Source organism: Ixodes scapularis, unplaced genomic scaffold (assembly GCF_016920785.2).
Source record: "Ixodes scapularis isolate PalLabHiFi unplaced genomic scaffold, ASM1692078v2 PGA_scaffold2__306_contigs__length_199485367, whole genome shotgun sequence".
NCBI classification, from domain to species: domain Eukaryota; kingdom Metazoa; phylum Arthropoda; class Arachnida; order Ixodida; family Ixodidae; genus Ixodes; species Ixodes scapularis.
This window is the reverse complement of record NW_024609857.1, coordinates 141,477,627-141,621,805: the sequence shown is the minus strand read 5'-3', so window position 1 is coordinate 141,621,805 and position 144,179 is coordinate 141,477,627. Positions and strand designations below refer to the sequence as shown.

At 44.4% G+C, this 144,179-nt stretch overlaps 1 protein-coding gene across 1 annotated transcript; it reads left to right on the top strand.

Moving 5' to 3' along the window:
- The first annotated feature begins 31,257 nt into the window (after nucleotides 1-31,257).
- Nucleotides 31,258-138,341, top strand: LOC8040965 (sodium-coupled monocarboxylate transporter 2). The gene is made up of 15 exons (XM_040208187.3): nucleotides 31,258-31,599; nucleotides 34,290-34,358; nucleotides 38,869-38,920; nucleotides 40,414-40,481; nucleotides 40,593-40,673; nucleotides 41,358-41,431; nucleotides 49,222-49,362; nucleotides 52,433-52,562; nucleotides 76,178-76,266; nucleotides 95,440-95,549; nucleotides 104,469-104,536; nucleotides 107,312-107,398; nucleotides 109,063-109,229; nucleotides 123,953-124,050; nucleotides 138,175-138,341. The coding sequence occupies exons 1-15, from the start codon at nucleotides 31,261-31,263 to the stop codon at nucleotides 138,339-138,341; spliced, it is 1,740 nt and encodes a 579-aa protein (XP_040064121.2). The 5' UTR covers nucleotides 31,258-31,260.
- Nucleotides 138,342-144,179: the final 5,838 nt, after the last annotated feature.

Here is a 144,179-nt window from a genome sequence, read left to right as displayed (position 1 = left end):
ATGTAATTCAAGGTGCGGAGGGGGTTAAACGGCTATGCATAAACCGATCTCACCAGAAGTTGCCCGACGCCACCGCTTCCGCGGTGCAATCTGGTACCTGTAGTTCTCCCCCGTTTTCCGCCGAGACAGTGCTGGTTGTATGCCCGGCGTTGGGACATTTCCTGGTAAGCACGAGAATTTTAATCAGGTGTTTACTCACGGTTTTCAATAAGGGGCCTCACATATTGCTGTGCCAGAGGGATACATTAACAGCAGGCAAAAAAAAAGCATTGGATGTTACGTTTTCCCGAAAAAAAAGCAGCCTCCGAAAAAAGTTGCTAAAAAATGTAAACAAAATCGGACAAAGCGAAAAAAAAAAGCGTTTTCCGATTTGTTTTGCGATTTTTTTTTATAATTTATATTCTCCCCGTTTCACATTAGCTAAAGAATGCAAGATTACAGGGCACGAGACATAATAGGGCGTGCCAAAGAAAGCGGAACGACGACGACGACGACGAGACTGCACCTGTTTATTCTATCCCCATCTCCTGAGGGTTTTCGTAAATAAACCGGTAAACTGATTTTTTCCACATTATATTCTGCGAGCGCATACACGCAGAGAGGCACCATACCTCTTCTCGCAAACGGCCTCCTTCTTGGAGGCCAAGACATCCACGAAGATGAGCACCGAGTCACCGAACCACCTTAAGGACTTAGACAAAGACCAGGCGAGTTCAGCAACAATCATCAAGGACGGCTTTACAATTCCGTCTATAATCGTCACCGATGAAGCCGCCACCTGCTCCTCCTCGACGATCATATCTGCCTGCGATGATGAAGACATGCAATCGAACGACGGTGAATACGAGGTCGGTCACGGAAAGAAATGACGCAAGAGGTGCCTGGATTCAGCGTCACCTTTCAAGGATGAAGCCAACCTGCAAGGCAGTCATACCATCCTGTTCATCCCCACTGAAAACCACCAAGCTCAGTCACTGAGCGAAATCAAGCTCACCGACTTTCTGAACAACTCTGCACCAGGCATGGTGAGTTAGACCCGAATTAGCAAAGCTCGCAACATTATCGCAGTTGACACAAAAAGACCCCTCTTTAAAGTCGAATTGCTCAAGTTAACAAAACTCTGTGCACTGCCAGTGACAGCCTCTCTGCCCAGAGACCGCTCGAACTCTTTCGGCGTCCTCCGAGATATTGACCCTGATTGTACAGAGGACGACGTAAAGACAAATCTACAGTACTGTGTCGGCATAACAGAAGTGAAGCGACTCGGGAAGAAATCGCCCGTCATACGCGTTGCCTTCACAGGACGGGTGCCACCCCAACATGTCAAAGTGGGTCTTGTCAGAACTGAGGTACTTCCGTACCGAGCACGACCCTTGCAATGTTACAAATGTCTCAAGTTTGGCCACGTTGCAGCTGCATGCACAGCGGCCTCTCAGCTGTGTGCAATCGATGTGGGCAGTGCCACGAAGGTAAATGTACAGCCAACCCGCGATGCGTGAATTGTCAAGGAGAGCATGCTTCCAACGCAGCCGAATGCCCAGTGAATGTAAGAGAGAAAGAGGTCACAAGATACCAGCTGAAACACAACACCACTTTTCGTGAGGCCAGAGGTGCTGTACACACTAATCACCAAATAAGCAAGAAAACTGCCGAAAATTACACACCACAACCTGATGCCACCATCAAGAGTGTTCCACAACGGACTGTTCAAGAGTTCCCTCCCCTTGAAAAACAAGAGAGCAGAACCGAAAACCCCGATGCCGTAGCATTCACCTCAAGAGTCGCCACCGGAGGAACTGAAAAAGCACCCTTCTGGGATAAACACAAAAAAGCAAAAAAAAAAACATCAAAGATATAATTTCAAACAAGCCTTCTGAATTCCATACGTCGGCACCTAACCGAAAAACAGAAGGAGAGACTACCTCTATCTTCGAACTCATAATCCCACTCGTGTTCACTACTCTTCGTAGATTATTGTCAATAATAACACCGGAGTCAACGCCTCATCGGGTGATCAAGGCTGTTCTTTCATTAGAGTCCATTATTTTAATGATTCTCTGAAGCTCTTTCAGGCTTACCTCATTCGATGCACCAAACACAGCCAATGTTGTGCCTTCATTGCTAAACGACGACCGGGAACAATGCCGGAACTATACTGCAGTGTATATAGCTTTGGTTTTCATCTGTACGAATTTTATATTCATCTGACCCAGGTACTTCACCGATTCTCGCTTTTTGACGCCTACCACTCCTGCACTTCATTTCCTAAACTGCAAAGATCTCAGTTTTCTCTGGCCATGGAAGACGCAGCTTCTCAAGATGGGATTCAAGATGGGAAGACGACTCCTCCAGCTGGCGAGACTAGCAACCACAACATCAGGGAGGTGGTTTTTAGAACGGATTCAGAATAAAAAAAAGACCTCGTGGAACAGCACTACAGAAGAATTTACAAAGTTAACGTTGCCACTACCCCAGGTGACAAGACATGCAATCGTAGCACCGTGGGACATCGTCAGAGTGGACTGCGACACGAATACCAAGTACCTGAGGTAAAAAAAAAGACGGGACGATACACCAGGTTAGGGCCGTGGTTGAGAATCACTTGGAAGAAAACCACTCAGATAAGTTGCAGGTGTACACAGACGGCAGCGTCAACAGGGCAAGAACATCAAGTACAGTAGCCGTGTACATTTGAAATATCAAGCTAGAATGGAACGGAAGGCTCTCGGCACCAGCGTCGTCCACTACAACGGAGATGGTTGCAATTGACAGAGCATTACGTATCGCCGTGAAGTTGCAGCCACAGCGAATAAAAGTCATTACAGCCTCTAAAGGGGCACTGCAGAGGATAATGAACATAGCACAAGGAGATCCAGCCACCACAGCAGCAAGGACAGCACTTGGAGACCTGCAAAAAACACGGAACTGAGACATGGTTGCAATGGATTCCAGGTCACGTGGGAATAACAGGAAATGAAAAGGCTGACAAACTAGCAACGGCGGCTCATGGGGAGGCTCCAACCATTTCAACGCCACCGGATCCGGGACAGGCAGCACAGTGCATACGATTGCAGTTTCTGGAAGAGGAAGAGGAACTGGCGCTACCAAACGGGGCGCTTACAGGACTGACTCGGACAGAAACTACCCTGCTGCGTCGCCTGCGTACGAGAACGGCCTTCACAAACAACTACCTGCAGAAGATGGGAGGACGGCGCAGCTCAAAGTGCCACAACTGCCAGTCGTGGAAACAGTGCAGCACGTCATAACAGGGTGTCCCGCATATGACAGAAGCCGCGAAATAATGTATGACAGACTGGCCATCGGAAGCAAACAAACGACGGAAAAGCTGCTGTTTCCACACGAAGCAAAAAGAGGATGTCGGAAGGTTTTTAAGGTGCTTCTACAGTTTCTCCGCAGTACGGGAATCGCGGCGCGACTCTAGACAAGAGCAAGATGAATAGACCTGGAGACAAACAGCTCCAGAGAGATGATCTTCAAATAGCCCTTTTTAAGGCTCGTCCCCTGCCAACGCCAGCACAAATTGCTAGGCTAACCTAGGGGACGTAAAACCAAAAAAGATACCACCACCACCATCCAGCGGCACACAGCAGCAGCGGCACAGGTACGACCGTGTGCTAAACCATATCTACGACGGTTACAAGTGATGGGGATTGCAAGAAAACTTCTCAAACAACAACTCAGCTATCAGGCCGCACGTAACGTTTGCTTGATGGCACTAAACATCACAGAATGCGGCACCGTTGCTACTCACTATTTATTTCACGTGTTTTATATAAACGAAAAAGCTGAATTGCCTGTCATAAAATCTGCAGTCGATTACACCACATTTGCTTTCGAAAAATGCGTGTATTTTGTGCCACCGCAGCGCAAACAGCAGTATGTTAATTTTTGCTCGGTGCGATAGGAAACTTTGTTCTTCGTTTGCACCGGTCAAGAAATATCAAGGAGGAAAGTTTGCATTCACAACATTTTATTTACCATACCCATACGGATCGTTTTGTAGCCAACCCAGACTTGTAATACACAAATTAATGAGAAAGTCTAAACTAAACAACGAACCCATGAATCCCACTGAAAAGCAGGAGCCAGCTGCAAAGCGAAATTTCGCAACCATTCGAAAGTACGCTCACACAGTAGCGGGGGCGCAAACATCGTTCCAAACTTTCACCGTTACGTAGTGTACGCATATACATTCTTGTACCGTGCAGTCAAGGAGAAGCTTGTTATTGTCGTGCATTCAAAATTGAAAGTGTGACGCGTGCCGAAATGACATGGGAGAGCTCAGAACATCGTCGCCGGGTCCAGTTGTTGAGCAAGTCGACAATTGGCACTGACTAAGAAGTTTTCAGTGTCAGGTAGGACTGATACTTCTTAGGCGTGCTACACAGAAACACGCGACTCCGTCAACGCAACAACCGAAAAACACAGTGAGAAATTAAACAGAACGAAACGGCTACCATTGCGAAGGCTGCATTCACGTGCCACGTCAAAATATGAAAGCAACTATTTAGACGCTTTACATTAGTGACGTCAAAGACGTCAAAACAATGTTTGATATATTTTAACGGTGGACGTCGTGATAGTCACTGTCTTTCAACGTCATGAAATTCGAAACCTTCGCGTGTATCGTCTGCCCCCCCCCCCCCCGCACACACACACACACTTTTTTTCCCCCTTTCTTTCTTGTTTGTCGGTTATGGGTATTTACGATGTCTTAATCGCGTGTTTGTGAAATGTGTGTTGAAACAATTTCAGGAATCTATATTGCCATATTTACTGAAAATACAAAATTTCGGATTTTACAGAAATAAACTTTCATAACTTATAGGTAATACACCTGTAAAATCAGACAGTTGACAGAAATACTACTCGTATCAGTGTAGTCGATATTTAAACTATGCCATTCCAAACCCCAATCGTATTTGCTGTTTCATCATTGACTCCATTTATGTCTGTGTTTAAGAAAGTATTCCTATCTAATAAGCGGCCATCGTATCTAAAATGGCGACGTAGGCCAGTATGTATGTATCTGCATCACGCTGAAGGTTAAAAATAAAACAAAAATTGCAAACGGCCACATGAAGTGTGCTGCGACTGACAGCGGTAGCTGCTCCGTTGTGGAATGGCATGTTGAAGAAGATTGGCCTTCAGCCAGTGCGATATTCAGCGTGTGCTTTGGTGGAACGATCCTGCGAGATATTGCACGTGTTAAAACTTAAAAGAAAGACGTGTTTTTTTGTTGTTTTTTTTTTGGCTCAAACGTTTTTTTTTTTTTTTTTTTTTTTAGAATAGGGGCCGTGACCGCGCCTGGGGTGGAAGAAGCGGAAGCACGTAAGCAAGCTGTTCTGTAGGGGTTCGGAGAGCACACGAGAACGGAACCTGGGTGGCGGCAGTGTGGAGGTGAGGGAGCATGTCCGCACAGCGCGGCCACGTGGGTCTTTCAGAACGGCGGCTGTTTGAGGGCGTGCAGGAGGAAGGGAGTGCGTAGCCGGAGGGTTCGTGGAGGAGGCAGGAACGATGGGCTCTCCCTTTGATCACATGGGTTTTTCCTTGAACAGTAGCGGCCTAAAATGGGAAACGAGGTGAAGCCTTGAAGGGCAGCGAGAGAGCCGTTCCTCTGCTGTAGTGTGGGGTTTTGCGTTCGGGCATAAATATTTCTTTGCCAGGAGGTAACTAAGAGGTAACGCTGTGAAAACCTTCAATTCTATCTACATATTCGCATGGCCTTAACATTTTTAAGGAATTTGTTCAGTTGCGGATTAGAACAAAGTGGATTGATGACTCGGTAGAAGTTGGGCCAGATGTCAGCATTGACTCTGCGACACACAATCTGTGTATCTGACTGACATGTTGTGTTTCTGCTTTATTTGTTTCGTTCAAGGCCCTTGAGGGGGTGGGACAACAGTGAAGCTATCGCTGTTTGCAAGTGCATTTGAAGTGGCCCGGATTGGCGATAATGGAGGGTCTAGAGGCTGTCACGTCGACCGCACTGCGCTGCGCTGCGTCGTGTAGCACAGCGCCTCCCATTGGCTCGTCGTAAGGGTAGCCACAGCAACAGCTCGATGCAAGCAGTCTTAACGCAGTCAAACACCGGTGTCTGAACCTACCTTAAGTGTGCTTGGTTTGTCAAACGAATCGTCTATTGAAGAGGTTTGACGGGGGAATAAGGTAAGCCGGCTTATCAATGAATCGGACGAGTATTGGAATTTTGATGTTCTAAGTTAAGATATGATCACTTTGATATGGTGAGACAACAAAGAACGGCGCGCCGATTGAAAAACGTTTTTTTCTTGCTTCTTCAGCGCATGCAGGTGCGTTTATGCTGCCATTTAAAAAATTACAAATGAGCTAAGCAACGCTCCTACGCGCTTTTCCAACGAGATGAATCATTCTTGCGGGTGAAGCAATGAGGTAGCTCCACGTGTAGCTTTATCTAAGTAGGGCAAATGTCTGTCTAAAGGTCAACGGCTTTTGCAGAGTTACTTTCAAAGTGAAGTGTTGACAGTCCCTGTTGTATATCGTCATAGCGCCGCACGCCGATCCTGGTCGCTATCGATACACGCCATCATCGGCTGGATTGGAAGTTTGGCCGCTTGACGTCTACGGGCGGCGACTGAGGCGACACCGTTACATCACTATAAAGGAAACAACGACCTCTACCTCGGCGAGATTGGCGACCGTTTATCTGAGGTGCTGGAAATCCCTGTTGCATTTCGAGGTAAGCTGTCGAACTCTCTTTTTATTTTGTTGTTTGTACGGTTGAAAATCCCTGTAGCATTGCTCTTGTGGTATGGCTCGAGATGGGGTGTTGGCCTATCAACATACGGGATTCGAATCGGCCGGTTTTTTTCTCGTAAAAATACTAAGACCCCGGATACTCCTCGTTTTTGCCGTTTAAAGCTCTAGGTTCAAACATAGTGGCCAAACACAAAATTTCTGCTGATGTGCATGTATGCAGCCCAGCTGTTGATATGTACTGGTGATGTTGAAACAAAACCCGACACTGATAACCTTGATGAAATACCAGCAGCTGTGAGAAAATCTGAATGAAACAAACAGTACCCCAAAAGAAACAACGGACAGACTAAACGAAATAAATGCAAGCATCAGGGATAACAACAGCCTTGTGGCAAAACTTGAAAAATCTATCGATGAGGTTGCAAAAATAAAAATAAAAAACCTTTGGGTGAATGCAGCGATTCACGAAGTGAAAACTGAAGTCAACATATCTCGAAGACAGTGTGAGAGTGAGGTCTTGTCAGGTAAACTGAATAAGCGAATGCGACGAAATAACATTATAATTAAAGGAATCCCAGAAAATGAGCGTACTGGTCAGACTCTGAAGGCATCGTAAAAATGTTTCTCTCGTCTAACCTACAGGTGAATGTTGGAGAAATTGAGCGTGCGCATGGACTTGCCATAGGGAAGCCGAGTTTTAACAGACCAATTATTGTTGAATTTTTGAACATTGAAAGCAAGGATAAAGTAATTAAACATTCACGTAAACTAAAAGACACTGCATATCTCGGCATGTGGGCTGGGAATGAATTTTCACCCAAAACGCAACTAATCGGGTGGAAAATTACGCGCCTTCGCAAAACTAACATTTGGGTCGGTAAAAAGTTCAGGATTTACTACGACAAGTTGCTCATTAATAATACAATTTATTAGTATGATCCAGAAAATAATAGAGTGGTACAAAGGCGCAATACGAAACCTCAAGGCTTACGCCCACAAAAAAAAACCAAAACAAAAAAAACCGTTTGATTTGGTGTTAGTGAGAGCAAAATACGTAAGAAGGGCCACGGGAACAGCTCTCTTTTATTTAGCTAATTGTGGTAGTATTCTTTCCAAACAAGATTATTTTCCTTGGAGTATAGATACTTGCTCAGCCGATGTTATGGTGGGTAGTGTAACATAGCTTTCCCAAGGTGTTCCAGACTGCGAATTTAGTATATCAAATTTATTCACTGTTTACAAGAATGACAGGAGCGAGTCACGAGGCGCGGGTGTTATCACTGCAGTTAAAAGGGAACCGATATCTTCCTTTATTTATATATATACGTATATATATATATATATATATATATATATATATATATATATATATATATATAATTCACTTGAAATCTTGAAGGTAGCTGTGCCGTTAATCTTCCGGCCTTGTCTGATTGGCTTGTGTTATCGCCCGCCCTATCTCATAATCTGATTTTTCAGAAAATTTAAATGCTAAGCTTGAACAAGAAGAGGCCAACTTTCCAAACTACCCTTCATTTTAGCCGGTGATTTTAATTTTTTTGGGATTAACTGGTCTCTACACACGAGGTCGATAAGCTTTCTGGAAATAAACACGAACGCACGAAGCTCCTCGACACTATTGAATCGTTGAACCTTAACCAGATTGTGAAGGATCCAACGCGTATTACTTCTGTTCTTGATTTGGTTCTAAGAACCCACCTAGAAGCTATTGCATGTCTTAGAATATATTAGCGACGACAAGGTGGTGCATTGTGTTCCTGCTACTCCTGTCCAAATGTCTGATGTTCTGAGAAAACTGAAGTTACTACTAAAGGGCCGGTCGTTCCAGAGTGTTTGCTTTGTTATTTGATTTTTGTTGCTATTCTCTGAAAACTAGAACAAGCGGTTTGTGAACGGAAACTGGGTGGCTTTTTGAAACAAAGTAAAGGACCGAGACTGAACTTTGTATTCCAAAAGTCACTATATATCTTGTCATGTTCCATCCTTGGTTCACGACAAATGTGAGACGTTGCATTAATGAAAAGAAAACTTTTCTCAAAGGTCAAATGCACGGATACTCAGTGTAACTGGGAGGCTGGTCGAGAACACTAAAGATCGAGTAAAAAAGAAATCAAGAGAGTAAAAATAAATTTCTTTAATCAAGACCTGTATAACATTTTGCAATCTAATCCTAAACCATTTTAGAATGTCTTAAAAAAAAGAGATAAATGCAGGATCTTCTATTTTCTTCGAGGATGGGACTGTCTTTGGAAACGGCAAGGCGTTCAATTCATTTTTTGGCAGCGTATTCACATATCAGACGCCTTTAACTAATATTAGCATGCCTATGAGTACATTGACCACTCATGTAAACTCTTTAACCGTTACCAGTAAGGGTATTGCCAGTGTACTCCATCGTCTGCAAACAAACACAAGCCCCGGTCCAAACGGAATAAACACAAAACTGCTCAAACTAACCAAAGATGTATCTATAGCGTTCTCTTATAAGCGCTGTTCCAACAATTACTTTCTATTGGTACGTTACCAGACGACCGGAAACTGGCCCATGTCGTTCTTACTTTTAAAGTTTACAATTGCCACTTTCTCACAAATTACAGGCCCAGTTCGCTAACTTGAATATCTTTTAACTATAGACCATGAATCACCTGGTTACTAAGAGTATACTTTTTTTTCTAATCAGCATGGTTTCCTACGACAACTTTCTTGTGACAGGGTAGCTTTTCTTCTGAACTTTCTTGTGAGCTTGAACTTTTTGAATTAGTTACTTACCTTCATCACAGTATTCACTCATCTACCAGAACTGACTCAGTGAATGCAACGCCTTGCCAAGCAACATAGTAGTCATACAGGATCAACAATTTTTTTTAAATATTTTTTTGTTATTACACAGAAAACCTAAGTCATCGTCTCGATGTGTATTTGTTGTTTTGCTATGACAACTTTGGATTGAGGAAATGCCTTGTTGTATCGTATTTTCATTTTGCATTAGTGTGTTGTCGCCATCTGCTTTTTTAACCGGTTATTGTGTTGATATATAAAAAAAGATTCCACCTTTTGTAATGCCCGAAAGGGTCCTTAGAGTAAATAAACAAATGAATAAAATACACTCAAAGCAAATGCGTTTTTTTGGAAATCCATTCCTACAATACAGACGTTCAAAGGTTTGGTGCAACGTTACTAAAACACTCAGTTGGGAAACTCGCCGTCGAAACCTGGGCCGCTGGCGTCCACCGAGACCAAGCTAAATGCGACAACAGCGCCACTCTTTATCTTTTGTCTGTACTGTGGTCACCTTGAGCTTTTTAAAAGCCTGTTTTTTGCTTAAAAACAAACGGAAAAGACTCTTTTTGTATGAAATTTATTGGAGTTTAGTACAAAAAGAGGGGCGCGTTAAGTTTTTAAAATATTTAGTTTGCAGGGGTTTGCGGCACAATTAATATTGTTTTTATAAAACCATGCCTCAGCGGTCCTTTCAGGTAGCGCGTCCCGACCTAGGTGCATTTTAGCTTCGGTAGTTCGAGGCGGCGCGTCCGCCGGGGAGACAGGGGTGGCACTCCTGTAACCTCTGCCTCTGTATCTGTTCTTAAAGCCAAAGTAGAAGTCACGTGCAGTTCCTCGAGTGGCCGCTGCGGGAGAAATGGTGGCGTTGTGTTCGTCATTAGCTCGGTGCTCGGAGACAGATTGGGGCCACTTTTTCAAAGCTGTCTCTATAAGAGTTTCCGAACTGAGTGTTTTAGTAACGTTGGTTTGGTGTGTATCAACAGATTCAACAAAAAATCACGAATTATTCCACTCTGTGATGGTGGATGACTCAGCGAAGCTGTTTAGCACACGACACAGACGTGACACAGAATGTTGAACAAAGCTACGAACACATTAATGCACGACCTTCATCGGTTGTGTTTGCCGCCCGCCGCCGCCGCTGACACTCTCTTTGCCGATCCCGCCGTTGCTCTTCGTAGGCGCATTGCTCTTCGGAAGTCCGGACTATACGCGGCCTCCTCATTACGAGGAGAGAAGTGAAATTGAAAATGGAGAACGGCAACTTGTCTTTCTGGTTCTTTATATACATTCGCGTGGACGATACCGCCGCCCCGAGGAGCCGGAGTTAAACTAGACGGGCGCGACGGGACCGCCACTCGGCGGAAAGTAGACATGCGTGACGGGACCGCCACCGCGGGAGAGCGGAAGGAAACTATAGGCACGCAAGCGCTTGGAACGACGCCAGAGAGAGGGCGCTGCGAGTTTTTGTTGACGAACATAAAAAATCCACGGAACCCTAGGCGTGTACAGCATCGCTATAAAAGTTTCCTAAAGCGCAGGGGCTTGTTGTGACCTGAAATAATCACTGACGTCACCGAGTCATGACCCTTTATTAGTCTTGACTGCAATGAGCTGTCATAACTGTCTGGTTGTTGCTTCACCGATATCCGGCGCGCTTCGTTTTGCTGAAACAAAATAACTGTCGGCGTTCTGCAGACGAATGAATGGCTCTCAATGTAGCTTGTCGCATGGATGGAATCATATTGAGATGAACAATTATGTAGCCAAGGCTGATCATATTTTTGTCACCATTACTTGTTTTATAAACATTTCGCCCTTTCGACTTTGTTCGTTAGGATCATCTGCATCGACCCGTTCTTCGACTAAATGGACCTTTTTCCAGTAAGCTTCTGCGCATGCGTGCACTCCCGGGATTGCCATTTTCACAGGACACCTGGATGCGGTGCCCCGTGAAAATGGCGACAGAAACATTGTCAGCATCTATCTTCGCGCTTATTTAGTGTATTCTGACGCCTTGTTTTTAAGCATCCGTAAGAGCAAAACTACGCTAACAGGGGCACCAGAAAATGTAAAGAAATATGCAGCCGATGTGGGAAAAGGCACTCACCGAGCGACTGCTGGTTCAAGAATTACAAGTGCTGAAATTGTTCTGGCGTGGGACATTTACAGAAAATGTGTGGCAAAACTATGAAAACAGTAAGACACACGAACTTCGTTGAGTCATCCGATGATGACAGCGAACTTCATATGCACTATTGCAGTAAAGTGTTAGATTCCTTAGATCGGGGTTACGATGTAACAATGAAGATAGAAGGAAGCGATGTAACCATGCAGGTAGATACTAGAGCAGCGGTGACAGTCATTCCTGAAAGAGAGTGCGCGGCAAAGTTTGGTCAGGTGCCTTGCCAGACCTGCCAAGCAGTTTTAAAAACACACGGGAGACCGGTTGCCTGTAAACGGGAAGTGTCATCTTTCTGTAGTCTACCGGGATGAAGCCTTGATTCTGCCAGGAATCGTGGCTAAAGATCAAGGAAAGAAACTACCAGTTTTACTGGGGCCGAACTGGTTGGAAAGGCTTCAGCTAGATTGGAAACTGCTGATTTGTGTCACGGCGGAAGATCGGGTGGAAGGAGTGCGTAAGAAGTTTCCAGGCGTGTTTTCAGCAGATCATGGTGTTATCAATCACTGCGAAGCAAAAATCTTGTTAAAAGATAGCAGCACGCACGTTTTTTTAAAGCGCGTTCCGTACCGTTCGCTCTGCGAAGTGCTGTCGAAACGCAATTAAACCAGCTAGAAAAAAACACAAAAAACAGCGTTATTAAGAGGATGTCACAAAGCGAATGGGCTACGCCTTTGGTGGTTGGTCACAAAAAAGCCGTTTACAACACCCTGTAACGCCGAATTAGAGCGCAGCTTTTGAGGAGGAGGAGGGGAAGGTACGGAGAGGAGGGTATGCCCCTCCTCCTCTAATGCTCGCCTTCCATTTAAGAAAAAAGTTTCCGCTAGATTTAGTGGGGAAATTTTTCCGCTAGTTTTAGCGGGGAGAATGTTCCGTTAAATTTAACCGGGAAATTTTTCCGCTAGATTTAGCGGGGAAAATTTTCCGCTAGATTTAGCGGGAAAAATTTTTCCGGTAAATTTAGCGGGCAAAATTTTCGCTAAATTTAGCAGGGAAATTTTTCGGCCAGATTTAGCGCTGGAATTTTCCGCTAGAGTTAGCAGGAAAATTTTTCGCTACATTTAGCGGGGAAAATATTCCGCTCAATTTAACGGGGAAATGTTTCCGCTAAATTTAGTGGGAAACTTTTTTCGTTAGATTTAGCCGGGAAATTTTTTAGATTTAGCGGGGAAAATATTCCGCTAAATTTAAGGGGGAAATTTTTGCGCTAGATTTAGCGCGGAAATTTTTCCACTAGATTTAGCAGGAAAAATTTTCCGCTATATTTAGCCGGAAAAATGTTCCGCTAAATTTAGCAGGGAAATTTTTCCGCTAGAAATTTTCGCTAGATTTAGCGGGGGAATTTTTCCGCTAAATTTAGCGGGGAAATTTTTCAGCTAGATTTAGCGGGGAAAATTTTCCGCTAAATTTAGCGGGGAAATTTACCCATAATGCAACGCGCGGTTACGGCGACGCCGCTCAAGCCGGAAACGGGCGCCTAAGAGCTGCGCTCTGAAAGGACAGTGATGGTTTGAGATGGTGTGGCGACCAGTGTTGCGGGATGGGCACCCCCATTCCATTCCAATTCCATTCCGGGGAATTAGAGTTTGCGATAATTCAATTCCTTTCAACTCCCAGGAATGGGGACACTGGGCCCATTCCCAATCCTGGAATGGCTGAATCGTTCCCATTTCATTCCTCTAATTCCTAAACGTAAACATTGGACCTTGACAGCTTCATTGTGTTGCCGGCATAAGCACCATAAAGCTGACATTATCAAACGCATACACAATTGCAACAAAATGCAAAATGCCTAAAAAAAAGCACTGAAAAAAGCACTAAGCGGAGCGCTGGTAGCGCAAAGTGTTTGTTTACATTGCACTGCACACATCGAGAAAGCCCCTTGATATGTCGATGCTTGTTTAAAACATCGGTCTTTCGACCACGTGCCTCGCAACAAACAGCAAAATGTAAATCCACTAATTCTTTTTGGCAAACGTTTTGCCTTTGTCTTCTAGGACATACGCGGCTAGCGTGTTTGTTTGATAAGACCATAAAAATATCCAGTTCGTACGTGGCGCAAAAATAAGCTATATTAAGTACTGTATTCTTCGAATACCTGCACATCAATACGGTTAGTACGCTGCTGGAAGCGACTCCACGCATGCACAGTGGCAGAAACAGATCCTCTGACAAAGTGCAACCTGTACGGCGCAGCACGAGACACCATGTCGCGAAACAGTCTTTCTGCAGGTCTAGTCAGTTCGGTCACTTGACAAGAGCGGTGACGACAATCTACTTCACCTTACGATAGACGGCAACAGACAGCACGAGAGCCATCGAAACCAATGCAGTGCTTTCTGAGTGTCGCGTGACCCTGGGGCGCAGCAACGCGCCGTGCGTGTAGTCCCGCTCACGGTGCCGGATTGCCTGGGGTGACTCGTTGCGTCCGCAGCGGTCCATCACAAGGTGAAACAAAAGTAGGCAGGGTCTAAAGTCGAAGTAAATGAGCGGGAATCCGCTAGCTTGCCTGTAACCCTAACCCCCTTGAATGTAAAACATATAACACAGAAAGCAAGCATCGGAACGAAGACCAAGTAAAAGGCGGGCTTACACGTAAAAATGCAGAATAATAAAACAAGTGTCGGAGCAAAGCGCAAGAGGAGCAGAGAGATGTGAATCTTGCTTTGTTTTATTGCCGAAGCAAACCCACAGTTCGCACTTCAAAGGAGTGCGCGCGAATGAACGTGGAAGGCAGCACGTTTGGTCGCCTGCAACGCTCCTCGAACTATACGAAAGCAATGGAGAGTTTTAGTAGATCGTTCGCATGACTCCAATAACGATACCCGATACTCCGCCACCGCCTCCCTTGCGCATGCAGAGTATCGTTATCGGGGCTATCAGAGGTATCGGAACGATCTACTAAAACTCTCTATTAACTGATCATCTTTCGGCGGCGCGCGAGCCAACGAGTTATCAGAGCTCTGCGAGTTATGAGTCGTCCCCCGCTCTCAGATCTCAGTCTGTGCGCGCGTGTATTCTCCATGCCTTCGTTTCTTTTGCTTGGTGTTTGGTTTCTTGTTTCGCTCGCTCTCGTGTAACGCAAGGAAAGCCCGTCGCCTGCGCGAAAGGCGCCACCGTCACCCCCCCCCCCCCCTCCCCTCCCTCCCCCTTCTGCTCTTTGTTTTGACGCTTTTTGTTTGTATTGCATTTTTTGTGTATAAGTCTGCTAGAGCTCCACGCGGGTTAGCTGTTTCCCGCCCGCTTATTTTCTTTCTGAGCAACTGGCTCGCTGACTGGCTCAAATTCGCTAACCGTAAACACTAAAAAAAGAAAAGAAAAAAAAAATAGAAGATTCGGGCCCCATTCCATTTCCATTCCATTCCGGGCAAAAAGCATCTCATTCCACTCCCATTCCATTCCCCTCAACGCTGCCGCCATTTCATTCCCATTCCATTCCGGGGTCGCGAAAATTCGGAATGATTCCGGAATCATTCCAACTCCGGAGTGACAACTCCGCAACACTGGTGGCGACTATAAGGTCACAATCAATACGGTCTTAAGGACAGTTCACTATCCTTTGCAGCGCCCCGACGACTTGTTTATAGCCATTGATGGCGGTAATGTATCTTTTTGTGTACTAGACATGTCATCAGCGTACCAAGAGGTGTCACTCAGCCCAGAGCCCAGGCCAGTCTTGACGGTAAACACTCACATGGGGCTTTACGAGTTCCAGAGGCTTCCGTTTGGTGTGGATAGTACCCCAGCCATTTTTCAATCTTTGATGGATGAATTACTCAAGGGCATACCAAACATCGCGTGTTACATAGACGACGTCATTATTGATGGGGTGGACATCGACGATTGCCACCGGAAGCTGGAGTTAGTTTTAAAGCGATTGAGTGAGGCTAACGTAACGTTAAAAGAAGAAAAATGCAAATTCTTCAAAGACACCGTGACGTGTCTAGGTCACAAAGTTTGTGGTCACGGGATTTACCCCACAGAGTCTAAGGTGAAGGCAGTAAAGGAATCCCCCGCACCCACTTGTGTCACTGAACTGAAGGCCTACTTAGGAATGTTAAATTTCTATTCTAAATTCCCAAAAAACGCATCCACTGTGGCAGAGCCACTGTATAATCTGTTAAAGAAGGGTCAAAAGTAGTCCTGGACACCAGAGTGCAGTAAAGCGTTTCTGGCTACAAAAAATCTGCTCATGAGCAGCAGTGTATTGACATACTACGATGTGCGTAAGCCAATCAGTCATGTGCGACACATCAGCCTACGGGTTGGGGGCAGTCATTTTTCACGTGACACCTGAGGGTGACGAACGATCTGTCGCATTCGCATCGCGAACGCTTACGAGCGCTGAAAAGAACTACGCTCAGTGCGAGCGGGAAGCGTGAGCTCTCATTTTTGGGCTGAAAAAGTTTTACCGATTTTTGTTGACGCAATTTTGTCCTCTACACAAATCACCAGCCACTTCTGGGAATCTTGGGTCATGACAAACCCCTCCTACCACTGGCGGCGGCCAGAATGCAGAGGTGGGCGTTAATTCTGGCAGCGTATCGTTATAAGCTGAAATACCGTATAGGCGCGAAACGTGGAAGTGGCTGATGCGCTGTCAAGGCTTCCGAGAGCTGTCTCTGGGGCCGAAGAGTCGGCCGAGGGTCTTTCCGTGTTTTCCTATACACCCCTTACGGCCGCAGACGTAGCAAAAGCAACAAAATCAGATCTAACATTGACTAAAGTGGTGGAGTTCACGCTAAATGGGTGGCCAGGCCAGGTTTCTGATCCTAAGCTACAGTCTTATTGGGTCCGTCGAAATGAACTTGCTTGAGAGCAGGGCTGTTTAACCTGGGGAACGAGAGTCGTTGTGCCAAAAAGGCTACAGAAATCTGTCTTGGCACAGCTCCACAAGGATCACACAGGCACCAGCCGGATGAAAATGCTGGCAAGGAGCTACGTCTGGTGGCCGGGCGTGGATAAAAAAGTAGAAGAGTATGTACACTGCAGTGTGCTATCTGCCAGGCAGTACGACCCGCGTTACAACCTGTAGCGCTGCATCCTTGGACGTACCCAGCGGGGTGTTGGCAAAGAGTTCATGTCGATTTCACATCAAAGGGATCGAACTCTTTCATGGTACTCGTGGACTCGTTTTCGAAATAGGTTGAGGTGTTTGCAATGAGTAGTACCACAGCGGCCAAGACAATCGAAAAGCTAAGGAGCGCATTTGCTGCGTACGGGTTGCCAGAGGAACTCGTAAGCGATAACGGGCCGCAATTTGTTTCACGAGAGTTTGCCCAGTTCCTGGCTGTTAACAAGGTTAAACACAGCAGGACGCCACCATACCACCAGGTCCTCGAATGGAGCTGCCGAACGGCTGCTACAGGCAACCAAGAAGGCGCTTCTAAAACAAGTGTTAGAACAGAAACTAACAGGAGTGACGATTTCGCTCTAAGCAGGCCTCGATAGCTACTTGCTAAGTTACCGAGACACACCTAACAGCGTCACGGGAAAAACACCGGCTGAGTTTTTTTTGAAGCGGCAGCCGCGTGTAAAACTAACCCTCTAAAACCTAACTTTGTTGCTGACATGCGAGAGAAACAGGTCGCGGTAAAAGAACAACGAGCGGCAGACCGCTGTTTTGCGGTTGATGACTTGGTTTTTGTCAAAACGGTGAGGGGAGAAGAAGTGTCTTAGAATGACGAAGTTGTTGTGCAAATTGTTATCCCAGTGACGTACTTAGTAAGGGTTGGTGATAAGGTCAGGTTTACGCATGCCGACCACATTCGCGCTCGTCCTGATGGTTTCTCGAACCCTGAAAGTGCAGTGCCTGACTGTGCAAGACCGGCCGAGAACCATGTAATGGAGACTTCTCATGTGCCACTGATGGTGGCAGTTCCACCCCAAGACAAGCCAAGTGACAATGACGGCAACACCCCAACTGGAACCCCGCTGACTGCAGAAGTTGCGTCGCACTCGCCAACGCCGACCATCCAGCCAGACGCACGAACGGACAGTGTTGTGCGAAGGAGCGAACGTGCACGTCGGCCACACGAGCGTTTTGTGTCCGAAAGTTTCTGGAAGTGATGGGTTGGGAATTGTAGGGTAGGAATGTGATAGCGTGGCCTCGAATCTGCGATGTCATGTCACGTGGTCTGCAGAGACCTGATAACAGCTACTATATAAATGCGTGTTTCCCTTGAATAAAAATTATTCATCGTTTGGCTTCCAATCTACGAGTCAGTACACGCTGGAATCTAAGCAACGTTTTTTTCGCCATTGCAGTTTACCGCAGTGCTGTTTTTCAAACCCTCACCGTTGCGACATTATCAGTCTGAGTCATTTCCGGTGCTGGATTTCCGTTGCCCGGCGTCGTTTGTGGCGAAGCATTATCACGGCGAGGGAATCAGCTGCCTGAATCGGTGTACGCCCACCTGTTTGAGCGGTCCGATGCCACTGACCCCGGCTGCATCTGCAGTGTAAAGACAGCGTTTCTCGGCCCTGAGGGACACAGTGGCAGTGGCAGTAGGTTACGCTGGAACCTAAGCAACTATTTTTCGCTATTGCAGGTTGGTACTATTTTACCTTCTACAAACTGATATTTATCTTTACCATCTGCTGCTGCTGCTGCTGCTTCTGCTGCTTCTGCTGTTCCTTCTGAAATTCTTGCTGTTATTTTGTTGCTGTGTTGCGATACTGGACAGATGCTCCAACATGCAGATGACTCGAAAGATTTCTGTCTACATTGCAGTCAAGCTTTCCCGGAAAAAGGCTCGCAAACCACATGCGTAGAGTGCCAGTGCTCTTGCCATATAGGCACTTGTTCTGGCGTCCCGGAAGAGTCACGTGTTGCTTCAAGTAAGACCTGGCGCTGCCGGACATGTACAGAGCGCGACACTGTTAGCGCGAACAAGCGATCGCCGGTTTTTCCAGTTTTTCTTTTTGAAACCAAGGGATGTCATCGGAGTTATTATTGCTGCGGAAAGAGCTCATTTAGTTCTATAATGTAAGCGATAAAATTTCGTGCTCACTAATACTATTTAGAAGTAAAATGCGAAAATGCGCCGAAGTCGTGTTCGCGCTAACAGTGTCGCGATGTGTACTGTTAACACACGAGACCCAAGTTGGTCGGAGACCAGTTTATTCAAGCGGCCTGGCCGCTACACAAGACCGACAACAAGTCACGCCCACCAGGGTTGTTATATCATATCAGCACAGTGTTATCACACTAACATCGGCCCCCTACTGGGCTAAGAATACAACACTTCTCTTCCCTTATTTCGCGACCACGAAACATGTTACACAGGACCACAGATAATCAGATGTAGCCATATCTGTCAGGTTTTCGTTTGGTTCTATCGGATCGCCGAGGTACCTCTGGTCCTGCTTGCTGCGTAGGCGAAGTCGGTTCCTCTACTGACCCTTCTCTCGGTTGATCCTGACTTATTCCTTCTTGATTTGTCTCCTCCTCATGCAGCGACATTTCAGACCAGGGGCCCCTTGGTGCATTCACTTTACATCGGAGGTGATCCGCATGACAAAACCGAACGACACCACCTACAAGCACCAAGAATGTAACGGTTGACACCACTTTCACAACTTTTCCCGGCCACCAATTCACCTTTTCGTTTCTCACGGTTTTCACATACACCTCTTGGCACCTGGAAAACTCGCGACTTCTTCCCCTTTTTTCATTCACCATGAGCTTATTTCTTTACACTTAATCTTTCCACGCTGTCACCGAGCATGGTTTAAGCATGGACAGTCTTGTCCGAATCTTCCGACCGAGGAATAATTCGCTCGGCGCTTTTTCCGTGAATGAGTGGGGTGTAGTTCGATAGGCAAACATAAGTTGTCAATCCGGTGCTGCAACGTGCGCTTGCGCCCCAACTTTTCATCTACAAGTTGGGCTTTCAAGAGTCCCCTTTTGGTAGTCTGTACCGATCTTTCCACGGCACCATTAGATTGTGGATGATATGGTGGCGTAAACGTATGCCTCACCCCATTCTCACTCAAAAATCGCTCAAACTCGTGCGATCGAAACTGCGACCCATTATGTGTTACGACAACCCTTGGTAGGCCATATGCGGCAAACACGCTTCTTACGGCTTCCACCGTGGCTGTGGCCGTAGTGGTGTTCATGAGTTTCACCTCTAGCCACTTGGAAAAGGTATCTACTATCAACGACAAAGCCTTTCCTTCACATTCCGGAAAGTCCTAGTGGACTATATCCCAGGGATTGCCCGTTATTGCCCACGGCTGAAGTGGTACCGGCTGAGCTGCACTTCGCACGCTTTGGCACACCTCACAACTTCTGACTATTTTCTCTAAATCTGTGTCAAGTTGCGGCCACCAAATCCAACTACGAGCCAGCATCTTAATTTTACTAATACCTGGATGTCCTTCGTGGAGTAGGGAAAGCACGCTTGGCCTTAGTGACAGTGGAATGACGACTCGAGTGTTCCACAACACACAGCCTTGCTCGATAGAAAGCTCGTGACGACGACTGAAATATGGCCGGAAATTCTCCTCCGTTTCGTTTTGCCAGCCGTGCCACGTCATGTCCAGAACTGCTCTTAGTACTTCATCCTTTTCTGTTTACTGAGCCACCTCCCGTGCTGTGAAGGGAATTTCGGTTAACGGTGAAAAGAAATCCATTTCCTGCTCCTCCTCGGCAGTCTCTTCCAGCGGCAGTCGCGATAAGCCATCTGCATACCCCACACTCTGGCCTCTCTTATACCATTGATAGGCAGCCAACAAATTTTTCTATCGCTGTACCCTGGCTACTGCCACTTGACTATAGTCCGTTGCAACCTAAGAACGAAGGGCAAGGGTAAGACGGGGCGGGGAGGAGGAAGCAGACGGAACGCTGGAGAAGAGAGGGGGAAACCTCCTTCTCTCTTTAGCGTTCCGCCTGCTTCCTCCTCCCCAACCCGTCTTACCCTCGCCCTTCGTTCTTAGGTTGCAACGGACTATAGAATGCCTTTTGGGGTCAAACAACTGCGTCAAAGGCTGGTGATCACTCGCTATCTCAAACTGCTGCCCGAATAAATACTTGTGATACTTTTTAACGCCGAAAACCATGGCCAGTGCTTCGCGCTCTACTTGCGCGTAGTTTCGCTCTGCGGCGGTAAGTGTGCGTGACGCGAACGTTATTGGCCGCTCGTCTTTGTTTTCGTTGCGTGCGACCACCGCACCAAGACCGTATGCGGACGCATCGCGCGTGAGGCGCAGTGGCCTACTACTATCATACAGCGCTTGCACTGACTCATCACTGATAAGCCGTTTGCATTGAAGAAAGCTGTTTTCGCATCCTTCCGTCCATTCCCACTTTGCTTCTTTGCGTAGTAGCCTGTACAGTGGTTCGAGGATTGTCGGTGTACCCGACAAGAATTTGGCGTAAAAATTTACCAATCCCAAAAAAAGCTTTCAGCTCTGTGACGGACTTGGGTTTGGGCGCTTTCAGAATAGCATCGACTTTCTCTTTAGCTGGATGAATGCCTGCTTCATCTATTTCGTGACCCAGATACCTCACGCGGCTTTGGAGGAACTGGCACTTTGCGACATTTACTCGAATGCCATGCTGACGGAGCCGTTTTAGCACCTGTTCCGTGCGTCTAAGACACTCCCCCTCCGTCCTTCCGGCAATCAGCACGTCATCAAGATAGCACACTGTGCCTTCGAGCTCTGTCAATACGCGGTCCATTACAAACTGAAAAATTGCTGGCGCACTGGCAACCCCAAACGGCAGACGTGTGAAACGAAAGAGACCCAGGTGGGTGTTGATTGTCATTAGTTCTTGTGATTTTGCTTCCATTTCAAGCTGCAAATACACATTTGATAAATCGAGCACAGTGAAGTTTTTGCCTCCCGCCAGAGACGCGAACACATCTTCCGGCAATGGCAGCGGATATTGAGCCACCGTAATGCAGGAATTCAAGGTGACATGATGGTCTCCACATAACCTCACTGTGGTGCCGTCGCTCTTTGGCACCACCACAAGAGGGGTTGCCCATTCGCTCTCTTGTACAGGATACAGTACCCCCTTCGCTCCAAGATCTCGCAACTCCTTCTCTACTTTGTCTTCCAGAGCGTACGGTACCACTCGGGCCTTGCAGAACACCGGTCGCGCTTCCGCTTTCAGGCCAATGAACCCACGGAAGCCTTTGATTGTGCCAAAGGGTTCATAAAACACGTCATGGAACTTGTCTAGAAGCAACTCCTGCTTAGAACTTACTGAGTTCACTCTCAGCACCTGCGACCAGTTTAAGCGAAGGTGTTTCAGCCAGTCCCGCCCCAGCAAAGTGGGTACCGTGCGCTCCTTGTCCATAGCAGCTACCACTATTGGCAAACTAAAGCAAGCCCCTTCGTGTTTCACGGTGACCGTTACCCTGCTCTTCACTGGTACGGTTGTGCCATCATACGTTCGCAAACAAAAATTCACTGGTTCATACTTCATTTCACTGAAATAACCTAGCAGCTCCTTTTCCGGAATAACAGACACGGCAGAACCTGTGTCTATTTCCATCGGAATCAATTTTCCATTCACTTCGATCTGAACAACGTAGGGTGGACAATTTGTTTTTTCAAGTGCGTACAAGTCAACACTAGACACTTCTTGTTCCTCTGTGAAATGGCTTCGTTTAGTCCTACACATCGACGCTAAGTGTCCCAAGTTCGAACAGTTAAAGCACCTTGCCTTAATGTGCCGGCAGTCCTTAGGTTGATGCTGTCGACCACACTTGAAGCACGACGGCTGTCGGTCCTTGGCCGATGTTGGTTGCCCTGGCTTCGCTGTCCCCCGTCGAAGCTGGTCGCTGCGTTGCCAGTTGGCGTCCACGTCCGGCTGCCGTGAATGGGTTGGCGCCGGAACCATCTCCCTGGCGTGTCCCTCTGCCGCCTCCATCGATGTGGCGATGACACAAGCTTTTGCCCATGTCAGGGCGTTGCCGTCTTTTACGGCTAGCAGCTTGCACCGGATCCCCTCGCTGCGCACACCCACGACGAGCTGGTCAAGCACTGCTTCGCTCAAAAATGCACCAAACAAGCAGTTCATTGCCAACAGCTTCAATTGCACTATGAACTCGTCGATAGGCTCTTGGCTTCCTTGGGTACGTTTGTGAAAGCTGCACCGCTCCGTCACAATAGAACGCTTTGGCTTGTAATGCTTAAGAAGCACCTCTTTTATCTGCTGATAAGTTCTCTTCTCTGGCGTCTCCTGGAAGACCAGGTTCCGTAGGGTCATGTAGGCTTCGTCACCCAGTACTGTGATGACAACATCTGTATTGCGCTGTTCGTCGAAATTATTGACTCTTGCAAAAGCTTCAAACCGCTCGAGGTAGACTTCCAGGTTACCTGTGGCAGTGCAGAATTCAGTCAACCGACTGATGAGTGGGTGGGTGACGCTGGCCGATGCTCCCGTGTTGCTGTCCATGGTGTTTCTCACTCCGGCCCGTCTCGTTTACGCCCGGTAGTTCCGTAACATCCTCGTCGCCATTGTTAGCACACGAGACCCAAGTTGGTCGGAGACCAGTTTATCCAAGCGGCCTGACCGCTACACAAGACTGAACAAGTCACGCCCACCGGGTTGTTATATCATATTAACACAGTGTTTTCACACTAGCATCGGCCCCCTACTGGGCTAAGAATACAACATGTACAATAGCGAAATCTCGAGACAGTTAGAGCAGCAAACAAAACAAAGATGTGGCTGCTATGCTGGTCAGCATGAACGTTAAACTAGACCTATTAAACTTAAAAGAAACAATGGTCGCCATGGAACAATCACTTCAGCACACGTCAGCGAAATATGATGCAGTGCTGAAGCAAATCGACGAACACGACGGGGAAATAAAAAAACTTAAAGAAAAGGGTGACGCTCTTGGAAAAAACGGAACCAACAGCGGAGATCGACAGGTTAAAACAAAGTTCACGACCTTGAATGGAGGAGCCGCAGACAAAACCTGAAATACACGGGATCCCCATGAGCGAACAGCAAAACCTTTTGGTTAATATAGATGACCTAGCAAAGCAACTGGAAGTGCCTCACTTGACAGCAGATCAAATCATGGCGATGCGTCGGCTTCCCTTGCGCCCTGATAAGATATCAGGAACTTTGGTTCGCTTTTCAAATCAAGCAACTCGGGATCTGTGGCTTGAGAACCGAGTAAACTTAAAGCGAGTTCGCAGCAAAACATACATCTTGGAAAACTTAACAAACCAGAATAAAACACTTTTTTGGGAAACGAGAGAATGGGCAAAGGCAAGGCCGTACCAATACGTCTTATACAAACGCGGAAAAGAACTGGTAAGGGAAAAGAATGGGGCACAACTGCAGACTTGTACACGTTACTGAAAAATAGTAAGGAATTACATTTACAATTACTCGAGGCTAAATTGTAATTTATTACAATTACAATTACCCTCCCATGAAAGTAACTGACCGTTACTCCAAAAAGTAATCCGTTACTTTCGTGGCGTTACTTTTAGCATTATTGTCCTCAAGTAAGAAACAAATGGAAGAAGGTTATTCAAGTTCTTATTGTTGCCACCTGTTCCGTATAATGACCTTGAGTATTTTGAGTAACAGCTGGCTCTCGAAAGTCTCGTCAGACATTTTGCGTTATTTCTTACTCAATATGTCGACTGCTACTGTGAACACCATTTGAGCTGAGGCACTGGATGGGAGTGCCATATTGTTCGTCACGAATGCTTCATGCTCTGCATTGAGCTTTTTCAGCGAAGCAAGGGAAGTACTATTTACCTCGAATGTAGAGCAAAGCTTCGTCGTTGCAGCCGTTGCCTGCGATTTGAGAGATTTAGTAGATCCTTCCGATACCTCCGATACGATACCCGCGATAACGGTACCCGATAACAATATGCTGCACACGCAAAGACGGCGGCGAAGTATCGGATATCGTATCGGAGTCGTCGGACCGATCTACTAAAATTCTCCATTGTCTAAATCGCGAAGCTGTAGAAGTCATCAATAGCAAAACATAGTTGTAACAGAAGGTGATAATTAAATAATAAATAATCGATATTCTTCTTCCTTTGGTTCTGAACAGTTGGAGCCTCACTTGAGACGTTGTTGAATAAAAAAAAAAAAGCTTCCAGTATATAAATATAAGTAATAAAAGAAAAGGAAAGACACTCATAACAAAAATTAATTAGAACGTCGGTTAAAACAAGGAAATGTAAACGCACGTTTGCCGTGTGTACCTTTCTTGGTGCCGTTCAAAAACGCACGGAGCACGGACCGACTGCAGTTTACTCCGGTGTTCTCCAGATAGACGTCCGCTGATGCCACGGGCAGCAAAGGTTAGAGTACAAAGTAAGCCGCACTATGGCCCCACTCAGGAATTTCACTCTCTCCTAAAGCCCAGAATATCAAGTCTACGTCAGCCGCCATTATGTTTTATTTGTAAAAATATCTGCTTGAGATAAGATGCGTCCTGCTGGGGCAAAACAGGAAGAAGAAGAAAGGAAGACTACCATTTTCTAAGTGCTCGCAAAAAGCTGACTCACAAAAAGGGTAGGGTAGACGGAGCGTTGTCTCGTGTTGTGACATTATGAAAATGGTCGTAGTCACTAGAACGAGAAGGACATTGTTAATTCTTTTCAGTGCACTTACCGCCTCGAGCTTCTCGAAGAGGCGCACAATCACTTGGTGTCCTCCTCTACCCGTCTTCGATCGCAAAGAAAAAACAAAGCGACTAAAAACAGCGGATATAACTTGCCCCCGCCTTTTTTTTTTTCTTTTTTTGTAGAAATGTTTATATGGATTTTTTGACATTGATATTAGAGTCTAAAAAAAAAAAAAAAAGATAGATTCAGGGGCTTGGTGTTGCAAAAAAAAGCTTTGCGGAACTGAAGAGTGCCAAGCATCCCTTTGCGCTGGTCGATTCGCGTGACAGTGTCACTGCACTCGACTTTACAAAAATTTGAAAAAAAAAAAAAAAAAAAACTTTATTTAGAATGGGGGGGGGGGGGGTTAATTCCGACAAAAAAATGTAACGGATTACAAGGAATCCGTTACGTCAAAAATGTAAGGGAATTACTTTAAAATTACTCTAGAAAATATGTAATTATTCCGTTACTAAATTACCGATAAATGTAAAGGATTACAAGTAATTTCGTTACTTGTAACGGATTACGTACAAGTCTGGGCACAAGCACATGTAGTGACAATGTGAATGACTTTCAAACACTTGCGTAGTTTTTCGCTGCTGGTAGTTGTTTTTTTTTTTCTTTTGCTATGAATTGCAAGACTCTTTCGGTAAGAAATAAAATCGAAATTGTTTTCAAGAACCAACCAAAGGTGCCACTTTCTTTCTTTCACCTAAATGTGCAATAAGTACGGAATAAATTTTATGACTTTAGCAAATTTTTGGACGGTTTTAATTTTCTTTTTGATGTTATTATGCTCAATGCAACATAGTATAAAAATACCGAAGAAGTAGACAGAATTACGAAATATTTTGTGCAAACAGAACCAATAAAGTAGAAGGTGGAGCATGTATAATGTAGAAGGCGGAGTATGCATACATGTAAAAAGAAGACTAGAGTGCACACTTATAAGTGACTGTACAGCTATTACATGCGATTATGAAATACTAATTTTACAACATGCAAAAACTGTTTTATCAGTTGTCTATCGCCCGCCGAGTGGTAATGTCTCCCCCTTTCTTGAGTTTCTCGACCTGCATTTTAAGTTTCTTGGTGAAAACAAATTGATTGTCTGTTTTAGAGGTGGTTCTAACATAGACATGCTTGCGTCCTCCTCGCATAAAATTGAATCGTTGACTTTATATTTGTCATACGGACTCTTCAATGTTAATTCCCAGCCTACTCGCATTACACCCCGAAATGCGGCATTGTTGGATTTATTTTTAACAAATATTTCAGAAACCGACATAATTGCTGGAGTGGTTGGGGAACCTATTAGGGACCACCTTCCAGTATATATGCTTGCAAATGTAGACTACAACTCCAAAAAAATATGTGATGATCAGATTTATTTTTGAAATATAAGCGCTAGAAACCTTGATATTTTTGAACAAAAAATGAGTTCTGAAGTCTGGAGTGCGGTACTGTCTATCGTGTCATCTGACGAAGCATTTAATTGTTTTCTTCAAAGGTTTAAAATGATATATGACCGCTGCTTTCCTTATGAATCGCATAGGGTTCATCGAAAGTCTCGTAAACCCTGGGTTACACCCGAAATGAAAAAAAAAATATTCTCTACTCCAGATTCGTGCACACTAAAGATGGTAACATCTTGGTTGCATTTAAGAAGCTTAGAAATCAAATAACAAAAACTTTAAGGCAGGCTAAACGCGTGTATTTCAATAACTTATTTAAGAGAGATCCGAGGTAGTATGGAACAAAGTAAATGAGTTAATAAAACAGGCGTGTTATGCGGATAAAGTAGCAGAAATAAAAATCGAAGGTATCGTCGTAAAAGGAGTTGCTTTGGCCAAAAAGTTTAGTGATCATTTTGCTACACTTGTCCAGAGTACACACTGTGCGGATGCCGTTAAGTATGTCCAGAAGGTTTCACATAGTATGTTCCTGTTTTCAACCGACGAACACGAATTATTTTTTGTTTTCCAAAGCTTAAAAAATAGTAATGATTTTCAAATAATGATCTATGATTTTCAAATAAACCTATCAAATATGTTTTGCAGTCAACTGTGTCCTTGCTTAACATATATTTTTAATCTAGCAATTGAGAACGGAACTTTCCCCCCGAAAATGCAGGCAGCAAAGGTGTCTGTGTTATATAAAGCTGGAGATAAAAACAACCTCGTAATTATAGACCGATTTCTGTTTTACCGATAGTTTCAAAAAGTCTAGAAACAAATAATACATCATAGGCTGTATAGTTTCTGCGAAAAGTTTTCTATCTTAACGCTCTGTCAATACGGATTTAGGAGGGGTTTATTTACCGAACTTGCCTTGTTAAAACAAAAGGAGTTAATTTTAAACAACATTGAAAAAGTTATTAACACTCGGAGTATTCATAAATTTTTTCAAAGACGTTTGACCGGATCAAGCATAACTCTCATTCGTGACGTTGCTCTCGATATGATTAGAAGTTATCTTAGTTATCGATACCAGTGTGTTGAAATAAATAAAAAAATCGATTGGTTTTTAGGAAACAGATTGCCGGCGTACCGCAAGGGAGCATTCTGGGACCACTTCTTTTTAAATTATACATCAATGACATCGTAAATATTAATAACAATGTAAGTCTGGAAGTTATAAGTGCCGCAAATAATTTTTTTTTGTAAAAGTTAAATGCCTGGACAAATTCAAATTCATTAAGAATAAATGGCAGTACAAAAAAAGCCGTATTATTTAAATCACGAAGTACAAGCTGTTCTTACAAGTCCATTCTTTCTCTTGGAACACACTGTATAGATATAGAATTGAAAGCGTAAAAGTTCTCGGAATTATATTTAATCAATACATGTCATGGGACGAGACTGTACAACAGACATGTCAAAAATTATCAAGAGTTGTTGGTATTATGTACAAACATCGCCACATTATCCCAATTTCGGTTTTGCTTCTTACATATAATTCCATCTTCAACTCAAAATATAATTATTGCTTCTTGGTATGGGGGAATACGACCGCTACAAACATAAAACTGATTCATACTCTACAAATATTCAGACTGATTCATACTCTACGGATTCCTAATCAGTATTATTACAAACTTTTTCTGGCATTGAAAAGATATTTTTACCAAAAAGAAAATATATTCATGTCTATTTCCAACCCTGGAATGAGAGAATTTGCCTATGAAACTAGGTCTGTAGACGCATGGTTAGTGCCGCACTCCAGAACGAACTACGGAAATCAGACGTTGAAATATATAGTACCCAGTTTTTTTAAATCGCCTGAGTGAGTTGAATTTAGAAGTTTTGAATGAAACCATAAAAAAATATACGTTCCATGCTTGTGAGAGAGTGCCCTGGAATAGACCGATCTCACAAGGAGTTGCACGACACCACCGCTGCCGCGGTGCATTCTGGTACCTGTAGTTCTCCCCAGTTTTCTGGCCGCGTCAAGGCGCGTTGTACGTCCGGCGTTTGGGAATTTTCAGGTTAGCACGAAACTTTTAGTCGGCCGTTTACTCACGGTTTTTAATGGGTGTCTTCATCCGTTCTGTGTCAAGGTGCTACAATAACAGCACCAGGCAAAAAGGTATCGGATTTTATGTCTTCCCGGAAGAAAGCAGCCCACGAAAACAGTGTCTAAAACAGGTAAAGAGAGCGGTAGAAGAGCGGCAGGAAAAAGCGTTTTTAGATTTGTTTCGTTATTTGATTCATAATTTATATTCACCCCATTGTAAGATAACTAAAGAGTGTAAGCTTACTCAGGGCATGAGACGTAGTAGGGCGTACCAAAGTGTTCCGTACGTTGGAATCTTTCAGAGCACTCGCTTTGTAGCGGTATATCGGAACTTCCACACTGCCTTGCGGCGACCGTTTTTAATACAATGTTTGGTTGATGCATTTTGGTGGTTACAACTGTTATTGATACGACATGTTTTGAGCACAACTGTGCTTCAAAAGATCAGTACAATCACCGAAGAAAGAGCAGCGATTCTCGGTATGTATATATATACATAACTTGAAATAAAACGACTTTTTCAATATCAGACTTCATTTTTTTAGTGGGATATTATGCCACAATCTGATTTTGCTGGCGTTACTGATCCATTCTGTATTAACACCAATCTACACAGCGGAAAAAAGCATTCCCCGTCGGTCAGCTCTTACCGTTCGGAGCTTGAGCAAACCAAATAAAATAGAAACGAAACTGTACACAAGAGCTCATCTCTACCCAAAGTTCTCAGGCATCTCTCATGGTTACGTTTCATTTTGACAAATGCGAGTTGTTACGGCTCGTCAGGCAGATTCTTTTTGTAGACCGTTTCTTTGTGTGCACGCTTTCCCCCGCAGTTCATATGTACCCTGTCGCAAAGGCTCTCAACCAGAATAGAACGAGTTTTAGAAAACTATCGCTCTCCGAGAATGTCTCTTGAGCTCGTCTTACTTCATTTTCGAATAAAAGCTATGCCCAAGCCTGCGCACAACATAGCTCAGTGTTTCACCGACACGTTTGACGCTGTTCCGCGGTGCTACACCGAGCCGATGGTCCCTCGAATTGTGTGCTCTTTCACGTGTAGGTAGATATTCACTTGCTTCCAAGTTTATTGAGACGTAGGAGCACCCGGAGTGCTCGAGGGAGAAGGGGCCTCGTTGTTTTTGCCGCTGTTGCAGTAAGACCACAGCGTGAACGCAGTGGGTTCTCGCGCGTTCACGAAGGCGAAGAAGCGGACGACGACGAAGCAGACGACAAAGCGATTCTAAAGCGATAAGACGACTGAAACTTTTTTTGCGCCTGATGACAAACTAAGACATCACACACAACACAATCTTATAAAGTACTGATATGCAGGAGAGTCCAAGATAACACCAGGGCTTCCCAAACTATGATGTACGCCCACATGAGCCCTTTTCAGCCGGGAAGCCGGAGAGCGATGAGTCGATGACTACAAGAAGCATGGCGGCGGCAATACTCCCGGAATGCGCGCGCCTCCGCAGTTCGCTTGGTGGTATCGGTCTATTCGTAAACTTCGATAAATCTATTACTTTTCCCCCTTTCCCTCCCCCATCTTAAGTTGTTTATTTTTGTGCTATAAGTGTGATGGTAAAAAAAAAAACAAAAAAAAACATTATGTGTATGTACAGTGCCCCTCAAATTTAACGCCGCCACTCGGTTACGCGAATATTGACTTATTGCATGCTACCCAAAAATAAATTAGTCGCTGCAGACGCAAACTTTCACCGACTAGTTCGACCGCTCAGTTTAGGAATAGCTCAGAAAGTGAAGAAACCGGACCATCTTATGGCGGCGTTAAGTTTGGGACGCACCGTTCATGCTGTCCTCTTTCGCTGCTGTAGGGAGGCAGAGGCTCGTCAAGCAACAACTGAGTTGCTTTCTCCTCTGTCTCTCCTCTCCAAACGGAGAGAAATAAAGAGTTTGAGTTTGAACTCAAGTGGTCCTTTTAAGGTGAACTCGCCAGCAACACCGAAGTTGCTGGGAAAGTTGCCCCTTCTGAAGCGGGCCTAAGTGCATCGCCCTAGACAAATAAGCTTAGTATACACCAAAATCTTAACCTTGAGACACGGACTGCGTTCACAGGGGTGCGACAGTAGCACACCGAATTGAGAGGGAACCGAACACACGTGTTCAGTCCCTCTGCTTTTAACTATTCTACCTGATCACAATCGTCACATCTCGATTCAATGCGGTGAGGTCGCACCCATGGATTCGCGGTTAGAGGGGAATAAAGTAACGGAGAACGCGACATGACCCTTCCTAACAAGCTCACCTTGGTTCACTTTGAAGCATACTTCCATTTCGTTCATTTCCTTCTTTCGCTTCTGCTGCAGCTCTATAGCGATGATTGACTGCTTTCCCTGACCAGGGTAACCCAGGGACTCTCCTCTACCATGGCGGCACCGACCTTCGCGTTCGCGGACTACGTGGTGCTAGTCGGGTTCCTCCTGCTGTCAGCATCCATCGGCGTGTACTTCGCCTGGGCCGACCGGCGTCGACAGTCCAACAGGACCTTCCTAACGGCCAATAAGCAGCTCGGATGGTTTCCCGTCTCGCTGTCCATGATGGCCAGTTTTCTGTCTTCAATCGCCATCCTGGGCCTGCCGGCCGAAGTGTTCCTGCACGGTTCCACGCTCTGGATTAACGTGCTGTCCGCAATCGTTGCCATATCGCTGGCGGCCTTCGTCTTTATGCCCATATACTACAAGATGGACATAACTAGTATTAACCAGGTGAGCTCTGCGTTCATTGTTTTGTATTTTAAAAAGATGCGTTTTATCCCGAGAGAGGAATTAGAACGGAAGCTGGACATAACCGTTTTCTTTTTGTAATTAAGCACAGTTTGGTAGCTTGGAATTATCAGGACTGCGGCGTGTTTATAATAGAGTATAAAATGGGTAAAATTGTGTTCTCTGGAAAAGTTATTTTCCGGACAACTTTCATTTATTAAGTGAAAGCTTGTGGAAGCTCTTTTTCTAATCTATTTATTGAAACTTAAAATCATAAAAGCCAAATTTGACCAAGCTTATATCTGAATTCTGGTTTTATGTTTTAGGATCCTGTTGGTCAAACATTTTGATGGTCCGGCTGTGTGGTAACCGCAACAAGTAACCAATTTTATATATCCAATTCGCTTAGTAGAGTTAAAACAAATTGGCCTATTAAATAAATTAGACACTTCAAATAAAATATATTGTTTTTTTTATTACTTCGCTTTTAGCAAAGGTGCGAACAGTCATCTATCGCCATTCACACAATTGTCAGCAATTATCAGAAATTAATTTGATTAGAGTATAAAATTGGTAGCGATATGTATATCCAAAGTCGCGTATTGAATTGAATGCATATTATTTGAGGAGCGCTTGTCTAAATATGTTTAGATGTCAATAAAAAGTCGTTGCAAGCATAAGATACTGTAAAACCCTTTATTTTCGTGGCCCCTATTTTTCGCGAATCGGTCACAGATGACATAATCACGCCACTAAATTTCGCGAATTCCAGACGCCTGCATTGAAAATCTTAAGGACCGAAATTTTCGCGCGCCCTTAAAGGGGCACTGACACATCAAAATCATATTTTATTTTACTATCCGAAACGATTGAAACCGATGCCTGGACATTACCCTCAAAATTTGAAACTTGGGAATTCCGTATTTCTGAATTAAAAAAACAATTTCCAAATGCCGAATTTGAAGTTCCCGCGCGATCCGCGCCAGTGCAGTGAGTCAAATTTTGAGGTCTCCTGCGACTCGACTTTCTTTCAGACCTCCGCTCCACGCTGTGAAGCTAAGCGCCGTTGCTACCGCGACCCGAAGCGAGGAGGAGGCGGGCAGGCGGGATAGAAGGGTGCCGGCGCGGGAAAAAAACCGGTTTCTTCCCCGACTCGCCGATAACCCTCTGCTCGCGCGCCGCCAAGTTTTCCGAGGTTTCCGAGGGAGCATGCAAATCCAGGAAGCGACATCACACCGAAATCTTATTTTCAGTATTTCAAAAAGAAAGGCCGTAGTGCGTTCGTAATTGCGTTAAAAAACATGTTTTACGATTGCCGTTATTAAATGTTATAGAAAGGTCGCCTACAAAGCTTCTAAATTTCCTGATTTTTGACGTCACCGATCAAAAGAAGCAAGGAGGTGAGCGCGGGAAATATAAACGCCAAAAATAAAAAGGCGCGCGTGCGCGCGGGGAAATTTTTTTTCGCGATGCGGTTTTTTTTGCGTGTCTATGACTACAACTTGCATCGTTTTAGACAATAAAAAAGAATACGACCTTTAGGGTGTCAGTGCCCCTTTAAGTTTCGCGAATTCTTCAATTCGTGAAATTCGCGAAAATTGAGGGCTCGCGAACATTAAAGGTTTTACAGTAACATATATATTTTTATTTCCATCATCTTACTCTTTGCAACAGAGCAACACCTTGTGGAGTAGAGAGTACCGGCATGGGGATACTTTAGAAGAAGGACGTATAAGATATACCTTAGCCGGCATAGAAATGAAATATCGGGTTGTGGACCAAGGGGTTGTTCTGGGTTCATTTAATGGTGAGAGATCAGTACATATTGGTTTAATTTCAAGTAAACACGCGTGTACATCTTTTTTCTTATGTTGCCATGGCAACCAAACCTGCTTTGCAGACATCCTCTGTTACTGGGTATGCGCTTGCGTTCGAATTTTTGGTAGAAGAGGGTTACTATACTCGGGGACAACTTTTCTTGGCATTTCCGAAGGAGAAAGAGAGAGCGCGTGCACAGCTTTAATCAGCGCTAAGAAGGGGAGTGGGCAAGTGTGCCCGTATCTTTGACCGCCTTTGCCAAAAAAGTGGTCCCCGAGTGTTGAGGTCTCTATTGTAAAGCAATCAATGTTTTACAAGTTGTTCATTTAAGCATCTGCAAAAGTTTTGAAGATCTTTTTTTTTTTTTTCTCGTGTATTTGAGACCGTTTTAATACTGACCCATTTTAATCTTTCAATTGAAAACGATCGTGTTGGTTAATAGATAAAAAATTTGGAAGTATAAAAACAGCGAGGACGAGGACGGAAACAGGACATCTTTCAAAGATGACCTGGTTCTATCCTCGTCCTCGCTGTTTTTATACTTTCAAGTTTTGTAATCTTTCAAATTTCTCAATCATTATTGTTCTTTATTGAATGGGGGGGCTCGAATTGTACATGTCATAGCGTCTCCAAAGAAGTATTATTTATGAGAACCGAACTAAGAAAACTTAAGATGTGGACTTAGTTTCGTGAAACCGGAATTATTCCGATTGAGAAAACAACTAAAACTTTTAGTTACCTGCAGGTGACTACTAGCGTACGTAATTTCTTTCGAGCGTATCGAATACAAAAGAAAATGTAACTACCGGGCATTTGTCATCGATTGTACAAACTTGCTAATGCCATAGTATTGCGTTTTATTATATTTCTTACAGTATCTCGAGCTGAGATTCAAGTCAGCCGTTGTCAAGGACATTGCATCAGGCATCTTCATATTGGCAACGGTAAAATGCATTTTTATATCTAGTTCTCAAAGCACGGTGCTCAACGAAGCATTATAGACAGGCTGAGCCTGTGGCCTCACTGAGTGAGAGCATAAGGTTCGCTCAAGGAGCATTTACGGTTCCCCTACACTACACTAACCGTATGGCTCCGCTGCTCAGTTCTTCCAGGCATCGCTAGACTAACTCTATATGCGCAAGGCCAGCCACTCCGCAAGTCCATTTTGTTTCGTTGGCACTGGACGTTCATCTATCGCTCGCAGAACTTCAAGTGCAATTAACAGACAGTCTTAATGAATCGTACGTAAAAGCTTTGCGTACGCAAACGAATTGCGGGTCAGGGTTGCGCATGCTCAGAAGGCAATAGAAGGGATAGGGTGTGGCGTATGCACGCAACGCTGGGGATTTCGCGTTGCGGGCTAGCGGGTTTTGCATGAAGCTCTCGAGAGATCTCGGACTCAGCGAGACCACCTGTTTCACAAGATGATGGTTACCTCGACTAGCGCGGCATGGGCGACGTGGTGTTCGCGAAGTTTAGTGTTACGTTAAGTTACGTGGTGTTCAGGTCGGTAATTCTTTCCGGAACCTACCGCAATCGAGTCAGGTCACCGTACAATGGAACGAGTGCATAGTGAAAATGTTGGCCGCTCTCAATGTGCGTGAGCGTCGCGATCTGCTCGACGCTAAGCCTCTTGGCGCAGTTCATCGCCGACGAACGAACGACTCTTAAAAAAATCGCCGAAGTTGACGTATGAGTAGGTCATGGATTTCAGTAGGACATGGGTTTCTTCCCGCGATAGCACTGATAAAAGGTGTCCTTTCCAGGGGACGAGGACGGAGGCTCCGTGATCGAATTTAGCTACACACTCGTACTCGTAACCTCCGTACCCCGCAGAAAAGCGCGCTTGACCAGGCACCTGCGGCTTGGCTTAATATGAAATAAAAGTACTGGAAACCTTTTCATTTTAATGTTTATTTTGAGGAGCATGGTGCGCTGCTGTACGCACGCGGAGTTGTACGGCTCGATCAAATTAAATCAAGATGGTCATGCGAGATGTTCACTCGGCAACGTTTGCGGAACGCACTATACTAAATTTGGTGCGAGCAGTGTCCTGATTGAGGGTTCCGGCGAAGGCTCCCAGTCCGGCGACACTACCTTGTGCCGGGTAGGAGACAGATCGAGGAGCCGGGAGGCGACGAGCTCAGCAAAACAGAACACACTTTATTTACATTAATTACAACATCCTTTCAGTGTTCGTACCACAACAACTTCACGGGTGTCCTTTCTTTATATATCCGCCCCCCATCTCGCCGTCCACTGGCTTGTCCAATCGCAGGGGCCTACGTGGTCCTCGGCAGCCAATGTGGAAGAAGTTCGTGTGCCAGCGGCCAGCCAATGCCGAAGAAGTTCGTGGCGGGTCTCTCGGCGTGGTGGCTCGCTCGCTGAAGAGTCATCCACACGCACACACACAGACACGGACACCCAGCTTGTACAAAGGTTGTCTCGAGAGCCGAGTTCTCCGAAGCTCCCGCACGAGCCGCCGGTCGGTGCGAGAGCGTGCTTTGGTCGACGTAAGCCAGGGGCACGCGCCGCTCTCGTAAACGTGGAACGGGTGTGTCGTAGCCTTTCACAATAGCAGGTAGTTATCAGCGTACGCTATACTATTGCGTATTGCGTACGTAAGAGCCAGAAACGCTATACTAAAACTGTCTGATATTATCGCCAATAACCTCACACTGTGGAACGAAAAAAAAAAAAAAGCTTTGTAGACGAAGAAAGAGAGACGGGAGGGAAGGACTTAAAACCGACGTTTCCCTCCTTTGCTTCTTGCTTCGATTAACAATTTTCTTCTTTTTTCTTTTTTTGTCCGACAATTTTTTTTTGCACAGTATACAAATATTTTTAACCAGCTCGTCTGCGCACTCACCGTTTCTTTAAGCGCGGGCCGATCACTTAAAACGCAATATTGAAGTGTCTGACCTTAATATATTTGTAGAAATAATGATACTGGGAAAAATTGCGTTATCGACGACGGTGCAAAGTGCAGCGTCGTGCATTACATCGTGCTTATTAAACCTAAGCAGTTCTTAAAGTATATTTGTTTTTAATTGTTCGAGAATACGGACAATGTAAAACGAAAATAATCCACTACAATATAAGTGTTTCCAATTACTCTCATTCAATCCAGAATTTAAAAACCATTAGTATTCTTTACCATGAGTGAGACTTTAAACCCATATAGTAAATAAGGTGAAAAAAGATGAACGTAGAGGCGAACCAATAGCTAGTCTGCCTCGCAGCTTGTGCGCACAAACCTCTGGTATAGTTAGCGTCTCGTTCTGCCAGTGCATCGGAGCGTCCCGAGTAGAGACTTGCACAGGACCCCTTATAAATAATGAAGTGACTCGTGATGTAGTGGAATTCATTTTGTAGTCATTTGATTGCTCTGCTTAGGTAGGAATCGCAAAACAAATCTGATTACATTTGAAAGTGATCAAATTACTTGAAAACTTATTTTCTCAACTCCTCCTGACCCCTGGGTCTCCGTGTCTACGACTACTCAATCACCATGTTTCCTTAGAATGCTGCCATATGCTCACTAGATCAGATTATAGATATTCTGAACAACGAGGGGTAAATCGATTGTTACCGAACTGTACAAACGAAGGTCAGTTTGTTTTAAGTTTACGTGCTAGTTTGCTTTGTTTTCTGAAATTATGAAGGCCGGGTTTTCTGCAAACCCCTTTCAGTGCAAAGAGGGAGTGTTAATATTGTATAGCATTTTTTTATTCGTTCCAATAGTCCATCTTTCCCCACTTGCAAAAGAAAAAAAAATCTTAATCAACCTCAAAGGACCTCTAACCTGAGGTGCCCACAAGATAACTAAAACTAAATAATGTCAAAGCTGTGACAAAAAAGTGAGCTGTTTGTGAAATGGAAGATAGGCTACTGGCGTTGTTCCGCAAGAAGTGAGCAGATAAGCAGTTCGTAATCCGGTGGTTGCAATTCCCAATGAACATTACAAACGGACTGTTTTCAAGCTGACAAAACAAATTGTGAATAAGCTTTGTTCTCAAATGTTGCGAGCCTTATCTAAGCTCTTCTTTTTGATGCTGCAAGTGATAACGACGTGACGCAATCGAAAGGATCGGAAAAGTAACGTTGTTTTTTAACTAACGGCAAATTGTAGTGTGCGCGGTAAATCCTACCCTGCAAAAATAAAAGAAAGGAACAATTGGTATTTGTTCATAGAAAGCTCAAACTTTCACCATTTTTGCATTAAAATGATGCAATTTCAAGGCGTCGATTTTTTGCTTGTTTTTTTTTTTTCGTAAAGAATAAGACCAAACTTGCTAAAGTCAACTGCGGCCCAATGGCGTGTTCCCAGACGACCGAGTTAGGTTATAGTAGAGCCCGATGAACTTAGGAAAATAGAATCTAGAGAAAAAAGGGACAGACATACCGCTGGACTACGAAAATGGTTTTAACCCCTCCTCTTTTTGAACCTCGACTATGTGCTTTTTTTCTTCTTTTTTTGTTTTAAAAGCCACATAAGAACACAACTTATACCGTAAAATCTTGCTTAACTTAAATTTGAATCACCCGCACTTCATCGCGACATAAAACACCGCAAATATTGTTTATCTTTGGTATTGAGCTTGATCGAGGGCTCGCGGGCACACGTTGCTTCGCTTTCTTTTGTGACCAAGTTCTCCAGCATCTCTCGTGCACACTGGTTTTTGTGTTTTGCGATGATGGTGATGCTGCTGAACTCTGCACTGCATTCACAAACACACAGGACAAGCAGCGCTTGTCCTGTGTGTTTTCTCCTCTGTCTGTCCTTGTCCCAGTCGCGCTGTAAGTAATTATGAACTCTTACCAACTCGCCCAATTGTCCATTTTGCTAGGCTGGTAGATGACCTGCCGTTGTGCCTTTTAGAGATGCTGCGTGTTCTCTAGTCCTGTCGGTAATGCATCTGCCAGTTTGGCCAATGTGACAATTGCTACACAATAAGTGGATGGGATATACAACCCCCTTTTCACATGGGGAATATCGCGTCCTGTGAGAGATGTTGCAGGTTTTCGTGTGGTTGGTGTCCTGGTTTGCCTTAAGGCACATGGAATACGCTTTGTTTCGTGCAAAGCACACAACTTTGACGTCCTGCCTCGCGACTATCTTTTTTAAATTATGTTTTGTATTTGTACTTAATTTGTGTTTAAGTTAGGGCTGAATGTAACTTCGTCTGCTCGCTGCGCACACCGGGAAATGGCGCCAGAAGTTGGAGGAAAATAAAAATGCAACCTTGCAAAGTGTTTTTTTTTTTTTTTGTGAAGGGCATTTCACACAAATTTTGGCTGACCTGCGGCTTCGTTGCATCATATATATACTATAATTAGAGCGCAAGGGCGCTAGTACATTTTTTACATTTTTTTACTCAAGAATGCCGTACTGCAGAGCACTGTGCTATGCTGTGGGCTCATTATGGCTTATTCTACTGTCTGAATTTACAGCTTCTTTACACAGGAGTGGTGCTCTATGGCCCGTCACTCGCTCTTGGAGCAGGTCAGTTGGTTCCCCAAGGTTCTGTACATCTGATTTCCCCAAGCAACGTATCGCTTCGCAAATCTTCTCCTTTATCACCTCTGCATTGAAGTGTTGTATAAAATCAAACAAACGAAATACACTTCATAAGGGATCCATCTTCAGTACGTCATGCTTCTTTAGTTCTGCCATTCTTACTTTCAGATTTGTAGTAATGAACAAGCATATTCAAATACCATGAAAGATTTTACAAAGGAAGTTTCTGCTTCGGTACGGAGTGGGTGTACAGTTGCCAATCTGAACACCCAGCCTGCCCTTAAGCCTAAACTCGTTGGAGTGCAGGTCCTAGAAGCTCGGCCCTCGGTTCAACGGTGCGTAACTCGCACGTGGTGGTATAGATTCTGAAGTACTGCAAGGCGGCACGTTTTGCAATCTGAAGTGCGGTTATGAAAAGAATAGATGTCTTCTTAACTTCGTTTGTTTTCGCCTATGTAAGCAGCGCATCGCTGGTGAGAATTTAATTTAATTTATTTTACTCTCAGGGCCCGAAGGCATTACCGAGAGGTGTGGGTTTATGGTAAGGTAAAGATAAATCTAGAACAATAAAAAAAGGACTACATGACGTCATATAAGAAATCAGTCCTTGCACTTTTAAAATCAGCAGTGTCAGTATCTACCACAATAACTGCGGAAAGGCATTTTCAGTCAATAGCGTGTTGGAGCAAAACATTTACATTTAAGAGACGTGCAGCATTGGGGGTGGTTTTGAAAATCTGTGGTTTTAGCGGTTTTGAAAGAGGGGGTTTTGAAAATTGCTTTTGGCAAAATATTGGGTTAGTATGATACACATGATCAATGTATCGGTATCGGAGCATTCGCTTCTGTGAAAAAAACGTGACCGTCCTAAAGATCTGTTGAGTAATAACTGCCAAAACGAGAAAGGAGATCGAGGGCTCGACTTTTTTTGCGTGCTCCGCGTTCTGTTGGGATCTAAATACACTTGGCAGCTCACGCGACAGACACACTTTCCTATTTTAAGATTCAGCCGTCATGACTTAGTCGCTGTTCAAAAGAAATACAATCGTATTCGCCTCAAGAACCGCAGTGAAAAAAGTCCAGCTTTTGACAGAACGTTACTAATTTTCCACTTCATCTGTTTAATTACGATATATGTTGATACGTCTAAGATTATTTTTACATCATTTTATCAAAACGTACACGTTCTGAACGTCAGAAGCATCGTTTTTTCCTCCGAAAATCAAATGTCGTTACTTGTAAGGACTACTTCGGGTATCGCATGTATAGGGCGCAAAACTTCTCTTTTTTATGTGACAGCTAGTATAGTTAAGTATTCGCTTCTTTTATACAAAGAACATCACGAATATATATATATATTTTTTTTTTCATTATAAGAGGGTTGGGGCGCACACTTTGCGGAGGAGGCAAGCGCAGCCACAGGAAAGTTTCCTCTCGAGGTCCCATTCATATGTCTCTTTTCTCGAATGAATTCACAGTGACCGGAATTCCCGTCTCGACCTCGATCCTCCTGAACGGTCTGGTGTGCACCTTCTACACCACAATTGTAAGTACGCCCATATACGAAAACACGTACACACGGTTGCACGCACGCAACAGCTCGTGGTTTTGCTTCTCGATCGTCTAATGCGTATGCCGTTTCTGGATTTATTTCCAGGGAGGCATCAAGGCCGTCGTTTGGACAGACGTAGTCCAGATGGTCCTCATCTTCGTCGGCTACATCATGGTCATCATTTCTGTACGTACGAAAATCCAGTGTTAAGCTAAAGCAATGATCATTCGAAACGAACCTAAAAGAAATAATTTTATAAATATGGATAAAATATTTAGTAGAAGCATTTCCCAAATATACATCAGAATATTAGGCAATATTCGAATCCTCTCAAAATGTTACCTCACTGAGTACTTGAACATGAAAGAGCAATGCTTATTGCGCCTTAAAACCGTACCGCCGTGAATCCTTAATCATGTTCTAAAAGGAAAAGCGAGTTTCACAGCATTAAAATATAGACTGCAATATATCACCGTTTCTCCACTTAACAGACTTTCACACAAACACGCACGCACGCACGCACACACACACACACGTGCGTACGTACGTGCATGCATACATACATACATATATACGTATGTACGCACATACGTACATACATACATATGTACGTACATATATACATACATACATACATATATACAGATATACATACATACATACATATATACAGATATACATACATACATATCCGTTGTAGAATTTGCAAACTTTTAAACTTTCCGGAAGTTTAATTTTATAGGCTCTTTCTCGAAGCCGTCATCGGCGTACAGCTCCAACCCGATTTACTTTCCAAAGAAAATCGTTTATAATAAATATGTATGCAGTCCGTAATATTTGTGAAAGGAGATGTGTCTTAAATTATTCCAGGGAGTCTACCACATTGGTGGCATCAGCAAGGTGTGGGAAGTTGCCGAAAAAGGTGGAAGGATAACTTTTCTAAAGTAAGTTAATTTTTCTATATTTTTTTTCTGCATTTCATTACCAACATTGTGCGATATATTCTTGCCGCGTTCCGCCTCACGTCCTCGCCATCTTTTCTGTCGAGTAGATGACATATTTGAATTACAGCATGTTGCGTGGCAATGACGAAAGACGTGGTGAAGTGTATAGAGCGACACTATAATTTTAATCTTTTCTGACCCGCGCTACCCAAGCGGCCGTCAGTTTTAAGCTGTCCGTCGTTGACTCCACGATTCATATATTTCTGCCCGTGACGTACGAAATCGTTCGTGGGACACTTGACTGACGAGGCCCCGTCAGAGAGAAAAATATGAACTTAAATGCCGAAAGGTATTGTAAGCAGTGATAGAGTGGAGGCGAGCTGATAATGAATTTACATCTTGTAGACCCTGAAATGGGAATAAAAAAAAAACAAAAAAAAAAAACTGACGAAGACAACAAAATTTTTTCGTCTGTTTTTTTATTGTTCTCCATCTCAGGATCTACAAGATCCCGAAGGTATTGATCGATTGTCGCCGAATCATCACATATTTATTCCAGTTGTTTAGCGAATCACAATTCCAATACCTTAAAGATAGCTGGTGAGTGTATGTTCAAGCAGTAGGACCTACAAATTGCAAACCGAAGCACAGAGTAAAACAGCTTTTGATGCACACCGCACGGCACAACGGCATAATGAAGGTTACGAGAAGTCCTGTTTCTTCCTTAAAAGATCACTTTCTTGTATCCAGCTCCCCTTCATCGAGATGCTTGCTGCGGTACTTGAGCACCTCACGGGGCCAGCTGAATTTCAATATTTCTGCCTTCGTTTTATACACCACCCTATTTTGTCGTATTTTTTTTTCGTCGCTATACTTGGCTTTTTACCGTCAGCGTGGAACGGCGGCGTGTGGTCATCGTTCTCCTTCTCGCATCCAAAATTCCAGACTTTTCGATGAGTGAGGGTGCTCGGGGCATGATATAACATTTGAAAGCGTGCGTTCATTTTTAACAAATAATTTGCCTAGCAGCCATACCCCCTACTTTATTATTCAACTAAGAAAATGAATATACACCCTCAATTCGACGCCATTAATCTTAAGAGGGAACCTAGTACTTCTGTGCGGTTTATTATTTCGCTGGAATTGACTCTGTGCTTCTATATTTTATATCTTTATAAACTAATTTATTTCAAAATTTCTTAAAAGCGAGAGCGGTGAGCGAGCTTGCAACCTTTAAAAAGCACCGCAATAAGCTAAACAGTCATCTAAGGACTGATAACCGTGACTACTACAACAGACTTTTTCATCCATTAAAAACTAAGAAAGCTTATGTTATGTGGAGAAGAATACGATCATCGCTAAACTACAAGCTATCCCAAAGCATGTCCCATGAAATAAGCGCAAACGACGTTAAAGTAACGGCGGTCACCTTGGGAAATGTGTGTAAGATTTGTTTATTTTTATTTATCTTTTATGTAATCGTTGGGGCTTCTACCTGTGTGTCATCTTCCTGTATAGACCTTTTCACCCTCCGCCCCATGGGCGCTTCCATCTTGGAATCACGTGATGCGGCCGCCTTTAGGTTACTTCAACTTGTTGCTCCGCTCTCCCCTCCGCGCTACTCCGCGCCTTGGCGGATGCGTTAAATGCGTGTTTTTCGTCGCGTTTCCCCGCGTTTTTTACCTTACTCTGGAAAGTGTTGTCTGATACTTATACTTACCAGTTACCACGTAATTGCATTACATCATTATATGCCCAACTTCTGCAGTTAGTTTTGTAACAAGTTTTGACAATTTTTACCGTCGGCGTGCCGGATATGTGTTAAGAGTGTAGCGTTAGCGCTCAGACACATTGAGTACATGTACGACTCTAAAACAGCACGACGGTTCAAAAGTCAGAAACTTACGAGAACTCAGGTTTGCTAACTAATAGTGGCGGAACATTCGCAATAGGAAGAACAAGGTAAGGATATATATGATCGCGCATTTAGGATCTCAAGGAAGGTGGCAAAATTAGTCAGCATAAATAGCCACGTGTGTTTCTGAAAGCATCGTGTTTTGTATTTAACACATCGAGAACAGTTCATTTTGATTACGGTATAGGGGGTAACTCGTGGACAAGATAGAGTACAAACGTTTAATTTGATTTTTTATGCTAGGAATAATGGTACGTCAACGTCAGACAATTTGTTTACAATAACACCTACATCTGTTTGACGTTCTTAATCTTTTTTGCGTTATAAACATTCGCTTGATCGGTGTATATATGAATTCCAAGTAACTGTATACCGACCCATGCCTTTTAATTGCCTAAATAATTTCCTTAAGATAACCACGAAGTTAATTTCAATTATTTAATTTCAACAAAATATTGCGACTCCTCGCGTAAGAAACTGTCGCAGACAGCTTGAGAGTGCCTGGGGTACATAGTATGTGACACCGAAAAGAACCTGTCCGCATGAAAATCGCCCGAGGGAAGCGTTGTTGACGGCAAATAGGGATTTGCTTTCAGTAGCTGGCGATGGCGAAATCTACAAAGCGCATATCGGTTTAAACCAGTAAAATGCTTCCTACATAGGTCCATGTCGTACGTAGCTCCCTGCGCTCGACTTCAGCCAAACTTTCCTTATATCAGTTCTTTTGCGCCCTTTAATTTTATTTGGCAAATTTTACGGAAGATAAACTTCAGACTACATTTGAGGGTCTTTTACCTATCTTATAGCTTGAAAATGTCGTAAGCAAATGCCCATACAACGAAGAGTTTATTTCATAAGGCCAATATTATGAAATGTTGTTAATGACTACTTCAGTTAACGACATTTTCTAGTCCGCCTAGTGTGGTCCACAAAACTACTTCTCTAACTTAAATTTTTAAATAAAACAGGTCGAGACAATATCAGTTCTTTTTTATATTCTCTACGTCATTATTGGAGACTTTTCCCGTGCGACGTTCATAAAAACTTGGCATACAAAAACACAACATCGAGCAATAAACTTGTCCCTCCATCTGTTCTTCATGATTCAGGGGATAGTTAATCATGGTTGTCGACCTACTTCTTCTCTAAGCGCTCATGCATTGTAGTTTGTTGCAATACAGGATGAGCAGTCGAATCTCTGACTTGAGCGCGAGCTATCTACCTGCCGTACCACACGGTGCAGGCCCAGTCAAAGGCACGGCGGCAAACAACGAGCTCGTGCTGGAGCGGCTGGAGGCGGAGCTTGTCCTGCTCCTTCTTTATTTTCCTAAAAAACTAGTGTCCGCGGGTACGCCCGCGGGTACGGCCGTGCATCAGCGCGGTTGTTTCACCGCCGAACATGGGTGAAATGAACGATGGACGTAATCAGACGCATTTGGTGTTCGTGAAAGTGCTCGTAATTTAGGCTTGAAACCACTTCCTGGTCCTCAAAGCGGCTGAGTACCATTGTTTCATTCGCTGTGTGCTAGAATAAATAAATTTGTATCACAAAAGAAGCGAAAACGGCATGAAATAGCAACGCAATTGCGTGCACGTTAAAACCGAAACCAACCAAATTGAAGCAACCTCATGGATGGATGGATGGATGAATGAATACGGCTGAGCCTTTTGGATCGGGCGGTAGCTTACGCCACCTAGCCATTTTGTTTTAAAATTTAAGCTTAGAATATTTAAATGTGAAAACTATATTCACTCCGCAGTGCAAAGAAAGTGAGGCTATGAAACCCCCTTGCCATCAGTGAATAAGAAAATACCTAGTTTTCTCTCGATTTCTGCCACCATTCACTTAATCTTTGCTTGGTAATCTCTACAGTCTTGAAATCTACTCTCCCTTCGCTGTCTTTAAAACCCAATGATTTTATTAAATCTATGTTGTCATCGGTAGGCATAGGGTGAAGCCCTTTACAGTAAAGTATCAAGTGCTCAGCCGTCTCGTCCTCCTCTCCACAAGCAGTGCACACTGTATAAATTTCCTGGTACTTCACTCTGTTTGTTCTGGTTCGCAGAACACCCGTCCTCGCCTCAAACAACAACGAGCTTCCCCTAGAATTGTCATAAATGCTTTCTTTGGCAATAACTGTTTTGTTTAATCTATAGCTTTCCAGAGCCGTCTTTTTCTGCATTCCCTCTAGCCACCGATCTCTTTCTGTGGCCTTAACTTTCTTCTTAACTGAGACTTGCTCTTCCGTATCTTCGCTATAGGCCAAAAACTTTCCTCTTAATTTCCTAGTGCGCTGTCTCCACTTTGTGTCTACACTCCTCATGTATAAATAGCTGAAAACCTTTCGTGCCCATTGCTCCCCATCCATTTGCCTCAACCTATCCTCAAATTCTATCTTGCTCACCGCTTCCCTGCTCTCAAATGACGCCCATCCCATGTCTCCTTGTACTCCCTGGTTTGGCGTTTTGCAATGTGCCCCCAAAGCCAGTCTACCTACTCCGCGCTGTTTTATTTCTAGCCTCGCATGCACTTCGGATTTCATGAAACCAAATTGAAGCAACCTCATGGTGGCGAGTGTGCCAGCGCCCCCTACCCGACGGTCGGGCAACTACTGAAATAAAAAGGTCTATAGATAAAGCTCTAGAGTTCGTGCCATTGTTGCAGACGAATACAATTTTTTTTTTTTTGTTTCCCACTGATCAGTCGGAAGTGTACTCAACTATTATGAATAGGGTGACCACCTTCCTGCAGTCGAAATGCGGGACAGCGGTGGCGGGAGGCGGGGAGGGGGGGGGGGGGGAAGGTAGAGGAAATTTATTAACACGCTCACACCACGAACCGAGGCTCTGTTAACACATTTAATATCCTGTGCTGTTTATACACCTGCAAATTGTATTGCAGGCTCAGCAATTCAGCTCAAATATTTTTTACTCCCAGCGATATAGTTTTTTTATGCCAAATGTGTTACTAAATGTGTCGAAATTGAAAACATAAAAATCAGCTGAAGCAAAACTCAATGCATCAAATGGAAATAAGAAACCGTAAATCTTTTTCATTATTGTTTCCTGTCAACGCTTACTTTCATCAACATGGTGCTATCACTCTAAAAAAAGCCCGTGCGTCTACTTTCCCGCACAACACTCGGAGAGCCAATCACCGCGAGTTACAGAGGCAGCTCAGCGAATGACGACGCCGAAACATATGTTCAGACCGAAAAACGCAGTATGAGTTTTGACATTAAGCAATGCAAAACGTCACGCTTGCATTGCGTAATGTCACAACTCAGACTGCGTTTTTTTTTTTTTTTTGTCTAAACATATGTTTCGACATCGTCATTCGCTGAGCTGCCTCCGTAACTCGCGGTGCTCGGCCCGCCGAGCGTTCTGTAGCTGTCTTCACGAAAAAATAAAAAAATAAATCCACAGCAAACCTTTTGCTGTGACACAGCGATATGAAAATAATTACAGTATCTTATATTTTAAATTTTGGCGAGCAATTTGTCTTAGAATATTTTTCCACCAAGGGGAGCAAGCGCGTCGGTTCTCCTGCAAGAACGACGGTCGCTTCCCAAAATGCTTGGATAGAAAATGGTGTACCATTGCGATTCACACGATTACCAGCGACCTCGGCGCTTCCCCGTGCCCCGTTGTTCGGCAGCACCATGAGGTGCAGAGTGGATTTTACGACAGTATGAAATGCGGGACATTTTGAGGATATGGAAATTTCTCGCGGGACGCGGGACACGAGCCCTCAATGCGGGACAGTCCCGCGAGTCGCGGAACGGGTGGTCACCCTCATTATGAATCTTAAAAATATTAAAATCATTGACTCGGGTAACATGTGGATAAGACCTATAAAATATGTTATTGACATACTTGCACAATATTGAACATATATATATATATACATATATATATAATGTAACATGGCATTTCAAACTGGCGCTTTTCTACTCGAAATGAATGTATCAAATGTTACTATCCTACACAAAGGCGGGGATATCTTCGACAGAAGCAATTATGTCGAACATAATTTAAATTTTAATTGTCCTTGTTTTTCTTTTCTTTCAAACCACTCGAACAACTTTTGCATCGAAGTCTCCTAACACATCTTGACAAACATTCTTTAATTTCTGATTCACAATTTGGACTTCGTAAGCAGATCTACCGAAATAGCCTTATTAAAAAAAAATTAAATGTAAAGGCACTTCACCAAAAAGATATAACTTTAGGCTGCTTTTTATTACTCAAAGGCATTCGATTTCACCAATCGTAATATTTTACTTTGAAAATTGCCCTTGCTTAAGAGTAAGAGGTATAACCCTTGATATTTTAAAATCCTGCTTAATAAAAATCAGTAGGTGTCCTTTCCAAACTTTCATTCATCTAGGCTAGCCATAACATCGGGAGTTGCCCAGGGTAGCATGTTTCGGCCATTGTTATTCATTTTTTACATTACCGGCGTCATAACCGTGGCTGAAAACATTGCTGTAAAACTGACCATTTACGCGGATGATACAAGTTTTTTTTTTCCTATTGCACTTCTATTGCCACAATGCAAGAAGTGTTAAAGCAAATTACCACCTGTACACTCGACAACAAACTAAAATTAAACTGTAAAAATACCAAAGCAATTCTTTTCAACCCTATAAATAAAAATATAAATGGTTCAGTTCACTTTACAATAAACAATGAACAGATTGAACTTGTGAACTGTTAAAATACTGGGTGTTTTTGCTTTCGTACGATAGGAGCTGCAATGCTCATTTAGATCATGTCCAAGCGAAGTTATCTTAAAGCGTTCGGCTAATAATGAAATTTAAAACTCTACTTCCTACTGATATTAAATTAACTGTTTATAATTCGTTAGTCATTTCCAGTTTAAGTTACTTTAACCTTATTTGAGGCGCTACAACCAAAACAAACTTGAAAAAGTTGCACCTCTTACAAAAAAGCAGAGCGTGCGATTTCTTGTGTCCCGTTTCCCCATCCCACTGCATCATTGTTAAAGCACTAAACGTAAAACACAATTCTACATATACATGCGTTCAAACTTTTAACAACGTATCGCAAGGGCTCCTCAGCAAAGAATCTTCAATTCATTCAATGAGCTAACCTAAAACTTGGCATCGTCCTGCGCGACCTAAGACATATTCAGCCAGGCCTTGGATTATTCGTCCATCGCGTACTAACTGCATTGATTAGACGCTTCATTCAATTTGTCCACCATGCTAAATAGTTTGTGTAAAAAGTGTATAATTTTAGAAACGCTGTCACATAAAGGATTATTAAGTTTAATTTTGTATTTGTGACTCCGAATACTTCTGTTGTTTTTGTTGTGTGATTTTGGTGCGTTATATTATGTGCTATATTTTCGTGTTTTCAAATGTCTGGTGCTTTCGGGTATTTTTGTGATTAAATTATTCATCTCATCTAATACTATTTGCATATTAGTATATTATTATTTTTTTCTGCGGTCAAGAACTGCGCGGGGGCTGGGACCTTTGTGAAGTTGCTACTCGGCAGCTTTTTGTCCGAGTCTCTGTTGTCATGTAAGATGATGTCACAACAAAGAATTTTGATTTGATTTGATTTGATCTTAATAGGACAGCTTAACTGTGTTCACGCTTCTTGATTTGTGACTCTTTTTTTTGCGTTCTTTTCGGCGGTGCACTGATCGTCGGAGCACGGAACGCTCCTCTTAAACTTGTCAGTTGATATATAACATCCTCTATTTGTACAACTATTCCGTATTCGCACCCTGTGTTACAACCATTCCCATTTTTGATACAGCAGCAGAAACTCAATGCCTTCCTTTCAAAAAAGACATCACAATAAAAAAAAAAACGTTTACTTTTTTGTGTTTTCATTGCAGCTTGAGTGTGAGCCCGTACGACACCTACACGAGTTGGAACATGTTTTCTTGTTGGACGGTGGTCTGGATGTCCGCGTACTGCGCCGGCCAGACTCAGGTTCAGCGGTACTCGAGCATCGGTTCGCTCAAGGATGCCAGAAAGTAAGTATGCAGCCAATACTACCAACTACGAACCCGCCCACTCGTAAATTCCGCGAAATAAACGACGCATCGCTGTACTACCAGCCTTCGTTCGCTTCAAGCTCTAGCAGTTTGGACCATGGCACCGAATTCACGGAGCTTTCCAACTCAAAAGTTCAAAATTGGAAACTTTTCAAGGAGAAAATTGGGAACTGTTTGGGGTATCGGAAGCTGTCATCTTCACGTTCCCGCGGGACAAGTTGGTATCTGGATTCGGCGATGAGTAGTCTATTTTTTCAGCGCGAAAAACGCGGGTTTGTGTAAGGAGCATGCGACACGTTCAAGGGGCGCACCAACCCCGCCTTGGCGGCTGGTTGGCAGTGCCACCAACGACAGCTTCCGCGCAAAAGCGAAGCGCTGCCCGCTCCCACCTCTCCTAATGCGCCCGCAGCGGCTTGGCCGCGTCGACTGCGCATTACCTCGGCCGTATTTCTCGTTCTCGTTCTGAAGTCGGGCGCCTCGACATTAGAAAACATTATCATGGCCAGCGTTCCTCTGTATGTGTTCTCACGTCATTCAACCCAAACGCAGTTGAAGGCGGCAACGGCGCGGCAACACACCGAAATGTTTTTCGCTTATTTGCGCTGGAGTATGCCTCTACGTAGCGCTCGTGCGTATGACGGCCCCGGGAAAATCGCGGGAATTCATGAAATCTATGGTAAAACTAATTTTCGCCCCCCTTATTATTAGATTGCTCTTTACTCTCTGGCGGATTGAGTATGATCGCGGCTGTTTTTGCCAACGCATGGGTTTGTGTTCTCAATTTTAAGATTTTGTGTACTAAAGTTAGCGTCGAATGTGGCCTCGAACATTTTGTACAACGCTGTGCTCGGGTAAGCTGAAATTAATTAAAAACTATGGCTGACTGCTTCAGAGAATGTTTGTGCGAACAGTCGTGCCATTATCTGGTCGTACGCTCCCAAACCATCCCGAACACCCGGCACTTTAATAAGCCTCGTTTGTTGAGTCGCGTAAGACATAACAATATAATAGTGCTTGACTTTTGCTGTGGTGTTCACAAATACCTATAATGACTTTTGTGTTATAGGCTAAGATTTCCTAAGACAAAAGTAATATCATTAAACAAAACATACAAAAATAAAAAGGTCAGTAAAAATGCTGAAATATTACGACTTTGTACAAAATAATATACAACTTATACAGAATATGCATGGATAATGTACAATATATATATATATATATATATATATATATATATATATATATATATATATATATATATATATATATATATATATATATATATACAAAGCAAATTTAGAAACAAAGGTATACCAAATCAAAAATGAAGTGATAAAATGACAAAATGTAAACGCCACGACTCTAGCGCAGATGACGAACAATGTTGCAAGGTTGCCCCCAATATTGAAAACTATAAAAATATACAAGTTACAAACTTTAATGAAAATTTCGGCCGTCTGCATTCCTGATAATGGTGGCTGTATGCAAATGTTTTTGGGGGTAGCATTCAAGAAAATGACAAGTGGTTCTAGTAAGCACACGAATATCAACACTATCAAGTAAATTTCAGATTTTACAACTCGGTGCACTACCTTGCGTAAAAAATAGTTATGTGAAAGCTCTCGGTGGCTTTTAGAAATTCCAGTCTAATTGTACTTAGCAAATATTCACAGTTAACAAACACTCTCCGGACAATGTATTTGTAATAAAGTATTTTTATGAATCTTCTCTGCACATTTTCAATAATTTCCGCTTGGGTCGAAAAAGTTGAAATTCAAATAACTGATCAGAGCTCACGCCTAGACTGAAAAAGGCTACACAACAAACGTATTATGAAGAATGACAAGGTAAAATATTTTGACAAACGAGTAACCATTTTCAATAATCTTAGCGCTGAGCCCACAATGATGGAAGCATCTTCTCCAAAAAGAAAGGCTGTGATTAATATAAATGCCAAGGTGTTAACCAGAGACACTCGAGGTATCAAACAACCGTCAAGAACATAATGGCAGAACAAAACATCACGCTTCCTCGACAAAGAAATCAATTTGGTTTTTTGATGGATCTAAATTTGGTCTTAAAACACCACTCGGATATTAATAAATATATTTTGTAATAAAATACAATCGCTATAATCATTGACCTTTAAAGAAGTTACATCATCAACGAAGACAAGAATACATTAGAATGATTCACGCATAATACGGTGTCCTTCGCATACATATAAGCAACAGCAGCCCTAAGTTCGGTTTTGTGGTACACCAGAAAACGATACAAATCTCTGCAAACTCCCTGATATCCGGCGCCTTACGATGATTATTTTTTTATGATAAATGGAGGAGTTCGTGCGTATGCGCACTAAGATCTTCTCAAGTTTCAATCTAAGAAATCCACATGTTGCTTTAAATGCGCTTATGGCGAAACTTACACCATCCCCAGCGCTGTACGGGACGGACGTAGATCAACTGAAAGGCCGAACTATTCACTTTTCTGTGCTTTACCAGGAAAGGTTCATCGCCTTGCAAGAGTGGTTTCTCGGAAAATCTATGTCGTTGAGAGAAGCAAAACGTTATATTATTCGTCTCCAGTTGTTTAATTCAACCGTCCCCTCCCCCCCCCCCTCCAAAAAAAAAAAAAACATTTTTTTGTTGGTTGCACGTGCATTATTACGTGCGGAAACGACAGGTATTTAGGTAACGTTCAACGTTTAACTATTTGTGCAATTTATTTATCGTATCAGGAAGATGTGCTGCAACCATCTCTTGTTCACACTTTAAAAGACATATGAAGTCAATTAACGCACCTTGCTAAACGATCATAAGGCACTTTGTTTTGCATTGAGACCTTTTGAAAAACATAAGTGATAATCAAAGACATAAAACGTTAAATGTCCTGGTGAAGGGCCGCATTAATTTTCACCCGTGCACTTAGTGTAGAAAAGTGCGCCCATTCATTTTTAGCTTTCTGCTCCACGCTAATTATCCAGGGTAATATTTGTGCAATTATCCGTCGCTAGACGCCGTCCTTGAATTGCGCTTCTTCACCGCAGGGCGGTGCTGCTCAACGTTCCCGGAGTTTCAATTACGCTGCTCTTATCCGTCATCACCGGCCTCGTTCTGTTCGCCGTCTACAGTGACTGCGATCCAAGGCTCACCGGAGACATCAAAAAGGCCGACCAGGTAAGAATCATTGGCAGCTTCGATTTTTACTTCACCCGTTTCCTTTTTATTTTGTTCTTAACGAGACGAAGAGAGCACTTTGAAGCAAATCGGAGGTGGTAAACGGGAGCATCATCAAGTATACGACATCTGGGACATTTCCATGTCGCCGTTTTTGTGAGGCTGAGCGCATGTTTTCTACCCTGCTTCACAGCAGTCACAGTTTTATTGATAGACGGTGTGAATATTTTGTCAACAACATGTTGGCAGGAGTATGTTCCTAGACATCTGTGTCACTTTGAATTGAATTGGTTTTATTTAGACACTAGGTCAAGGGTAACAGGACAAAAGGCAGATTAACCCTGTTTGGCATGGCCCTATTGCCCGTTTAAATTGCCCAGCAGGTGAAAACAAAAACAATAAACATTAAAGAAGTACAAGAAGATGCAATAGCACATCAAAATCAATCAACACAGCATATTTTGTGCAGTACTCATACGATCGTTAGTGCACTTAACACTTTGGAAATAAATGAAACAGGTAATACAACTCATACGCAATGAAAATACGATCTAAAAGTATATACTTACTTCATCCGATAGATGCCGTATAAACCGCAGCCCGGCTTTAACGCCTTTCTAAAATGTGCCCTAGGTGGCCGAACTGTCACGTGAGCCGCCTTCTTGTTTTTAGTTTCAGGTGGCCAGACTAACTTTTAAAGCGCGGTTCTTGAAAATCTTCGTGCAACAGCTATTACAAAAGCTATTGGGAAGACTCACAGGTGGCTATAGTTCCTAACTAGATTCTTTTTAATTTGACATCGTCCCTTAAATTATATGGTTAGCATTTCTTGTGTTAGTAACTTCTTAGCTTACAGCTACTTGTTGCAGTACATCATGCGCTCGATTACCTTAAAATAAAAACAAAATGTTGCGCGATATCTTTATACTCTCTACAAAAAGTTATAAAATCCAAAGAAATTCGTGCTAACATGAAAAGCACTTAAAAAAACTCCGATCTGTCATTTTCAACTGTGTCTGAGAGGTCTCCCGAGTTTAAAAGTGATCATGAATGCTAGAAAATTTATTCTTGGAGTACAATTCGAAAATCGGCCACTATACCAGAAATAGTGCAAAAAGTGCAAAACATGTTTTTGAGTATTCCTTGAATAAAGTTGCTTGAAAAATCCAAAGCGCTATACCTCTTAATTGGAATGGATCTTTCACGCCTTTGTGTGAGAGGCACCCAAAGCGAATAATACACGAAGCAGTAGCACAAGCACAGACCCAACAATGTCTGTGCTCTCCGAAATCAGTCTTAAAGTGAACCACAATCATTATTCACCTGCCGTACAGGTCTTCAATAGAAATAACAAATGCTTTGTAGCAGAGTTAAAAATACCGAGTTTCTCAGAGTACTGGTTATACCACTCAGTCAGTCTACTAATTGGGCTTAAAAGACTAATTTTTTTTGGAAATATAAAAAGATGATTGATTCCAAACAGGAACACGTGGAACCCTAAGGCACACTTCAGACAAGAGGCTTGGGGAATTAATCGACCCAAGCAACGTTTTAAACAAAAACAATAGGTCCGCGTTCTGCCGACGCCGGTGCAGGCTCAGCAAGTCAACACACTCTAACGTTGTGTGATAAGTTGAACAATGAACATCCTTCATAAGGTAGCGATGTTTAAAGATAGAAATAAACTTTTTCTGAACTCGTTCGATTTTCAATGAGTTGGTTTTAGAGATCCCGTTCCACACAACTGAGGCATATTCTAACTGGGGAATGCATAACGAGCGGTACAACGTGAGAAACGCAGAAGGATGCCTGAAGTCCTTCGTTAAGCGAGAGACAACACCCAGCGTGCACAGAGACGAGTTAACGAGCCTAGTTACGTGACTAGAGAATCGCAGGCTAGGATCGAACATAACTCCCAGATCCTTCATTGCACATACCCGGGACAGGGGTTCACCATGAATACTATATCCTAAATATGCATTCTGTAGCTTCCAAGTGAATGTCATAACCTTGGTTTTAGCGCGGTTTAAGAGAAGATAATTGGCTGAGCACCACCTAAAAAAAGAACATGCATCTTCCTGAAGCCTAGCGCAATCATCGAAAGTAATTATTTCTTTGTAAATTTTAATGTCATCAGCGTATTGCAGGCACGAATAGTTAGAAATAGCATCAGGGACGTCATTTACAAAGATTGCGAACAGGAGCGGTCCTAGGAAGGATCAATGAGGAACGCCAGAATTTGCCCCGTCCAATGAAGAGTTCATATTGTTGACTCGAACGTACGCTTTTCTGTTTGACAAATAGCTTTGAAACCAGTCGTATACTGTGCCACAAACCCCGTAGCGGAAAGCTTTGATAAAAGGATTAACAACGTCAAATGCCTTGCTTAGGTAAAGTAGACCACGTCTGGCTGACCTCTGTGGCAGACTACCTGGGATGCGGTAGACATAAAACTTACAAGATTTGTAGTCGTTGATCTGCTGGTCATAAACCCATGCTGATTAGGGAGGGTTAGGTTTCGAAATTTGAACGACAAGAATTGATGAATGACTGCTTCAAAGAGTTTGGAAAATGGGGAGAGAAGGGAAATCGGTCTATAGTTGAGAACATCACCTTTCTTTCCCGACTTCAGAACCGGAACGACCACGGCAATCTTCCATATTTTGGGGAATCCTCCTGACCTTAATGAGTTGTTAAATATTGCACATAGTGTAGGTGTATATCATAAAAAGTTTTGAGAATTGCAGTTGGTGTACCATTGTGCCCCGCAGATAGCGTGGCTTTAATTTTTTTTATTAACTAGCTCTACACCTTTCTCATCGACATTAATGTGACTTACTAGGTCACCGAATTCATTCAAGTGAGGCAGTGTGGCTGTGGAGCAGGCGGTACTGTTTTTGTAGGCTGAACTAAAATGATCTGCAAATAGCTCGGACACGCACTCCGCATCTCTTTCATGGTAATCCAAAACTATTGTTGTTCCGATATCCTTCCCGGAACGTGATCTAGTGTACCTCCAAAATTTCTTACGGTTTTTGACAAGGTCAGATTCCGCTGAGTCACGATACGCCAGGCGGTCACGGTTTAACATTATATTACATTTCTTTCTGCAACTCTTGAATTCCGCCACCCACTTTTGGGAGACCACTTTTCTTTAACTTTCTGTGCAAGAGTGCAAGAAGTCTCTCCTTTTAGTCGCGTTTTTAGTTCATTAGAAAACTAATCAGGGGAAACGAGGTTTCTTTAAATATCTTAAAGGAATGAATATGTCTATGGCCTCTTTGATTAATCTCGTAAAGAGAGCTACCTGCTCTTTTGCATCAGAGGATTCTAAGGCCGGAGATCAATCAACACTCGAGAGGTGGTGGAACATCCCGATGTAGTCTCGTGATTAAAAATTGTATAAGATGCGTGGAGGAGAAGCCTCAATAGGAGCGTGAATCGAGGAATCAATAAAAGAAAGCATTAAATCAAGGGCAGGATGGTACTTATCCAGAGGAACCATAGGGACTTCACCTCGGGCTACACGCACGCAGTATATGTTTGAGAGACATACATTTAAAGCATTACCTTGGTGGTTAAGAATATCGTTGTGTTGTGCAAGATCTAAAAAAGAATCAAAGTTTAGGAGGTTGTTGCCTTTCTGCTTTCAATGAAATTTGTCAGTAGAAACATTAAACTTCGTCTAGTTGATACCTGGAGCATTAACATCACCTAAGATTAAGACATTACACCCGTGTAACTCGTTAACAGTGTTCTCTATGCCAGCGAGACACGTGCGAAAGTCGTCAGGCCTCCTTTGCGGAGGCAGGTGAAAAAAGGCCAATAAAAAGGCATACTTTCATTGCACACTCCATTTCTACCCATAAAAAGAGATACGAATAATAATATTAATATTTTATCTGTACACACATTTAACAATAATAATAATAATGATAATAATAACAATAATAATAATTATTATTATAACTTTATTCTTCACATATAAAGTTATATAGGAAAATTATAGTTTAAGATGGATGCTACTGCTACCTCTGCTGACGCATGATCAAAATCGAATCGAATGCAACTTCATCAGTAAAGTTTGACACAAAAAAAATCCGAATACTTTTGTGCGATGATTTGTTACTTACGAATACGATGAAACGTTAATACACTAAATACCAAAAGCTTACATTCATAAACATCCTGATTTTTCGTTACCTAACAAAACCAGGTCTGCAAATTCTACTGGGGGGATTATGGCTACAATCTTATTGAACGAGGGATCCAGTTGTTTGCTTATTTTTTAACTGGATAAACATTTATAAAATATAATTTAATGAACTAAAAAATGCATAAGAAAAATTGGAACCACCTAAAAAGCCATCTTTTATTATGACAGTGACCAGACTTAAATACCTTCTCATGAACGAAATTATTCCTCGCTAGAAAGCAGTTGAGGAGTATTTTCGACGTGTCTAAGAATCCCACGTTCGTTGTGGTATAGTGGCTTTTGAACAACGTTCTACAAAGTGCACCAATACTAAACGTGTTTATTTTGAAAAGTTTCTAATTTCGAAAGACATAGGCTCTTGCTTCTACTTCATTCTGAAAGATTTCAAACGAGCCTTGTAGCTTCCAGAGCCGTGCAGCTCTTGCAAACCGTTTGAACAACCAGCACGCCAAAATCAACATGCTTGATTATTTATCGCAGACAAACACTAAAAATCTTTGAAAACTGAAGATAGATTCACAATTCGCAAGAAAAATTAAGTGAAAGTTCAGGGTTTTACGTACTACAGCAGGTAAGGGCATCTGGAAACGCTTCAGCAAAGGACTATATATTAATTCCGACTACATGATACATTTGGCTGTTTTTTTTTTACGTGCAGCCAACGGCTACACGGTGCTTTCCCCTCAAAAAGACTTCGTTAGATTGCGGAAACCTCGGCGGGGATTTTAACTCGCCACATGGGGGTTCTGCAAGTTGACGCTTTGCCTCGGGCCAGCAAGAAAAAATGGGACACTGGAGGCTCTTTTCTCTAGTTGTGCGGCACGTTATCCCACTCTTATAGTTAAGTACATTGCGCAGGGGTATTGCACAATGGACATCTCACCATTGTTGTCTGCAAATTCCTCGTACCGCAGAAATCTCTCAAGAGCCTCGTTCGCCCGGAAACGACGTGTAAGATGCAAAATCTAGCACAAGGACGCGAGAGTAGGGAAACAAAAAAGGAAAAGAGTGGTGCAGTTTCCTTTCTCATTTGCACTTTATCCTTGAAGATCTCCAGGCACTTCGATATATATTTACGCATTTATTTATTGATCTTTAAGGGCCCTTGACAGGGAATTACACAAGGGATGAACGACATAATATATAAAACGTATAACAAGCTATAGAACGCAAAATACATAATGCATGTTCACCAAAAACAAAAATACATTTATTCGAAAATACAGATGGCAATGAAACTACAAATACAAAGGCCAGTATTCAGTAAAACACAAGGTAACTAATACTATATTCAGTACTTTTCATTGTCGAATAGAGAGGCCAATTCATGTACAACCCAAATACTCGGAAAACAGTTACTCTAATTATTACCTATAAATATCAGAAACGTTAGTGTTATGTTAAGTAGGTAGTTTGAAGCGCTTTGAAATGATCGGCGTTTTGGTTCGCGACTCTAGAGACTGGTAAGCCGTTTCATTTCAAAACCATCAGGAGGATCGATGAGTTCGCATATGAAGTAGTCGATGCATAGACGGGTTCAATTTTACATGAGTCGTCTAATCTTGAAAACATATATGCAAGTGGTGGGTGAAAAATTGTATATTTAAGTTTTGGGATATGTTGGTACATTTATTACAGTGGGTATATTTTGCGCCGAATTGTTAATTCTCTAATAATTGCTTGTTTTTGCAACCTTGTGAGGCTTGTATAGGGGGAATAGTGGGCAAAAATAAATCTAAGGGTTCTGTTCTAAACTTCTTCCCATTAATAAATTTCGTAATTTTGCCGCGCAGATTAAATAGATAAAGTCTGTTCAAGTTTGGACCGCACTAATGATTCAAATATTCTGTTTTACCACTGGGGTAACGTCTCGCATGAGATATACTATTTGCCTTGGCAGTTATGTGGTGGATCATCATCATCATCATCATTTATTTTCCTTGAGGGACCGTGGGGCATTATACAAGGGGTGGCAATAGAACAAAAACAAATAGAATAGTAAACACAATTATAACACTGTAAGCTGTATAGGTAGGTTAGATAAAAAGATGGTAATGGCCTCAACAAATTTAGTAGTATCATTAATAGAAACGATGTTATGAGGTAGTGAATTCCAATCCTCGATGGTCAATGGTTGCTTGGAAGTTTTTAGAGAAACAGTTAATGATTGAATTGGACGTAATTTACATAGGTGATCTAGACGCGGGAAAATACGATGGGGAGGTGATAGCAGTGATTCTTTGGGGTGGCTATGGTGATAAAACATTTGTTGAGGGGGGGGGGGGGGGAAGGCGTGATACTCGGCGGCGAAGGGAAAGTGAATGAAGGTTAGCTGATTGGCGTAATCCTGATATGCTGGTATACGGTGAGTAGTTGTTATAAATAAAACCAAGGGCTCTGTTTTGGACGGATTCTAGATTATTTGCAAGGTAGGACTGCCAAGGGGACCATATAGATGAGGCGTATTCTAACTTCGATCTTATAAGAGTAGTATACCCTAGTCGTTTTGCGGAGGGTGTAGAAAGTTTGAGGTTACGGCGCAAATATCCGAGAGAACGGTTAGTATCAGAAATAACAGAAGTTATGTGAGTACTCCATGATAGGTCAGAGGTGAGATGAACACCCAGGTACTTATAAATGAGCAGGCTATTACACTGAGTGTTAGTGAGTTAATACGAAAATGGTGTGGGCACGCGAACTGTGGGAAAATGGTACGGATCTACATTTATTGAAGTTTAACGTCATCTGCCATTTTTCACACCAATGGATTACAGACTCAAGGTCCTCCTGGAGAGCATGATGATCAGGCTATAAAAGAATGGGTCGGTAAATGACACAATCGTCGGCGAACAGGCGCACAGAAGCTATATTAAGGTTGAGATCATTAATATAAATCAAGAACAGAAGGGGGCCAAGTACGGTTCCTTGGGGGACACCTGACGTTACGGTAGATGTGGGAGATTTTATGTTGTTAACGGAGGAATATTGCTTACGGTTAATTAGGAATTTAGAAACCCACTTAACAACATAAGGATGAATATAATTATCGTTAAGCTTTGTTAAAAGACTTAGGTGTGGTACTTGGTCTAATGCTTTGGAGAAGTCAAGGAAAATGGCGTCGGTCTGAATATTCGAATCGAAGCTTGAATAAATATCAGTAAGGAAGGCGGTTAGCTGGGTTTCACAAAACTAAGATTTACGAAATCAGTGCTAATGTTCAAAAAGAAGGTTATTAGAGTCAATATAGTTGATTATATTTGAGTAAAGTATATGCTCCATGAGCTAAGATGGAACACCGGTGTGAGACATGGGACGGTAATTACTTATCAGTTGGCGATCACCAGTTTTGTGAACAGGTATTACGTTAGCTATTTTCCAGTCACGTGGAACTATGGAAAGCGTGAGCGATTGTGAGAATATATCACAGAGGAAAACAGAGGAAATGTGTTTAGTGTTTGTTAAAGGGACACTGACACCCCCCAAAAAATATTTTTCATTTTTTGCCAGGCGCTTCATCATGGTGTCGGAGGACTACCCAATTAATATTTTGCAACAGAGTAGCGTATTTTTTTAATAAAGCCAAAAGACGCAACTGCTCGAAACCGAAACCGAAACCCGACGGAGGTCGGAGAAGTGGAGAGAAGAGAGTGGAGTGGCGGAAGTCACGTGGCTACACCCGACCGTGTTTTTTTTTTTTTTTTTTTTTTGTCTCTCTTCTTGTAGCAGACGACATGCGGCGTACGGGAACTGTTCGCTATGGGATTCTTTTGCAGTTATGTATGTTCCGCTCGTTGTTGTGTACTCCAAGATGAGTTGTTTTGTAAATTGGGGAGTTGGAGATGAGTAGTGAGTGCCCGTGGTGAATTTTGATCGGCTCCGAAAAGAATACACCCACGATGTTGCGTGAAGAGCTGGCTCACATGTCCTGCGTCCGAAACAGAAGTGGCATTGTGCGACAGAGTTTCCGAAAGATCAACGGGATCGGGACCAATGGCTGGCTGCATTTCCTGTAGACCATTTACGGGCACCTCGGAAAGCGGACGCTACCTGATTTATATGCTCCTTGCATTTTGTGGAAAGTGATTACATTGAGTTCGCAGGTGTCAAAAAGGAAATCCCATACCATTTAATTCAGCGACGTGTCGTCCACAACATTTGTTTCTTATTATTTTTTTTTGTTTCTTCAGTAATAATTGTAAAAAAAAAGAAAGAAATGTAAACATCAGAAAATATTATAAAAAAAAGTTTCACGCGGGATCGAACCCGGTCCTACCGCGTGTGAAGCGGACGTCTTACCCACTGAGCTACTGGGGCATGTCGATATTGAGGAATCTCTTTCCTTAGTAACAATTCAGCCGATAAACTGTAAGTTGGAAAGTTTGCTGCCGATTTTTCTCTAGCAAAAGCACTCCAGGGTCGAAGTCGGGATGCACCACGCATTGGCGACATTCTCACCTAGTAAAGAAATCGTACGCGTGCATATTCAACTCGAAGTAGACACGTCGCGCTTGACGTTTGCGCGAGCGATGTCTTCAGCCACAAGAAGGGAGTGACGGCTCGGAGACGTCTTCGTGCAAATCGGCTTGGTGGTCGGGCGTGTCGTACGGCATGAATACCAATTCTTTTGAACAGTCCCAAATTTCTCTTTTAAAGGCGGACAAAATTCGCCGGTACCGCGAACGACAGTTCTGAAATAGAGGTCCCACGCGCGTCGTCCGCTGCCATCGCCGTCCCCGCGAGTCCCACGATACGCGAAACGACGAACGCACAGAATGCTTCCGGTTGTCTGTGGAACTTTTTTTTCAATCAACGTATTTGCAGGTTTTTAGAAGCCACAAAAAATGGGTTTCGTATTTTTTTCTATTTTTAATATTGAGTGTGTCCCTTCAGTGACCCACGACTTTGATTAAATTTGGTGGTCGCATCGATACCTTAGAAAACGGCCCGTGACCGCGGAAAAGAGAGTGAGCGAGACTCGAACCGGCCAGTTCTTGATCGGCGGTTTTCGGGCGGAAAGAAACCGAATTTCGAGCCGCAAATTCTGTTCTGGGTAGTTGAGCTCTCATATGTCACGTACAACTAAAAACCTCGGCGAGCATAAATACCCTGTCAGTGTCCCTTTAATGCCTTCGAATTAATTTGGTCGTCTCCAGAGCTCGAGGAGACCTTTAGGTTTTCTATTGCCTTCAATACACCTGCGTGGTCAATTATCGCCTGCGTGGTCAATTATCGCCTGCGTGGTCAATTATGTGGTTTTTCATGATAGATCGTCTGTAATATGGACACAAATATATTTATAAGATGTCGTTTTCTCAAGGATAGTGTTGTTTATGCTGTAATATTAAGTAGTAGTAATGTAAAGGCGGGAAAATTATAGCACTTTACATTTATCTAAATTAAGGCCCATCTGTCACTGATCGCACCAAAGGGCGATGCTGGACTAGTCGTTATGTAGTTTTGTATAGTCATTGTTATGTAAAATAGTGCGGTAAGTGACGCAGTCGTCTGCAAAAAGGAGAATGGTGGATGTAACTGAGGCGGGAAGATTGTTCATAAAGATTAGGAATAACAGAGGTCTCAGAACGCTGCCCTGAGGAACGCCTGATGTAACGCCGCATCTTGTTGATTGAGCGTTATTTACAATTACGTGAAGTGAACGATTAGTAAGGAACTTTCAAATCCAGTTTGTGATAGAAAGATGGAGATTAAAATTGCGTAGTTCGGTAATCAAACGGATATGTTGCACTCTATCGAAGGCTTTCGAGAAATCTAGGAAGCTAGCGTCAGTCTGTTTTTTGTTCAGTGTTAGTATTTATGTGATGAATAAATTCCAGTAGAGTTCCGCTTGACAGGTTTCTTCTGAAGGCGTGCAAATTTCCGTTAAGAAGGTTATTGAATTCAAGTTGTATGATCACGTTGGTTTATATTATGTGTTCAAGAATTATTCATGGAATACCGGTGAGTGATATAGGCCGATAATTAAATGCTGAGTTGCGTTCCCCTTATTTGTGAATAGGAACCACGAGGCATATTTTCCAGTCCAGAGGGACGTTGCTTGTATGTAGCGATTGTTGGAAGATATCTGTCAAAAAAACGAGAGGAAATGCGTTTAGTGTTTTACGTGTTTTTGAACTGATCAGATCATCACCCGAGCTGAACTCAATTTTAAATTTTTGAAATAATATTTCATACTCCGGAACATTAAATATTAATAGCTTCCATACTTGGGTAGTCAAGAAGAGGTAGAGTGGGGATATGAAAGAGGTTTTCACTGGTAAACACCGAGCTAAAAGCGCTATTAAAGCATTTTGCACACGGATAATCGGACAGAACTATTCCTTCACTATCGGTAAGAGTAGCTTGTGAAAGTGATTTGGGAATAATAGTACTACGAAACTGCTTAAATTTGTCGGACAGTAGCTTTAGCAGATATTTTTAATAAAATTTAGACTTAGCCTCTAAAAAATTATGTTTGTAAGTTTTTTCGCAATCTTCATATCTTGTCCGTGCTTCAGTAGCAACTGGCGATGATGTAGCTTTTTTAAACAGCATTTTCTATTTATTGCAGAGTCGTCTAAATGTTTTATTATACCATGAAATATTTTATCAGTTGGTGTTTTTTTTTTTTTTCAGTGAGATATTTTCCGGCGAGGTAGGAGAAAACGTTTTCTAAACTGCCGCCAATTTTCGTCTACTGTACGACACTGAAAAGTTATACCAAACAAGTTGTACAACGCTTCAAGCTTTGAATTAATTGAATGGTACTTCCGTTTTCTGCAGTCTCGTATAGTTAAGATGAGGGGCTTTACGCTGAATAGGAAACGTGAATTTAAAATGTATGATTCGATTATCAGTCAGCCCGGGTAGTAACGAAATGTCGCTTATAAACTCAGGGTCGGTTGATAAATGAAGATGAAGAACGTCACTACTGTGATCAAAAACTCGCGTAGGGTGATTGATTAACTGTACCAGGTTGAAATCTAAACACATATCTAGGAAACATTTGAATTCATTTTTAGTAGTAGTCAAGAAATTCCAATCGATTGCTGGCTAGTCAAAAATCTCCGCAAATGACGAAAGTTACTTTCGGAAATCTTGTGAACATGTCGCAAGAACTATTCTGCAAATCTAAAATAAAAGCACTCTTACTGTCTGGTGGTCTATAGGAACTACAAAATATTATTTTCAATGAGGGTGTTGAAAGCTGTTGGCAAAGTAGTTCCAAACTCGCTGCAACTTCAGTCAAGGATGAAGAGACACGGGTGGTCACAGCCGCCCGAACACCTCCCCCTTTTCGGTTAATTCTGTCACGTTTATATAAATTGTAGTTAGTACACGAAAAACAACTTTGAATCCTAAATATCAAGGCTTAACCATATTTCTGTTACAAAAATAGAATGGGCTAGTGTTGTATTAACTAAGGAGTACAGCTCTTCGCGTTTAGGAATGAAGCTCTTTATATTAGTGAATAAGACAGAGAATGAGTAACATGATTCGCGCATTTTTCAGTAATCAGATTAGAAGGAAGAGACAACTGCTTGCTTTTTTTAAATTGTTATTTATTGATTTCAGCAACACTTTGATTTCTCGAGTCGTAAACGTAACATTAGTCTTGAATGTACAGTTAAATCACGTGCCCTTCGCCACGTAATGTATTGGAGCTACACGGCTGCCGCCAGGCTAGCACCTCAGAAAAAGAAACGCGCTAAGATTGTGTAAGATTACAACTTGGAGGTCGCGGTACATGCGGTAACAAACAAAGGATCAGTCAACATGGAAAACAAAATTTGCAGCAAAACAGTCTAGTGGTAGAAAAAAAAAACGGAGGAGGTATAAGATCATACCTGCGACTGCCAAAAGCAATTTTATTATAACAGTAATAATTCGTGACAGAGACCTGATACCAGAGAGACACTTTTATTCATGCGCCACTAGATGGCTATATACTATTAAAAAATACCAGATAAATCATTAAATATACCTAAGTAATATGTTTGCTCGGGCTGGTTCAGGTTCAGTTCCAACCAATCTATAGCTTCAGCATTGGATCTAATGTTCCTGTTTGCTTTACGGTTCGGGTTCATCTACCAACGACGGTTCAACTTATATTTGTGGTTACGTTCCAGTTTGAATAAGAAAACTTTAAATTAGGGGAGGACGCTTAAACTTCGGATTTAAGAGTGGAACGCGATAGCTATAAACGCCCGCTCGGTCCCAAGCCTTGTAAGCCTTTCTAAGGCCCTATCACGGGAGAAAAAAGAGTGGATGGAAAAACCCATCACTTCGAATAAGATAGAAAACGCGATTAATGGGTTGACGTCGCGGAAAACACCTGGGCCGGATGGTCTTGGAGGAGAGTTTTATCGAAAATTCAAAAACGAACTATACCCGTTTGTGTTTGAGACAGTACGATAAGCGCATGAACTCAAAATATTGCCTCCATCTTTTCTTCGATCGCACACAATTGTTATTCCTAAATCTGAAGACGAGAGTGTGCGACGACGTGTTAATGGTTATCGACCAATAGCATTTTCCAATGCCGATTACAAGATTTTTGCGAGGATACTAAATGGACGGCTCCAACATCTGATATGCAAGTTGGTAGGGGAACAGATGCAGGTCTATCCAGACAAACATTTATGTAGCACAAACTATTTCGGAATGTTCAGCAGACGAAGGAAGTCCAATTGCGATGATTCAGATTGATTTAGCAATGGCGTTTTATCAGCTGTGCCATAACGTGCTTTGAGGAATTTTAGACCATGCTAATGTAGGGAAACAGATTACTGAAGCTGTCAGAATGCCGTATAAGAAATGCACGATGAGGTTAATTGCCAATAATTCTTTGTATCTCGTCATTGTCTTTTTCTTCTGTAAGGTCCCTTCTATTGCTTTTACTTTGTTTGGAACTCTTTTGTTTAAGCATTATTCAGTCGCAACGAGTGCAAAGTTTTCCAACGGGTGATGAAGAAATTAAAGTGTTTGCATATGCAGACGACATCGCTGTGTTTTGTAGCAACAAAGAAAGTGTCGTTGCTTTATTATAACTGTGTTGCGGCTCCTGCAAATCAACGGGAGCCGTTGTTATTAGCGATAAGTGTAATGGTATCCGGTATGGAGAGTAGGACACAACTTTTCAGCACATCGAAGGCGTAAGGTGGACCTGTTCACCTTGAAAATATCTCGGGGTTCCGTTCCAAGCAATGCAGAATAATACAGAGTACTGGGCAAGCGTGACTGAAGATCTGAGAGAGCGGGAAACCAAATGGAGTGAACGAGAGTTGTCCGTTTTCGTGAGAGCCGCTGCGTGCAATGCTTTTTCTTATAGCTAAACTGTGGAATGTGTCGGAGGTCTTACATTGTGCGCGAACCAGAATTCAGAAAATGCACAGAGTGTTCGCTGTTTTTATATGGAAGACTAAGGGGGAAACCAATGATACGTGATAACCCTTTTTAGAGTTGCAAAAGGAGGAATTTGTTCGTCAGACAAATTGTTTTGCGCTTTTTTTTTATTTTGAGAGATCAAAGGCACCCTCCTGTCGGTAATGTTGCAAACCAAGATAACACCTCCCTTGCCGTCTATTTTTGTATCATTAATTGGTCTCCCCGCTAAAATGACTGGGTTTGCGAAAAAAATTGTGAATGCTTTGAATTTTTTGATGCAGCGTTACTCGCAGGGATATTTGTTCACTGTAACGCGGAAAAAATTCATCAAAGATTTGTTTGACAGCCTTTGCCCTGCTTCGCTGGACCAGAACAACGTTGTTCTGGTCCGCGTGAAAAAGATGTGCAAGCCCCCTACCGCGAAATATTTATTTTTTCGGCTGCATAGTGCCACGGTGCCTGTTAAGGTGTGGGTGGACTAGAGAGTCATATTTTTACCATAAGGAAAAAACTGCTTAAGGCCCTGTCACACTGAGGAAACAGTCGGACAACCCTATCCGGCAACACGAGGAAATTGTGTCACCGGCGACCCTGTCACATCGCGGAAACAACAACAGTCGCGCAACATGTTGTTACCGCCGGGCAACCGTGTTGGCCGATTAGTTGTTTGACCACCCAGTCACATCGCGCTGACGGCGAGGACAACACGAGGAACCCTCCGCCATCTTGATTGTTTACCTTCGTTTGTGTGCGGCGCGGCGTCGCTTAAAATCCGACTCTACAAAGTGCTAGTGCGTTCAAAGGGCCGGAAACTACCACGGGACGACATCAACCAGTAATTCTGGTTAGAAAACTTGACATGGGGAGTATTTTCCTCTTTCTATTTGATCAAAATGTTCGTCATTCGCATACGACGTGGATAGCCCTAACCGAGGAAAGTGAGGTCGCTGATATAAGTTCGGGATTTACACCACCATATGAAGTGTTTCTATTTGGTTCTTTCTTTTATGCAATTCCCATTTCTGCTGTAAAATTGAGTTAGCGCCGGCAGTACCCTAAAGCGCCTTTTCAGCGTGGTGTTGAGTTGAACTGACAGTACTTAAAAACTGCGACACCGACACCATCGGCCTCGGTGGAATAAATATTTTTCAACGCTGTCTATTTGCCTACCGCCTGGTATATGTGATCGCTTCATTCCCCAAAACGTCCTGGGCGTTTTTGAGACCTATCAGGAGTCTGGTAGCGGTTATTTCCAAGTTCCAGACATCAACAATCATGATCAGAGTGGTCGTTTTAATGCTTCAATTTTTAAAACATTTGCTTTCCTGGGTATATTTTATATTATACTTCATGAGCGGGTGAGTAGACATTCCATTTTATTTCAATAGCAGTGATGTAAACTGGTCTCTCTGCAGTTCGATTTTCAACAAGAGTCCGAACGTTCACGACCGTAGCTGTAACCTTTTCGACAATCGCTTCCAGTACTTACGCAGCAAAAACATTCATCAAATTATTTTAGCTGCGCGTCAGCCTTAATTATTGTTAAATAACGTTTTCCAAGCCCTTAATTGAGTAAGACGTTATTGATAGTGAACAAGCTCTGCCATAGAAGCTATGTGTGTTGTCGTGTTGCCAGCCCGAAATTCGCTCAACCTGCGATCAGGGCAACACACGTTGTCAACATAAGTTGCTGCTGTTTTTGTTGCCGAAAGCTGTCATACCGAGGCAACATTTTCTTTGTCGTCCATGCTGTGCTGCTGTAGCCGTAATGTGACAGTTTTGTCGGACAACACGGGGAGCGAGCAACAAGTTGCCTGACTGTTGGACAACGTGTTGTGTTGGTGTTGCCATTGTGTTGTCTCTATGTCACAGGGCCTTTACTGCGCAAGAAACCCGAGACAATTGAGCATGTGTTTATAGACTGCTGGGATGCAGGTGTCTTCTGGGATGTTCTAAAGCGAACTGTTAAAAAATACCTATGAATAACCGTAATTCAATATCATTTCTCCCGATTGCAAAAACATGAAAGTGCTCCATTTGATCTGAATACGGTGTTTTTTTTTTCGTTTGGTCTGTAGAAATTCCGCGTAAATGTGTGCCTTGCAGCGAGAAAAAAAGTCCGCTTACAATTATTTTAGTGAACTTCCTGCACGAGTGAAAAGGGTTTTTGAATATATATACGTAATGCCTAACTGGGGAAAACTGTTGCACGGGTTGTGGTGTATGAAGTAATTTTAATTCGGTGACTGCCCAAAAGATCTGGGAAGACTGCTTTTTTTGCACCGGATAAAGAAAAGAACTGTCTGCGTGACGTAGTAGTTAGCGTGTCTGACTCGCAACCAAATGGCCATGGTTTTTTTTTTTTTTTTTTCTTTCGAGCATTTTAGGCTTTTGCCTAAAATGCTTCGAATATATGTATTTTCTTAAGTCAAATGAATTGTTTTAATCACCTTTATTCCGCGTGTGACATCACGTTAAGCGTGAGCGTTGTGGGTTGTTTTAAATTCCCGCGCGAGGTCATGGGGCTGTGACGTCATGACCCTATCGACCAAACAGGATTTTTCCGTCTCACGCCGCCGACGTCAAAGCCAGGTTTTCTGCGACACGAGCTCGTTAACGCCATCGCTTTCAGGACAAACGTAAACAACGCGTTTTTTTTTTTTTTTTTTTTGGCAGATACGGAAAAGCGGTTAAACCTTCTTCGGCCTGTCCCTTCAGATACCGGTGGAGTGCTGAGGCGTTATTTCGTCTATACTCGGTTTCACGATAACTTGGCGGATTCCGCGGCACAATAAGAGCGTCTGAAGAAGGCACTTGATAACACTCCACGGCCACGGAGACCTCGTTACCACTTCGGCAAAAGCACCGTCTGCGACAAAAAGAGTTCTAGACCTCTTTTCGTTTTAATAGCAATCGAACTCGCGCGATTGCATCTCTAGTGACCCTACGCTACCCGACATGAAAAAAAGATTAAGGCTTTTTACTTTTCAATGATACTTAATTCGGATCAACCCTATTCCGAGAACAACGTGGCTTTTGGTGTTTGAACGATTGCAGCCATGTAATCGACCGCTTCCGCTCAGAACGTCGCCCTGGCATTAGCACCCGCTACAGATTCGTGGGTAAATTGAGCGTATGATTGTCTAATGGTCTTGCCGAAAAGCTCGCTACTCTAGCAGACGGCAATGTTGGGGACATGGACGTTCATCCGAAGTTGGTTGGTTTCGCAGCAGACGACTCTCGGCCAGCAGAAGACGACCGGTTCCTCCGGGACTCGCATTTGGCGAAGTGACACAAACGCTGCAGTGACGTGGTGCTACGACGCTCTTATTTCGGTCACGTGAGGCCGTAGCCTCCACAGTTCGCCAAGTTATGGCGGAACGGAGTATAGAAGGTGTTATATAATTCCCACAGTAAGGAAGAAGTTTCCTTTTTTTTTTTTTTTCCTATACACCGACACGCGGGCTTGACGTCACGGAGCTGCGGCGGCGCTGCGATCGCGCCGGAGCCGGGGGGTGTGGGCAAAAGCGCGCACGTTTCGCATGGGCGTCATAGCATTTCAGCATGCCGCGAAGCTGTGTTGCCGTGAATTGCACCGAAATGTACAAGAAAAGCAGCGGAGTGAGTTTCCACAAGTTCCCGGCAGACTCTGAAACGCATAGAAGGTGGATAATATCCGTGGATCGAAAAGAATGGTCGCCTCGCGCGAACGACCGTTTGTGCGGCAAACACTTTCTTGGAGGCAAGTGCGGCTTCCATTTCAATCTCCGTCCCGAGGCTTGCATATGTGCAGGGAAACCGTTGTCTGACCGAGACCACCCGGATTTTGTTTCCACGGTGTTCGCGCACAACGCACCCGGGCACCCCCCAAGCGCTCGTCGGAGGCTCGCTACGCCCGTGCTACCGAGCAGAAGGGGATCGACGACAGAACGGCAGTGTTGTAGGCGTTACCAAAAAAAAAGTAACGAAATACGTTACTCGTTGCTTGCAAATAAAAGGTATGCGTTACTGAGCTACGTTATCTAAAAATAAAAGGACGCGTTGCCGCTACCGATAAAAAGCAAGGCACGTGCGTTACTTCTGCGTTACTTTATTAAATTATGATGTAACACATTTTACGGTTTTGTCGATACAGGTCATATATCAAGAAACATTATGTTCATGCAGAAACTGAACATAATTGCTTTAGCTCTTTTCACGGTTTCACCTAAATACTTACGAGAAAAAACGCAAAGAAAACCATGGCTTGACGCCTAAAACACGGAAACAATTGAAGTGTAATTTCTTTAAGACTTGGGAAGTAGTAACGACTAACTTAACTACGTTACTTGAAATAGTAACATAAGTACGTTGCCCGTTACTGTGCCGAAAACGTAACGAGTAGGTTACTACGTTACTGAAAAAAGTAACGCGTTCCTGGTAACGCCGTTACTTGTAACCTGTTACCGTCAAGATTGCAGAACGGACAAACCTTTATTGGTTGTAATGCCTTGTGGTCATGAGGGTACGAAAAATATCATACCTTGACTTGAAGACGCTCTGTGTATTTAATCGATTAATGAATACACACACTTCCGCAGACCCACAGTCTGCTGATCCCGCCGGCAGTGCGGAAACCGACTCGATGTAATCGTAGACCTCGAGAGACTTGTACGCCTGCACCGTGTCGGCCGTGAACTGGCTTGGCGAAAAAACTAAATAAACGACGAGCTGAGTCGTTGACTTCCGTGGCAGCAACTTTACGTCGGAAGTCCAGCAGGCCTTGTTTACGGCGTACGGATCCTCGTAGGCAACGCCGTCCACGCACAGTTTGTTTCGATACCGCTACCGTTCAGGCTCGGGCAACGAGCTCAAATAGTCGGGCATAGCATACGACATACGTTATGAGAAAATACGACGCACAAATAAAGATACAAGCGTCCCTACAACGTCAACAACGAGCGCACGCCATAGAGCGCAATGGCGAAAACATGGACAGCCGGGCTGCTTTTGCCCACATAGCTACCGCGCATGCGCGGCCTTCCGGCCGTGTTGGTAAACAGAGCCGCTCCGCGTGTCGGTCTATACGCCGTTCCAACATTTTCAGGTACTCAGACGAGCACGCGCGTGTTCGTCCCTTCGCAAAGCGAGCAAACCAGGCGCCATACGCACGAACACTGAAATGGAGCCGGCCAGGAGCTCTTTTTTGGATAGGTCTGAACCTGGGGTCAACGTTTCGTGGTAATGCAGCCAAGGCTGCAGAGCTGAAGCACTCCGTTTCACTGCGCAGCTGAATGTAGTTCAACCAAACTATTTTGCTAAGTGTAACTTACCCAATTAAAAATGTAATTTTTAGCTTCGAGTTTACAATGTTACTATAACATTAGTCAGGACATGCCAAACTAGCCTCTGTTTTTAGCTCCTTTAGGTTTTTGTTTTCTTTGTTTAAGCTCGACACAGGTTTACTAGTTCGCTGCAAAACGAACATGGCGGCGCTTTCTCGTGTGCGGCGCTTTCTCGTGTGTGCACACGAAAGCGATACACCTGGATAAGTATCCAGGTGTATCGTCGGCACCTTCCGTGAGCTCGCACTTTTGTCCCGTAGTATTTTCGCGAAGTTTGGCGACCAAAAGTAGTCCGAACAAACCAAGCAAATGGTGTGCAACGTGAACGAACAAGTGACACAGAAAGAACCGGCTCTCTCCCTTGTTTCTCTGTACCGGTTGGTTAGCGATCTCAGCGGCGTAAGCGAGCGGGGGTGCTGATTGAGCCCAGGATCAATAGTGAGAGATGGGCTAGTTGGTACATCGTTCCTTTTGACAAAAGCGCCGCAAGATAAGGACATAATGGAAGAGACACAGCACAAGCGCTATTTTCAAGTTTGAACTGACTGTCTATTGACAGTCAGTTGAAATGTGTCTTTCAGAGGCGGCCTGTATGTACAAAAGCACTGGATCTGAATCGGGTCAAGTGTCGCCCCTGTTCTTTGTGATATCTTTTTTGGCGGGATTTTGAAGGGGTGTGCTCAACGATTTAGAAAGAGAAGGGGATGTGTCGATATTACGGTATATGGATAATTTCCTCGTGCTAGCACCACAGCCCACAGTGTTGGAGAACAAAGTAATGGAAAGAGTCCTAGAAATCTTTTTATCGAATTCGCGTGGCCTTACTTTTTCTCACGAAACAATGACGTCAGGGAACATGCGATTTCTGGATTTAAGATTAGATCTTCAAGAAGAGTACGTGTGCTGGGAGTAAGAACCACGTTTAAAGACCGGTGTGTTACCCTTCAATTCAGCCCACTCTAAGTTGGTAAAGAGAGGGATCGCCTCCTCCCGACGAATGCTTCCCTTGCTAAAACATGCAAACACGCCATGCATAATAGTTTTTTCAACCAGGTGGGACGCCTGAGATCGTCGGGCTACCCTGATTGTTTTAATCAGGAGGTGGCCGAAACAGTTGTGTCTAAGATTAAGAGGAAAAAGAATGATGAGGAAGCACCCAGGTAAGGATAAAAGTGAGACCCGTCGTGATGCCTTACATGCACAAGATTTAACACAACCTAAAAAGGGTGGCGTCGCATTTTGACGTGCCGGTAGTGTTTTCGGCCCCAGAAAATCTGTCTGGTCTCTGCCACAAAATGAACAACATAAAAAGTGAGAGTTACATGTGCAAAAGGAAACACTCAAAGCAGTTTGTAGACTGTGCCTCCTCCCCCTCCCCCCCTCTCCCAACCACCACACACGCACACACAATGGCCAGTGGTAACTGAACGGGATTTCGATTTCGCGCCGCAGCGTGTGCGTGCTCCCATTTCGGTATATCGCGCCCGCACTGTGATGTTTCAGCATCAGAATAGTTTGCGTGTCAATAACTTCAAAACTACAAATACCATACAAAACTGTATGGTATTTCTTAAATTGCCGCCGCATATCTGCGTCGACCGAAAGACAAACAGAATTGGACGAGATCGACCACGGGGTAATTTACCTTGTAAGTCGGTTCTTGTGCTTCAGTCAAAACGCTGTCTTGTGTTTAGAAACGGGTGAAGCGCGGAGAAAGGAACGCGGATGTGTCTGCATGCTCGGCGATTGCGGTTCAGCATCCTTAAAGAGCCACTAAAAAAAAAAAAAAGGTTTTTGTTTTTTTTATTACAATTTAAATGAGATACGCGTGTCAAAAAATAAATTTTACGCGAAAAAGAAAAACATTTTTAGAGCAATATTGACGGCTAGGAACGCGATTTAGTCGGTAGTCACCTCCTTTCCACTTGTTTTTCTCTCGGCATTTCGGGCGCGTGGAGGAGAGGTGGATCGGCTTCGCCTTCACGTTGAGGTGGAGGAGTATATGGCCCTCTCGTTAAGGGGAAAAGAGTGTAATACCCCTGTCAGACGGGCACCTCAAATGACATTTACCCCAAATGACATTCAGTGTAAATGTCATTGAGGCAGTGTCACACGGCAACTCAAATGACATTTGACTTAAATGACATTCGAGCTCAACTGAGTTCTCCCAAACTCATTTACGGCTCGTAAATGTGTAGTCTCGTCAACAGCGGTCAGCACAAGTTCCGCGAATTGAAATAAAACATTATATATAATATAAATACAATTGAAAACAATGCTTGTAGCAATTATTTTTAGAAAAAAAAATGCTTATAACGTGTATATCTCGCACACCTTTTGCGATATATTTGTTTAATATACTCGCGGTCTCAGTTGCGCGTCAGGAACGCGATCCTACATTCCGACAGTTCCGGATCCATCGCACTACGATCATTGTCGTCAGCAGGCTCCATCGCTACAGGGTCACGGTCTTCGCTTGAATCAATCGCAGACGTAGACGTCAACGGGGTATACGAATCCGGCGAAGAACGAAAGAGCGCGAGGAACAACGGCGAGCAAGATGCACGGAGTTACTAAAGCAGACAAGCCAAGCGGCGGAACGGCTACGGCTACGGATTACTTGGGATTGCTGACGTCGTGTCGTTGCCACAAAACACCTTGTCTCCGTCAAAACGTGTACTTAGTTTTCATCCCCGCGTTTGAATTCTATGTTCTAAGGATTCATTACATTTTATTTACTTAGGAAACAATAAAATAAACACTAGTTTGCCGGGTTAACAACAGACCGCTATCGTGATTGACATCACCTAAATGACATTTGAGTTGCCCGTCTGACACGACACGACTTAAATGTCATTTGAAAATCCTAAAGGCCTTTAGCGTAAATGACATTCAAGGTGCCCGTCTGACAGGGGTATAAGACCATTCCGTGATGTCATGGACTTTGCACGCAGAAAAAATTAAATAAATATCGCGCCGTCAATATTGCTCTTAAAAAGATTTTCTTTTCGCTTAAAATTTATTTCTCGACGCGCGTTTCCCAAACAGAATGCTTTGAAAAAGTTTTTTTTTTCTTTTCATTGTTTTTTTTTAAAGGCCGACGTACACTTCGCGCTTTACACTTTTGCCCGCCTCCTCCTTTCCTATATCCTTTCCACTTTTTCCCTTGCCCCAACTTGGCATCCCTCGCAGCTTAGGAGAGGGGAGCGCTAAGAGGGTTATCTTTCCTGCAGACATCCGAGGTTGTACGTCGGCCTTTACCCAGCCGCAGCCGCAATCCTGATGCGATGAGATGAACCGTAGCAATTGCGTGTTTTTCACGCAAAATCCCAAAGTGAAACTTGTAGCATGGTACAGTTCCTCTTGAAACTGTACAATGCTACAAGTACCTTGGGGTTCACATCCCTTCTAACATGTCATGGACGACGCACACTGACCATATTATCGCCAACGCTAACTCCATGCTTGGTTTCTTAAAGAAAAACTTTAGGTTAGCCCCAGTGTCTCTGAAACTACTCATGTATAAAACCCTTCTCCATTCCAAACTGGACTATGCCGCAGCAATCTGGGATCTGGGTCTCTCAACTCTCGTAGCTGATCTTGAAGCCCTACAGAATCGCGGTGCCCGTTTTATATTTACTAACTATCATCGAACATCTAGTGTGTCAACTATGAACGCTAATTTACCACTTCCTGCTCTCTCATTACGCCGAAAAATATGTCGTTTTCACTTTTATAATAAAATGTATTATTCCAATATTTCACTAAAAAACAAACTAATATGAAAGCCTGTTTTCATCTCACCAACAAACTAATATGAAAGCCTGTTTTCATCTCACCGCGCGTGGATCATTAATGTAAAGTCTGAATTCCTTATTGCACAACCTCAGCCTATTATAACTCTTTCATTCCCAGAACATCTTCAGAGGGGAACCGCCTTCCCGCGCAATCGGTAAACATACCGTCCTTCGAGGTCTTTAAAAGTGCGGTGACTGCTTACTTACGTTAATATTTTTTCCTGTTTGTTTGCCTTGTTTCATAATTTCTAAACTTGTTAACACTTTTGTTTACATTTTTTTTCTTGGTTTTTAGTGTTTGTTTATTGTTTGTATTCCGTATTTGTCTTGTTCCACTTCCCTCTATAAGGTCTCAGGGCCTGGAGGGTACTGAAATAAATGAAATAAATAAAACCAAAAAAGTGCGGAACTACTGGAGCGATAGCTGACCCGTTAGCTTCCCCCCAGCCTTTTCTTCATTGCCACAGAAAGTTGACCCCGAGTTTAGAGTTTGTTGGTTTTCAAACAAAACACAGATGTCCCCTTCTTGAAAATAAATGTGGCTGTAAAATAAAGGTACGCGTTGTCATCTAAAAAAAATACTGCGCGCGCAAAATAGGCTTAACGAGCTTTCATTGTTTCACTGTAATTATACTTTTCGACCTTTAAATGTGTACCTTTTGATCAAATAAACAACGATTGATTTTAAATGCGCATACAATAATCTTAATTCTCCACATATATGGGGAAATTAGTAAAACACGCGGAAGCCGAACTTTGTTTTATTACAGTTGAAGTAAAAAAAGATATGAAAAACATTTTAGCATAATTCAGCCGAAGTAGATTCGGCATTCTTCTGACAATGCTGCTAGTCCTGAACTAGAAAACAATTGAAATTTTGTTTATTATTTGCAGCTCATGCCTTACATTGTTCAAGACCTGCTCAGGGACTATCCCGGACTAAGTGGGACACTAGTGGCTTCAGTGTTCAGTGGATCACTCAGGTAAATAGGAAGGAGTTACAATATTTCTAAACACTGAACAAGATATACCATAGTATATCAGCTTTTATTCCTTCAAACAACATCGATGAAACAGGGCGTTTGTAACCCTGCTCTTTATGACATTGGATTATCATAATTTCATGGAGTCCGCAGGTTGTCGCCTGACAGGTGCCTACCTATAGTCATTTTAATTCTGAAATATTGATAATCCGATGGCTGCTGTTAATGTCAAGTCAGAACATAATGTTACTTATACATTTCAACCTACCTCGTAGGTTGAAATGTATTTCAGTATTTCAAATTCAGTATTTCAAATCATTAAAATGTGAGTTCTTGTTTGTCTTTTAGTCATGATATTTAAAGATATGTTTCTAAAATAAGTATATAACACTTGTAGAGTTTTCTTGGGTGATTTGTGAATTGAGGTATTCCTAAACTGGGCAAAAAAGACATTCATAGTATAAATACCTGAGACTACTTCTTGTTTAACAACCGAGTTTCAATATTTCGAACATTTTAAGGCAGGTTGGAACTTGGAACGCGAGAACATGTTTTGTTGGTTGAATCTAGTAGTAAACAATTGACCACTGGAATGACGGGGACAACCCAATCAGGGCGGCATCCGCAGCTTTTGTTCGTGAACCCCGGCACAGGTAAAAGCAAAAAAGCGAGCAAGATTGGGATACGTGCAGAATGCAGACATCATTGTTAACATATTTGTACCAAATTATTAGGCATGTGCCGTGTATTAAAAATGCGTCAATCTAAGTTTTGTTCCCATTTTTATACATCATTTAGGTTATCAATGCGCTTGTATAACAGTCATTGCGCTGTGCAATAGCGGGAAGTGTCCATGATCCCAGTCTGGAATATTTATATACCAGGTTTTTTTTTTTTTTTTTTAGTTCTTAAAGGGGCCCTCCGGAGCGTTCTGCGATGGTCTATTTATGGCGGTAACTCAATCTACAGGCCCTAAGGATCCTAAAAATTATAAAATTACCGTCATGCGCGGCGGATTTCCCTATTAAAATTGCTATCTCATTCCCCGGCACGCCCCCCTTTCTGAGATGACCCCGGAAAACGGGAGGGGCATCTCTATAGTCGCTATAGTCGGTTACAAGTCAAGAAGGTAGGAGAAGCTCCTCCCACAAGTGTGATGCGCCCGTTTCAAATCTCTCCGCAGTCGAAAGAAGAGTTCACTGGAAACGCTCCTTGTTCCGCTTCAATGGATTCCCACTTGTCTCCGATCCCACTTTTTAAGAAAGCGACCTTTGTATTCATCGGAGAGGGAACCGAGCCCCTCAAAGCAGCCTTTGTATCCATCGGGGGGGAAGCTAATCCCCGAAAGTCGTATTTGTTTCCGTCGGGGGGGGGGGGGGGGGGGGGGGGGAGAACTCTAATCTCCCTCTCGTGCCTTCCACAATGCTAAGTCAAAGTTGAAAGATAAAGCAAATATGTACAGAAAGGCAAGACCCTCCTCGCGCGTTGTCCGGGACGTCACGGAAACGGTGGGACGCTATTGGATGCAAAGGTGGCGGAGGGATATCCGATTCCCTTTGAGGGGCATTTGCCGCTACCTTCTTAACCTGTAACTGACTATAGCATGAGAAGGATTCCGGCGTCACTGCGCGTCACCAACGCTGCCGACCGCCGACCCGCGGAGGAATCTCTCGAACACGCGCGGACCGTCGTCAAGGGGCCCGGACTTTGTGCTCGACAGTCGTCGTTCGTCACACCGCACCGTCGCGCCACATATGACAAGGAAACGTTTGACTCGTTGACGTGGAAGGATCGCAAAGCTGGCTTCGGAGTCGGGATCCACGGGAAGAAGGAACACGTGTCCCGCAAACGCACGCCTGCAGACGCCCCGGGAAGCAGACGAGCCGACGCGCCGACGCATCACCCCCTAGCAACAAGCTTGCGGGGAGAAAACATAGTTCGCTGGTTTTGGAGCGATAATTGCGGACTATGTTTCCCGCACCACAATCAGTTTACGTTTTTCTCAAACTCTACCTTACAACAAGCTTAAAAAGTGTTGCAATAGTAACGTTCGCATTCACTGCGAGATGCAGCATTTCCATTGGTCAAGTTTTAGCGATGGGCAGGGAATGGGGGATTGTCTTCAAAGAGAAAATAGTCCCGATATATTTCTACTGCCATCTGCTTAATAAACAGTTTTGTAATCTAAAACTTTGTATACATATTAACATGCACCTACTACGCAATATAACAACAAAAACAGACGATCGCAGAAAGCTCCGGAGGGCCCCTTTAAAGATTAAATTGAAAACAAAAATGATGAAAGCTATAAAATGCGGTCTATGCCGGTGACTTATGGGGCCACGCGTGGACAGAACATGAAAGATGGTCGTCACGATAAGTTTAAAACTAACTAAAGGTTGTTAATTCATTTTTATTAGTAGTTAGGCGGGTCATGTTGCGCATTGCAAATACTGTTGGAGGCCAGATCAATTTAACACTTTTGAGAGAAGGCAATCGTGATATATTCGTCCATCCGTTTGAGCATTTTTTTTTCGCCTTATTCCGAAGCTCACCGCTGAAAGTGCGCACGGAAGTTCTCTCCACAATCATATATCACGAAGGATGACGCAGTCGTGTTTTGCACTTCGTCGCTATCTTGGCAGCGTGCTATAGGAGCCCCAGCAAGGACGTGCGGCCGAGGTATAGGCGGATGCAACCTAAGAACAATCTTTTAGCTCCACCCACAAGCGCGTTGCGCCCATCTGAAGTGCCTCCGCCGTCGAGAAAGTAGTTCGCTAGCAACGTTGCTTTTTCTTCCTCCAGGAAACCTGTCTTAAACTACTACAATATTTATTTAATTAATTCAGGACATTTAAATAAGTCAGAATACGTTTTTGTCAACGAAATAGCTGTTTAGTAAAGAAAGAAAGAAATTCATGTCCAATGTACCGTCTTCCCAATTCATTTTCTGTCCAAGATACTGTCTAACATACCTCTCAGCAGTGCTAAGCCTCGCGCCCGCTTCGAAATTTTCGTTGGCGATAGCGTCGCTGGATTCTCACGTTGTCGCGCAAAAACTGCTGCAAACGCAAGCCGATACCATCAAGATTTCGTGGCGTAACCTCGGGCACGTAAAACATGGTGCAAAAAAGCAGAATAATTGTCACGAGAAACTATAGCATCGCGTTGCTAAGGCCAGCAGCCATGTTGAGCTTTTTTTTTTTTCAAAAGGATCGCGATTAGTCCACAGAATCGTGACGTCATGAAAGCAATTGGCTGGCGTTTCTCGGCGTAGGATTACATTTTCCTCTGAGAGGCATTTCCGGTTTTTTCTTAGCTTGCAACCGACTATAGTGACAACGTGGCTGAAAGGACTACGTCTCTTTTCTAAATGCCCGTTCAAATACTTTTGCGACTTCTTGGAACCGTGCAGAGATGGCAAACTTAGTTTCCAAAAGTAATTAAATTACATTACTAATTACTTTTTGAAAACTGCAAAATGTATTTAAATTATATTACAAATTACCTCAGAATAACAGTAATGATTACTTTCTAAAAGTAATGCAATTACTTTTGCAATATTTTTCAACGCCTTGAGGCAGTAATTCGTGCTCATGTTATTTACAGTGCATGCATCAAAACGAAAATATTCCTTTTTCTACTGCGAATAAACTTCTGCGCCTGAAAGTGAACCATACTGAACAGTCTTTTTGTTGGCGCACACGACCTACGTGGCACGATGAAAAGCTTCTACTCTAGGTGTAACTCAAAGACAGTTGACCCACCGGTTTCGCGTTTCATTAAGCGCTCAACCTTCTTTGTTAAAGGGACACTGACAGGGTATTTATGCTCGCCGAGGGTTTTGGTTGTACGTGACATATGAGAGCCCAACTACCCAGAACACAATTTGCGGCTCGAGATTCGCTTTTTTTTTTTTCGCCCGAAACACGCCAATCGAGAACTGGCCGGTTTGAGTCTCGCTCACTCTCTTTTCCGTGGTCACAGGCCGTTTTCTAAGGTTTTGACGCGACCACCAAATTTAATCAAAGTCGTGGGTCATTGAAGGCATACGGTCAATATTAAAAATATAAAAAATATGTATATAAGACCAATTTTTTGTGGCTTCCAAAAAACTGCAAATACGTTGATTAAAAAAAAAAAAAAGAAGGTGGCACAGACAACCGGAAGCGTTCTGTACGTTCACTGCATAATTCTCAACATGGTGTCGTTTCGCGTATCGTGGGACAAGCGGATGGCAGCGGACGACGGGCGTTGGACCTCTACTTCAGAACTGTCGTTCACGGTACCGGCGAATTCTGTCTTCCTTAGAAAGACAAATTTTGCACCGATCAAAAGAACTGATATTCATCCCGTACGACACGCCCGACCAGCAAGCCGATTGCACGAAGACGTCGGCGAGCCGTCGTTTCTTCTCGTGGCTGAAGACATCGCTCGCTCAAACGTCAAGCACGAAGTGCGTACTTCGAGTTGAATACGCACGCGTACGGTTTTTCTACGAGGTGCAAACAGGTGCGAATGTGGCCTATGCGTGGTGCTGCCCTACTTCAAGGCGCGAATGCATGTATTGAAGGGAAATCGGCAGCAAACTTCCGACATATACAGTTTACCCGCTGCATTACTACGCATGATAATGTTCTTTCACTAACTCAGTGAAAGACGTCCGCTTCACACGCAGAGGGCACAGGTTCGATCCCTGGTGTGGGTGCACCTTTTTTTTTCTTTTTTCGTCAAGCATTTTGCGATGTTTACGTTTCTTTTTTTACTATGATCACTGAAAGAGAAAAAAAAAAAAAAACCACAATTGTTGTGGACGATACGTCGCTGAACTAAATGGTATGAGATTCCATTTTTGACACCTTCTAACTCAATTTAGTCACTTTCCACAAAATGCAAGGAGCATACTTTCCGAGCTTCGCGTGACTGTTCTACAGGAATTGCAGCCAGCCATTGATCCCGACCCGTTGATCCTTCGGAAACTTGTGCACTCTGCCGCACAATGCCACTTTCAGATGCAGGACACGTGAGGCAACTCTTCACGCAACATCTTGGGAGTATTCTTTTCGGAGCCAATCACGAGAATCCATCACGGCATTCAGGCACTCACTACTAATTGCCAACACTTAAATGTACAAAAACAACTCATCCTGAAGTACAGAACAGCGAGCGGGACAAACATAACTGCAAAGGAATCGCACGGCGAAGGAAACGCATTTCGTCTGCTACGTGCAAAGAAGGAAAATAAAAAAAAAAATAATAAAAAACGCACGGTCGGGTGTTGTTACGTGACTTCCGCCACTCACTGTATCCTCTCCATTTCTCTGTGCGGTGCGTAAGTTTCGGTTTCGGTTTCAAGCAATTGGGTTTTTTGGCTTTATTAAAAAAAAAACGAGACTCTTTAGCAAAATATTAATTGGGTAGTATTCCGACACCATAATGAATCGCCTGACAAAAAAGGAAAAAAAATTTTGGAAGGTGTCATTGTCCCTTTGAAGGGACACGACACCTGTCAGTGTCCCTTTGAAGGGACACTGACAGGGTATTTATGCTTGCCGAGGTTTTTAGTTGTATATGACATATGAGAGCTCAACTACCCAGAACACAATTTGTGGCTCGAAATTCGGTTTCTTTCCTCCCGAAAACCGCCGATCAAGAACTGGCCGGTTTGAGTCTCGCTTACTCTCTTTTCCTTGGTCACGGGCCGTTTTCTAAGGTTTCGACGTGACCACCAAATTTAATCAAAGTCGTTAGTCATTGAAGGCACACACTCAATATTAAAAAATAAAAAGAAATATGAAAACATTTTTTGTGGCTTCCAAAAATCTGCAAATATGTTGGTTAAGAAAAAAGTTCCACAGACAACCGGAAGCATTCTGTGCGTTCGTCGTCGGGAACGGCGATGGCAGCGGACGACGGTCGTGGGACCTCTACTTCAGAAATGTCGTTCGCGGTACCGGCGAATTCTGTCTGCCTTTAAAAGAGAAATTTGGGACTCATCAAAAGAGTTGGTATTCATACCGTACGACACTCCCGACCACCAAGCCGATTTGCACGAAGACGTCGCCGAGCCGTCGCTCTCTTTTCGTGGCTGAAGACATCGCTCACGCAAACGTCAAGCACCGCACGAAGTGTGTACTTCGAGTTGAATATGCACGCGTACGATTTCTTTACTAGGTGCGAATGACGCCAATGCGTGGTGGTTCGACTTCGACCCGGGAGTGCTTTTGCTGGAAGAAAATCGGCAGCAAACTTTTCAATTCACAGTTTACCGGCTGTATAATTACAGAGGAGGGAGTTCCCCCCGTAGCTCAATGGAAAGACGTCCGCTTCATACGCGGCAGCACCGGGTTCGATTTCCAGTGAAATCGCACTTTTTTTCTTCTCTTGTTTTCTTTTTCAGACATTTTGCGATGTTTACATTTCTTTTTTTACAATTATCACTGAAGGAACAAACGAAAAAATAACAAACAAATGTTGTGGACGAAGCGTCGCTGAACTGAAGGTATGGGATTTCCTTTTTGACAACTCCGAGCTCAATGTAATCACTTTCCACAAAATGCAAGAAGCATATAAATCAGGTAGCGTCCACTTTCCGAGGTGCCCGTAAATGATCTACAGGAATTGCAGCCAGCCACTGGTCCCGATCCCGATGATCTTTCGGAAACTCTGTCGCACAATGCCACTTTTTTTCGGACGCAGGACATCTGAACCAGCTCTTCACGCAACATCTTGGGTTTATTATTTTCGGAGCCGATCACAGAAATTCGCCACGGGCACTCACTACTCATCTCCATCTCCTCAATGTACAAAACAACTCATCGTGAAGTACAGAACAGCGAACGGAACAAATATAACACCAAAAGAATCGCACGGCAAACAGTTCCCGCTACGCCGTCACGCATATCGTCTGCTACGCAGAGGGGGAAAAAAAAGCACACGGTCGGGTGTAGTCACGTGACTTCCGCCACTCACTCTCTCCTCTCCACTTCTCCGACCTCCGTGCGCGGGTTTCGGTTTCGGTTTCGAGCAGTTGCGTCTTTTGGGTTTATTAAAAATATGCGCTACTCTGTTGCAAAATATCAATTGGGTAGTCCTCCGACACCGTAACCAAGCGCCTGGCAAAAAAGAAAAAAAAAATATATATATATATATATATATATTTTTTTTTTGGTGGGGGAGGGGTGTCCCTTCAAGTTGTCGGACATGGCCCGATAAATTCAGGCGATTGATTAATTTGTTCTCTCCAATTTTTACTAAGAATTATTTACAATTTTATAATCGCTCGTTGAGTAGCGTAGCGCGCATCATGCGCATTTGGGTTCGCAAAATTAAACGTACAAACGATAGTAATTCATAGCGGGTGTATACATCATCTTTTGGGACGCTGAAGTGTCACCGACTTATTAGATTTAACTGCCTTCGATCGCAGGGTTCCTCACACGTTTCGCGTCGACCAGGTGAATAAGCAGGGATTTAATGGAAACGACTCCGAAAGCCAGCAACCGTTTCTTCCTATCAGTTATTTTGAAGAAATGTTCGTTTACTGGTTTACAAAATTAAAAAAAAGGAATCAACTTGGAACTAAAAGAGACCAGCACTCACAGAACACGTTGGAACCAACAGGATACATGGAGTCGCTTTCACTGACGTGTTTGCTATAAGCGTGCGAGGGGTTCTCAAATTTCGCTGTCCTATTTTCAATTCGATGATACATCCCTTCTCAAATTAATTTTGTCAAATTTACAATGAAAAAAATACACCCCATTCGCCATGGTAGATGTTGTAGTGGGGTAAAGCGCTGGAAATTCTATTTTCATCATCCAGCTTTTCGTACTGGGGTAGAGAACAGCACTTCACCATCCCAGCGCTTCGACACCTCAGCGCCAAAAGTGTTTGTTAGCACGACCGCACGTGCCACGGTTTTAAGCTTTGGTAAAATGAAATATATCGCTTCGCCAAATGAACACAACGGGTGAAGTAGGCTTTGTGGCGCGTTACCCAAACAGCGCATGAAGCGAGCTGGCGAGTCGAGAGATCGAAGATCTGCACGGTCTGTCCCACCGCGGTGACGTCACAAACGATGATGATAATAGCTAGCGAAGCGCCCCCTGTAGTTCGCGCACGCCGCCAAAAGGTCCTGAGGAGTAGCAAGTGCGTGAACGGGTCAAAAGGCAACTCCGGTCAATTTCAAGGTATTTTAGTTCATCGTTGATTATATATCACGAGGTTCTACTCAATTTCTTTCCAAAAAGTGTTATATTGTGTTACAACCACGTGGTACAAATCGTGACGTCACGTATCAGGCAGCCGGACGCAGCTTGGCGCAGAGGCAACGTTATTAGATGAGCTCAGTTACGGAACTGCTCATAGGCGGTGCATGCACGAACAGTACCCCTCCTCACTCACCACGACACGCCAGGCGTCACTCGACGCGCCGCCGGACGGCTGCTTTGGTAACTGGCATCTATGGGAATTGGGATACGTACGTTTTGAAGCATGGCGTCTAGATGGCGTTTCAGCTCTGCTTTATGTTAGCTCTATGGAACGCACAGTTATGAAACGAAAATCTAGATGGCGCTTCGAACGACGGCAGGCGGATTGAAGTGAGTGAGGGGGGTACACCCTTCCGCGGGAGTTCCACAACTGAGGTAATCTAGTAACGTTGGTACAAGGGCAAAATTGTCGTCCGCTACGATTGACAGTCTACTACACCCAACGACGCCTGGACTTCCAGGCAGCAGCTTGCTTTTTAGCGCAGAAAAAGGCAAGCTTTCTCGGGTGCTTGACTTGAGAGCATTAGTAGGAACTGAGTTTCAGTAAACTACACGTAAATACGTCGCGACGGGTTTGTAGAAGTATGCCGTGCTCAGCGTCGCAAACTGGCTCTCTCGCACGCGACGGACGCTGGCGGCGATGACGCAGGCTCGCACGGATGCACACCTGAGCACACGAGCCAACGTTACTAAAACACTCAGTTGGAAAACTCACCCTCGAAACCCGAGCGGCCCGCGTCCACTGAGAGCAAGCTAAATACGAAAACAGCGTCCCCCTTTAGGGACGAGTCAAAACGTTAAAGTTGATTTCTATAGGTACTGCGAAATGGCACTGGGAGATGGCGCCACTGGCCTTTGCGCGACTCCACCTGAACCTAGGTAGCACAACTTTATTGAGCGCAGTGCATACAGGGGCTAGGCTCATCTGCCCACCTAACTATACAACACAAGGGCTCGACAGTAGGAAGGGAAAAGGGGATGGGCATTTATGGGAAGTAAAGGTAAGGTTGCGTTACGATTGGGCGCGCCTCTTGCGGAGTTCGGTCTATTAGGAGCAGCTTGATGCGCAGTTCATCTGACTGTAGAGGGACGTCCAGTGAGGAACGATGTCTTCTCCTCGGTCATCGAGGTGCCTTCGGAGTTCCTTGGGGGGCTGAAACTTCGGGCATGACCAAAACATATGTCCGATCGTGCCATCTGGGGGTGGGTCTTCGGAACCACAGCATCTCGTACAGGACCCATCGAAGAGTAGGGGGTGAACTCTATGGAGGAATCGTGGGGTCTGGATGGAGAGTGTCTGAAGTTGCCTCCATCGCCTGGCTTGCTGGTGGTTGAGCTCCGGGTGTGGTGGCGGGAGAACACGTCTCCTCTCCTTGTCAAATCGTGTGGCATCGCAGAAACGCGTGGGGGCTCTTCCGTTGCTGGTGCCGCATTGCTGTGTTCCCCGAGTGCGAATGCTCTGCCGCCCTCCTCCTCACAGTCCCGGCTTGTAGCTACTCGGGATGCGAGAGAGTGGGCAGCTTCGTTCCCCTCGTGGCCCGCGTGTGCGGGGACCCAGACCACGTGGTATACCGGCTGTTTTTGTCCCTGGGGGCGCGGAAGCTCCGAAGGATCTTACGCGCAGGAGAGCCTATCCTCCCATACAGGAAGCTGGTTGCAGCCGTCTTGGAGTCTGTGGTGACGGTGCCTCTGCTGCCTGTTCTACTGGCGGCAAGGAGCGCTATGGCGATGGCCGCCTCTTCTGCTTCGTGGATGTCGCGTGCCTTGATCGTCGCTGTGTACGATCCGCTGATGTTGTGTATGGCTGCGACGTAACTCTTGGAGCGGTCCGGGTATGGACTGGCGTCCACGTGGAAAGCCCGCGGGTCGTCTTCCTCCAGTCTCTGCAGCGCTCGGGCCCTGGCCTCTTGTCTCTGCTTATGGTGCGTGGTAGACATGTTCCTTGGTAGGGGTCTGACCACCACGGCGCGTCTCCAGCCTGGCTGCATGTCCCACTTGGGTGGGGGTACGTCCTTATAATCGATGCCGGCTCTGTGTAGAGTACAACGAGCCGTCAGGGTGCGCGAGAGGCGGGAGATCTGTGCCGCTCTCTGCGCATCGTAGAACTCTTGAAAGATGTTCTGGATTCCTAACTGGTCGAACCTCGCGGTTGACGTGTGGTTGGGGAGCCCCAGCGCCACTTTGTACGAGTTGCGAATGATGGCATCTATCTGTTTGCGTGCCGTCTTGGGGAGGTGCATGTACGGGGCCGCGTACGTGATGCGACTGAGTACGAAAGCCTGCACCAGTCGACAGGTGTCTTGCTCTCCGAGGCCATATTGCGCGCCTGAAACTCTACGAATCAACCTGGTGGTGTTGCCAGTGTTCCTGCGTAGAGTGCGCACAATCTCCGACGATCCGCCTGTGTGGAGCGGCATACCGAGTACTCGGGTAGCTGGTACTTTGGGGATGGCTTGTCCGTCCATGAAGACGAATACTTTGGCCAGCGCCTCTTTGGCTCGAAGCCTGCTCGCAAGGAGCAGGGCAGACTTCTCGGGGGAGCATTCCTGCCCTTCGCTTCGGGCGACTTCTGCCACCGCGTCTACTCCTGCCTGGAGGGTCGGGGTCATGATGGACGGTGGGGCGTTGGTCCACAGGATGATGAACCAATACGTGCAGCCGTGCAGTTCCCGGAGTGGCCGCTGCGGAAGAAATGGCGGCGTTACGATCGCCTTAGTTCGGTTTTCGAGTACGGTTCGAAGCAACTTTTTCAAAGCAAGCTCTATGGCAGTTTCCCAACCGAGTTGTTCTAGTAACGTTGATACGAGCTCACGTGCCTTCGGTGAATCACGTGACCAACGATGAGCTCACTGCTTGCGCCACCTGTAAACTTTGCTTAAAGGGACACTGACACCCCCCAAAAAAAAAATTTTCTTTTTTGCCAGGCGCTTCATTATGGTGTCGGAGGACTACCCAATTAATATTTTGCAACAGAGTAGCGTATTTTTTTAATAAAGCCAAAAGACGCAACTCCTCGAAACCGAAACCGAAACCCGACGGAGGTCGGAGAAGTGGAGAGAAGAGAGTGAGTGGCGGAAGTCACGTGGCTACACCCTACCGTGCGTTTTTTTTTTTTTGTTTTTTTTTTTTTCTTTTCTTCGGTAGCAGACGACAGGACATGCGGCGTGCGATGGGGCGCGTGCGGGAACTGCTCGCCGTGCGATTTTTTTGCAGTTATGTTTGTTCCGCTCGTTGTTCTGTACTCCAAAATGAGTTGTTTTGTACATTGAGGAGTTGGACATGAGTAGTAAGTGCCCGTGGTGAATTTCCATGATCGGCTCCGAAAAGAATACACCCAAGATGTTGCGTGAAGAGCTGGCTCACATTTCCTGAATCCGAAAAAAAGTGGCATTGTGCGACAGAGTTTCCGAAAGATCAACGGGATCGGGACCAACGGCTGGCTGCAATTCCTGTAGAACATATACGGGCACCTCGGAAAGCGGACGTTACCTGATTTATATGCTCCTCGCATTTTGTGGAAAGTGATTACATTGAGCTCGCAGGTGTCAAAACGGAAATCCCATACCATTTATATCAGCGAAGTATCGTCCACAACATTAGTTCGTTATTTTTTTGTTTGTTTCTTCAGTGATGATTGTAAAAATATATATATATATGTAAACATCGAAAAATGTTTGAAGAAAAAAAAATTAAGTTCCACGGGGGATCGAACCCGGTGCTACCGCGTGTTAACCGGACGTCTTTCCCACTGAGCTACTGCGCATCGCTTTTCTGGAGGATCTCTTTCCCTAGTAAAAATTCAGCCGGTAAACTGTAAGTTGGAAAGTTTGCTGTCGATTTTTCTCTAGCAAAAGCACTCCTGGGTCGAAGTCGGGAAGCACCACGCTTTGGGGACATTCGCACCTAGTAAAGAAATCGTACGCGTGCATATTGAACTCGAGGTAGACACGTCGTGCTTGACGTTTGCGCGAGCGATGTCTTCAGCCACGAGAAGGGATCAACGGCTCGGCGACGTCTTCGTGCAAATCGGCTTGGTGGCCGGGCGTGTCGTACGGGATGAATACCAATTCTTTTGATCACTCCCAAATTTCTCTTTTAACGGTAGACAGAATTCGCCGGTACCGCGAACGACAGTTCTGAAATAGAGGTCCCACGCCCGTCGTCCGCTGCCATCGCCGTCCCCGCGAGTCCCACGATACGCGAAATGACGAACGCACAGAATGCTTCCGGTTGTCTGTGGAACTTTTTTTTTTTAATCAACGTATTTACAGCTTTTTAGAAGCCACAAAAAATGGGTTTCATATTTTTTTCTATTTTTAATAATGAGTGTGTGCCTTCAGTGACCCACGACTTTGATTAAATTTGGTGGTCGCATCGATACCTTAGAAAACGGCCCGTGACCGCGAAAAAGAGAGTGAGCGAGACTCGAACCGGCCAGTTCTTGATCGGCGGTTTTCGGGCGGAAAGAAACCGAATTTCGAGCCGCAAATTCTGTTCTGGGTAGTTGAGCTCTCATATGTCACGTAAAACTAAAAACCTCAGCGAGCATAAATACCCTGTCAGTGTCCCTTTAAAACGGAGAAAAAAAATCCCCCTGATCGCTTTGATTATGACGTAGGAAGCGCAGGGTAGGTTGCGCCAACACGGCTGAGATGGCAATACTACTTTCGAAAAGTAATTAAATTACATTACTGATTACTTTGCAGAAAACTGAAAAAATTTAATTAAATTACATTACAAATTACCACATAGTAAAAGTAATGACATTACATTACAATTACTTTCCAAAAGTAATGCAATTATTTCGACATGACTTTTCAATACCTTGGGGCAGTAATTTGTGCTAATTTTATTTACAGTATATCTACCAAAACTCAGATCTTCCTGTTTACAACGCAGCAGTCTTATGCGCCTAAAAGTGAACCATGCTAAACAGTTCGTTTGCTGATGCACACAACATTAAGTGTTAAACATGATGAATAGCTTCTTTAGATCTGACTCACAGTCGACTCACCAGTTTTACTGTTCATTAAACGGTGAAGATCCTTAGTTAAAAAGAGATATGTTTGCGCATTTGTTTTTTATGAAGTTATACAGAGGAAAAGATACATCAAACGTTTCCATTCCGCCTCATACGCAATCTAATCATATTCTCCCCAGAGCACTAATTGACGTAATCCTGACCATCCCTCTCACGTTCCCAAACACCCGCAGAGTAAGTTCTTGCGCGTTATCACACGAGGGGGCTGGATACTTGTTAGGCAGAAGCGTTTCCTGCTGAGGAGAGGGACTGCGCGAGTTTCCTCAAATGTGTACTTTCCCAACAAACGGTGGTGAAATCTGCTCGTAGACGTATTCCAGAATAAACTTCCCAAAGAAATACAGCGAGGCACACCGCGAGCGGCGGCTGTTCTGCTTGATTCCCGTCTTTTCCGACTACAAAAAGCACCTTCCTGCCAAGGATACGCACAAAACGTTCTGGTTTCTGGACAAGGCATATGGGATTTACTATTCATTCCGGTCGTTCGTTGTTCACAATGGTCGAAGCTTACGGTTTGACCTTGCTTGACGAAAGAGCAAGAAGGCTGGAGATCTCCCTTAGCAAAAAGAGACCGTACTTCAAACGAAGTTGAAATATATTGAATACGAATATTCATTTTGTATTTATTATGTATTATTTTGGCCGCATTCGAAATACGCGCGTAATGTATTCAAAATACATTATAAATATGAAACAAAAAATATTTTAGATATACCAAAAATATTATTCTTTCACACTCAAGATGCCATTCGTGCATTAAAAACAGGTTACACAATTTTTTTTTTATTTTAATTTTGTCAGTAAATGGTGTTTCTGTGGTATTTGAAGGCACTACTAAATACATCTCACAAAGCTACATTAGAAGGAAACACAAACACAAACACCATGACGCACTGAACAGCTCATTCACAGACCCGTTGACTACTCTAGAGCCTTATATAGCCTACATATTGAAGGTAATCATTTTTTCGGTGACCACCTCTGCGCTTATTAAGGTTCCAAGTATTCGATCTTCTCCTCGGGAGTCTGTCAATGGGGAAACAGTGGTTTGAAGTTCGTGGACGATATCTCTCACTAAAACGCATTGGTACAACTAATAACAATTCGGCGCAGTCCCTAAAACAATATCCACACAAACGGCTCATAAAATACATGTTATTGCTTCTCTGCGTAGCACCACTCAGGACGAAGCGAATCAAGGCGGTTTCTTCACTTTAAAATACTGTAAACGACTTTATTTTCGTGAGGACCTAATTCTCGCAAAGTTCGCGAATCGCCTACAATTCTGAAAAATAGGTCCCGTTAACAATTCCGCCAAAATGTAAAAAACATTAAAATCTATATTGCGATCCCAGCGCGTCGCGAAAATTAAAATTTGCGAATTATTCAAAAACTCCAACTTTGACCTAAATCGCGAAATGGTGAGCCCGCGAAAAATAAATATTTTACAGTAGTTATTTTGCCTTTCCTTTTTAGTAGTTGACTATTTAATATGGTAGTTAATGTCACTATATTAAAGTGTATACTCACATCACGTACAATGGTGGGTGTACACGTTCAGTGAACTAACATTGTGCTAACAAAACCACGCCAAACGTATCTGTTCACAGCACCTGCTCAAGCTTTCCAGCATCAGCAAATGTTGTGGTTGTAGTTCCCGAACCCCGTTCGTGATTAGTGTGCAAGGAACTGATCAGGTGTGTTCTTGTTAGAAAAAAAAAAGCAAACAATAAGATAAATTGGGCTGATTTATCAGTGCGATGCTGCGCAATTCAACTGACAAACTAATCAAATGTTGTATTTAGGCGATTCAGTGTACTCCATATCTGCTTGAAGTGAACTTCTAGAAGGGCAGCTTTTCAATATTTTGGTAGTTTAAGTCAAACTACTAAAGTATTGCATTCAAAAGGTACTTATAGTATAACACAACAGTATTTACGATTTTCAGGTATTTTAAGAGTATTCTGCACGTATTTTTGAGTGTTCCATTTTTTAGGGTTGGAGTATATTTTGCATGAATTAAATAAATATTTCAAGAAATATATGTGAAAGGTATTTTGTGCCTATTAATTTAGTATTTACATATCTCAAAACGCATGAAGGGAACTTCAAATGTAGTTTAAGTAAAGGTATTTTAAGATGATTTTTAAAAGTATATTTTAGTACTAAGTAAAAAAAAAAAAGAAGTTTATATTTTCGGTTTATTTTTCGTGTACTTACAATTATGAACTGTATTTCAAATACACTCAAATTAGAATGTGGTATATTTCAAACGTATTAGTTTTCGCTAAGGGCTGTTTGTCCTGTCCTCTCGGGTTTTAAAATGTGTTGACCTCACTGGTGATGTGGCTTTCGCCTTGTAGCCTATAAGTCGTGCATCTAAAGGCTGACAGTGAGGTGGAAGCTAAGCGCTCGTTGGAACAGTCGCAGGTCTACTTGTCGCCACGTAACCCCGCTCTCGTTCATACACACCGGCAGAGAAAGGGACGGTTCAGGTGATTAAAGGAAGCCGGTTGATTGGGGCTGGTGAGCTCGTAGATCCCACCGCACTGTCAGTTTAGGGGTGTACGAAGTACAGTATCGTCGGGATGATGTGACGCCGTGAATCTTTCTTGACTGAAGTTCGTGAGCCGTGGCCTTCCAGCGATGTCTTTACACGTAAGCTTTTCACCTTCGCCTTTCCATTTCGGCTTTGTGCTTCGGTCGAGTTCTTCGTACGAGGCTTTGCGCTCAGATGGCCGTCGTTTATTTTCTCTGGCGTCTAACGACATTCACCATGCAAAATAATTTTTCTCTTTTTCTCAAAGTTCGCAAACCAACATTCTCATTTTGGACAAAAGTAATATCAAAAGTAATAAGTAATTTTGTCGAAATTACTGCCTGAAAGTAATTCATTACATTACTAAATTACCAACCTATAGTCGGTGATAGGTCAAGAACGAAGTGGAAGCTCCTCCCACCTCTCTCCACTTTAGTAGAGCGAACGGCGGAGAGGAGGTCGCTTCCCTTTCAACGTTCGCTCTATTAAAGTGGAAAGAGGTGGGAGGAGCTTCCACTTCGTTCTTGACCTGTCACCGACTATAGAAAAGTAATGCATTACATTACTCATTATCACAAGTAATTTAATTACTGTAATTTCTTTACAGTAATGTCATTACTGACATCTCTGCGACATGGGGGTACTGACTCTCCTGTTAGTTACGCTGCGCCTTGCCCGCTAGGATTAGCTTGCTCGCCTGTTTCATGACCGCAAAAACTGATCTTCAGTCAACATGTACGTAACACTCAAACGGCGGCATATGTGAGGTGCTTCAGGTTGCACAGGCCGCTTGAGTGCGTGATCTATCCACCGCCGTATCAAACGCACGTTAGCGGTGAATAAATACGCACATCGAATGGACCTTTTCCATATACACGAACTCATGTTTACAAACAAACCGAAGCGCCCCTAGCGGACGCCACCGGCGCCGCGCATGCGCGGTGGACGGTGGGCAAGAAGCCCGCCGTCGCCCATAAACAAACCATTGAATTGCGTTGTTTTCGGCGACGGTGGGAGTCCCCGTGCTCTTTTTCGCGTTGGAATTGTTGATTCTACGTCCTCCTAACAATGTCTGACTACTTGAGCGGCTTCAGCAAAATTAACGAGGCAAAACTGTGCGTGAATAATGTGACTTGCGGCGATTCATTTCACGTGGACGCCGCAGTATGGGCGCTAAAGCCTGACTCGCACGATAAGATTCTGCTCGCTATTTTCAGTCGCGACGTCGCTCGGGCTGCAAAAGCGTGGACCGTAGCTGAGATGGTGGACGTCGATACTGAAAACCACAAGTAGAATCGGGCATTATAAATCGGTGATGGCCACTGGTAACAATGATCAATATCTTCTTGCATCTACTGTTTACACTTCTTACCCCAACAAACCTTCAAGAGTGTTTTGAGGCCTGCATTTAGTTCTTAACGCTATTACCGGGTCAACGTTTGGTTTACGGGCCGCTGTCGTTAGAACGAGCTGACGACAAAAAGCAGACAAGTTTGAAAGAGCAGACGACAGTTCGAACGCTTGCGGCAAGAAGCACCACGTCCCGCGTCAACAAACCAATGGAATGTCACGTTGCCGGCGTCTGTGTGAGTCTGCATACTGTTTTTCGCGTTAGAATTGTCTATTCCACGTCCTCATAGCAATGTCTTACCACTTTAATCGCCTGAGCGAAATTATCAAGGCTCGTTACACCGCTAAACTTTGCGTTAATAATTTGACGTGCGGCGATTCATTCGCGTGAACGGCGCAGAATGGACGCCAAAACCATGATAAGATTCTTCTAGATATTTTCGGTCGCGACATCGCTCGTGCTGCAAAAGTGTAAAAGGTAGCGGCAATGGTCGACGTCGATACTGAAATTCGGAAGCGGGACCAGACCAAGCGTAACAAGTTGGTGATGGCCACTGGTACCAATGATCAACATCTTGTATCTACTCTTTACACCGAGCCTACATAAGTCTTTTGAGGCCTGCAATTACTTCTTATTGCAATCACCGGGTCAAAGTTTGGTCTCAGGGCCGCTTTTGTTTGAACGAGCAGACGACAAAAAGCAGGCTCGAAAGAGCAGACGAAAGTTCGAACGATCATGCGGCCGTGTGAATTTGAAGACGCACCGAACCCGCGGGTGGCCCGGACAACTTGGCGGTTTTCTCTCGTTCATGTTGGAACAAAACAAATACATCTGCCGACCACAAAGTGTTGCCTGCACAAGCAATCGTAGTTCGACAGCGTGTGGTTTACCCTTTTCACGGCTACTATCCACGTACTCGGGCAAGCGGAGCGGGAAGAAACACATGAAAATTGATCTTCAAACCTTTCCAGACACTTTTGGTACAGTCCCCGTCGCAGCATTTTGACGAGAACGCAGGTTTTTTGTCTGGTTTATCCGAAAATAACACAAGAATGCATGTCTCACACGGCGACTTCTGCCCACCGCCCCAGACCGGAAGTGCGACCGACGCGCCACCACCGCGGCGTGACGTAGGAGAGTTGAGTTCGTGTATACCGACGGCATTAGGCGGTGGCTGCACGAACTAAAAATCGAGGAACTTACCTACCTTTGCTACCAATTGATAATGGGAGCCACGCCACCATTTTCTTCGCTCTATGAGCTGGGGCGGGTGCCCAACGTGACTTTAAAGAGGGGGCATCCGCGGCGTTCACCCAAACGTCGTGTTTTTCCTTCCGACCACTTTCTTTTTTTTGTGTGTGTGTAACACAATTATATATATGCTACAATTACGTGTTCTACTCGCTGATCCACAGCCTTCTTCCGAATTTCCTCGATTTTTCGTTCCGACTTCCGCCGCTTGGCATCGGGCGCTCACGCGTGCGCAGAACGCTTCTCAAAAAAGTCGATTGGCTCTGTCGTTTTCCGCGCATCACGTGCACGTCCTCCATGCACAAGCTAAGCTAGCTTATCTGCTTGCACCGGGGAGAAGATGGGGTTCGGGAATGTTCACTCCGCGGAAAGGTGCTGAGAGGCTGCATTCACCATACTTCGTTATCTATAACCGCTGTGTGTAGCAGCGATTTCGGCCCATTTTACTTTTTATTTAGGGGAGCGAGGGAACTGACGGTAGATATCATGACGTCAATTTCCTAGCTAAATTTAGTGGGGAAATTCAGTTTCCTTACAAAATTTAGCGGGGAGATTGACGTCATTGCACCTGTCGTCACGTGACCTAGGTACAAATTTAGTTTCCCCGACCATGTTTATCTGTTCAATGACACTCGGGTAAATGTGGTGAACAATTATGCTGCCGAATGGTGTTTGTGTTAACTTTCCTGTGACGCTCGCCTCTTTTCTTGGGTTTCAGCACGCTGTCATCGGGTTACAATGCCCTGGCGGCAGTTACGTGGAAAGACTTTATTGAACCTCGGGTCGAGTTTTCTGAAAAGAAGGCCGTTTTCGTCACGAGGGGCATCGGTAAGTCTCTATTATAAATTTGAAATCGGCGGGATAATGACCCAGTGAGAGTGGTTCACGCCACAGTTCTCAGATGTCGCCACCGGACCACGTCCACCGCAAGACCTCGCTGAACATCATTATTTTTTTATTTTATTTTTCACTTCAATTATTACAAAAACGAGTATCTGAGTTTTGAGTAAGGTTCGGCGGAAAACTCTGGCTGGAGGGGGTTTCGAATCCAAAACTGCTTGGTGTGGTCAAATAATTGAATGATCATCTTGAAATAGATGATCGTCTGGAAATTGTATTCTCTTATAAACGATTTGGTGTCCACGTTGCTACAGATCTATAATAAAAACACAGACCGAGTATGTTGTAAACAGCATAATCGCAAGCTCAGATGCATAAGACGCAATTTTCCTTTGGGCTCACCTTCTTTAAAACTATTGCTTTACAAAACGTTAGTACCAACTCGAATATGCATGCTCAGTCTGAAATCCTGGTACAAGCATTTGTACTAAGCCGTTCAAAACCGGTCAGCACGTTTGATACTTTCTAACTGCCATCCTACATCAGGTGTCACATCATTAAAATCGAAACTCTCCTTCCACTCATTTCCATCCGGTGTTTCATCTCTCGTCTATGTTTACTTCAGAAAATCTATTACAATAATTCCAGTCAAAAAGAGAAGATAATCACTGGTTCTGTCCACACATCTTTGCTCCTCAACCAGAACTGCAAAGCTGGCACACGCGATCACTGCGTAAAAACGTCGAAGAACAAAGACAAAGAGTAGGACTTGACACACGCAGCGCTACTGTCAACTAAATTTTATTTGAAAAAAAAAAAAGAAACACGCACATATGTACACATTTTATTAAACTTTACTCTAAATCAGTCTAAACTCGCGCGGTGACGCACTGATGCAGCCTCCCCCTTTACCCTGTCTTTCGGCGCTTTTACGTGGTGTGGTAACCATGAACACCAACTAGCCCCCTTGTACATTTTGTTACTGGTACATCCGCATGTAATACTACCCCTTTTACGGTTAATTCTCTCATTCCCAAAACACCTTGTGATTGGAACCACCTTCCCCTTTCTATAAAGCTACAATAACAGATTGTGACGGGTTTGTGTGTGCACTAAATAATTATGATTCCTGCTTCAGGCCCATGTAACAATTTTTTAATTGTGTTTGGGATGTCGAATTTTTTTCTCCCCGGTAATAACAATAATCAACCAATAAATAAATGAATAAACGAAGCAACGTGGCTGCAACGCCGTGTTGTTGAAGGAGCGGTGACAGCAAGCACAATACCGGGCTAGAGGACAAGTCTTGTACAGGGTGTCATCGTCAAAGGTAGGGTGCCTACATGTCTGTTTGTCTCAAGGTGAAGACATCCATTGTTGCCCTCAATGTGCCAGCGCGTGACTCTGGCGCACTCGATGCGTGACTTGGGCGGTAAAATGGCGTCTATGCATTAGCCAAAGCTACGCGCTCGAGCTGAGTGACACCAGATTGCGCGCACTTCAACATTCACAAAAAAATGATTGGGCGGAAAAATGGCTGAGATGTCACCACTCAAGCAAAAGCGCGCGTGTGTATGAAGGCAGTCTAGCCAAGGGATCTCCGACCTGCCCCCAAGCGGCAGGGACAACGAAGCTCGATGGGAGTCGCTGCAAAGCGGAACACTACTGCGAGGGAGTCAAATCGATCAAAATGTAGGCCATCCCTATTGTGACAGCGTGCGCAAGTAGGTCGGGATATATTATCTAAATATATCGTTTTCGCAAAAGCAGAACAGGTCGCAGTATCTTAGACCTTTTTAGAGCGAATCTGGTTATGGCTACGGTTCCGTGGATTTTTCGTGTGCGTGACCAAAACCTCTACGCTCAAACCGCCGCACGCGCCGCACGCGCACGCCTTCCCCGTATAAAAGATTCGAAGTAAATAACCGAAATAAAGCGTTGATGAACGCGCGTGCAAGATGCGATTTGTTTTTATGATTTTGCTTTAGAATAGTTACTGCTGCCATAGCCTCCTCTATAAGGAGTATATTCACTGGACGCCATATTTGAGGGCGATGTTTAAAGCGCATGCTCAGAACGAGCTCACGTTGATAGGCTGCTAAGACCGCCAACCTTGATGGTTGGCGTTCTGCCAGCCATCAGGTTGCAAAAGAATTGTGGAAGCTCGCCCTTAGCACGCGCTCAGCAGGCAGTTCGACGACGGAGCCATAGTGTGCCCGGTCGCAGATTTGGAGCGCGAGGATCTGGTAGCACAGAGCATCAAAAAGCCATTTCTCGGGGAACCTGGACGTCAGCGCACAGCTTTTGCAGCGGGGATCGGACCCGATTATATCAATTGATATCTGAACGTGCCCAAGAGGTTCGGGCATCATACCCAGGATACGGGGAAACGGTCGCCCCGTTTTCCCGTTTCCTAACGCGCCGGGCGCGTCGCCACCACTTGCGTCATCTATCGACAGCGGTGGCGGGATGGCCAGTAACTCAGTGGGGCGAAGTTTTTTTTTTTTTGTTTTTATTTTTTTTATTCCGCAAAATGTCAAGCGGCGCACTATTTTGCTGTTAGCAAGTACTTATTCTACATAAAACTTTCGTTCACTGTGCAAAACTTAAAAAAAAAAAAAAAAAAAAAAACTGAATGCATTAGCAATAACTAGCACTTGAAAAAAAAATAGTATCCCTATTGGAGTTTTCCACTATAGACCCCTTTCAAAAAATTTGGCAACAGCGAAAATCCGCTGAACGAGTCCAACAACATTGGGCGGCCGGCGCCATTGGGAAGGACCCTGTTGCGGCCGGCATGGTTGTTTTGACTGTAGCGTTCTTGTTTCGTCGATCCCTTCGCCTTTGTATGGATGCAGGTAGCGTTTTCCCGATCACGGGTTGGGTAAACGACCTTTCCCAGCTCCCAGCCGTTAAAGATGATGAGGTATATCGCTTCTTCAAGAGCCGATCGGACTCGGAACGACAATTCGGCAGACGTTACAACTTTCTCGTTGAGGGGTTCGTGGTCGCCGCATCTATAAAGGCCAACTACGCACGAAAAAGGTAATTACTAAGATCTTTATAGTTACGACATCAAACATGTCATCAAAAAATGATAGGAACCGGTTATAATTTACGGACTGTAGTTAGAAGTCGCCAGTACTCTCCGGATGTGCGACAAAATAGGCGCAGGGGTCCCGCTTCGCTCCCGCTTCGCTCCCGCTCGGACAGTCGCGCAATGAAGCACACCGCATAAAAGCGACGAGCGAGCGACCAAGGCGGTGAGCAGGGTGTCGAACCGGAACCGAACCGAACCGAAAACCGGAACAGAACCGTTATTTTTAGCCGAACCGGAACTGAACCGAACCGAAATCTTCGCCGCCATCTTGGAACTGAACCGGAACTGAACCGGAAAAAAATAGAACGGTAACCGGTTCAAAACGGTTCGCGGTATCTTTTTTTTGTTAGTATTACAAATTTATTATTTGGGAATAAAAAAACTGGCAGCTGTATTTCTATATTGATCAAATCGTCATATGCAGAATTGCAATGTATAATAAATCCTGGTTTTCTGCGGCGCTTTCTTATTGGCACTATGAATAGCCATGTGTCACATCGTCACGTGACGTCATAATGTCAAGACCTGCTGTCAAGTAATGTCACATCACGTGACCCCGTGACGTCACGTGACTCACCGCGTAGATTCAAATTGAGGACGTCGCTAGATCTATTAACGTTGTTGATACAGTGACGTCACATGACATCACAACTTCGGACTGAGAGTCACGTGACACCATGATGTACCCGATTGTCATGATCCCGAGTTGAATGCTCTAATTCATGAAAACCAGCATCGCCAAACATTCGGGTGACGGCTCGTGTTCAACTCAAAGATTATGATGGGCCCGAGTCCCACTAGAACTAGAAACAGAAACAAACGACAGCGACAAGCCTCAGACACATGCAGCATGTTCGCGATGGTACCTTTATACGGCTTTGAGTTGTTCGGTGCTCGCGAAGTTAGCACGAGCGTTTACAAGCCTGCAAATGGTACCATCGTGTGCATGATACTCGTGTTTGAGCATAGCCTTCTTTATTCTACAAAGCCTGTCAAATCGCGAAATACTCTGGTTTAAGGCTAGCCGCTGTCGTTTGTTTCTGTCTGTCGCTTTAGTGGGGCTCGGGCATTGTAGCCCAACTAAAACTATATCTGAAGATCAGCCCATGCTCTCTGCTTTGCCAACCCTGCGTATGACTATGATAAACACTGACGGTGTGTATATTAGGATCAGATCACGTGGCTGATAGTTCTAATTGCGAGTTGAGGAGGGGAATGCTGTTTCATTTCTTTCTTTCGACTGTCTGCCATTTCGCGGAGGGGCAAACTAATGGATGCTTTTGTAAGTTATCAACGTCAGGGATTACATCTTAGCGGTATTTATTGAACTTAAGGTAAAAAAAAAGATGCTGCACGACCCATTTTACATGTATGCACACCATTGAGGCTCCCAAACATGTTTTCGTTATTGCTGAACTGCCTCAAAAAGTTGTCCCGAGAATAGAAGTGTTAAAGGGTCTAAATGTGACGTATTAGTCCGACGTTACATGGAACTATTAGTGTGTACGGGAGGGATACCTGAAAAGAAAGATCCTAGTGGCCTCAGGGGGATAGCAGCCGCTCTAAGTCTCACAGGAGTGTCGTTCTCAAGTTCTCCAAGTTTCGACCGCCCTGTATTTTGTTTAAACTTCACAGTGTGGTGCAAAGTAAAAGCAAGGAAAAATTACTGTTAACAAGTGACACAAATATAATTGTCGAGTGAACACCACTCAATACGGAGCAGGCAATCCCTGAGGAATAAAAAGTATCTTGAGGAGCAACTAAAAAAAAAAAAAAGGGAGTGGGGAGGGGGGTAGTTTTAAAACATACTGTGTCGTAAAGATCCCTCTGCCCCGCATTTTCGGCGCAGACTAGAAAGCGTGGCCTGGAGACGGTAGTGACAGATGGGTAGTTGGTAAAACTTTTATTTGTAAAAACACTCTTGCCAGAAAGCACGTTTTCGTCGTGCGAGTTACTCGCGCCGTGCCTAACGACGATGCACCAACAAGAAAAATGTGTGCCTCTCAAATACACAGCTTGCACTGAGCGCGAAACTTTTGCAGCGTGCATTTTCCCCCAGCGGATTTGATATTCTCAGCAAGAACAACTCGCAATGACAACCACTACCTAGTGCGATTACGTCACGTGCAAACCATGTTAAATACTTCAGCTTTCTGGTGAAGTGCGACGTTCGCAACACCAGCAGTAGACGTCCAAGGTGTAAAGTTGTGTAGTATTTATAGCAGTCTCGCGATGATATACGGCAGCTTAATGAGATGTTGGAGCACATGACTGATAAAGAACAGAGTCGTGAAGTAAGGTCCCAAAACAAGTGCACGTAAAACCTAAGGTAACATTAGCCTCCCGAGGTAGTATCTCGCGGCGTTTCGAGCTGAGGCAAGCTGATGCCGAAAAGTGATTTATATTAGGATTTATAAAATCTTCGTTTGCCCTGCGCGGAATCTATGTATAATTAGGAATATCATTTTATGCATTTCTATGCATCTCTTTTTGCAGTAAAGCGTTGTGTAAGGGATTATTTAGAAAAAATTGCGTGTCATCTCCTTATTTCTGCCCATTTCGTGCATTTGCCTTCCGATATATCATGTGACCACAGTGTTTTTTGGCATAGCCTGCAACCCAGTATTTTACACTGCAAAACAGCTAACAAAAGCACGTTGCCGAAGACTCAACAGCTGGCGTATTTTCGAGTATCCTCCTTTCGTGTCGGTCTCAGGCGGTTATGTGAACTTCATAAAGTCAAATTTATCGATGATAATAAAAATATACTTAATTCCTGTCTGACTATTTGGCAGCATAAATAGAAGATCCTCACCTCAAAGATATATAAGTAAATGCACCTTTAAATTATCTGAAAGATGTTCTGCAAATCTTTTTCGGCGCTTTTATCCTCTATAGACACGTTATAGGTGATTTGGAAAAGCTTTAAATAATTTTTTTTTATTTTGAAGCTTATTTAAATACCTATATGTTCCTTATAAGTATTTAACTTCTCAAATATATAGAAGTTTATTATCGCCTTTTTTATATGTTTTTATTATCGCCTTTTTTTACTGGAACGAATGGTGGAACTATGACGATTGCACACTTAAACTCTCAGAAAGTGTCCGATTAAGTAGCTTCCGAACTGAGTAGAGTACGAAATACCACTTTGTTCTATTTAACAAAAATCATCAATTAGCGAGGGTGATGCTCATTTGTAAATTAAATTGACCGGCATTTTGTCAAGAGCAAACCTCAACATCCAGGCTATGCCAGTTTATCCAATATAAGAAAATGTACACATGGGTAAGCACTGTTTTAGGTCAGATTCGATATCAGTACGAAGGTGCTCATAGATTAGAGTGAACAATTTCAGTCACTCCTTTTCGCATGATTCGTCGCCCGCATCATGGTGCTGAGAGCAAACAATGCTAGTTAGAAAAACAAGCATTGCGATTGTCGCTTAGTGTTTCTATAAAATATAGACTGGAAGGACTTGTCCCGTGACTTTCGTGACATTTTGAAAATTATATTGCCTTAAGCTCAGTCGTCTCGTCATCATATGTATACTGTGAAACGTATTCCGTAAAACACATTTTATGGCGTATATGGCGACGAGGTGCCCATTTCATGATTTTATTCACTGTAATTAATTCCTTAGTTCAAGGGCAAAACCACGATTCAACATCTGATACTGCGATACAAATTTGTACCAATAACGGGTATTTTAGGCAACCTACTTCACTTCGCGAAAACATTTCCATTTAGGTACAATGTATGTGACTCTGGTAAACGAAGGGATGTTGAGTCGTATAAACTCGGCGTGTTGTATGTTAATGTAGATTTTCTTTTCTTGTTGTGTAGGAATAAATAACAGAATTTTATAATTTTGGTACCTGAAAATAAAACTGGATTGAACAAACGATAAAAAAAAAAGAAGAAAACTATATACTGTAAACGACTTAGTTTTCGTGGGCTCAATATTTCGCGATTTAGGTCAAAGCTGAAGTTTTGGAATAATTCGCGGGTTGTAATTTTCTCGACCGCGGTGGAATCTCAATACAAATTTCAATGTGTTCACATTTTACCGAAATTGTTCGCGGGACCCATTTTTCGCGATTTGTAGGCGATTCGCGAAATTCTCAAGAATAGGTCCTCGCAAAATTCAGATCGTTTACAGCAGTTAGTTTCACGGCCTAAATAGTGCCTATTGACAGAACAACGCGGAAACTATATTCTCAATTTAGCGGTTCAAAACGGTTCGAACCGGTTCGAACCGGTTTGAACGGTTATTTTTTGCGCCCCGGAACTGAACCGGAACTGAACCGAAAGCCGTGAACCCGAACCCGAACCGAACCGATAAAAATATCGGTTCGACACTCTGGCGGTGAGCGTCGTTTTCTAGAAATCCCAAACCAAGCGACGCGACAAGCGACAGTGAAACATTTTCGTTGCTCGTAGCCGACTTTCGTCGCTTGACTCGTCGCTCGTCAAATCGCGTTTTTTTACTTGGAATTAAGACCTAAAATTTCAATGCGCAAGTTAACCAGTAAATGACGTATTTGACACAAGTACCTACTTGATAAGTCGAGTCCCTTTTTCTTGAGCGGGATTTTAGAGTTGGGAAGTGTAGAGCAGCAAATTTTGCAGTGAAGCAGAAGTTGCAAGCGCGAGCATGTTGCTTTGCATAAAGCGCGCGCTGCACAGATGTCTGCGCTACAGGCAGGTTAAAGCATCAGGTCGTATGGCTTCATGCGTACCTAACATACAATTTACACGCGCAAGTTTGAAGCACCGCGAGCTCGTGCATACCTGAAGCTAGGCGCTCGCGAAGCTGTCACGTCCACAAGCGATACCACGAGCAACATCATATTTGTATTTGACGCCTTGATTTCTTCAAGCTATACTTAGTTTCAGCTTCGGTCCAGACGCAGCCAAAGCTACAAGCGCGAGCTCCGGGCTTTCAGCATCCCTGCCAAGCACGCGTGCTCGTGCAGTGCAAGCACTGTTCTGGGCCACATGCTCGCGCTAGTAGCATCGGCTGCGTCTGGAGCGAAGCAGAAACGAAGTATAGCTGAAACTTGAAAACTCTACATCCAAACGCAACAAAGTGAGATTAAAAACACCTGACTCAAACACCCAAGGAAGCGTAGCGTGAGAACGGTTCGTGTTCCGTTTTTGCACTTCAGCAGGGAAACGTTTGCGCGGCTACGCCGCCGTCAACCGATAACGAGTACATTTCCGAATACGTGCCTTAATGCCAGACTTGTCCAGATACCCACTCTGCTTACAGAGGGGTACGCAGCAGTACGTTGGCATCGTGGGCAGGAATTGACTAGCGTCTACGGCCAACGCAGCGTATGCAGCGGCGCGCGCTATCCTGCAGCATGGCGGCTGCCACTAGTTGCTGTTGCCTACGACAGGTGGCGCTTTTTTCTCTGATCGGTCTATACTGCAAAACTTTTCCGTTCGGACTTCATTTACAAACTAACCGCTGAGTATTTTGAATTGCTTTATACGGTTTTTGTACTCTCCAGGTTTCTAGCTACATATTGGCACCATCTTCGCCACGGTCCGTCAATTCTACAAAGTTCTCTTGTTCATTAAGCACTTATCTGTTTGTTTCTTTTTTTGTTTTTTTTTTATAATTTTTTTTTTTTTTTAGAATTTTTAACTTTTAACCGCTTACTTGTCTTCAAAATCATATTTCTAGCCAGATATCTGTTTCATGCAACGAGGCCTCGGGTTTTGCGCTGTGACTGAAGTACGCCAGCTTCTTTCTGTAATGGCTTGTTTTCCTCTCCTTTTCTGGGGTCACGCGTCAGCTGCCGCCTACGGCCTCCTGTCCATATCCATAGCATTTCTGTCCGGAACTCTGCCATCAATAGTTCAGGTGGGTACTTCTCATAAAAAACTAAATGTGCGTACATAAGAATCGATACAAGCAACATCAAGGGTGTTCCCCCCAAAAGAAGGAAGGGTTTTTGACAGGTCCCTTGTTTCCCCGAGAGACACTTGAGACATGCTGCCAAAGCGCAGAACACCAAACGCAGTGCCCAAAAGCATTCTGGGAACTGACTGTATAGAACCGGCTATATTTTAAGTGACAGCTTAGGAGTTCACTGGAAACTCCTCCCACTTTTTTTCCATTGCAGCAGAGCGAGCGCTGGAGAGGTAATCGTCTCCTCTTCAGCGTTCGCTTTACTAAAGCATAAAAAGGGAGGAGGAACTTTCACTTTACTCTTAACTAGCTAATAATTATGCCACAACTCTCTCTCTCTCTTCTGGGTCACGTGGTAGATGCGCGAGAGCAAGGCGGGTTCCAAGTCCGTTGCGCGGTTGGGGCGTAGCCTTTTGAGAGTTTCGCAACTTGTTTATAGAGTTCACTTCAGTCTGTTCCCAGGGTCGCCGGAATCTCAGCTACACAGCTCTCACACGCAGTAAGCCGTCGCCAGATGACGTGAAACTCGTCGGGGGATTTTAGAGAGCTTACATGACAGCGTTTCCAACTCCTCGATCGGGGTCACGTGGTTCCTGGGCCGCGTTTTGCAGAACAAGCAGCGGGGAGGTGGCAAAAGCGTCGTTCGTCTGCAAGCGGCTCCGCCTTTCCGCCTGCTTTCCTCCTCGCCACCCGACAACGCAGCGCACGCGTACTTGCGGCAAATCTTCGCCGTAGGCGTCAGCCTTTAAAATGGCAGGCACTCGCCATGATGGGAGATGAACCTTCCTTTCAGTCTAGACTCTCTAGGTGATTTGAACCTGCAAATTGAAATGTCGTGGGTCGAAACTTCGTAATAGCCAAAAAAAAAAAAAAGAAAGAAAAAAAGTAAACGTTGCACACAACGAGCACCAAAAATCGACCGTAAAAGGCAGTGGTTGTATTTTTTGTCTCCTTGAAGGTGACAAAGCATTCGTATTTCGAAGTCCTAAATCTGATTTTTTTTTTTTTTTTTGTAACGTTAATTTAAAGGCGCTGTGCAACGGCATTGGGTAGGAATATTTCTTACTTTACACTAGCTTCCTGGCACTAGTGGGACCCGAGAATACTCGAACGCAACACCACAGCCCAAGAAGCGTCTTCGTCGTGGAGGAATTCAAGGGATAAATGCGGAGCTTTCTTTCAGTCTCTCCTTCCAAGGCCGCCTTTTGCTCCTTCGCGAAATTTGATGACGGAGCTGTGGGGACAATGGCAACAGCACGATCCCCGGGAATGCGTCATCGAGCTTTGCGTTGACGATATTCAAATGCTGCTCACACAGTGGACGCGAAGACTGCGTACGCAGTCGATCTGGGCTCGTGACAATCGATGCCTCGACATGCATTCGGGTAGTGGCCCGTGTCCAATCGCTGCAACGACGACAATAGCCGAGCCATAACAATGTCTGGAACTCAGCTTGTGTCCTGTGCTTTGCCGACCCCAGCGCGTGGCTATGATCAACATTGGCGGCATATAATCGGCTCCAGATCATGTGGCCGCTTGTTCTGGCTGCGAGTTGAGGGGGTAAACGGTGCTCGTTTTTCTTTAATTTTTTTTCTGGAACTTCTGTTGCGTGGGGTGAAAAACGAACGCGTTTTTCGTAGGTCATTAACGTCGGGGATCCATTTTAAGTGGTATTTGCGCAATGTACAAAAATTTTGCATCGCCCCTTTAAAAAGAAACAAACATATAATGCTCAAATATGCTGCCTAACCCTTGAGGTGTGAAATTTGAATTTTATTTATTCATGCCAGACACATCAAAGGAAGTAACTATGATATGCAGTGTTCAGATCGTTTGTTTTGATTGAAATGAGCAGAGACCGTGTTTATTCGCGTTGAATCATACAGGTAGCAAGCGTAATCAGTGAAAGTGAAACAAATTATTCAGATTTATTTTCCGAGGCTCTCGCGTTTCCTGAATATGCTAGCGTACAATTTTCGAACAGAAAATAATTGGACGATATTGGACGACAGAACTAAGCTTTACTTTGCACTTGTTTAAGCTAAGGTCTAATTGGAACACTCGGCATCAGCTATGTAGGCAATTACCACCATTTATTTTCCAGCCTACCAGAAGCCTGTAGATTCGTAGAGTATCTGTTCGCGAATATGCGTTTTTAATATTAAAGTAATTTGAAAGTTTTTCAGTGTGTCTGGGTATTATTTTATTCGTGTAAGCGCTGAAACGAACCTATATGACTTAGCGTAAAAGCAAAGATGTTGTAATACGTTATTGAATCGGGCTATCGAGATAAAGGCACACTCATCCCACTTAGGTCCGAAGACCTACCATCCCAAATACTTACCTTAAAAAAAAAAAAAAAAAAAAAAACTGTCTGATAGGAGAGTAAACAGTGAAAACTGTTGTGACCGCGTGGTCGCTGACGAGATAGAAGCAGAGATAAAACCACGCCAGTTGAACACTGAAGGAAGATTGCCTTTAATCAGCCAGCTTAAGAAACGGAAACGGAAGCACCGCCCAACAAGACGGGTGGCGCCATCAATTGCAGGAAAGGCTCACTACAAGAACCGGCCATAACAAAATATACGTTTTCGAAGATCTTGGGGCCGTCAGCACCGAGCAATATTCCGTAATCCTTACAAACGAACACCTTCTATGAGGTGGCGAATGTTTCTAGGTCCCAAATATTGCTTAAACCTTGACGGGACGTCTCTCTGCACGTCACAGGCATCCAACAGTCTCGTGGGTGCCATGACGGGACCGCTTCTGGCCATCTTCTTTCTCGGGGTATTCTTCCCCTTCTGCAAGAAAAAGGTACTTTGTTTTCAATTTCTTGCTTTATTCATTATGTATTAAGAATATCAGAATCGTTAAGGAGGGCCCTCCCCAGAAATATCCCAGATTCTACCAAAAATGTATGATGCTTACTCCTCAAAGTTTGGATGCTTTTCTCCCGAAACTATCTTAAAAGATAAAAATACGTACATTGACTCTTTTTTTTTTTTAATGCTTAACGCTTTTTGGCTAGTTGTTCAGCATTTCGTAAAGCCTGATAAGTGAAACCCGATAAGTGTGGCCGCGAAGCTCTATCCTGATTGGTTAACGAAGGAGGACACTTGATTAGAAGGGTAGGTGAGGAGGAGCTCGGCCATTTGTGCGCACTGAGGGCGAGGAGCTCGAGAGTATGAAAGGCTCTGGAAGATCGCTAGGTTTATTAGCCTGATTAACGGTAGTATCGCTTCATTCCAGAAACATCAATCAACTGTACACATGGTGCGCGTTAAACTATATCTGATGAAGAGCACCGTGAGAGTATCGCTAATCGTTTGTCATTCTAGAACGTTTCACGTATGCAGAACAACTGCATAGCAATTCGCCATGCTTTTTTTTTTTTTTAATAATCTGTTAGACTGCACTAAAACAGCATAGGAGACAATAAAAATAATTCTGTGCCTGCGGGGCTTCGCTGTGGACCGCGTCTAGCTGTGCTTTAGCATTTCGACGTTGCTTCTATGAATGACATATAGTACATTCGCCGATTAGATTGAGACGAACCTCATTCCCTCACTTAACTATTGGTCGTAGCAAAACGAGTCACCTACTTTGGTTCTCTGTGCCTAGCCCTAACGCTCTTCACTGTTTCCCGGCGTCTCATGGACGCGACGAACACGCTGAGGTCAGCGGGCCGCCGCTTCTGTCGTGCGATGTCCTCTTCTGTCCACTCGTTTTTATAGCGAGGCATTGTGAAGGCGATCAGAGCACTTTCATCGTGCGTGTGTCTTCTAACGCAGGATGGATGAATGGATGGAAGGTATGGACGACACCCTTTGTGTAGGGTGGTAGTTAGCGCCAACTAGCCTCGAAACATTTACGCCCCTCCTCTTTAAATTTTGCGATTGGATGATTTATTAAAAAGAGGCATTTATTTTGCCTTCGCGGCTCAATCTCTCATTCGAGCATCTGCCCCACCAATTTCGTGCATTATCATCCGTCTCTAGACCTTCTCAAACCATCTTCCAACCACCTTTTTGTGATTGCAATCCTTCATTCTGTCGCTCTTCCATCGCCTCCGCAAAACCCAGCACTTCTGCCGTATTCGTTTTCCTTTCAGGGAGGGCGGAACGAAGCCTCGTGCACATCAAAGCATCATGTTCTAGCGTCTCGCTGTAACTATGGCATAAGGCATATACATGTATACGCCTTTAGAGTGTAATCCAATATGTCTTTGTCCTTAGCTCTCCCATTCTCCCCTCAAACTCTATATAATATTTCGACCCAAGAGGGTCGCGGTGTACCAAACAGCCTGAACCAGTGTGCCTAATGCGGCGAGCACATAGAGCGCCCCCGCGAATTACCAAACCCCTTTCCTACGTCCTAAGCGAACACTCAACTTCCCGTTGCCCAAAACGAACAGTCAGCACAATTATACACACAGGCACGCGTGTCCATCAAAATGAGTGAACTTCTCCCGCTTCCAGGGCGTGACGGCGGGCGCCTTGATCGGAGTAGCCCTGGCCTCGTGGCACGCCATGGGCTCCATAGCGTACCCCCGGGCGTCTTACGGACTACCGACCTCCACTGCTGGCTGCGTGGATTTCAACCAGACGCTGACTTCGGGATCTTTAGAAACACCACCGATACCCAAGTAACGCGTTTCGAGTGTTCTTCAATGAACAGTGGTAGTCAGGGTTGTTGATGGCATCCAACTCTATTCGCGACTCCAACAACTATAGGCGGCGCCACTCGTTATCCAAAATGGCGGTTATAGTGAGAGTCGGAGGTGCGTGCCGCAGTTGAGCCTGTCTAGAGTGCTGGCTTCACTGGGCGACACAAATTATGTCTGGTAATACGACGAAGCTAGGGTGTTTGAGAGCAGGTCACCTTTTTATCCTGAAAACAAAAACGGTGTTTAGCGTGATACTTACTCCAGGAAGCACGTTTTAAATCTGAAGTGAAACCGAAACTAACCTCTATTTTGGATTTAATTTGACGGTATAGGTTTTAATTTCGAATTCTTTCATAGCTCAAGATGTGTCTCACATCATAATGATTTGGTTAAATAAGTTGTTCGGGGAAACTATTTTTTTTTTTTTTTTGTGACATACGTGTTCGATTTAGGCACTTCAAATTATTTTGGAGATTTAAGTGTCCCTTTAAAGACGGGGTCTTTCATACACCTTAGAAGTTAGAGCTCACATAGAATATCGTAGTAGTTGAAAACAAATCAGTGTTGATATTTGTGCGTTCTCGTTGCCTTTTCGCGATCAAATAGTTGTGATGTGAAAAAATGAACTGTGGGTCTTTTAATTGGTTTGGGGTACCTGGATGATTCATTGCCTTAACATTATTTGGAGCGCAATCATAACAGAATAAAACAATTTTTTACACTATGCCCACAAAACGAATAAATGAATAAAAGCTGTTCTCACTACAACAAGCTAAAGACGAAATACGAGTCAGACAGCTGAAGTGGGTGTGTTTTTTATAGCAATGCGTGACGGGCATATGACTTCATATCGCATCCAGTGTTTGACTGTTTGCTCTGGAAAGACTATTATGGTTAAATGACGTATTTTTGTGATCGTAGCGTTACTGGCGTATTAATAACAATAGTATTAAAACTCAGATGATTTAATATGCAATTTTTTATTATTTAATGTAATTTATTGCTTATTACCTAATTTCAAACGCGCGAACAAGTGTGACAATCAAAAGTGTGCTAATTATCATTACTGGTGCCAACTACAGAATTTTTAATGACCAAGCTATAAAACAATAATCTAAAATCAATCAAAACATTCTCGCTAATCTGAGAAATCCCTGTAAAATTACATTAATTGTGGGTAAAGCGTATTTTGATTTCAATGTCGCGACCAGGGTGTAAGATAGACAGGTGGGGAAACGGCCCATAGAAGCCTACTGCAGCGCCGTGACCTGATTGTGTACTCGTCTGTTAGCGGGTACCCCCGATTTGCGACAGATGGCGCTGCGGCGAAAAGAAAAAAAGTTGGAATCGGATTCGCATGGAATTCTATGGTAGAGTGCGCAAAATAAAACGAGAGCACGACAGTTCTCCACTGAAAATCCACGAGAAACCATCTTCGTCAGTTTAGCCGGTCGCCACCGGTCACCCACCCGGAGTGAGAGTTCGTGATGCTCCAAATAGATGGCGCCACAAAAAAAAAAAAAAAAAAAAAGAGAGAAAAGCGAGGGGGACACAATCCGGTCGCTCATTTGGCTCTCGTTTCCCCACCTGTCTATCTTACACCCTGGTCGCGACTTTTGACACTCGGCAGGAGTTACAAAGTCGCCGCCAATATCCTTCCTGACCTAATGCCCTAAAATAAAAAAAAACAAAAAACATATATATTTTTTTAAAATTTTTAATTTTTTATAGCATTTAGTTACTTCATTTTTATGGTCCGTCGCTTTGCCAATCTCAGCCTTTCCAGTTTGAAGGAACGCCTACCTGCTTGCACGTCTGCTCACTGCAGCACGTTGCTTTGGCGTTCCTATAGGGTGCCTTCATATGAGCAAAGCGCACATGAAGGCTCCCTAGGCGTTCCAAGCCGGTGAAACAGTTGCGACTTTAGTATCGCGTATACGAGCAAACGCAAGTAATGTGTGTTTGTGTTAGCTTTACGTGTTTGCGCGTGCGCGGAGCTGAAAGTTTTGGCCTTGGATTGACGCATGGCGATGAGGCGCACGCACAACGTGGGGCACGCAACTCTAACGCAAACGCACAGCGCTTGCGTTTGCTTCTATACGCAACACTAAAGCTCTCTAGTAAGGTACAATCCCATACCGGCTGCAGCACTACGTCGGGACAGTGAAGAATGCTGTTTGCGTTCGGAAATGACAATTAGCGAGCCAGGATCGCGCGCAGTTCCGCCGCGCCCACTGCTCGGGAGAATCGGGGGACCCTCACCACAACCTCCGAGATCCCGAAGCGCGCGCGCGCGCTTCGGGTGATCTCGGAGGCTATGCCCTCACTATACTCTGTTTCACCTTGTGTTGTACCCCAGGAAAGACTACAAGCGCGAGCTCCTTGCTCTAGGGCACATCTCGGCGGCACAAGCTCTCGTGCACCAACACTATGAGCTCGCGCTTCTAGCCTTCGCTACGGTACAACATAAGGTGAAACGGAGTATAGAGCGCTTCCCTTTTCCGCCGCGGGAGGGCGAGAAACTAGCTGCAGAGACGCGAAAAGTCGGCCCTTCCTTGGTTTATTTTGCTTAGTTCGATGTATGAAATGAACATGCCCCGTTAAATTCACGGCTGTGTTCCGATGTATTGTTCTAGCTTCAGTCTTCTACACGTTACTCTAGAAACAAGTGATCGATTACAATATTTCTTGGTTAAAAAGTAATAAATTAGATTACTCGATTACTTGGGAAGAAATGTAAATGCCCGTTATATAAAAAAGTAACCGTAACTTTCGTGATTAGAGCAGTTTTTCAAAACTACACGTTTTACCACCTGCTTTTAAACTGGTCTTTTGTGGTGTTCAGTATTCGATTAGAATTACCCATCTTCTTAATTCACAAAATTTTGGTGAACGATATCCTACTGTTTGAGACTTGGTTCGAGGATATTTTGGTCAGGACAAAGGGTGCCATTAGAAGGGGGAAGGCGAAAATAAGAAAAACGGTTACATGTAATTTTAGTGCTTCCAAAAGTAATAAGAACACTCTTGCAATTACTTTTTAATAGATATATTCAAACAATTTCAGAATTACTCCAAAAGGTAATTGATCGTAGGCAATTTGATTACTTGTAATGAGTACTGCACGAATATGAAATAGCTGTAATGTGCGCGGAACTGGGATGTACGAGAAGACTGTTCGTTTTTTTTTTTTTTACATCTTTTTAATACGAAAGCATTAGCTGGTCCCATGGAGCGAGCTGACGTCATCAGTTTGAAGCTCGAAAACGGCACCTAGTTTCCCCGATCCCAAAGGAGCGAAGTTAAGCTGATGGTTTTCGCATTTGGTTTCATTGGCTGGCGCGCGTCGACGAGGCTCCCATTGGATGCCGCGCTCGTCAGTTTCCACGACCGCTCACCCCGTGGCGCTGTGTCTCCATCAGCGCGCCGTTAACACGGAGCGTCCAAGGTCAGCGTGCCCAGGTGAGGACGCGCGCTGACCGGCGACGAAAAGTACGCGCAGCAGACGAAAAAGGGAGCGGACGAGCGGCTTGCATGCTTTCGCATTCACAACTCATAAGAAGTGCTTAGGTGTATTTCGAACTTTGATTAGCCCACTCCGATTAATCAGGAGACGTCACGTTACGCAGTTTTGTCAAGCATTGTCAAGTCATGTGGCAAAATGTCTCATGACGTCACGGCGTGAGGTCATGGGGTAACGTGACCCGACGTCATACCATGTGGTCACGTGACTTCACGCTGTCAAGTCGTTGTGTCAGGTGACGTTACGTCACGGGAAGCAGCGTCACGGGGCGTGGTCACGTGACCTGACGGAAGGTTACGTCACCACTTCGCACCATAAGACATATGACGTCAGATCACGTGAAGTGCCCGTGCCGCGCACGCGACGGACGAACACGAACTCTGGGTTAGCTCCCGTTGGAACGCCATTCTGTGTTACAATGGGATAAGGAAAGGAGCGTGTAAGTCGTATTAAACTTAATTTTGTACCTCGAAAAAAGGTTTACGCTATCTGCTATTGCTGCAAAATGCGAGCAAATCACGTATGTTGTCCCCCGCGGCGCTGTAGAGGAGGAATTGAGCCGGTGCAATACCACTGCTATCCCGGGGATTTTAACGTGCATCACAGAGTAGCGATTCACAACTGTACGGCAGTACAATGCTGATGTAAATCTAAAAGGGCAGGAGTAAGGAATCGAACATCTAAATCCAAAAGGGCACGGGTAGGGCTTTGAAGAATCGATCCACGTGCTCCGAGCTGCGTTGCGCTAACACCCTCGGCCACTGACTTTTCTTCTAATGCGAAAGCATTAACTGTTCCATGCACTTTTAGAAAAAAGGCTATAGATAGTCCTCTCTTAGGGGAGGAACGGTCTTGTAACCTATGTTCCTTTAGAAAGGGAGAAACTTTCGTCCCTGAAGCAGGGGAGCAAAGTTCCTCCGTCGCTTGCATCTCAATATGGCGGCCCCGAATCGAGCAAATCGAGCCCAATAAGGCTTGACGAGGACGCTACGTCTCTTGTACGGGACGAGAGAAGCAGCAAATAAAAGCGTAACTCGAGCTTTCCGTGAACTGTGTTTATTTCCGAAGCCAGATTCCCCCCACAGGTACAGAAACTTGCGTTTCGAAAGCAGTTACTCAGTCTTCTCGTCGACTGCACTGCGATGTTAAACGGAGACAACCGATAACCAGTTACTTCGCGCACTTTGCGTCTTACCTTTGGTGTTCGTCGAAATTCAATTCCTTCGTCAACCGCACATCACGGAGAATTGCAAACTCAATCCGCGAAACCAAATGCCGCTCGAAAGAACGAACTCGAACCGCTGTTTATCGCGTAGCGTGAAAGAAGGTTAAATCGCTAGCCACCAGATGGCAGGGTCAAGCAGAGTAATTGCGAGTAGCTAGGCTAGGTGGCGCGAGGTACCGGCCAATTCATGTTCTACAAAAATAATTTGATTTTCCTCAGGCCACTAATGCGCCTTGGGGATCCTCTCCTCTACACACATTACGCATACTACCAGCATCAGGTGAACATACATTGAGCACATACAACGGCACACCACACTAACCCGACACTACACCCGTGCTCTGCGTTTCCGTCTTTTATACTGGTCGTTTTGAACGGACGGAATTACTCGGTGACTGAATACGCAATAAAACTTATTTCCAGCATGTTGATTTTTTTCCAGCATTGTCATACCTCTGAGAGTATTTTGAATGGCTCAGGGGATGAATCTCTTATTAAAAAGCAAACGCTCGATCATGCCGTAATTCTTTGAAAGCCAATAAATCAAGCCGCTCCAATGCGGTTCGAAGCCATGAGTTTGTTTCCCCGCACGGAACGTCGTAGCCAGTATTTCTATTGTTGTTTGTTTTTCTATTTGTGCTGTTCGCGCAAAGCTGCGATTGCCGTCTTGAATTAATCTCTGTAGAGCGGATATTCACTCAGCTGGAAGTGATGCTTCTCGGGCTAAGAAATCGCTTTCCGATCAACTTGAATGCAGTCAAAGCCGCGACTTGCGGCAGGTGTTAAGTGTACGGAGCTACACCGTGGCGAGCACGAAAACTTCGAGCGCTCATCCCAGCGCGCCACTTGGAGGGCAGTTTCTCCAGGAACCGTAGTATATTTAACTAGCAAAATAAAGAGTAGCTTTTTGTTTCGATTTTACCTACTATTGTTTTTTAATGCTGAAATTCCACACTGTAAATATACGTGCTTTCCGTCACGATTTCGTACTGTTGTCCTTGCCCCAGAGCGCAATCGCTCTCGGGGACGAGACAACTGACAGTCAGATTGGCCACTGTACGATAGAAGCTTACTGCTCAGACCAGCGTTCCAACATGACTATCCGCACGTCGATTGATCATACCTAATCCCTCAAGTGGTATTAAACTTTTTAATGTTAAGCAAAATGTCAACCTGCGACACCTCGCCCCCTCCAATCACGGCCCGACCAGCGGCATCAATGCCCGACAGTTTGCGATCTCATCTTGTTACACCACTGATACGCGAACACACGGTCCCATCGGCTCACATCGGCGATAATTCCAGTCTTCTGTTCACAACCCACAACACTGTCATCACGATGTTGCAGCTATGTTGCTGGCACGTACAAATACAGAACCACGTTGAACGCCGGTTGCACTCGGCATCGGAAAACAGAACCGAACTCAGCACGGAAGGCACCCAGGCAACCGGCAGCAAAACCTGCCTGTCTTGGACGCAGTTCCTGCGGTTTCCATAACGTCGAAAAAGTCGACACAGTTCCGCGTGGTTTCGCTACTGTAGCTCCGTGCCGCGCGAGTCCCGCAATCCCAAGGAGGTTAGAAGTACTAGGAGGGGGCACGTTGCAATATTGGTGAAGCCTAGTCATAAAAAGTTTAAACGATTTTGTGCCCAGCGTGACCGCAGATCTGTCTGGCGATTGGTGCGCGTGACATGTCACGTGCGAGATGGATGGTTGATTGTAGGAGGATTCCTTGCAGGCTTGCGCGCGCTCCGTCCGGTAGGTTTCATCAGATCGAAGGCTAGACGAAGGCTAGCTACGGTCACGTGATGTGGTGAGAGTAAGGAGGAAAATGAGAAAGGGGCGAGGCGTCAAGGGAGCATGGCTTGCGGAGGCTACGCGGCTGACGTCATGCCCTCTCCTATCCTTCTATTCTCCATGCGCAATCCGGAGACGGCCATCCCCCAGTGTTACGTGGCGCTGCTGGCACTGCTCCGGAACTTCGCTGTTTCTAGCGGCTTCATTTGCTCGTTTGATAAAATTAGTGATAAAAACGTCAATGCAACCGAAATGTTCTGCACGCTTAGACTAGAAGACGGAATTACAGGCGACCTTCGCTGCCGCTGAAGCTCAATCCACTCAACAGCTATTTATTAAACAACGTGCGCGACCTGCTCGAAAAACGAAACCGAAAGAAGATGAGTCGGGAGGGCGAAAGCTTTCTCTCGTCTGCCTGGAGAAGGAGAAAAACTTCTCGTTCCTCCCCTTTTCTCGTATCCGCTTGGGGACGCGTCAGTAGAAGGGAGGAAGACGCGCCGTTGCTACCTTTTCATTTCATTTTTTCTTAGAGTGTGGAGCGAACCGACGTCCTCAGGTTTGAAGCCGCGCCAAACGGCACCTGAACGCCCCTTTCCCAATGGGGCGAAGTGAAGCCGTTTCTGATGGATAGCCTCTTATTGGTTGGCGCGCGTCATCAAGGAACGAGGCTCTCATTGGTTCTCGTGCGGCGTAGTTCCAACAAACGCCACCAGAGAAGCCCTCTCCATAACAACGCAGCGCACGCAGCGGCCCGGTCACCGGTAAGAGGTGCGGCGGTGCGGGCCTGGTCGCACAACCCGCCCGGGCAAACTCCGCGGATAGGCTGAACGGCCGAATCTCATCGCGGCGCGGTCACTTCACGAGAGCGCGCGCTCGTCCGTGGACAGCAACCTCCGCAGTAGCGAAACGTGGCCGTCCAGACCAGTGCGCCGCAGACGAACTAAGGGAGCGAAAGAACAGCAGTCATGCTTTCGCATTCACAACTCACAAGAAGTGCTTAGGTGTCCTCGGAAATTTTTTTATTGACTTCGGGCGACTTTTAGTCTGGCAGCAATCACTCTTACCATATCAGTGTATGGCATCTCTTGAGGCTGAAGAAAAAAATTTAAGATACTGCCAATTGAAGGATATATGAGTCCTGTACGTTCGAGACGTCAGTATAACACGACGCGCGAATAATAGATACAACGGCTTTGTAAGCGTTCATTTCGAAGTGGGGAGTGTGGACCAATCAATCTCTTGGCACAAGTTTGGTTCAAATGCTCTCGACAGCAGACATCGAATCAATGGGCTTATGGTTGGTCAGTTATGTTTTTGCCATCGAAGCTGAAACAAATCATGAAAGAATTAGGCCGTGATCGAACAACCTATTCTCATCTGCCGTCGACGTGCGAAAGTAACAGCCCAAAATGAAATAGAGTTTCATACATGTCATTATTTTTTCGAATGTGAAAGTGCTTTTTGAGCCATGAAGTGGATTTATTGCCTCACTTTTATTCATGAAACGGTTTTTTTTTTCCTTCTTAGCTTTCCTCCTCAACTCACAAATCGCGCAGCGTACCAAACAGTTCAAGACAAGCGAAAGGAGGAACTCTCCTCTCGCTCAGACCCTCGTTTGTGACCCGGACGTCGCCATTCTCGCCCTAGATTAGCCCGTCGTTCAAAATTCGGACGAAAGTTGCTTCCCCCACCCCGTTCACACCTAAGCTGACGCTGCTGTGGAAGCTATGTGCTCGTTGGGCCAGCCACGCTTTTTCCGTGTGATCACGCTCCCTCGCGCATACCCACGCGCAGAGAATGGAGTCTGGGTACTAAAGGGAGGCGACTGATTGGTTCGCCAAGCGTGTAGCTTCCACCGCATTGTCAGCTTACGGGTAAAGGGATTTTAGTGAGGTAGGGTGTCGTGTGACGCATACCTGGGTTGTAATTCAACTACAGTAATTGAATTACTGCAGTTTATTTAAATTTCTTGGTAATTTATAATTGCAATTCGCGCAGCTTGTAGAAATACGCTATTTATACGAATACTTTCAAATTCCGACCCGTTAGCAGTTTTAAGTGTCTTTGTAGTTGTTGTCAACTCGATGTACATAATTTACAATAAAATGAAACATTTTTGTAGGTGTATGTGGTCGTTTTAGCGCGTGTGCATTGTAGTTTCATATTAACATTAATAAAATATTCACATATAACTAATTGTCGCATTTTTACTTACCTTGCTGACAAAAAAATTGCCAACCGAATTTTACTTAGCGATCTGGCGTCTTCGAGTATATAAAATAATTTAATTTTATATATTAAGAATATAAGAATGCTGGAGTTCATTACTTCAAACTGTGAAGTTCTATAATTCATTTAGCAAATTTCATAAAAGAAAAGTACAATACGTGACCTTTATACGTTAGCCGTATAACTCGTTTAAAGTGATATGGCCCAAGTTGGCTAGCTCTCAGAAATAAGTAATTGTAAAGTAACTGTATTACCTTTTTAAAGTAATTTGTAATTGTAATGAATTACTTTTCACGTGCTAGTAATTGTAATTGTAAACTACTTTTGGAGCAAAGTAATTGTAATTAAATTACATTTTGAAAGTAATTTACCCATGTATGCATGGTGTGACGTGCGTTGGGGCCGGGTGACGCGCTTTGGATTCCGCGGTTGTATTACAGTGAAAAGGCGGAGAGCTGTCCAAGGGAAGGAGGTGCGAAATAGTGCGCTATGTTTTCAAATTTCCGTACCCAAATCGAGGCTTCTGACTTTCTACCTTCTTTCTTTTGGCCCACTAAACGATATCTTATTAGTAAAATTCCAATATAAATTAATTTATCTCAACCCAAATTTCATTTCATGACCCCTTCAATGTTATTAGCACGTGTTAACTTGGATTAAATTGTGGCGTCTGCCAAAAAAGTCTTAAACCTAATTAATTAATAATTTACATGTGGGCTGAAGGAAAATACAATGCCCTATGTTGTTATTTTAATTTTGATGCTGTCCGGTTTATGCGTGGACCATTTTAAAGTTCTTGCTCTGTTACATTAACCTTTCACGCATACTGCGACGCATAAAACGTTGCAGAGCGACAATTATCTTCTACCATTTAGACCTACTATTCGGTCAACATCAAGCCGAATGCAACACTTCCCTTGATGCAAATTGAAGTCATCTAACAGAAAACTTTACACACATTGACTATGCTAGCAATATATGCGCCTCCGGGAGACTTTTTTATTTTCTTTTATACGATTACCTTAGACGCACACCTTTTAAGCCTCTAGTCAAAACCGCTTTCTGCAGGACTACAGGTTGCTTGGCACTATATTGTTTGGCCTTTCCCAATTCCGAGAATGTCAAAAGGCAATAAAAATATAGATCCTGGAAAGTTTCCTTGCCTCAGACAAAACTTAATCGCGTGCCTGATAAAGCGAGCGTTTAACCTGCATGAGGGTATAGTGAAAGATATGTTACGATATCGAAGACCCGATTGACTGCCAGATCCCGGATGTTCCATCCTCCGTTTCTTATCTCGTGTGGTGATTTCAATGTCGTGACGTCAATAGCATGAGTGTTCGTGATTACGAGCTATCCCCATGATATTCCAGGTGGACGCGTAGGAATGTCAATGAGAGGAAATTTCAATTCGCTGAAATACTGCAGATTGTATTTAAGTACCTTTTTGAGCGCGCGGTGCCCGGGCTGCAGTGTGCTGTGCCTTCTAGTCCATCCGCGAGTAGCTCTTCGTCAGGACACGGTGTTGAGAGAGCAGGGTAAAGTACAACCACACGGACCACCGAAGCAAACGCACTGTATCGTAAATCGTAGCTTGTGATTGCGCCTTTGTAGATCCTCTTATTCGTTTTGCTGGATAGACGCAAACGACGGGCATAGCAAAATCGCTTGATTATTCCGCATACCTCGCAAAAGCACTTCCACAGTCACCTTGCGAAAAGCGCGAAACACGGAATCCGCACCGTCCCGCGACTGCCCAGTATTTTACCTGCTAATAGGTATGTCTACTGGAATTGCAACTTGAAACTAGGGGCAGTGCCAGAGAAAAAACAGACAAAGTTTGGAAAGCTTGCTCGCTCTCCCCAATTTCTCAACACTCAAGCGACTGCAGCATAATAAATGTAACAACGCCCCTTCCCAAAACAAAGAAAAATCACTATGTTCACCACGTAAAAAGGGGGCTCAGTTTAAGCATCTGTGGGCAGGTAGGAAATCTTGCCCAAATTCATTCACACGGCCCCATGATGAGCGCAACAAACTCACGAGATTTACCGGAAAATATCGGTAGTGACTTAAGTTTCATTGAAATTCTGTACAACCGGTCGTTTGCAGGACCGGATCATGTACTCGAGCGGTGTGCGTCACCGTGCAAACACGTCGCTGTACAAACGCAGTCCAACAACACGAAGCATAAAAACAGCAGATTTAAGATAACAATGCGGAGTCTATTGTTCAACTAAAACGACATAATAATGTTGAAAACACCCGCCGCTTTTTACTCACGGTATGCGTCGAGAATCTTCCACATTTTGAAACGGAAGGAAAGAAGATTTACTTTTAAAGTCAAATTGAATGGGTTGAAAACTGCGCCAAAAGACGAAGGACCCGTAAAAGGAAACACAAAGACAGAGCACTGCCTTACAACAGAATTTTTACTTCTGAGCCTATTAGCAAGTAGACTTGAAACCAGATAAACATACAAGCAATCGACCCGATAACAAGTCATCTTCCCATCAAGACGACACGCGTCTACACGTATGCCTTTCTGATAAAATTTAACTCATCACTAACCAGGGCAAGTGACGGAACACTTATGGACACGCCCGCGTCATGGTTGGCAATAAAAAAAGCTTCGTCAATCTCCCGAGCATACTTAGTTCTATGTCGGGATAAAATCTTAATTTCATTAAACATTGGAGAGCATGTACATCTGTCACAGTGAAACGCTAATTTGCCAGACGGGGAGGAGCGTAAGGACCGACAATGTTTCCTCGCCCGGTCATTAACACATCTCCCCGTCCGCCCAATGTACATTTTTCCACAGGACTATGGGATTAGATACACCACCCCACATGCGCAGGTGATAAACCGGTTGCGGTGCTTGACATTGTGTACCCGCCCGACCGCCTCGATTCACGGCTGCACACAGCCGCCCCAACTTAGCTGGAGCCAACAACACAAGTGGCACGTTGTATACCTATTTGCAACATTCTTGACACCGTTGGACACCTTGTGCATTTACGGCAAGACCACGGGTCTTACCACCATTTGACAAACTTTTCACTTGCAACAAAAAACAGCGCCACTTAAAGTGTGCAGCCGTGAATCGAAGTGGTCGCGCGGGTACACAATGTCAAGCACCGCAACCGGTTTATCGCCTGCGCATGTGGGGCGGTGTATTTAATTCCGTTGTCCTGTGGAAAAGTGAACGTTGGGCAGACGGGGAGATGCGTTAATGATCGGGCGAGGAAACATTCTCTGTCCTTACGCTCCTCCCCGTCTGGCAACTTAGCGGTCCACTGTGACAGATGTACATGCTCTCCAATGTTTAATGAAATTAAGATTTTATCCCGACATCGAACTAAGTATGTTCGGGAGATTGACCAAGCTTTTTTTTTATATTGCCAACCCTGACGTGGGCATGTGCATAAATGTTCCGTCACTTTCCCTGATTAGTGATGAGATAAATGTTAGCAGAAAGGCGAGTAAATACGTGTAGCCGCGTGTCGGCTTGATGGGAAGATGATGTGTTATCGGGTCGATTGCTTGCATGTTTATCTGGTTTCAAGTTTACTTGCTGAATGGCGCAGAAGTAAACACTCTGTTGTAAGGCAGTGCTGTGTCTGTGTGTTTCCTTTCCCTGGACCTTCGTCCTTTTTCTGCTGTTTTAACCCATTCAATATCACCATCAACGAACTCGCCCAACTTTACACCGTGTTACTTTTAAAGACGCTCGCTGCGTCCTCCCGGACCAGCTAGACCTGATCAGCTGACGACGACGGGACTGAACCCGTTGAACCCCAACCCCTCAACAACCAATTTACGCTCCGTGTTAGTGTGGGTTTCTACCTTTAAGAACCGCACCACACACCACGAACGTTTCAGCTCTTTGTCGCATCGCTCTGTTGCACCAAACAGAACGAGATTGCCGAAGTCAATGCAGCGCTGTCGTGAACCTTGGCTTGTGGTTGCGCACTCGTGGACCTTGTGACTCCCTTCACTTTCAAAGCACACACGACAATTACGAATGATACTTCCCGTCTTCCGGGGACATCACAGGGGCACTTCTCCGGTCACGTCTTCGCTACATGTGCTGGCAAACCGCGGGGCTTCTCGCGTCCCGTCCAATCAAAAGAATACCGGCGCCATGTTGAACGTGCGTCGTTGCCAGATTTTCTCCGACCAAACGAAAACAACGAAAGCAAACCGGCTCTAACCTCCAGCGTACATCGGCGTTGCGCCGTGGCCAGATGTTCTCCGTCAGCTCTAACTTAAAGATGACTTACAGATGCAGCAACACTGGTACGAAGTTTTCATAAGCCGGCCAGCACGGGGCGCCCTAATGTCTGAGGAGGTTGCATAGGAAGCGGCGGCACCTCCCCCCCCCCCCCCCTATCTCACAGCGTAACAATAGGCCTAACGTTAGGCCTGACGTCAGGCCAGCGCACACCCGCGTCCCCCTCTTCCACTGCGCCACCCACAGTTCGGTTCGCTCCTTAGCAACGATGACGCCGTTGCTATGAAGTCACATGACGCGTCGCAGCCAATGGGATTTCAGGTGCCGTTTCGCTGCTACAGAAAACGCCGGCTTGGCTCCATGGGACAGTTAATGCTTTCGCATTAATAAATTAATTGAAATTACAATCGGTTACTTTTTTCAGTAACGCAAACAAGACTGGTCACGAGTCCACCTTCTTCCTGTGTGGAATTTGTTTGGCGCCCATGAACTATACTCCGTGTCACTAGTTGCGTGCATTACAGGCGAAGGCAACGCCAGGCGAAGGGAGATAGGGCAAGCACTAGGAAGGCTATGGCCGATGAAAGGGACCTCCTCTCGTCTCTAACGTTCTTAGTGCTCTCCCTTTGACCATTGACCTCCTCTCCCGTCTGGCCTTACTTGTGCTCGCCCTTTCTTTCTTTGCCTAGGGTTTCCTTCGCCTGTACTGCACATCATTAGTGACACGGAGCACAGATTGCCATTATCGACTTTCTCTGGTGAGCCGTGTTACCTGACTTGTTTAAATTTAGAACGATACATTTGCTGCAATCAAGAAATGTACCGTGCTAAATTTACAATTCGTACACTTTTTTTTTTTATAAACTCGGACTGCGCGTTAATGCTTTCTTCGCAACATGCCGAAGACACAATGGCGGAATCATTTAAAGAATGGCAGCGAATGACGATCCAGCGCTAACATTATAATAAGCTAGATCTTCACTGGAAATCTAGGTGTCGGAAATGAATGTCATGGCCCAATTCTCCGAGGCAAGGTGGCTCCTTAGTTGAAGAGATCGGTACTCTAAGCCCGGCGATCCGACAAATACTTTTCTCGTTTTTTTTTCTTCTGGAAGAACATGACAAATAATGCAAAATGCAATATTATCATCTCGGTCTATTACACGCAACATTGGCAACGTAGGCATCAATAATTAGTGTTCTCGTTCTGTTGTGAGAAAAATAAGGAAAGGTCCCGATGGTCGTGTTCGTACAACGTGGCGCGGTAGAACTAATATATATGCTTTTTTTGTTTTGTTTTTTTCATGGGGCCTTTGTGTATATTACAATTATCAGTCATTCGTTCCCAGAAACAAATATTTAAAAAAAAAAGACTCGGGAGTTTTTTTGTTTTTTTTTTTTGCATTTTTTTATTATTTTATTAAATACGCCAGCTCTGGAACTTTTTCTCAAATTGTTCAGCTTTTGTGTGTGCACGTATGTTTGTGTCGTCTTTAAAAATACCCCACTCTCGGAAAAATGTGCCATGTTTAACCTGCACCCTCTTACTTTAAACTCTCGTGCTTTTTTTTTTTTTTGCTTTTTTTTTTTGTTTTGTAAAATATCATGTTTTAGTGTTCGAGGAAGGACATTCTGCAAAGAGTCGTGTGCTAACAACTGACACCTTTCCTCGTGTTTTTGTTCATTGTAGCGGCATCCTCATGTTCTACCATATCTCTTATGTCTGGACGGGCTGCATGGGCTTCCTCTCTGCCGTCTTTGTGGGAATCGTTGTCAGCCTCCTCTTCGGTGAGTACGCGGTGGGGGTTGAGCAATCTTATATACCAACTCTGCCCAACTTTTTTTTTGTCCCCGTTTATTGATGTTTATTGTGTGACGAGCCAGTGGAATTCACTGTTCTGGCGGTCACCGAGAGGCGTAATCAGCCTTTCATCAGGTGTTTGTGTGTATATTTTGACACTGAAATTTCTTTTAATCATCATGTTACAAATATTGTCAAGTAGTCTCTAAGTGTTCTTGGTGTCGTAACACCTATATCGAGACATTTTAACTCCACTTTGTTTTTTTATGTCATTTCGCTTTCTGTTGCGAAGCCGCCTTCAGCTTCCTTCAATTATATGGAACAGCATTGAACAGGTTAACTATTTCGGTATTGAGGGAGTTCAAGAGAAATGCAAGCGTGTCTTTTATGATCGTTACTTATAATTCAAGGTGATTTATGACCATCAGACAATATGTGAACTGATCGGCTTACACTCTTTGTGCAATAAGACGAATGATGCGAATTTCAATGTTTTTGCATAAAGTTGTTAATGGCGTTGTTGATCGCACAGCACTTATGAACTCTGTGTATTAACGTGTTCCTCGACGGTCGAGTCGTGCACACGACATTATTTTATCCTTCTGTTTCGACCAACAGTGATCCAATTACTCGTCTGCAACTGGTTTTTAACATATTCGAATCAAAGCTAGAAAAATTTGATATTGATATCTTTGGATGCGAAGAAACATGTAGAAATTGCATTGATATCCTTCCTTTATTTTTTACATGTGAACTTGTGAATTCTTATTAGTTTGACATAGGGCACCACTAAAAAGGCGTATAGCTGTTCGTGTGGAACAGAAAACAAAAACAATAAATGAATAAATCATCTCGGTAATTTTATAACTTTTTCACCGAATACGGTGGCTACCGTATAGACCGACACGCGGAGCGGCTCTGTTTACCAACACGGCCGGAAGGCCGCGCATGCGCGGTAGCTATGTGGGCAAAAGCAGCCCGGCTCTCCGTGTTTTCGCCATTGCGTTCTATGGCGTGCGCTCGTTGTTGACGTTGTAGGGACGCTTGTGCCTTTATTTGTGCGTCGTATTTCCTCACAACGTATGTCGTATGCTATGCCCGACTATTTGAGCTCGTTGCCCGAGCCTGAACGGCAGCGGCATCGAAACAAACTGTGCGTGGACGGCGTTGCCTAAGAGGATCCGTGCGCCGAAAACAAGGCCTGCTGGACTTTCGACGTAACGTTGCTGCCACGGAAGTCGAGGGCTCACGTCGTCGTTTATTTAGTTTTATCGCCAAGCCTGTTCACGGCCGACACGGTGCAGGCGTACAAGTCTCTCGAGGTCTAGGATTATTTCGAGTCGGTTTCTGCACTGCCGGCGGGATCAGCAGACTGTGGGTCTGCGGAAGTGTGTGTATTAACGGGGCAGTGCAACAATATTCAATTGGAATGTTTTTCACTTTACACGAGCTTACTGGCACTAGTAGCACTCAAGGATACTCGCACGCAAAGCCACTGACCAAGAAACTCTTTTTTGCGCTGTAATTTTGAGGACAAAACCGAGCTTTTTCATTCAATCTCTCCTTCGCAAAACCTGATGACGTAGCTGGGCGGTAGCAGTACCGCCCAGTGACGATATTTGAATCCGGCTCATAGACTGGACCCGAGCATTGCGTGGGCACTCGATTTGGGTTTGTGATAATCTATAGCTCGAGAAGCATTCGGGTAGTGTCGTGTGTCCAATCGCTGCAATGACGACAACAGCCGAACCATAACAATGCCCGGAACTCAGCGCGTGTCTTGTGCCTTGCCAACCCCAGCGCATGGCTATGATCAACATTGGCGGCATATAATCGGCTCCAGATCACGTGGCCGCTTGTTCTGGCTGCGAGTTGAGGTGATGAATTCTGCTCGTTTTTTCTTTATTTTTTCTGCGACTTCGATTGCGTGTAGTGAAAAACGAACGGGTATTTCACAGGTCATTAACGTCAGGGATTCGTTCTAAGCGGTATTTGCGCAAAATACAAAAATCGTTGCATCGCCCCTTTAATTAATTGATTAAATGCACACAGCGTTTTCAACTCAAGGTATGATATTTTTCCTACCCTCATGACCACAGGACAAGACAAGCAGTAACGCTTTGTCCGTTCTGCAATCTTGGCGGTAACAGGTTACAAGTAACGGCGTTGTTGGTAACGCATTACTCTTTTTTCAGTAACGTAGTAGCCTACTCGTTACGTTTTCGACACAGTAACGGGTAACGTACTTATTTACTATTTCAAATAAAGTAGTTACGTTACTCATTACTGCTTCCCAAGACTTAATGAATTTACACTTCAATTTTTCCGTGTTTTAGGCGTCAAGCCATGTTTTTCTTTGCGTTTTTTCTCGTAAGTATTTAGGTGAAACCGTAAAAAGAGATAACGTAATTATGTTCAGTTTCTGCATGAACATAATGTTTCTTGATATTTGACCTATATCGTCAAAACCGTAAAATGTGTTAAATCATAATTTAAAAAAGCAACGAAGAAGTAACATGCGTTACTTTTTATCGGTAGTGGTAACGCGTTCCTTTTATTTTTAGGTAACGTAGCTGAGTAACGCGTACCTTTTATTTGCAAGTAACGAGTAACGTATTTCGTTACTTTTTTCGGTACCGCCCACAACACTGCCGTTCTGTCGCCGATCCCCTTCTGCCGGATAGCACGGGCGTAGCGAGCCTCCGACGAGCGCTTGGCCGGTGCTTTGTGCGTGAACACCATGGGAACAAAATCCGGGTGGTCTCGATCAGACAACGGTTTCCCTGTACATAAGCAAGCATCGGGACGGAGGTTGAAATGGAAGCCGCACTCGCCTTCAAGAAAGTGTTTGCCGCACAAACAGTCGTTCGTGCGAAGCGACCATTCTTTTCGATCCACGGATATTATCCACCTTCTGTGCCTTTCAGAGACTGCCGGGAACTTGTGGAAACTCATTCCGCTGCTTTTCTTGTATATTTCGGTGCAATTAACGGCAACACAGCTTCGCGGCATGCTGAAGTACTATGACGCCCATGCGAAACGTGCGAGCTTTTGCCCACACCCCCCGGCTCCGGCGCGATCGCAGCGCCGCCGCAGCTCCGTGACGTCAAGCCCGCGTGTCGGTCTATTGACTTTTATAGAGGATGTTATTTGAGGCTTTACTTATTTACTTTTAAAAAAAAGCCCTAAAAGCTACACTAATCCGGTCTGTGCGGGTGAGTTACATGACCAGCGGCACATATTATAGGAGGCTAATTACCACGATAAATCTGATGATTAAAAAAATATATTAATTTTTTAGTTAGTGAAAAAAAGCATAGGGTTCTAATTGGAAGCTGGGTGAGCGTCATCATAAACCACTAATAAAGTAAATTTTAGAAAGATTAGGGTCCCGTGGGAAGCGCGGCGGTGAGCTAAATTTATCACTGGTGCGACACGCGTAAAGCTGGCGGTTTGCAAAGGCGGATAAGCGAGCGGTGGTGTTATTATGCGCATCAAAATGATACATTGAGCTAGTTGCATGGTTTTCCATCTGAACTGAACGCCTAAAAAACAAAGACAAGAGGAAGAAAAGACAACACGTCGGCGTACTCGCAACTGAAGGTTCAATTTGAAGAACACACACTTGTACGCGATTCGTCACACACCACGTCTTGATATGGAATTTGTATTTTTGTAAAAAGAGTGGGGACTACGGTAATGACGTGGTGTGTTACGAACCGTGTATAAGTGTGCGCGTGTTTTCAAATTAAGCCATCAGTTGCGAGCCCGCCAACGTGTTGTCTCCTCTTCCTCTTGTCTTTGTTTTTTAGGCGTTCAGTTCAGATATTATCCGCAGTTTCCGCACCTCCAGCCTTGCGCCTTCTGCAAGAGTGGTAACTTCGGCGGGTCCTACCGCGCTTCCCACGCGCGCCACATATTTCTCAAATTTACTGATTTGAAGGCCTTCGACGACTCTCACCAACTTTATAATTAAAATCATACGTTTATTCTTACTAATTAAAACTTAAACCAACAAACTTAGTTGATTATATTACATTTCGTGACGATTAGCCTTCGATTATGTCCCCCTGGTCGTATAACTAATCTGCAAGGACTGGATTAGCGTCACTACTTTTCTTAAAACAGGTCTGTAGAGCCTAGAAAAAACACCCTGTATTTACCGAACATCTGAAGAGACCAGAAAGAAAGTGATTCAAAATAAATTTATCTCTATTCTACAGGAGCTTGAAGCATTATCTCTTACAGGCCCAAATTACACAGCTTTTCCGATCTGTGTTAGTTTTTCTCGACGCTCGTTGTAGCTCGTAAGGGCTTGATGGTGCAGTCTTTAGGAAGATCATGGTGGCGTATAGCAGCATAATGAACTAGAAGAAGTAATATGTTTTACCACTAAATGTGCTTTTATCATATATGTTGGTCTTCGTTACACCCACAAGTAACGCCAATACTATCAAGGGAGTTCACCAAGAAGAGGTCAGTGCACTACAGCACGTGACAGCCACGAAAATAGTATGCTACTCCAAGATTATGTGAGCGTGAATAAGAAGTGTGTCAGCATTTCGCATCATAAAAACGGTGTTAAGGCTTCGTTCCAGTGAGAAAATGATGTAACCAAACATACTTTGTCAAAAGCGCATCAGTGTTTGTCATGTTTCTGTGCGTGTTCTATCATCGCTAGACCAGTCATGTAGAGGAAAGGCCCAGTGACATGAGCTTTGGACATTGGTTGGTTCCATTAGCACGCAGCGACGATTGCGTCCAAACTTAAGGCTGGTTTACCCACTTGCGGCAGCTTACGACCGGAGAGGCTTAATGCTGGTTGTGAGCATCTTGCGTCTGCTTACGAACAGCTGCCCAGCAGTCGGTCGTTAGCAGTGGCAAGCGTTTTAAGCTTAACCTATCGTGAGCAGTCCAAAGTGTGTTAGTACTTTCTGGTCAGTTATTAAGGGGCCAGACAGGCTTCACGCTTTCCGTTGTTCCTCCTCTCTCCGCCAGTTCTGTGTTGGATTTTCTAACTGCAAGCTCTCCCCCAACCACCGGTATGCTAGAGCCATAATCAACATCCAGATTAATCGAGTTTACCTATTCTTCTTTAATCCTTCGACGGTCGTGGCACGGCAGCGATCATGCATCTTACTGTGCCCCCCTAAACGCAAAACCGCGCGAGCCAAGGGAGGTGTTGCTATTGCTTAGGTCTTTAGCAAACAATAGACCATCTGCTAAATCCCCCAAGCGCCCCTGCCCGCTCTCGAGGAGTCATGTCAACGGTGTTCCTTCAGTTTATAGAAACGTTTATAGAGAGTGATCACTGAAAAACAATGAAACAAATATGAAAAACGGGAAAACAGACAAATGCTTGGGCACTATTAGATACAGAGGCGGAAAAAATGAAAGCCGTTTACAACTCCCTGTAACGCCGAATTAGAGCGCAGCTCTTGAGGAGGAGGAGAGAAGGGTACTGAAGGGGGGGGGGGGCTCATGTGACCTCGGGGGGTCACGTGATCTCGGGGGGTCACGTGACCTTGACGATGACGATCCGATGACGTCGTCAGTGACGTCACTGTTGATGTCATCAGTGATGATGACGATGCGGATGTCAATGACGTCATCAGTGACGTCAGTGACGTACTGACGTCACTGACGTCAGTGACGTCAGTGACGCCATCGGCATCCGCATCGTCATCATTACTGATGACGTCATCAGTGACATCACTGATGACGTCATCAGTAATGATGACGATGCGGATGCCGATGGCGTCACCAGGTTGCATGCAACATGGATTGCATGCAACAGGGTACACAACTCGTTGCGTGACAGTTGCATGCAACAAGCTGCATGCAACCCATGTTGTATGTCAGCTGCATGAAACAGGTTGCATGCAACCTGTTGCATGCAACTCCAGAGGGAACCCAGGGTCCTCTCGAGGTCCTCCCGAGGTCCTATTGAAGAAACCCGAGGTCCTCCCGAGGTCCTCCCGAAGGGACCCGAAGGGACCTTCGGGAGGACCTCGGGTCCCTTCGGAAAAATTTACCCATAATGCACCGCGCGGTTAAGCCGACGGCGACGCCGCTCAAGCCGAAAGCGGGCGCCTAAGAGCTGCGCTCTAAAACAGTCCCCGACATAACGAACCAAACAAGGTGGCCACACCAAGAGAGAACTTGTTCGTTACCAAATAACATACATAATGCTAACTGGGCGTAGTGCCCGATCAACTAGGGCAGGACCCCTCCCCCCCCCCCCCCTTCCCTCTCCTCTCACCCATCCCTGCGTCTCACAACTGTGCAAGAGGCGCTAAAGACAAGTGGATACGGCCACCGACCAGCCGGACGTAGTGGTATGATCACCGCCTGAGAATCTCTTTCTCACCCAACCAAAAGAGCTCAGAGTCCAGGTGGCGTAGGAGGCCACCCCACAGTCGAGAGAGCACGGACCACATGGCGTGAGTTCGGCGCTGCTGACCAACTGCAGCAGAACAGTTATGCCAGAGAACCAGTTGGCCGACTGCCAACAGGGGAAGGGCGAAGCCCCCATGGGGACTCCGACCGCCCGACACAAAGTTCAAGAAGCGCAAACCCCGCAAGCCAATGGGTACCAATGCCAAAATGACCACGCAACGGAGCAGCCGAAAAAGACGTGGGTGTTTTTCTCCACCTGCCCATAGTTGGGGCACCAAGAGTCAGGAACCATACCCCAGCGGTGAAGTCGTTGTCTGGTTTAAAGAAATCCCTAGCCACGACGCCACTCGAGATCATCCGCCGGTTCAGGAAGGTGACGAGTAACCAAAGAGGCCCACGGAAAGAAGTTCGCTCTATCCCGTCCCTCGGCAATTACTCGGATCGCACAGACCAACTCGACAACGCGAGCTGGCGACACCTCGCGTACCTCCACCGCCACTTGGTAAAAAAAAAAAAAACGTTCTCTCTGCGCTCGGGTAAACGTTGCCTAATGCGCGAGGAACGAGCACACGGCGTGAGGGCCCTAAAAATACAGAGCCAGGGATCGCGCAGGGTGATGCGCCTCATCTAACACTCCCAACTAAAGTCACTGGATCGGTTACTCCCAACAAGGTGCGAAGGGAGTGCGGGCGGCACACCGTCTCTACGCTAGGCATGTCCCTGCCACCTAGTGACATGGAAAGGCGGCGCATCGACCTTGTCACCAGCTCGATGCACCCGTCCAGCAGAACCGGAAGAAACACGAGGTGGTACGCCGGGTGAATCGAGGGGGGGGGGGGATTAATGTGGGCAGTATAGAAAAGTTGGCCACAAAACACGGTCCTCACCAAGTAAGCTCAGTCGTGGAGAGAGAGCGTGAAAGCACGACCAGCAGTAACGTGGATTTCCAGCGCGGAGGCCACAACCTCCCATGTGCAAGGCGCCACTTCACAATAAAGAAAAAGGAAAAAGAAAATTGAGGACGCGGAGCTTTGCTACAACCTGGATGTCTATAGACCTTTTTTGCAAGGGCGCCGCCATCTTGAATTGTCGTCACTTCCATTATGGGCGAAAACATTGTTTTGCCGTCGCCACGCCAATAGAAGGCGTCTAGGACATAAACGCAACCGTCACACATTCTCGTTTCGCCGCCCCTCTATGTTGTTACTATTTGCAGGTTGAAACGCTTTGATATCTTTTGTCGCCCATACCGGATATGCCTACTTGGCGGCGGGGGGCAAGAGTAAGGGCTGAGGGAGAGCTCCCGAACTTGGCTTCTGGCCGAGTTTAGGCGTGCACAAGAGACTGCGCCGTACTCTGTGAAACGCTGCGCAGCAACATTAAGGCCCCCTGTGGGGGTCTAGAACAAACAAAATCACGTCGTCTGCGTGGGCACTAACCGCAACGGCAACCCGGGTGGGAAGCGGGAAGTCGGGCAGCGGGAAGCCTCGTATTCGGGATCTTGACGTGCAACGGGGGGAGCTGCTGATTGAGGGCGAGAGCATACAGAAGAAGGGACAAAGGGTAGCCCTGTAGGACGGTAACCGGACAAAAGCTCACCGGACAAAAGCTCACCGGACAGAAGCTCATCGGACAAAAGCTCACCGGACAAAAGCTCACCCGTTTTTTGACAGCCCCGGACAAAAGCTCACCCGCTTTTTAACAGACCCGGACAAAAGCTCACCTCGATTTCTTTATTTTTTTTTACTATCCGGGCGAAACACGGGCTGAAATAAAGTGCGGACGCAATGGACATTGGACCATTTTTAGGAGAACTTGTACCTCATCCACCATTGAGTTGAGAATTTTTTAAAAATACTTTGAAAGAACTGGAGTTCGGCGTTTTGGAAAAGTTCAAGACAGATGACCAATTTAAAAAAATTGTGCGGGATTTTAGATAGGCTCGGGGTCCTTCCACCACAGCTTGTTCCAGAAGAACTGACCACCAGGGAAAAGTCTACCGGTGACATCGCTACCTACTGGACTATTTTGATTGCACGTATTTCAACGGCCGCTTACGTTATGCTTCTGTTCCATCTGTGGCGGCACCCAGAGCGAATTCTTCCCTTCGCCTGACTCTGCGCCGACGGCGACCGGAGTTTCCCCCGGTACGGTGGAATATGTACGACACCACTCTTCAAGATAAAGATCGGATGAGCAACACCTGCGAAAGATAGAGTACCAGGTTCCAGAAGCTCGTCGGCCACGCCCATCCAAGCTTCTTGAGGCTGATTGAATGCCTACAGCAAAATCAGGCGCTCGTTGCCACGGCATTGACAAAAGCCCGGAGAGGTGAGCCCACCGTAAAGCGGGTGCGAAAAATTACTCTGCACCTGCAGAATCGTCTTAGAAATATTGGCGAGGGCTTGCATGTGCATCGAGATCTACCAAGACTGCTGGAGCTAGTGGGGCACTGCATTCGCTTCTAACCAATCGATAAATAAACTTGTTTCTACTCAAATCAACAAACCATGCGCCTGTCAGATTTAATTTATCGTTGCCTTTTTGTGTCGCACGCATGCACCTAAGTTGTCCGCACTCGTGTTAAGACCAACATGAAATTTTCTCGTGGTGAGCTTTTGTCCGGGTCTGCGAAAATATGGGTGAGCTTTTGTCCGGGTCTGTGAAAAAATGGGTGAGCTTTTGTCCGGTGAGCTTTTGTCCGGTGAGCTTCTGTCCGGTGAGCTTTTGTCCGGTGAGCTTTTGTCCGGGATTCCTGTAGGACACCCCTCGTGACTGGAAAAGGTGCCAGAAGCCACCCATTCACGTGTAAATGACTGGTCAGTCCAGTGTGAAGAAATTGCAGTCGGCAAATGAACGCGTCCGGGAAGCCGAACGCCCTCAGAACATAGAACAGGAAACGGTGTTCGACCCTTTCAATTGCCTGATCGAGAGAGACATAGGTCTTCAATAGATTGATGAAATTGGCATAGGCGAACAGGTCGCGTGTGAGACAAGGACGAACGTAAAAATGTTCCTCTCTGGCACAAAACATGACTGAAGTGGGCATACCAAGTAGAGCAAAATTGAATGCAGTCGCGAGACATGTAGAGACGCAACTATCCTGTAAAGCGCGAGAAACATGGACGGCAGAATCGTCCGATTCGACGTCCGATCCGACAGTCCGAACGCCGCTCCGAATCGCCGCCCGCTACAGTTTGAGACACACGTTTCCGATCTTGCATACGACACGACGATCCGTTCGGCTCCGCCAAGGAGATCCAAGCACTCCAGCGGAGGTCCGCGAAGTTAGAAGCTCGTTCTCGTTAGCGCGTGCATTCTTTGCCGGGGCCATCTTTCTCGAATGGGTCAGCGGGATCCACGCATCCGCCTTCCCGTCGCCCGTCCCGTTATCTTGTTCGTCCCGACAGACCCAGTACGTCATCATGACGTTCGCGCTAGCTGTGCTGTCATTGGCTGGACGCATCCGACAATCCGTCCGCCGTGCGAAACTATCTGGCGCGTTGGACGCACGTCGGTTCGCCGATCCGAGCGACCAAAGTTTTCGGATCAGGCAGTCGTACTGCCGGATCGGACGTCGGATCGGGTGGATTTTTCGCGCATGTGTCTCGCACTTAATCCGCGTCCAGCAAGCTGATCAGCTGCAAAGTCACAAGATCCGACAGAGAGCCACCTTCCATCGGGAGAACTACACGACCCCTCCCGAAGGACGGCGGCGCTTCACCAGTCTCTAAGAATCTATTAACAAGGCGGACTAAGGAATCGGCAAGGGTGTCCCAAAATGTAATGTAAAACTCGGCTGGCAAGCCGGAAGGGCCTGGGGCAGACCCGACCTTCATGGCCCGGGGGATGTTAAAGAGCTGCTCACGGGTTGTAGGACGGGCGAGAGAGCTCCTCAGGGCAGGCCGGAAGGTTTCTGCGGAAAAGGCGAACTTGCTCAGCGGAGTTCACGGTGTTCCCGGTAAGGTCCAAGCAAAAAGCCGACAAAAGAAAAAAAAAAAAAAAAACTTGGAATTTAGCGCTGATTTTGCGACGGTCCTCTTAAAGGCTACCGCTCGTGAGGCAGACACTAGGGAGTTTTAGCAGGTCGTTTCCACACGAACGGTTCGCCCTCGAACGCATCCGCGACGCCACTGCGCATGCGCGCGCGAGTCGTTCGGGGAGTCGGGAGGCTCTTGTCGTTCGTTTCTCCCATTCCGGCCGCTGGAGTCGTCACCGCAACGCAGCCAGCACCGTTCACGACTCGGGTAAAAAAAAAGATGGCGGTCGGTTCGGCGAGCGCCTTCGCCGACCCAGCCGAGCGTTAAGCTTAGGACAGCGGGAGGCGATTTGCCGTCCTGTCAGTCTGCTTCATTTGAGAGGTTGAACCAGATCATTTCGAGGACTGCTCACAATGGTAAGCGATCGTGAATGCTGTAAACTGCGCATGCTAGTAAATGTTTGCGATCTGCGGGCAAACTAGCTGCCGTGGCGACCGCGAGTTGACGAAATGATTTGGTTCGAAGGCACACAACACAACGTGAACAATCGTTCAAGTTCAAGATGACGGAGACACACCACATACCTTTACGATTGTTCAGACACTTTTTACTCTATCTAGCTTGTCAGTTCTCAAAATTCTGACCGATAAATGTTACGTCGGCCGTCTTGTTTACATCAGTCGTACGCCGGAAACACGAGCCGCCACCACGGTGTCCGCCACCGTCGCCGCGGATTTACACGTTGCAAAATGTTTCATATGTTTACTAGAAGATGGCGCCACCGTTAAGCACGATCATCATCATCGTTTGCACGGTCGCGCCACTTTCACGATTCGCTAAAGTATGTCAAATTTGACGTACGGTAATCACGAACGGATCAGCTGTACCGTTCGTGATTTCGGAACCGTGTGCTTGAAAAACGATTCGCTAAACGATGCGCGAGGGCCCGTCCCCACCGGAAAGTGCGGCGCAGACGCACCGAGACACCTCTGAGTCGTCTACACGGAATTAGCCGAATCTTTCAGCACCAGTTTCATTAGTACCGTACAAGCCCTAAGGCAAAAGATAGCGGTGCATGTAAATGTTGAACAGGCTGCTCAAATTGACTGTGTAAATTCAGCACATCTACCAGAAATAAATGAGTACGATCTCATGAACATTATTAATTCAATGTCATTAACGAAAGTGCCTGGGATAGACCAAATTCGCATTAGGGATTTGCTCTATAATTTTTCAAGTGTAAAACTGGTCCTCCTCGCTATAATTAACGGATGCCTGACAACAGGAAAAATACCGGAAGGACTAAAATTGTCAGTAGTGAGACCGCTATACAAAAAGGGTAGTAAGAAAGAATTAGGAAACTATAGGCCGATATCGATATTACCAACAATTGCTCACATTCTCGAAAAATGGGTACAAATATGTATGAATGACTTCTGCAAGAGATTTTCGTTATTGAACGACGGGCGATACGGTTTCAGGCAACAAAGGAACACTATTTCATTACTTGAAGTTTTCTCGGACTGTGTTAATGAAACGCTTGAAAATAATAAAGTAGCCCTTGCCTTGTTTTTGGACTTATCCAAGGCATTTGATACAATTGATCACGCACTCCTCCTATCAAACCTCAATAAGCATGGTTTCAGGGGCCCGTTTCAGAAATTCTTCACTGACTACTTTACAGACAGGTTTCAGATGGTTAAACTTGGACGCAGCACTAGTACAAAACTCAGAGTCGATTGGGGCCTGCCACACGGTAGCACACTAGGTCCGTTATTGTTTAATATGTATGTGAATGATCTAGGGTTATTACAACTACGATCTAGAATGTTTGAGTACGCGGATGATACCGTTCTATTCCTACCGCATGACAACTATAACCAGGCGGTTCCGCTGCTTCAAAGCGATATAGATGTATTAGTTAACTGGTTCTCAAGTAATCTCATTTCTGTGAACGTCAATAAAACTAAATTAGTCTGTTTTCGTAATCCCCATAAACAAATTACTCAAGCACCAAACATATATCTTCACCTGCATGATCATGCTCAACACATTTGCACGTGTAGACCATTACCTTATGACTCCTCGGTTAAATATTTGGGGTTAATATTTGACCAACATCTCCTTTGGAACCAACAAACCGAATTTATTATTAAGAGAATGCGGGTGGTATCGGTGTATCTTTACAAGCTAAAAAGTGCATGTTCTGTAGACTTGCGGAGAACTATTTTCAAATCTCTAGGAGAATCTGTTATACGGTATGGGATTACGATATATGGGAATTGTTCAGAGTACAAAAAACGGAGAATTGATAGAATCATAAAATATAGTGTAAACAATATTTCTTACGGGTCAGTGTTCGATAAATTAGACATTGTAGAAAAAATGCGCGCGTTAGAAGTATTGTCATTTAATCAGTTCCATAAATATGTGATAATAACAAGTAATTATTATAGTAGAACATTTAAACAAGAGGTAAAAAAAAGAAACTTGCGGCGTACAGATAGGTTCAAGGTCCCTAAGATACAAACAAACTATGGAAAAAAGTTAAAACGACACTATGTCCCTTCGATGTTCAACAGTTTGCCAGAATCTTTGCTGAACTTATCATCCTTTCGTGCGGTAAAACGAAATGTAAGAGAATGGTGCCTCACGCTCGCGCAATAATAATTAAATAATTGCTTAGTGCGTATTCGTTGCCCAAATGCCTACATTGCTGTTGTTTGTTTTGTGTCTCCAGTGTTCAATCTGTCACGGTATTTTGTTGGCTGCCTGGTCCCACATACAAGCATCTTTGCTTTTGTGGGCCAGCACGCTTACACCTGCATTTTTTTCAAAGCTAATAAAGATATTAATATTATTATTATTATTATTATTATTATTATTATTATTATTATTATTATTATTATTGTAAGAAATGTCTGCAGCTCAACCAGGTTGAAGGGTGGATTGCGTGCACAGCGTGAAAAACGCTGACATTGACGAGAAGTTTTGAAAGTGAGATATCAGGTCTATCTACACGACGCTTATTCGGGATGACTTCGGATTACACACAAAAGTGTGAGCAACGAGTTGGTCGAAATTACCGATCCCTATACCCAACGTCAAATATTTGGTGCTACGTTGTCGAGGCTAGCGATGCTTTCATGTGCTGCGTCCCTACTCTGCTGGAACGACACGTGACTTCATCTTGCGTCTCATTCAAACTCGCTCTCGTGCGAAGGAGACCAATTGAGACACCGTGGGAGCCGGGGCGCTCGGGAGATTTAGCAAATGGTCTATTGACGTTATTTCCCGGGCGTTTCGCTTTGCTGGGGCTAATTATAGTTTTGAAATAAGACGCTCTGCGCACGTGACACACACGAGATGGTGGCTTCGCAAGTTGGTTGATCTCTTCCGATTCAGACTTCTAAAACTTCTCAAAATTGAATTCATAGAATGGGAGCGCACCTTCCAATAAAGAAGCTTTGTAAAGTACCTCTGATTCTGAATTCGTAGCTGCCGGAAGGTTGGAGAAGCCGACTCGCCAAAATGAAACCGAATGGAAGATAGCAGACACCTTTTTGCCTTCAATATTTCCATCTGATGCTTCTAAACCTGAAAACCTTGCAAGCACTTTACCTGCTCCTGCTAGATAACTAAGAAAGAAACTGTGGATTCAAACAAAACCCAATTAAATCGACCATCAGAGGGTTAGCAACAAGTTTTTTTTGCTTGCTTTGAAAAACGCAGAGCGAAGCGATAAGGCCCAAGTAGACCCGGAGCATATCTGCCCGCTCGTCCGCAAGCTGATGGACAACTACAACCCCAGCAAGACGTCCAAAAAGTCAGAAAACGCTCACACGGTAAGGCATTTAATGCAGCAAGTTGTAAGCTTTCGTAGGCATAATGACCTGTAAAATCGGTCAAGATTTTTCTTTTTTTGTATTAGGGGCATGGTATTGAAATTTTCTTCGGATGGTTTCAGATATTTGTTTCTTTGTGTTTTATGTGCCGTCATGATCAGACATGGCCCTGCTCTTGATATTGGTACACAAACGCAGACAAAAAGCGAACTACGATGCGCTTATGCAACTCATGAAATAACGGTGGAATGGAAAAACACGGGTAACTCGGAGACGAGACAGAATAAAAACAGATAATCACAAACATCTCATAGATGTTGAGCGGGGTTGTTTGATTTTATTTTTTTTTCTCCCCAGTCTGAAGTTTTTTTTTTAATTTTTTCTTTATATATAAATATATATATATATATATATATATATATATATATATATATATATATATATATATATATATATATATATATATATATATATATATATATATATATATACAAAGTTGAAAATCCCAAGTCAGAGAAACAAAAACACGGAAGGTTTATTTCAACGTTTCGGCAAGAGTCTTGCCTTCGTCAGGAATTCCTGACGAAGGCAAGAGGCAAGACTCTTGCCGAAACGTTGAAATAAACCTTCCGTGTTTTTGTTTCTCTGACTTGGGATTTTCAACTTTGTGTACTCCACGCCTTCGGCCAACCCTACGCGACTATATATGTATATATATATATGTAGTCACACAGACGTTGCGTTTTTCGTTTTCTTATAAAAACAAGCGGTTTATTTCGACGATACCCGTTCGTCACCGAGACGGGTACCTACCTTCCGAATCTCGTTCATCTCGAGTCTACCTCCTCTTCTTCTACGTGTCCACACACAGCCTATCTAGGTGACGTCACACGCCGATGATACCACATCGCGTGGACCGGTTGCGGCATGCGTTCGCGGTTCTCGCGCACACGTGCCGACGGCTCCTGTCGTTGACAACATATATATATATATATATATATATATATATACAGGCGACAGGAGACAGGGAAAACAAACTGCAGATGTGCAGCTTGGCAAAGCCACTGCCTCCTACGGGCAGTTCGGCCGAAAGGGAAAAATTATTAAATGAAAGGGCGGAAAAAACACTCGGTGCACTGCAGGAGAAAATATGAAAAGTTAGAAGTGAATATTTTGCTTATTGTTTTCTTATTAAGCGCACCAATACAACCAGATAAGTCTTTTAAAAAGTTTGGTACTGTTGGTAGTGTCTACTGTACCATTCGAAGGCCATAATTTATTCTAAGACAAGGTACTCTCAAGGATACAACACTACGTACTCCATATTCAATATAATTGCCATTTAGTTTAAAAATGGGTGGTTAAAAAGCTTTAAGGGATGCCGCGTATACTGTCACAAGCTTATATTTGAAATATTCTCGTGCTTTTATTACTTTATGTTTATAGAAAAAGTGGTTCAGAGTGTGCGTAATAAGACGTATTAGCCACGACTCGAATTGACCTCTTCTGCACTGAATACAGTTAAGGTTTCTGCTGGTCGTGGTTCGCCATACGACGTGACAATAGGATGTACGAGAATTGAATTATGCATTATAAATTAATAGTTTTACACTATGGTAGTATACGGCTATGTTTATACGGAGTACCTAAAATATTCGAGAGTTGAAATGTAACGCTTTGAATATAGAACTCCCATATAATATGTTCGTTAAAATGACACCTACAGTTTTAACATGATTTACCAATTTAACTTCCAAGGAGTTCAGTACTAACTTTGCAGTAGAATTGGGCACTATAACTTTTGACTTATAGATAACGGCTTTTGTTTAACTTTCATCTCTTTTTTTCCTCAAAAAAATATAATATACAAAATTATAGTATCGTCGGCATAAATGACAAATGAGGTACTAGTTGCAATGGCGACTATATCAGTTATAAACAAATTGAAAAGTAGTGGACCCCAAGACACTACCTTGAGGTACCCCTGTCCGTGCTGGTTTCATTACCGAAGGCAAAGATGCTTCTTGAATGGGTGGATGCAACATAAAGAACGTGGAGGTTAAGAGCAGTTGTATACGGAGCGTCTCGAGGAAGACATTGATAAATATCGAAAACTCCTTTGGGTGCCTGGGAAAATTCAAGAGACGTGAAGCATTGGGTCTAAAACTGCAAGTAACCTAAACTGGGGACCCCATTGTTAAGAGGAATAAAAGTTTACTAAATTCGCCTAGATATATTCGAGCCGTAAATCATAGCGTTTCATATACTGACAAAGCCTGGCAGATTGCCACGAGAAGCGGCCGCCGAAATGGAAAAGGTGGAGTGACAGACAACGAATGAGAGGAGAGCCACGTGACAGGCGCCCCGTTGCGGCGAGACGCCGAAACACATTTCTCCCGAGGGAGCAAGTGTGTGTTCGGGTCCTCGCCAATGCAAAAGCTGTGCTCTGATGTCCAGGTTCTACGAGAAATGGCTCTTTGATGCTCTGTGCTACCAGGTGCTCGTGCTCCAAATCTGCGACCGGGCACTCTATGGTTCCGTCGTCGAACTGCCAGGCTTTGTGAGTATAGAGGAGGCTAGGGCTAACTATGTAAAAATATTAATAAACGAAATCGATAACAGCGCACCTGTATGCTGAACGGGGTGCGTATGTTTTGTTCTAAATGACTTACTCACGATGACTGGCGAGAAATTTAAAAACAGACATCGAAATGCGAGGTAGAACCTGAGATATTTGTTGTGTGAACTAAGAGCCAACTCCTTACTACTTATAACTGGTCTACAATATTTAGGCGCGTCAAGTGTCTAAGCATCGTGAAATCGCTGCTCGCTTCTCGCCATGTCGCCTCAATAAGATAACATGGATCGAACTGCCGCAGAGCCGCTTTGATTGCCAGATTTCTCGGCCAACTCTGCAATCCGATATCGTGTTGTGTATCTGTCTACCACATTACAGACAGCACAAATTCATCCCCAATGAGCGTCAGGTGACTCCGCAGAAAACAATAAATTTAGCCAGTGCGGTACCACTGCTAGCATGGGGCCTTTAACGTGCATCACACAGTAGGCATACACGGCCGCACAATGGCACGATGCTCATCCAGAGGGAAACGAACAGGGAATTAAATCCAAGATACCAATCCTCCGTACACGAGAGTGGGGAGGAGCGGGACGGAGAGTAAAGTGGGGCAGTCACTTTATTTTTTCGTTAAATAGTTAAGAAAACAAAACGATGGACAGCGCGATTTATGGCGCCACGGTAGCTGCTCTTTCACTGGTAATGGCGCACCTGCTTAACGTGGTGTCTTGAGACTGCGGTTGTCATTTTGGCACAAAAAAGTAGGTGGCGTACATTCACTTTGCTTGATTCTTGAACCAAAATGGCTTGACCAAAGAGTGTAATAAACTAACCTAAAAGAGGTGTGTTAATAACTTGCTTCTGAGTACCACTATCTCAAGCACCCATAACGTCCCACCTATCGCCACAACTTGCAAGCTTACGGTGCGCAAAGCTGTTTGGGAGGAATGGGATAGTATTTCAGTCCTCCTTGTATTAGGGGAATTCGCACGGTGGAGACATCCCTACCTTCCCTCCAGAGATGAGCGTCTCGTGGTAACAACGTCACGAATATGCGCGGAGCCGCGCTGGCGTTGACATCCCAGGGGGATGGGGGAGCTAGCTTTGCTCGGGCTGCACAAACAGCCCCGCCTTGGCGTGTGATCTCTTCCCAATTGAGGGTATTCTGTTCGCGTGTCTATGAACTTTACAGATTTTTCTCAGCGGGATACCGGCGATGGTTTCGGAATCGCCTAACTTGGGGTTTGCGCTTGCGCATGTCGTCCGAGGCCCCCGAAAGACTCCTTCGATACTCGTCAATTTCGTCCTCAACCCTCTCTTCATGCAACTGCATGGTTTTAACCTCCACGTTTTTGTGTTGCATCCACCAACTCAAAAAGTTTTTTTTTAGCATGAATTAGCTTGTTGTCTTCTGCATCTAACAGCACTGCTGCCATAATCGCGCATCGCCGTTTCATATGTGCCTCCATTTTTCAGCTCTCGTCAGCGCGCACCGAGCCCTGTTGTCGAGAATGGGCGCATTCATAACGCCTCCCTTCCCTCCGAACGGAGTGACTCGAGTCAGAACTCTTTGCATTTTCTCGACGGAAATCGTCACCAGTCAGGAAATGACGTCCTCTTTAGCTCCTTTCACTATACGTGCACCGTCTCCGGACTCGGTGCTTCGGAGCTCGACGCCGAGGTCCCGGAGTTACGTGCACCGGAAGTGACCGTTGGCCATCCAGTGGAAGGAGTCAGTGACTCCTTGACTCCGGGACCGCTACTGAACACGCCCATTGCGACCGCTAAATGCGTCTGATAAGACGGACATATCCCCCTCGGCTCCTTTTCAGGCTTAGACTAGGTGGCGCAAGCTACCAACCGTTACAAAGGGTATAGCCATTACCATCTATTCATCCATTCATGCCTGCCGTTCGTGTGAATGCTGAAGTCGGGGAGGGAGTCCCGCCAACTCCGCCGATCACTGACGTCACGCACATCCCTCCCCGAAATGAAATGCATCCCTCGTGTCTTAATTTCACTAAAGGGCAACTCCGCTCGATTCCGAAAATTTCGGGAATATGAGTGAGTTCATATTAAAAAGCACTAATAAAAGAGACTACGTCATTTGCTTCGCGAGAAATGGGATATATATTGTTAAATCTTACATTAAACATGAACAGAAATCGAAACCAAATTTTCAGCTCTGTCTGGCAACATTGGCCTCGGGCCGCCAAATACGTGAGCAGAAAACGGAGAGGAAGGGGACACATAAGGCGTGAGTTTTAGTAGTGAAAATCTGGAGTAATGTTGTTTAACGCCGAAAAGAGGGAACCTCTGAGGGTACAAGACCTTGTAATAGACCATGTAAAACATAGAAATATCCGGGAGTCTGGTTCAATGAGGGAAGGAAATATCTAGAGGAACATAAGAAAAATATAATTAGAAAGAAGAAAAGAAATTAATCCATTATGAAGCTCAAGACACTATGGCTCTGTAATAGATATGAAGTGGTCAGAGGTGTATAGAAAGGAGTGATGGTACCAGGACTGTCTTTCGGCAATGGGGTACTGTGCATGAAATCAGAGGCGGAATCAGGATTAGCAATTCGTCAAAAAAGCGTAGTCATATTGGCACTGGAAGCGCATGGAAAGAAACCAAATGAGGGACTGCAGGATTGCATGGGCTGGTCGTCTTTTAAAGAGCAGGGATCGAGTATGTTGAAACTTGAGCAAAGGTTGACCGAAATGGAGAATACGCGGTAAGTACGGAAGGTATTCATGTATTTCCACATAAAAAGTTTAAACACAAAATGTACAAACCGAACCCGAAGGCCTACATTTAAATACCTACACACTAGTGATGGGGCTGAGCACACTACTTCAGTGGAAAAGAAAGTGGAAGATGCAGGAAAAAAATGTAGGAGGTAAGAATGCAGAACAAAATCAGCTCTAACAATGTACATACAGGCCACAAAAACAGAATATAAGAAAGGGAAATGTGTTTGACAATTTACTGGGAAGTCCTCTACTGTTTGAGGCGAGAACGGGAGTTTCGAGGACTGAGACGTATATTGTTAAATTTCAAAAGGCAGCACCATTATCTGCTGCCTGCCATAATGAGAATGAGACACGAGCACTTCGTGTTGAAGTGCACGGGGCTTCGTCCTGCCCTCCCTGAAGGGGTAACAGATTGGGCCGGTGCCCTGGATTCTTTTTTTTTTTTTTTGGCGACGTTGGAAGGATTGAAGAGTGAAGGATTACAGTCACAGAGAGGCGATTAAAAAGTGGTAGAATTTATCTAGGGAAAGTTGAATGATGGTCAACTGATTAGCA

Excerpts from the sequence above, each read along its gene's own strand:
- LOC8040965 (XM_040208187.3), top strand. The coding sequence starts at position 31,261 with ATGGCGGCACCGACCTTCGCGTTCGCGGACTACGTGGTGCTAGTCGGG. Across the intron at positions 40,674-41,357 it reads ACATCATGGTCATCATTTCT|GGAGTCTACCACATTGGTGG; the intron begins GTACGTACGAAA and ends AAATTATTCCAG. Across the intron at positions 49,363-52,432 it reads TCGCTCAAGGATGCCAGAAA|GGCGGTGCTGCTCAACGTTC; the intron begins GTAAGTATGCAG and ends TCTTCACCGCAG.